Source organism: Phyllostomus hastatus, unplaced genomic scaffold (assembly GCF_019186645.2).
Source record: "Phyllostomus hastatus isolate PE091 unplaced genomic scaffold, TTU_PhHast_1.1 phas_scaffold_39, whole genome shotgun sequence".
NCBI lineage: Eukaryota > Metazoa > Chordata > Mammalia > Chiroptera > Phyllostomidae > Phyllostomus > Phyllostomus hastatus.
In genome coordinates, this window is record NW_025334028.1 from 11,682,030 (window position 1) to 11,826,208 (window position 144,179).

Below are 144,179 nucleotides of genomic sequence, written 5' to 3' on the forward strand. Positions count from 1 at the left end.
CTTTATTGTAGTTGTGTGTTGCAGCCTTTCATGGCTGGGCAGGTTCACACAGGATGCAATCAGATAAAAGAAAATTCATAGAGCCATAGGAATGTCTGGCATGCCTTTATACTAGGGTGGGGCGATCCACACATACTGCAAGCAAGCCACACATCTCGCCAGCAGGAAGTCCCAACTCCCTTATATACTACATGCACACCAAGCTGGCAGGATGCCAAAATACTGTATAACACAGTGTGATGCTGTGCATGAAGGCCCAGTCAAGGTTATAGGAATACTGCTTATTGGGCCCATTCTCAATGTTATGGGGAAACTGCTTCTTTTAGTTGCCTAGACATCTGGGTGAGGGAGGCTGAGAGACTCCATTCACCCTACAATCAACCCCTTCAGGGTTCCTCACCATACAATGTATGTGAGGATGTCTTCTGTGAGAGTCTCTTGGTGAGGAGGGCAGTGCCCTGCACCCACATGCCACAGCAGTAGTACAAGCTACAGCAGCAAGCAACAAATAAGGCCATTCCTAAGTACAATGGCTAGTCTGATCCCCGTGCAAGTAAGGGCACCCATGTGAGCTGCACAGCCAGAGGGCCCCTGTGGGAACCTCAGCACATGCACTATTCTGTGCTTCTCAGGAATGTCCAGGAGGATGAGTCTTTGACACAGACCCTCAGGAGTTTAGTCCACCTGGACCCATTCCTTGAGGTTCTTAACACAGAGAGGGGCTGGCCCAGCCAACTCTACTCTCCCAACTGTGAGCCAATCCTGAGCCACCTCCTGTGGAGCAGCTGACCACTGGCCAGAGCCAGTGCAGGTTGATGCAGGGTGCTGATCCACCCCAATGCAGATTACCATCCAGGTTGCATTGCAGAAGGAATGTGCACTATTCCACTGGTGCTGTAACCAAGTCCAATTTGAGATGGAAGCCAGAGAGATGCACCATGAGAGGCCAGCAGCTATGCTCAGGGAGAGTTTAGTGCAGACTCAGCGTGCTGATTGGTAGCCACTGAGGCATAGGTATATATGCCCGGTCCACTAAGGTGTTACTTTGTGCTCTAGGGGTGAAAAGACAAAGCAGTTATTGGAACAAACAATGGCAAATCATGACCCTCAGGCAATATACAAGCAAATTTCTGGTCAGCCAATAAGACAGTGACTGGCAGAAGGGGCCTCCCTAGGTATGAATACCAAATTACCCAGGGCACTGTTTGCAAGCTTCTCCCACCCCCTTGTCCCCAAGGGGCAACAAGAGCCACCCAACATATGTGAGGGGCTTTTATTGCCCATAGCCACATCCAAGTGGCTGCCTGCCCTCGCACTAGGCCCTCAGGCACAGGCAAGATAATATTTCCTTGTTTTCCCATGCCTGGTTTCAGCAAAGCACCCTTAGTCTGTACCTGCAGCTGAATTAGAGCTGCAGTCCAGTGGAGCAGTGTGTCCATTGGAGCTGTGCCCTGCCCCCCAACTCCTCTCATTTAGAGTCCAGAGGACAGTTCGTAAGCATTTTGTCCATCCCCTCCAGCATAGGAGTGGCAGCCATGGCTTTTAGGTCTTGCTTTAAGAGACCATTATACCATTCAATCATCCCAGCAGCTTGGGGGTTATAGCCTACATGAAACATCCAGTCAATCTGCAGGTCTCAGGCCCGTTGTTACACCAAGGCCCCAGTGAAATGCATCCCCTGATCACTTTCAGTGATCAAGGGTCAGCCATAGGCAGTGCATAAACAGTCTAGTACAGCAACTACTGCATTTTGATCTTGGTGCTATGCAGGGTATGCTGCTAAAAGTCTAGTAGTTGTGTCCACACATGTGATTGCATACTTATTCGCCTCTGAACTAGGCAGGGGCCCAACCACACCAACCTGCCATTGGGTCAGGAGTACCTGTCCCCATACCACCTGCCCAGTAGTTCCCACAAGTCTCCAGGGATGCTCTTGTGAGCAGACAACACAGGTCTCACAAGCTTCCTATACCTCTGCTAAGATGGCTGGTAACCCCCAAGCTTTTATAGTAGATCACATGGACTTCTGTCAAGCATGCAAGAGGCAACAGTGTAGCCTCTGGGCTACTTCTCTTCCTGATGGCTGGGCAGGTGGCTGTTAGGTACTGTTTCCAACCATCACACCTTGGTTAATGTATCAGGCTCATCATTCCCAGGAGAAGCAAGGGATGCATGTCTAGTCACACAATATATAGTAATTTGCTTGTGGTGGTATTATTCCCAGAGGTGTTGCCATAAGGCCTTCTCCCACAATGGCCTATGCATAACCATCCATTTATTTACATGCCATATAGAGATCCACAATGTTAGCCCCCTGGTACACTGCCCAACTCTCTGTGCAAATAGGGGCAGTGCTTCATTAGCAGCCATGAGCCACATGGCTCTCAGTTCTGCCCACTGGCTACTCCAGTGTCAAACCAGATGGTGTTTGTTTCTGGATGAATCGCCACAGCAGTCTGCATAGCAGGCTGGCCCCTACTGGACCCATCAGTACCCTATGCATCTGAGGAAATAGGTGCCTGCCCTTCATGGAAGAAACTAGTCTCTATTTCTTCTATAGGTGTGAAGCTGTAGATTTTTCATCTACATAGGAAACAGGGCCCAATACTTCCTGCAACTGGGCCTGTAGGGGGCTAGTAGACAGAATAGTCCTTTGTTGCAGATAAGCCCCCCACTTAACCAACATGGACATCTTAGCCATCCCACTGGGAGGCTTGGCCATCCATTCTTGGGCCCAGCCTCCAATGGTCACTGGGGCAGTTCCTTTCATAGCTTCCGTAGCCAACAGAGCAGCATACACTGCTGCCAGTTGCTTTTCAGGTAGTACCACACCTCTGCTCCCTTCAGTAGTTGGGACCAGAAACCCAAGGGTTGATGTAGCCATTCCAATAGCTGCCACAGACCCCACCCAAAGCCTTCTTGTGTCACAGGTACATCTAGCTCACAGGGTCTAGCAGGATCTAGAGCACTCTGGATCTCCAGCAGCTCCAAGAACATTTGGAGCTCTTTCACAGTGGTTTATAGCCACAATTCTTAGAGCACATTAAGGCCCAGGATATACTCAGGAATGGGGGACACATACACAGTATACTCATGGGGGTCAGTCACCCACTACCCAGGGAGAACTGCTTGGCCTTCATCTTTTCCAGTCCCTGCCCAACCCCTATTAGACGGGTTCTGGCCCTTCCTCCATTCAAATGGCCGAAGGATATTTCCTCCCTCTTCTCAGGATGTTGACACAGCCAAATGATCCTCCAGACACACAGGATGGTTCTCTCAGGGCACACTGCCAGGTTTTTCCCTTCACCTCTGGCCACCTTCCTCTTCTGGGGCCACAAGAAACATTGTTCAGCTTGCAATCACATGCAGTCTTTAACTGCGAGACAGAGGGAACTCAAGACACTGTACCTCCTGACTGCTGCTTCTTTTCATTGGGCTGCCCCACTGCCACTGCAGTTTCTGAGCAGCCACCTCTGTCTGCTCTGCTGCTACCATCTGTTCTGATTGACAAGCTCAGAGCAGAGCTTTCCAGGTGCCAGGGCCGCCACTAGAGCACCCAACCCTGGCTGCAGTCTTCTGGCTCAGTTGCTCTCTGCAACTGTGTTCTGTGTTTGTGTGGGGCCGGGGAGGGGAAGGGGGTACAGGAGTGGCAATTCCCCTCCTCTTCTAACCAGTTGTCCACTACTATTGGGGAGGGGGATCACTGAGGCTTTGCTGTTCAGAGGTCTTCCTCCAGGACACAGATTTGAGTCAAGCCTTTGAGGCTTTCTTTCTGCCTTGGTGTTTATGTAACTTGCTGTGTTGCAAAGTGCAGTTTCTGTCTCAGCTCACAAAACTGAAAGAAACTGGGTCATGAGCATCCAGAGCATGGCCTCTGCAGCCACCAGGCACTTGGCTTCTCCAAGGTCTCCCCTACCATATACAGGGTCTTCTCTACCATGTTGGGTGCACCACTAACATTGGGCCAATTCTGAGGGGAAACCCATGCTGCCAGGAGACTCACCACCGGATACCACATACTGATGACCATTCACCTTTCCACACCCCCCACCAAGGGGCCAACAGCCCTTTTATAGTCATACTATACTGTGATGAATCCTGCTGATGGCACCAACTGTGCTGCAGCCTTTCAAGGTCAGATGGAAGAAAATTCATAGGACTATAGAAATGTCTGGCATGCCTTTAAGCTAGGGTGGGGTAATCCATGCAAGTCACAAGCCAAGTGTTGCACTGGCAGGTATTCCCAACTTCCTTATATACTACATGCACACCAAGCTAGCAGGATGCCAAGATATTGTATAACACGGTGCGATTCTGTGCATGTGGGAATACTGCTTCTCTTTGTTGCCCAGACATCCGGGTGAGGGAGCCTGACTGACTCCATTTACCCTACAAGTTGATTTCTAATTTCATGCCATTGTGACCTGAGAAGATGCTTGATATGATTTCAATTTTCTTGAATTTGTTAAGGCTTATGTTGTGTCCTGACATGCAGTCTATATTTGAAAATGTTCCAAGTGCACTTGAGATGAATGTATATTCTGCTGCTTTGGGATAAAATGTTCTATAAATATCAATTAAATTCAGCTGATCTACAGTGTTGTGTATGGTTGCTATTTCCTTGTTGACATGTTTTCATCTGGAAGATCTATCCACTGATGTCAGTGGGTTGTTAAATTTCCCTACTATCACTGTAGTGCTATCGATCTCTCCCTTCAAGTCCACTGAGAGGTTTTTTTTTTAAATATGCTTAGGTGCTCCTATATTGGGTACATATATGTTTACCAGGGTTACATCGTCTTGCTAGATCAATCCCTTTAGTATTATGTAGTGACATTTTCTGTCTTTTGTTATGGCCTTTATTTTGAAGTCTGTTTTGTTAACTGTAAGTATTGTTACCCAAGCTTTTTTTTAATTTCCATTTGCATGAAATATTTTTTTTTCATTTCTTCATTTTCAGCCTATGTGAATCTTTTGTTTTGAGGGGAGTCTCTTGTAGACAGCATATACATGGGTCATGTTCTCTTATCTATTTAGCTATTCTATGTCTTTTGATTGGAGCATTTTATCCATTTACACTTAAGGTTATTATTGATAAGTACTTATTTATTGCCATTTTTATTCTTTATGCCTATGTTGCCCCCTCTCTCTATTGTTTTTATTATAGCAGTCCCTTTAACATTTCTTGCAATGCTGATTTGGTAGTAATGAACTCCTTTAACTGTGTTTTTTTTTTTTTCTGAGAACGTGTCTATTTTACCTTTAGTTTTAAATGATAGCCTGGCTGGATAGAGCATTCTTGGTTTCAGATCCTTGCTTTTCATTACTTTGAATACTTCATGCCATTACCTCTTGGCCTGTAGTGTTTCTATTGATAAATCAGCAGACAGCCCTATGTGAACTCTCTTGTAGGAAACTGCCTGTCTCTTACTGCCTGCAAAATTCTCTCCATGTCTTTAACATTTGTTATTTTAATTATGATGTGTGTTGATGTGGTTCTCTTTGAGTTTACCTTTGTTGGACACTCTGTGCTTCTTGATCTCATATGACTTTTTCCTTCACCAGATTAGGCAAGTTTTCTGTCATTATTTCCCTTCTAACAGATTCTCTATCCCTTGCTCTCTTTCTTCTCCTTCTAGTATCCCTATGATTCAGATATTGTTGTGTTTCATGTTGTCCCAAACATCCCTTAAACTATCTTCACGCTTTTTAATTCTCTTTTTCTTTTGCTGATCTGATTGAGTGTTTTTTGTACCTTGTCTTCTGATTTGTTAATTTGATCCTCTGCTTCATCCAACCTACTGATTATTCCTTCCAGTGTATTATATTTCAGATATGTTTTTCTTCATTTCCAATTGGTTATTTTTCATGGTATCTATGTACCTTTTCATGCTGATGAGCATCCTTATAACCATTAATTTGAACTCTGATTCTGATAAATTGCTTAGCTCTGTTTCATTTAGCTTTTTTTCTGGAGATTCCTCCTGTCCTTTTATTTGGACCCTGTTTCTTTGTCTCCCCATTTTAGCTGTATCTTTGTGTTTGTTTCTATTGTGTGTTTGTCTTTGTATTAAATAGAACTGCTAGTACTCCCAGACTTGGGGGCATGGCCTTCAGTATTAGGTGTCCTGAGGGACCCAGTAGTACAATCTCTTTGATCTTCTGAGCTGGGTACTCTAGGAATTACCCTTGTGTGGGTTATGTGGGCCCTCCTGTTGTAATTTGTTCTTTTTTAAAAAATTAAAATACTTTTTAATTGTATTTTTTCCATTACTATTTCCCCCTTATGCCCTCTTCCACCTCCACCCACCTTGATTGCTGTTGCCCCACTCAGGGGTGGGCTTGATTCTCAGGCTGCTTGACTATGAGGCTCAACCCTGACCATGTTGTGCAAACTGTTGTACAGGTGCTGACAGAACCAAAGACACCAATACAAAACCAAACCAAAAATAACTCAGCAAAAGATACAAACCACCACCAACAACAAAACAACCAAAAAAATAAGAAGAAAAGAAAAAAGAGTCCTGGTCATTGCAGCTCAGTTGGTTCGGAGCATCATCCCATAGATGAAAGGTTGTGGGTTCAATTCCCAGTCAGGGCACATTTCTGGTTTACATGCTCATCCCTCGGTCCTGGTGTGTATAATCCCCTGCCTGGGCACATGTGGGAGGCAACTGACCAATGCTTCTTTTTCCGATCAGTATATCTCTCTCTTCATCTCTCTCTTCCTCTTTCTCTGAAACAATGAAAAAAATGTCCTTTGGTGAAGATTTCAAAAGACAAAAAGAAAACAGAGACAAAAAAGCAACAAAGAAAGAAAGAAAAATGAATAATCAAAGACAAGACTCAAAACGAATCAGAGAAGGGAAAAAACAGAAAGGAGGAAAGAAGGAACAGAAAAGAAAGAAAAAATTAATAAAAATTAAAATAATAAAAATATGTTCAGAAAAATAAAAATAAAATAAATAATAGGAAATGAAAAATGGGGAAAAAACAAAAAAGGCAAAAAAATGGAGTAAGAAAAGGAAGGAAAGAATAAGAGACATGAAAGGAAAAAGAGAAGAAAGAAATAATGAAATAGAAAAGAAAAAATAAAAAGATTTTTCTAAAAAAGTGTGGTTCTCTTCAGCAGATTGCTGAGCCTGCTGCGGTGGCCCTGTGGATAGCTGTTTGTGAAGCCCATTGGATCCTGCTCCAGTGTTGTCCAGGGCTACCACTTGTTGCATGGGTCCGGGCCTCCTGAGAGGGTTGTGTTGCTAGACAATGTCAGACACTGTCTCTGCTGGCCTTTGGCAAACTTGTCAGGGTGTAGCTTCTAGTAGACCAGCAGGTGGGGATTCTGGATCTCAGAGGTTGTGTCTGCCTCCTGTCTCGCCTTTTGAGGGACCCCTACTGAGCTGCTCTCCCTTTGCCATAGAACTGCATTCAGTATGGGTATTAGGGAATTCTAGCTGGGGGGTGTGCTCATTTTCTGTAGGAAGGGGGTGTGTGCACTTGCTCTTCCCTTGTTGGCTGTACCAGCTGAAGTCCATGCAGAACTTGGCTCTGCTTCCCCATAATGCAGCTGCAGAGTCTAGCAGATGCCCAGCAGACTCCCAGACAGACGCCCACCTGGGAGACACAGTCACAAAACCCCAGCTTTGAGTGGCTTGCTGCCACCCCTGTACCACCACCAAGCAGAAGGGGATTAAAAAAAATCAGGCCTCCTTGGCACTCCAATCTTTTCATGTGGGGCCAGCAACAGGAGGGCAGGACTGAAATGCCAGCTGCACTGGGGGTCTGAATGAGCCAAATGTCCAGCTCCCCAGTGCTGTCTAACCAAGCAGGGCAGGGCCAAATTCCCAGCTCAGGGCTGTCCTCCCTTGCCTCCGAAGACTGCAGGACAGGGCAGGTGGTGGGAGGGGCACTGCCACTGTGCTGGAGGTCAGCAATACCGGTCCTCTTCCTGAAGCCACCCAGTCTAGACTCTGACCGGCTCTCTGCCCAATGTCCTTCCAGAGAACACAGTCACTCAAAGTCACTGCTGGGTGTATAGAGCAGACCCCTCCTCTGGCTGGGCATTGCCAGTGGGTAGCCCCTCCAGCAGTCACAGATCAGAGAGAACTTGCCAAGCTCTTGGTTTAACAATGCCCTAGCTCCTTCCCTGGGATGGTGCACTCCAAGTCTCCTAAGTGGACCAAATCCCCACTGATTCCCACTGCCTGATGCCATGCAAGCGTCCCTTCCCATCCTGGTTGCTCTGGATTGGGGATCCCTGCATGGGACTGAGACCTCATGCTTCCAGGAGGAGGGAGCTCTGCTGCCCTGATGTCCCTCCGACTTCCCAGTTGCCACGCCTGCACAAGGGTTCACAATCTCTGTGTCTTCCTCTGTACGCCTGTTTATAAAATTTTAGATCAGCTACACTTCACTTGATTTTCAAGTTGATTGCTCTGCAGTTTAACTGCAAGTTCAGTCTGGGGCTGGGAGCAAGCAGACACAGCTTCCAGCTACTCTGTAGCCATCTTGGAATATCCTGTTTTTGTTTTTCAAGATGATTCAGCTGGGCAGATACTAAACATGCCATCTTTAGTGCAACCTTTGACTCCTCAGATCAACTACTTTTAATCCATTTAGCTGTCTATTGCAGAGGCAACCTAAAAGTCTCTAATAAAGGCTTACAGTGCCATTTCCTGATTAATCAATAGTAGATATTATCAATCAGTTTTCTCCTCTAACAGCTGAGGATGTAGCTCACTTCTCTAACTCCCTCTCCCTATATATTTATTCTCAATATAATTATGTTATTAGCTCTACTACTTTATATAGTTATATTTAAAACTTTTACACTTTTTATTTATTATTCCAGCAAATACCTGTTAATACTTTTGGCTTCTGATTTTGTAAAAGGAAAGTATAACCTATTCTTTTCCTCAGCTGTCCATTTCTACCTCCCAGCTTCTACTATCTGCACTTTACTTTCCCAGTGTCAGGACTGGTAATATTTACTTCCTGTTTTATAACTGTAAGATTTCCTGTGCTTTGTCTCTTAGTTGCTTCTGAAAGCTGAGAGTCAACAAATAACATTTACATTCTTGTGACTAACTATAGTGGCCTTCCTCAGCATGGTGCTGATTATTAGGTTGTCTGTGTAAGAATGTACCAGAGGAAGTCACTGCTATCTCAAAACTACTCATTATCACCAAGCCCTTATTATATGAAATGTTAAAGGGGCTTATCTAAGAAACTGAAGAAGATCAAAAACTATAAACAGTAAAATGACAACAAACTCACAATTATCAACAAATGAACCTAAAAAAATTAAAACAATGAAAACAAAAACTAAGCAAACAACTAGAACAGGAACAGAATGAGAGGAATGGACATCACATGGAGGATTTTCAGTAGGGAGGGGGAGGGGAAGAATAGAGGGAAAAAGTTTCAAGAAAGAAGAAGCAGCATAATTGGTAGGCATAAAATAGATGGGGAGAGGTCAAAAATGATATAGGAAACAGAGAATTCAAAGAACTTATGTGTACAATCCATGGACATGAACTAAGAGGATGGGAATGCTGGAGGGTTGGGGGTGCAAGGCATAGAGGTGATAAAAGGGAAAAATTGGGAAAACTGTAATCGCATAATCAATAAAACACACTTAAAAAAAAACTACTTGTTATTGACCTTTATAAAGCCTGAGGCAGAATAGTGTTAGAGCAAAAACTTTGAAGTTGGAATTCTAACTCTATTACTCTGTATGTGTGAATTTGGACAAGTCATTTAACTCTTTGTACATGTTTCCTTATCCATAAAATATTAGTAAGCACCTTGTAGGATTATCAAGAGTATTAAAAGAGTTAGCATTTATAAAGTAGTCAGAACAATGTCTGGTAAATTTGTAAGTACTATATGAATTTTGAAAATCTAAACCAAAGAATGGCTTTAGGCACTCTCATCTAAGCAGAAAATCTGGAGGTAACCAGTGCTGCAAAAAGTTGTTCTTGACAAAGTTATTCTGTTCCATGATCCCTGTTTTTCTTGAAACATTTTTCAGCTGTTGTAAGTGTAATTTAAGGGATCTAAATTCAAATATTCCCATTTTCTCTATTTAGTATTGAACAAAAATTTCATTAAGCTCTCCACTGTTATTTTCTCTAGTATAATCTGCTTTACACCACATTTTCTCATTTGTAGGCTATAGTATATAGTATATAGTGTGTAGTGTGTAGTGTATGTAGTATACTGTATAGTATATAGAATGTAGTATACTATATACTATAGTAAGTGAAGCAGAGGCCCTTATTACAAACTGCACTGCAACATAAAATGCACAAACTGTCATTCTTGAAAGGAGGTGAAGATACATTTAGAAATCTCAGTTAATAAGTTAATTTTTAATATAGTAATTGATATACTAAAAAAGAATTTTATGTAATTTCTTTGTTGAATTTTAAAATTATTTTCTGATTTAAACATTTAAAACTATGCACCCCCATGTTCATAGCAGTGCTATTTACAATAGCCAAGAGTTGGAAACAGCCTAAGTGCCCATCAGTAAATGAGTGGATCAAAAACTATGGTACATTTACACAATGGAATTCTATGCAGAAGAAAGAAAGAAGGAGTTTCTACCCTTTGTGACAGCATGGCTGGAACTGGAGAGCATTATGCTAAGTGAAATAAGCCAGGCAGTGAAAGATAAATACCATATGATCTCACCTGTAAGAGAAATCTAATCAACAAAATAAACTAATGAACAAAATAGAAACACAGGCATGGAAACATGGAACAGACTGAATGTGACTAGAGGGGAGTAGGGAGGGGAATAATGGTGGAAAGGAGGGGAAGGGACTAGACAAAGAACATGTATGAATGACCCATGGACATGGACAACAGTGGAGGGATTAACTGTCGGGGCAGGGTGAGGGCTGGGAGGAGGGGAGTAAAGGGGAAAAATTGGGACAACTGAATAACAATAAAAATGATCAAAAGATAAAAAGAATTAAAACTTATCCATAAAAAAATGGTCCTTTCCCAAAACAAAAGAATCAAAGAAAATGCCATTGTTATACTGTAGAAAGGCTGAAAAGAATTCTTCCTTTTCTTTATTCCCTCAAGAAATTCTTCTATTGCCTATTCTTCCCAACAAAATACTATTGTGGAATTACTATCAATTCTATTTAGTATAATTCAACAAATGTCATTACACATTCCGTGTGCAATGCACCGTAAGAGGTATGAAGCACAATTTTCTGCCACTTAACAATGTTGTTAAACAATTTCACCATTGTGCAAACATAAAAGCACACTCACAGAAACCTAGATGGTAGAGTCTTCTGCAGACCCAGGCTATGGGGTGTTGGAGCCCCTAGCTCCTAGGCAGCAAGTGTATACAACATGTGACTGTACAAAACATGAGATTAAATCAAGCACGAGAGAAAGGGATGCAGTCAAGAAACTTTGTTAACATGAAGTGTGGTGGGAAAATGGAGACAACTGTACCTGAACAACAATTAAAAAACCCATGAAATGTATGAGACTGTTGCCAGAACAACACAGCATACTGTTGCAGCAAACTTTTTTTAATAAGTAGAAAGAACATACACCAAAATAGGAGTGAAAAGTATGGAGTAATACATATATAAACCAGTAACATAGTAATTTATTATTAAGCATTATGCCCTGTACATAATTGTATGTGCTATACTTTTATATGACTGGCAGTGCAGTAGTTTTGTTCACACCAGCATCACCATAAATGTGTGCATTTTACCACAATAATTTTTTTTAAAAGACAGCTGGGATGTCACTATGGGATAGGAATTTCAGCTCTGTTATAATCTTTGAGACCACTGTCTTGTATTCAGTCCATCATTGACCAAAACTTTATGAAGCACATGACTGTAGAGAAAAAAACATCTCTCTTCTTAGGACCCTACAATCTAAGATAGAACATAGACCAATACATTACCTTGGGGAAACAAACAAATATTTGAACAGAAATTGAAAGAAAAAAAGTGTTATGGGAGGACAGAGGATTTATTTTGGTGATTAGGAATGGCTTACTGATGGACTGGTTTTGAGTTATGTCTTAAGAGTGGGTAGGATTCTAACAGGCAGTTTGGGGTTTGGGGGAGGGACATTTCAACCCTCTCTAAATCCAACTGGGGAAAAATCACGTTGGTCCATGTAAGAAGAGTCTCCATTTCCAAATAGTGCATTCTATTGTTTAAGATCATTAAACTCTTTTAAATCCATTCAATATCATCAAGATTTCTTGTTTCATAAACAACTATGCTGACTGAAGGAACTCCTGCCCAACTGGGAAAGAAAGTGTATTGAAATTCTAATCTGGAGTTTTAAAAATTTGTGCTTCATTATCTGTTAGTGGGTCGAGGAATTGATTTTGGTGTGAAATCACTTTAGAAGGCCATAAAATCACTTTAGAAGGCCATACCAGAATTTTAAAAATATATATGATATAGAGAAAATATCACAGAGTATGGTTCTGGGTGAGTAGTTTGGTGAAAGTTTTATACCAGTTTCCCATATGTAGATGGTCTAGAGGAGTGTGTGTCTCTGTGCATACCTGTTTGTACCAGTTACTCGATAGGCAACAGAGCTGAGTGCTAAGAGAACGGATTGGAGCCCAATTGCCTGAAGTTGAACCTTTGCTCAACTAAGTACTGTCTGGGACTTTGGGTAAGCCATATAACTGTTTGGTTTTAGTTTCCTTGTCTGTAAGAGGGAAGATAATTTTAGTGTCTATCTTATTGTGATTATTGTGAAGATTGACTGAAATATATTTATAAAAGGCTCTTAACAGGTCTTGGTACATGGTAAACTGTGCATGTGTGACCAAGAGTCTCAGGCTAGAAATTTTGAAAGCCACTATTTTATTTAACTTTAACCCAAATGCTTTTTGCTTCTGATGCATTTAAAGGAAGCTAAGTCTCATTTATTGTACTGCCCATGAATCTATTGAGTCTATTAGCCAAATTTTATTTATCCAGATGTTTTTAATTATTTCCTCTTGGATATTGTACTAGGCTGTTTCAGATCAGAGCAACTGCTATTTTTAAGCATCCTGTCTGTGCCAGGCACATACTTCTCTTTCAGAAGACTTTTTGTCTACTTCTAACTCCTTCACCAAGTTCTTTTTTGCCTCAACTCAATTCAGCAAGCATTTATTGAGTTTCTGTATGTTCCACTGGGTGCACAAAGCAGTAGGTGTGGAAATAATAATACTTAGAAGAAGCAACCAGCCCAGTGAGTAAAACACATATGTAAATGATTAATGCTGAACAATGTGGAAAGCACTATAGAGAATAAGACTAGGGTCAATGGAGCTCAAAGAAAGGAGCAGTCACTTCTCTTTGTGCAGGCTAGGGGATGCTTCATAGAAGAACTGAAATAGGAGTTCACAACATTGCTGTACAGGAAGAAAAGGGAGAGGACTCCTAGCAGATGGTGCTGGGTGTGCAAGGACAAGATGAGCATGACACGGCACGTTCTGGGAACCATGTAAGATTCCCAGGGTGAGAGGTGGAGGATTAGGAGAGGAGGTAGGTTGTGGCCAAATCTGGTAGGGCTTCCTTTGTTAAAGACTAGAATATGAAATTATCTAGTTGGACATCAGCAGTATTGATGCACTTTAAACAGTAGGATAACATGATCGAATCCTTCATTCATGTAACAAATTAGTACACATCACCTTTGTGCCAATGATTGTGATAAGTTCTGGGTTTAGAGGGGCAGTGCGACATGGGAGCAGAGGTTAAGATACTGATTTTGGTGCCAAATTTCCAAGGTTTGAATTCTGGCTCTATTGTTTTTAGTTTCAATGACCTTAGACAAGTTAGTCAATCCCTCTGCACCTCATTTTCCTCACCTATAAAATACAGCTAAAACTAGAATCGAACTTTAAGGATTGCTGTGAGGATAAATCTATTAATAGAGAGAAAACACTTAGACAAGTTAGCTATCATTATTATTGTTACAATTTTGAATAAAATCAGTCACTGACCTTGTGAATCTTATATCTTAGTGGGGAAGGCAGAAACCCATGAAGTCAAAACCCATATGAATATATAATTACAAATATGCTATTATAAAAGTTCTGTAAAAGAAGCAAAGGGGTGATTTGACAGAGAAAAACAGGGAGGTAGGAGAGATGCCTTCTCTGTTTAGGGTGGCCAGATGAGGTGGTACTGAACCTGAAGTCTGAAGCATCTGTCAAACACTCTCTTCTCTAGACATTTAGCCTGAGCCCATAACTTCAACATCCACCTCTCTGTGATTGTGTCTTGGTTTGTTCAGGTTGCTGTAACAGAATACCATGGACCAGGTGGCAAATGTTATTTTACTCAAATAATATTTGAATAAAGATTTTATTCCTTAGATTCTTTTTGAAAAATAGTACATTTTTATTGATCTGAAAGATAAACTTAATTCAATGTTCTGTATTACAAAGGGTATGAGACTATATTGACTGAATGAAAGAAAAGAGGATCAAATAGGAACAAAAGTTAATAGTTTCTAAGAATAATTTCCACAGTAGTGGAAAGTTTCAGAAAACAGTGATTTATAAATTTGATGACCAGTAAGAAAACATCCTACGAGGAAATTATCTAAGTTCATGCTCTAAGGAAAATGTATCATTAATTTGATCAATGCGATTATAAAGTTGTCAAACCAAACATATATTGAAGCAGTTTTCTGGATCTATAAAATCTTTTTCTGCCTCATAAATGAGACCTGGACTTCTTATTTAAGAACTTCTCATATATATTGTGTAAGCTGTATAATTTTTAATACAGGATTTGAAAAAGATTGGTGTTTATACTCTGCCCCAGAATTTAATATTGTTTTTAATCTAATTTGCTTACCATTTTCTGTAACTCAGTCACTCAGAGCAAACTGCGTACTAAGAGAAATAGGTTCAGAATCTTTCCCATAACCTCCTCCTTTGTTTTGTTCTAACCTGTTTTCCTCTTTAGGTTACTGTGGATATTCATTATAACTGATTCATTTAACAGTAAAATATCCCCAATAGAGAGATGAGGAAGCAAGTAAAAGAGGATATGGAGCTATTTGTCCTTGACTTGTAACGCTGAGAATTAGAGTGAATTTCTTTTTTTTAAAGATTTTATTTATTTTATTTTTAAAGAGAGGGGAACTGAAGGAGAAAGAAAGGGTGAGAAACATCAATGTGTGGTTACTTCTTCCACGCCCCCTACTGGGGACCTGGCCCACAAAGCAGGTATGTGCTCTGACTGGGAATTGAACCTGTGACCCTTTGCTTTGTAGGCCCGTGCTCAATCCACTGAGCTATACCAGCCAGGGCTAGAGTGAATTTCTTTAATTCACTTCTTCTTTCCCACTGTTGAGCAGCTTACTTTGTTGTAAGCATTAGCACTCAGCACTATCCTGTTTCTGTTACCTTTATTTTCTGCAGCCTTCTAAGCCACAAGCGAGTTTTACCTTTGATTTTCTGTGGAGCTGCCAGAACCCTTTGTCTTACAATTGTTCCCATATGAATTTTAAGAATTTACTTAATGTGCCTTAACTAGCTACCTGCCAATGCAAACATTTGAGAGTTCACAGATCATTCATAAACCTTGACTATGTCCCCCAAGAACTGCCAAATCGACTGCTATTGTGCAACGGTAAAAAAGTTACATGTTGGGAACCAATATGCAGAGAAGAGACTGGAATAAGGCCAAAAAATGATAGATTGGTCTTTTCTCAGTTCTCTTTACCACCCATTCCCAGAGTTGTATTCATGATCTTGATATCCCTAGTAACTGCATCACATCCCAACTTCAGCCTCCCATAGCTCCCCCCACCCCCACACCCATCAACTCTCCCACTTGAATGCACCCACTAAAGCAACTACTTGACTGGAGTCATTCAATCAGCTTACTCATCTACTTCCTGACTACTCCACTCGGTTTCTCCCTTCTCTCCATACTCAGCTTTGATCCAAGTCCCTTCATTGTAATTAATTATCCTTTCTCACTCCTTGCATTAGACTTACCTGATGAAGATCCAGCCCGCATTAAAACCTACTGTTTTCAACCCTCTGCTTGCACCAAGAAGTGGAGTATTTCCAGGGGGGAAATCCTGTTAAAAACAAGGCAACAGGCCCCATATGCAGTCGCTTATGCTATGCCCTGTGTCACCACGCCCAGACTCACTACCTAACTTAATTAGTTTCACTCTGTCTTACAGCGGTTCAAGCATGGGCAGGGTCACATGGGATTCAGGCAGACTGAAGAAAATTTGTGGAGCCTTTGGGATGTCTGACATGCCTTCATTCTGGGGTGGGGCGATCCATGTGCTCCACAAGCCAGGAGTCCCATGAGTGGGAAGTCCCGATTCCTTATATAGTAAGTGCACACAAAGCCAGCAAGGTACCAATACTGACCTTCGGTTATCTAACAGAGCTTCATCCTATGCATGTGGGCCCTTACTCAAGGTTATATGAACACTGCCAAGTTATGTTTACCCCTGACATCCGGGTGAGGGAGTCTGACTGACTGCATTTTCCCTATTATCTACTACTTCAGGGTTACTCACTGTACAATCTACATGAGGGTGTCTTCCACAAGGGCCCCTTGGCAAGGAGCACAGAACCTTGCACCCATATACCACAACAGCAGTATAAACTACAGCAACAAGTGACTGAAACACATGCAATGAAGCCACCCCCAGGTACAATGGGCAGTCCAATTTCTGGGCAAGTATGGTCATCCGTGTGAGCCATACACCCAGAGGGCACCTGTGGGAACTACAGCCCATGAGCTATTCCCCGCCTCCCAGTAATGCTTAAGAGTATGAGTCTGACACAGAGCTATCGGAGTCCAGGCCACCTGGGCTTGTCCTTCAGGGTTCTCAATGCAAAGAGGGGCTGGTCCAGCCAGCTGCATGGTCTCAGCTGTGGGTCACCCTGAGTCATTCCATACGGAGTAGTTGACTACCAGCTGGAGCCAGTCATACCATTTCTCTGTCCCAGCATAGATGTCAGTCCATTTTGCATTCCACAAGGATTGTACACTATTCCACTGGTGCTGTAACCAAGTCCAGTTTGACACAGAAGCGGGAGAGATGCACCATGGGAGGCTGGTGGCCATGCTCAGGGGGATCTCAGTGCAGACCCAGACCTCTGATTGGTTAGCCAATGAGGCATAGGTATGTATCCAGTCCATTAATGTGTAACTTTGTACCATAGGAATGCAAAAACAAGCAGTTATTGGAATTAACAATGGCAAATCATGGCCCTCAGGCAATGTATAAGCAAATTTCTGCTCAGCTGATAAGACAGTGGCTGGCAGAGGGGGCCTTGCTGGATGCAAATGCTACACCTTTCATGCCTCAACTGGAGGTGAAGTGGGGTTCAGCATCTATTTGCAAAAACAGTGGAGAACTCATCATGGGCCATAAGGATATCACAAAGATGCCACGGAGAAGCATTTTGTGGTCTGCTGACTCTGAGTATGTTACCTACAAGATTGGGGATCTAATCACCCAGGGTACTATTTGCAAATGTCTCTCCACCCATTGTCCCCAAGGGGCAAGAAGAGCCACCCAACACATGTGCGGGGCTTTCATTTCCCAAGGCCACATCTAAGTGGAGGTTTGCCCTCAATCCAGGCCCTCAGGCGCATGCAATAGAATATTTCCTTGTTTTCCTACGACTGTTTTTGGCAAAGCATCCCTAGTCTGGTGTGCAGGGTATGCTGCTAAAAATCCAGTAGCCATGTCCACACATGTGATTGCATAACTATGCCCTCTGAACTAGGCAGGACCCCAATCACATCGACCTGCCACCAGATCAGTGGTACCTGTCCCCACACCACCTGCCCAGTGGTTCCCACAGGCCTCCGGGGATGCTCTCATGAGCAGGCAACACAGGTCTTGCAAGCTTCCTATACCTCTGCTAAGGTGATAGGTAACCCCCAAGCTTTTATAGTAAATCAATGGTCTTCTGTCAAGCATGTAAGAGGTGACAGCATAGCCACTGGGTGACCTGTTCCTGATGGACCAGCAGGCACTGTTTCCAGCCCGTGCACCTTGGCTAGAGTATCAGCCTCATTATTCTTAGGAGAAGCAAGGGGGGGCATGCCCAGTCACATGATATACAATAATTTGCTTCTGGTGGCCTAGTTCCCATAGGTCTTGCCATAAGGCCTGTCCCCATAATGGCCTATGCATAACCATCCATTTATTTACATGCCATATAGAGATCCATAATCTTAGCCCCCCGTACACCGTCCAACTCTCTGTGCAAATAGGGGCGGCGCTTCATTTGCAGTTGGGAGCCACACAATTCACAGTTCTGCCCACTGGCCATGCAGGGGATTTAAAGGGACTGTGAGTGGCCCTAATTATCCCCACATTTTCCAACTCTCCTATAGTTGCCAGTAATCTCATGTCCCCGGGGGCAACCGGTACTGCTTTATGTGTGGGGGAGGGCAACTGAATGGGGGAATGCTCAGCATGGCCCTGCAAGGACTCAGTCCAGGCCTGCACCAGGTGCCAGGAGCTCACATTTGTATAGCACTGGTGCCTGGAGACCCACACTGGCCACAGGCTCTGACTTCCGAGACTGCACTGCCTCTTCTTCCAGTGCGTTCAGGCCCCTGTGGCCTGTTAACAGAAGCCAGGCCCACTGGACATTTGTAGAAGACCAGTGAACAGCTAATTCCACACATGGCCTTTGGTCCCCATCCGTCACCTGTAGACAGGTCCCTCGGCCCTCCCCCTGTTCAAATTGCCAAAGGATATCTTCTTGGGAGGCTGGCACAGCTATATGGTCTTCCAGGGGCACAGGCCAGGCCTCCCAGAGCACAACCCCTGGTTTCCTCCTCACCACCTTCTTCCAGGGCCGCAGGAAATGTTGGTTAGCTAGCAAAGTGTCCAGCATGTCTCCTGCGTCCTCTCAGCTGCTGCAACCCCTTGGGCTTCCAGGTCACCGCCCCTGCCTCTGTGGCTCCAGCTGCTGCTGCCTCCCTCTATCAGCATGCTGGGAGAGGAGCTTTCTGGACACCGGCACTATCGTAGCCATAGCACATAACCTGGGCTGCAGCCCTACAGCCCAGTTGCTCTTGGCAACTTTGTTCCAGGTCTGTGCAGGGCAGGGGAGGGAAAGGGGGAACTGAAGCAGCAATTCCCCTCCTCTTCCTCTAAATCATCCACTACGATTGGGCAGGTCTTCCTCCAGGGCACTGTCCTGAGCCTCTGAGGCTGCCACTCCATCTCAGAGCTCTCCTAACTGAGCAGCATCATGAAGTGCAGCCCCTGTTACAGCTCGAAAAGCTGTAAGAAACAGCCAGCCCACGGACCCCACAACTGCCTGGGCGACTGTCTTCTCCACGGCCTCTGCTACCACTCACAGGGCCTTCTCTACCATGTTGGGTGTGCCACTAAGATTGGACCAGTTCTAGGGAAATGGGGTGTCCAAGTTGCCGGGGGACTTGCCAACAAATACCATATGCACGTGGCTGTCCACCCCACCAAGCCCTGTGCCAGTGGTCCCAATAGCTCTGACTCCATACCATGCTACATGAATCCTGCCAACTATGTCAATTGTCTTGCAGCCATTCAAGCCTGGGCAGATTCACATGGGATTCAGGCAGACTGAAGAAAATTTGTGGAGCTGTCAGGATGTCCAACATGCCTTTATTCTGGGGTGGGGCGATCCATGTGCTCCACAAGCCAGGAGTCCCATGAGTGGGAGGTCCCGACTCCTTATATACTAAGTGCACACAAAGCCAGCAAGGTGCCAATACTGACCTTCGGTTATCTAACAGAGCTTCATCCTATGCATGTGGGCCCTTACTCAAGGTTATATGAACACTGCCAAGTTATGTTCACCCCTGACATCTGGGTGAGGGAGTCTGACTGACTGCATTTTCCCTACACACCCTCTTCCAGGAAAAGAATCTTAAACTAGTCAATCTGGAATTATCTGGTCAGTACTAGTGAGGTAATCTTCCTGATAGAGTCCTGCTACCCCCTAAAAGAAGGTGACTTTGCCACAGCCAATAAGATCTTTAAAATGTACTCAGTTGAATTTTGCTATTTTATTTTCATTGTTTACACTATTACAGATGTCCCCATTTTTCCCCCTTTGTCCACCTCTCCTTTGCCCTTGCCACCTCTTCCCTCTGGCCATTACCATACTGTTGTCTGTGTCTATGGGTTATGTGTACATGTTTTTTTGCTAATCCCTTTACCTTCTTTCATCCAGTCCCCCCACCCAACAGCTGTCAGTCTTTTTCATGTATCAATGCCTCTGTTTCTATTTTGTTCATCAGTTTATTTTGTTCATTACATCCCATATATAAGTGAGGTCATATGGTATTTGTTTCACTGACTGGCTTATTTTACTTAGCATAATAGTTTCCAGGTCCATCCATGTTGTTGCACAAGGTAAGATTTCCTCCTTTTTAAATTCTTTTTAAAGATTTTATTTATTTTTAGAGAGGGAAGGGAGGGAGAAAGAGAGAGAGAGAGAGAGAGAGAGAGAGAGAAACATCAATGTGCCGTTGCTGGGGGCTGTGGCCTGCAACCCAGGCATGTGACCTGACTGGGAATCGAACCTGGGATGTGCAGCCCGCGCGCAATCCACTGAGCTACGCCAGCCTGGGCTAGAGTTCCTCCTCTTTTTAAAGTATATTTTATTCATTATGCTATTAAGTTGTCCCAATTTTTTTCTCCCCTTTAACCTCCTCCTCCCTGCATCCCCCAACCCACCAGCATTCCCCCCCCCCCGACTTCCTGTCCATAAGTTGTACATATAAGTTCTTTGGCCTCTCCATTCCCTATGCTATTCTTAATCTCCCCATGTTTATTTTGTGCCCACCTATCATGCTTCTTATTCTCTATACCTTTCCCCCCATTCTCCCCTATCCTACTGATAACCTTCCATGTGATCTCCATTTCTGTGATTCTGTTCCTGTTCTAGTTGTTTGCTTAGTTTTAGTTTTTGTTTTTTAGGTTCAGTTGTTGATAGTTGTGAGTTTGTTGTCATTTTACTGTTCATAGTTTTTGATCTTCTTCTATTTCTTAGATAAGTCCCGTTAACATTTCATATAATAAGGGCTTGGTAATGATGAACTACTTTAGCTTTACCTTTTTAGGAAGCACTTTATCTGCCTTTCCATGATAGCTTTGCTGGATAGGGTAATCTTGGATGTAGGTCCTTGCCTTTCATGACTTTAAAAACTTCTTTCCAGCCCCTTCTTGCCTGCGGAGTTTCTTTTGAAAAATCATCTGATAGTCTTATGGGAACTCCTTTGTAGGTAACTGTCTCCTTTTCTCTTGCTGCTTTTAAGATTCTCTCCTTATCTTGAATCTTGGGTAATGTAATTATGATGTGCCTTGGTGTTTGAACTCTCATCTGATAGGTTGGATATCTCCTTGTCACTTAGTTCTTTTTTGGAGTTTTTAATCTGTTCTTTCATTTGGGCCATATTTCTTTGTCTTGGCACACCTGTTACATTCCTGTTACGCCTGAGGTATTTGCCATGGCAGGGCAACCCTCTGTAGCATTGTGGTGCTGTGGAGGTGGGGTCAGAAAGGGAACAATATTTGCTTGGCTCTCACCACACTTTCTGTCACTTCCCTCACTTCCCATAAGTGGATTGTGCCCTTTCAGGTGCTGATTCGCAGGTGGGTGGGTTTGTGTACATTTTAGGACCCTGTGGGCCTCCCCAATGGACTCCTGTGTGAGACAGGGAGTTTCCTCCACTGCCACAACCCCCACAGATTTTTTAGAGCCAGGGTTTTTTTGTTTTTGTTTTTGTTTGTTCTTTTAGATTTTATTTATTTACTTTTAGAGAGAGGGGAAGGGAGGGAGAAAGAGAGGGAGAGAAACATCAATATGTGGTTGCCTCTCCAGCACTCCCCACTGGGGACCTGGCTTGAAACTCAGGCATGTTCCCTGACTGAGAATTGAACCGTCAACCTTTCAGTTCAGAGGTCGGTGCTCCATCCACTGATCCACACCAGCCAGGGCCAGCCAGGGGTTTTGAGTCTTTAGTTTCCCACTCTGAAACTGTGGGTTTCACAGTCTGTCTCACTCCCTCGTTGTTCCTCCCAGCTTATCCGTACATGAATGTGGGATTTCCCGGGTGATTCATTACCTTGCCTTGCCGTGTGCCTTCTCCACCCTGGCAGCCTGTCTCCACCCCTCCTACCGGCCTGGATGAATGTTTCCTTATTCTCTGGTTGTTGGACTTCCATATAGTTTGATATTCTGGCAGTTTGGTTGTTGTTTGTTTTTAAATTGGTTGTTATCCTTCTTTTGGTTATATGAAGAAGTAAAGTATTTCTGCCTATGCCTCCATCTTTCCTAGAATCTCCCAAAAGGTAAGAGTTCCTTCTTTTCTATAGCTGTGTAGTATTCCATTTTGTAAATGTACGACAATTTTTTATCCACTCATTTACTGATAGTCACTTGGGCTGTTTCTAGATCTTGGCTATTGTAAATAATGCTGCTGTGAACATAAGGGTGCATATATTCTTTCTGATTGGTGTTTTGGGATTCTCAGGATATATTCTCAAAAGTGGGATCACTGGGTCAAATGGAGTTCTATTTCCAGTTTTTTGAGGAATTCCATACTGTTGTCCACGGTGGCTGCACCAGTCTGCATTCCTGCCAGCAGTGCACCAGGGTTCCCTTTTTCCACATCCTCACCAGCACACATTGTTTGTCAGTTTATTGATGACAGCCACTCTAGTAGGTGTGAGGGAATGTATCTTTGTGGTTTGAATTTGCATCTCTCTGATGATTCATGACATGTTTATCAGTCATCTGTATATTCTCTTTGGAGAGTGTGTTTAAAAAAAAATAAGGGATTAAGCAAAAGGAAAAAGGACCCGTGGACATGGACAACAGTGTGGTGATTACTGAGGGGAGAGGGGTATAAGGGGACTAAATGGTAATGGAAAAAATATAATAAAGATTAAATTAAAAAAAAACAACCTCAACCATGCAGACAGAATTTGTGAACACAAATTTCAGCTGGTTGTAGAGTACTCCTTGGGAGGAAATGAAACTGGAAAAGCCAGTGTTCATGCTGTTTGTTACCTACCAGACCCAATAAGCAGAGACAGGGATTGAATATTCATATTCACACGGCCAGCGATCTAGAGGATGGCAGGTTTGCACCCTAACAGACTGTCTTAAATTCCATTTTAAAATGGCCCCTTTTATAAAGAGAAAAAATATATAGGTAAGAGGTTTGGAATTAAGGGAAAAGTTAATTGGATTAAAAAAAACAACTTCAGCATTCTCGCTCTGGGTGATGGTCATCTCACTGTGGAGCACAATGGCTCAGATACCACCTTGATTACTTGCAGTCTTCCTGAGGCACAAAGGTAAAACTGCTTGTGGTTTCCTGGAGTCGGGGTGGGTCATACCTTCAGTTCCTGGAACAATAGCTTTTACGTGCATTGATTACTAAGCTTATTAGCTATTACTTAAACTGAAATTTTCCAACTTTGGAATGCCCCATCAGAAATTCCCTATGATGCTTCTTTTCCCACTGTTTGAAAGGGGCCATGTCATCCTCTTTCTTGCCTGCTTTGGCAGCACATGTACTAAAATTGGAACGATACAGAGAGGATTAGCATCACCCCTGGGCAAGGATGACACACAAATTCATGAAGTGTGTCATGTTGTCCTGGTTCTTCAAACTGTCTGTGTTCCCTTTCCTACCTTACTCTCAGCTGATGGACCTATCTCAACTGGCAAAAATAGAAGCAATCCCAAGGACTGTCCTCACTGTCCAACTACCAGATCAGACTCTGCACGTGAGCCCAGACTTCCCGACTCCTCTCCTGTTTCTATGGATGGAACTCCCTTCTCCTATATCATCAGGGAAACTCCCCTGCTGGGCACTGGATCCCATCCCTTCCTGATGCTCCTGCCCTTCCAGTGCTTTGAAGAACTTCACTTTTGCAATTACTTCTTCTTCTTCCTGTTGGAGCTGATTTTTAAATTGCAAATAGTTCTCTGCCTGGAAAGCAAATACTTCTCCAGAGGCCTAGGGGTCAGCTCTGTGATATTCTTATTATATCATTTTTCTAGCCATTGAAGAATAAACATTTTTCTTCTGTGTTAACTAATTGAGGTTCTGTGAATTAAACTGAACAAAATTTAGAAAGAAGGAAAGAAAGAAAGAAAGAAAGAAAAAAAGAAAGAAAGAAAAAAAGAAAGAAAGAAAAAAAGAAAGAAAGAAAACGAAAGAGGAAAAAAGAAACCCCATTCAAATTAGCAAGAGAAAAGACAGGAGATCACACTAAAATATAAATCAAGGAGATTAGAAATAGGGGCTTGCATACTATTTTAATAGGAAAAGGGATGGGGGAGAAGGGCACTCATGGATAAACAATTGACATTTAGGGAAAATAAACAGGACCTCAGGGAAATGCATGGGGGATGTGATGGTTTTGTGACAATCTTCCTTAGTTGTGAAACTCCCCAAACTCCTGGTGAGATGATTTATGACCATGGGTTTTTGGAGGAGGCTTTGCTTATAAGTAGATAAGGGAGTTCATTTAAAAAGCCTTATATTTTCAAGTCCCTTAAGCTTAACATAATTTTGGTGTTACAGTGCCATATTCTGGACCCCTTCATAGCACTCTGCTAAATTATTCTTACTGGCAGGCGAACACTGAAACAAACTCTACCTTAATCACAGCCCTCTCACCTACTGCTCCATTCCTCAACTCCTCTTCAAAGGAGTCAGAGGGATCATATTTTAAACGTGAAAATTGGATTGTCAGTTTCCTGATTAGTTCACTCAAGCTTCACATTGCACTTAGAATAAAATCCAAATGCCCTGTCCTCTTCTATAAGGTTCCACGTGATGGGGCCTCCGTGTGTCCCCCCCCCCCCCGTTCACATTTAATCCCCCAGTCATCAGCACAGCTGTGTCTCCCACAGAAACAAACCCAGAACCCAATTTCTTTGAGGCTTATGAACAGTGCACATAAATATTTCTTTGGAACAAATGTATAAGAAGAGTCAACAGACCAAAGATTTACTAATCCAATAGAATTGGGAAGGTCATCTGAAATGTGTTTCTTGAGAGTATTAAAGGCTGTCTTAATGACATGATATGGTTAATACAGCTGCCTGAGTCACCTAGCCACTTGATTTCCAATGGTCAGCCACTTGGTACTTATAAGGACCAAGGAACACTTCTGGAGCTGTTATTTAAACAGCAAAGAGTTCTCTGCCTTGTAGGGCACAAGGAAGTCCTGCTCCACAGCCCTAGGGGTTTTGCTCTGCAAACTCCACACAGCTTCCTTATCCACCACAGATAACTCTTGCCTTAAAGATCTGCAGGGCCTTAAGGGCCAGGAAGCAGGCAAGCTTGCAGCAAATCCTGGGCCTGATTCAGAGCACTCTGTTACTCTAGCAACTCCAGGAACACTCAAAACTGGCAGAATTCTGAGTTATCAAGTACGATGTCAAAGGAATACTGTCACGGTGGACACAGGTAGCCAGGTTCTTGGTGATCAGGACAAAGAATTGAACCAAACACATAGTTTATAGCAGAGAACATGGGAGCAGGCCAACTCCAAGCAGAGACTGACCTCATGGGCTGGCGGGATTCTGTTCTTACAGGGCAGATGCTTTCTGGCCAGTTTTGGCAGGCTTTTATTACACATGTATAAGTAGTTGTATTACTGTAAAGCTATTGTGCATGGGGTCTCCCATGATTTTCCTTGATTGGCCACCTGCGAAGGGGTTGCACAATGTTACCAAATGGGTCTCCCCTTCTCCGGGGCTCGCCCTGTACTAGGTTCGCCTTGCCCTCTGCTAGGGAATTATAGCTCTCTGTATCAGAGACTGATGGAAAGGAAAGGAATTATTTATTCAAATGTCATACAGACTTAAGAGTAATGACTTAATGTCTTTATTAAAATCCCAAAGTCCCTTAAAACACCCACAAACACACACAGCCCTTCCTTCCCCCCACTTTGCCTGGTCCGGGGTACTGTATCTCAGGAAAAGAAATAGAGGTCAATGGCTCACGTAGCTCCTGGTTCTTTCTAGTAATCCGTGTTCAGCTGATAGGCCTCCCTCGGTTTCCAGAACCATCAGCTGTGTCACCAGGATCTCCAGTTCTTAGTCCAAAACCACAAGGCACCTTCTCATGGCCCACCAGCAAGAGTCCTTTCACCCCTTTCCTTCCCTCAGCAACTCTCCTACATTCTTCCAAAGTGCTAAGAGAGAGCTCTGTATCACTGCTACCTCTTGCTTTCTGGCTTCATAAGCTGCGTAGTTCTTCTTGTCATGGCTGCTGCACCTGGGTTTAAATCCCAGCACCAATCTTCCTCTGCAGCCCCATTTCCAACTCCTCCCACAATCAGCTACACCTGCTAGCATTCCCACATTTTTCCAGTTTTTCTGGGCTGCCCTAGTAAGTCCAGGCAGGCATGGCCCCTTGGTGTGGAGCCAACATCTCCAAGCTCTTACAGCAGGCTCTGTAACCAGGGGGGTTGCCTTCCAGTTACATCCTGGGTGGAATGCACTCCCATCCCCCTGGCTCAAAGCACGGCCGCAGCTATCTATGAAATCAGTTAAAGGTTACAGATATGTTAAATGACCGTTCAAGAGGTTATCTACAAAGCTGTTGCTATGCAAAACACCTCTCAATGGCCCTGCTCCATGTGTCTCATCCCCCAGTTCAGACTTGTGGGGGTGGGGACACTCCATATTTTTAATATTTCCTGGACACCCTGAGTTCTGGACCCCATCACAAATCCTTCTTTTGGGGACCCCTGGCTGCAGCCTCTTACACTCCCACAACTGTCGTAAATATACCAGCTGCAGCCCTCAAAGAAGCATTATTCCTCTTTCTTAGTGATGGAGGCTATAAAGTACAACTTTTACCTACAATTTTACCACCACCTAGATTCTACAATTAAACTTTACTATGTCATATTTTTAAGTCATTCATCCATTTATTGTTACCTTTTAAAAATCTGCAGACATAAGACCAGCACACACTTATGCTCAGGATTTAATGGTAAAATTTAAATGTGTTATAGGTACAATAAAACATAAAAACTATATACCCACACTCTACTTGGATGTGGATTCCTCAAACGGACTACCAGTACTTTGTCTATTTTCTCAAATAGACCAGCACGTGTAAGTTGAGGGTGCTTGTGAATATGATGTGCCCATATAAAATCTCCTGGACTGAGAAGGGAGGAGGACAAATGCCCAGCATCTTGGGTCTCATGAATGAACCCTAGTCTCTGCTTCAGCCTATCCTTAACCAGGATGGGAAAAGCTTGATGGCATGAATGGGGAATCCTGTCTGATGTTTCCTTCAGAGGGAAGAAAATTGGGGTTATTCTCCAGAATTGGTGGACAATGTCTATATGGGGCTGATTTGGGCTCAGGGAAAGAATATGGCTTGGAGTTCCCCCATTCTGTCACAGGGACACTGCCACATTATCCACATTTTCCTGGCTCTTTAAACTCATGATCTGGAGTTTTATTTTGCTTTGTGCTAGTATGGCACTTTTAACTTATCCCCTCATTAAACAATAATGTCCCACTTTGGACATTGTTTCCTAAAAATCCTACCTCAAATCTGCAAAGGGAATTCCAGCTTTCTGATAAGGTTTTGAATGCTTCACACATAATCTCAATAAACACTTTACTAGTGAAACCTGTGTTGAGACTGGGTAGAGACTTGGCCATTAAAGGTATTCACATTTGAAAAGGCCACATGGATTCTGAAATGGGAGGAGAAATCTCTTCACAGAAAGAATAAACTTCTTAAACTTCTTTTAATTTATAATTTGCCTTTTAATTTGTGTTTGCCCAGTGGCTAGGTCAAGTGGTTGAATCAGTGAGCTAGCCCTCTACCAAATCCCGTTAGCAAGCTATACATAAACATGGATTAGTCAACTACATTCAAATCAATTTTCTGAACCAAAAGGAATGTCCTTTTGGAACGCTGCTTTATTTAGGAATGCAGCTTTCTCGTGTGCACACTGTGATCACCTAAGGGCCCACTCTAAAGAGTTGTGACATTTTACCTTCTCACAGTAGTTTGTGTTGATCTTTTCCCCTCTACCCCTGTTAACTTTTGGTGAAAATGACCTACCTGTTCCTTTTGATAAATTCAAGCTAACTATTCAAAACAAGCAAATAAACAAACAAGAGAATGTATTCAATAGATGCTCTACCCGAACTGGTAACAAATGAAATGCACAGACACCCCAACAGACAGAGTCAATGGAAGGTGGGAAGACAGGAGAATGACGTGGGTATCTCCTGATAGCACTCGCAGTCCTTGCATTGTTGCTACTCTACGCAGTAGTTTTGATTTGATGTAAACCCACGTTTCTAACTTCTTTCTCTAGCAGTAAATATTGATGAGAGGTTACGTATGCAACCTTATGGAATTCACAAAAAGGGGAAAAATTACTGACTTAAAATGTGGAAACAAAATGTGTTTCGTTCTTTAACTAGTCATTAAACAAGCTAACTTTGTTCCTTTCACATAACTCTAACAGAATATCAATGAAAACTTTGGAAAGTACTTATTTTCAATTACAAAGGAACACCATTTAAAATCTTTTTCATGTAACACTTAGTAACATTTGCAAATATTGTCCTTGAACAACTTTCTTTGTTATTAAGAACTAGAGAGTCAAGAAGGCCTTCTTCATAAATGTTCTGTTGTGGGAGGTTTTTTTTTGCGGGGGTGGGGAGTTGCTTTGTGAACATCCTGATCATGTCAGCTCCATCCTGTAATGCTGATTGCATTGAGGACATGCTTGGGTCTTTGTACAATAGACTGCGTTTGATTCTTTGTTCCTGCTTTGCTGTTGCAAGATAATCAATACATTACAGATATACTTATTATTCAGCTACAAATGAACTATAACTTTGTGAAGGCAGTTAGTGTGTGAACTATTGCATAGAATGTGGGTTGGGAAGATTCTTAGGGAAACCTGGGCAGGTAGTTCTATATTGCTTTGAATAGCCCCGTATCTGTACTAGCAGATCCCCTAAGGAAGAGAAGGGGTTGAGAAGAGAGAACTTGATTTACTGAGCACTTATATGTGCCAAGTATCCTGCAAAATGGATTGCATAAAGGTTTTTATCTTTTTCTCCACTTTTTGCCTAACTGACTCCTTTTTTTCCTTCAGATGTCATCTCTAGTATTACTTCTTAAGTGGAGTTTTCCCAAACTTGAACAAATCTTCCTATCATAATTCTCAGAGCTCCAGGAACTTCCCTCCATAACATTGATCTCACTTGTAACTTGACCTTTATTTGTGTGGTTATTTCTAATGTCCATCTCCCCAAGTAGCCTGTAGATTCATGAAGGCAGTGCTCTTGATTGGTTTTGCTCATCATTGTACTACAGTAGCTACCACAGTGCTTATACACATCAGTGTTTAATAAATATTTACTGAATGAATGCATGGTTAAGAATTTGAGATTATAATCAGACAGACCTAAAGCTGAGTACTGCTGTAGTAGGCTGAGTAATGACCCCACAGAAAATCAGGCCCTAAACCCTGCGACCTGTAAATGTTGCCTAATGAGGGAAAGGGGCCTTTGTAGATGGTACTAAGGATCCTGAGATGGTGAGATTATCTATACTGGTGTCACTAAATGAAATCACAAGTGTCCTTATAAAAGAGAGTCAGTGAGAGAATTGACTCAAACAGAAAAGGGGAAGGCAGTGTGACCTTTTGGAGTGCTGCTACCAAGAACTGTGGCCACCGTGAGCCAACAGCCTCCAGGACCTGGAAGAGGCAAAAAAGGGATGGTTCCCAAGAACCTTTAGAAGGAGCACAGTCCTGACGACAATTTGTTTTGGCAAGAGAAACTGAATTACAATTCTGGTCTCTGGAACTGTGAGAGAATAAATTTCTATTGTTTTACACTACTAAGTTTGCATTAAGTTGTTTCATCAGCCCTGGGAAATGCATATATCTGACTTTACAAATTATTAGGTAGGCTGTGTGATCTTGGGCAAGTTATTTAATTTTCTGGAGTCTGCCTCCTCATCTCTAAAGTAGGGACAATACATAAGCCTGCTTGGTGTCAGGAGCCGACAAACAGCTGACTTTTGACACAGTCGGGTCGGGTGAGACGCATCTGCACAGCAGAGGCGACTGTGGTCGGATCTCCTGTCTATCTCTTCCCATATGCCTGTCCCTATTAGCATCAGGTGGTGGGATTTTTGGACACCTGTGCTTTATAAAAAACTCTGCACGATGCCTCTGATTCTGCACGAAATGACTTGTTGACCACAGAATAGAGATCCCTAGCAACCCTAATGTTGCCTGTTTCCCTCACCTGTAAAATTAAGGATAGAATTAAACTATAGGCAGACTAGCTGCCAGAATGCTGGAGGAGGCCGTTGCTAGGAATGTTTAAGGAGTCACCATTCAAAAGCTCAAGATTTATTAGAACCACTGCCTTTCCCATGCCATGGGCAGGAGCAGTTATTGATGGGACCAGGTAAACAGAGTAGAAAGGAGTTTTAATTTAAATATAATAATCTTAGTACATGGGAACATAATATGCCCCCCCCCCCCCCGCCGATATGTAGTTAATAGATTTGGGTAAAAAGTCATTTATCTAATTTAGACAATCTAATTTCTATAAACAATAACTAATTTTTAAATCACTCCTTGTACCCCTTTGATTTAGACCAATCTAAAGAAATTTAATAGATATTTAATTATAATCAGCATTTGAAAGTTTGTGCTTGTATCGCTTCATTGGCTAACTGATTAATGACCCTCTTGGTCAAAATAACCTTTGTTTAATATGGCTGATCTGTGGGACTTCCTGTACTTTTCGGTTATTTCTTTGTTTAACATGATTGATCTGTAAAACCTTCTGTGTTTTTAGAAATTATTTCTGTGGTAACCATTTCTGTTTTAATAATCACACTATGCATTGAATGTTGTATAACCTCCCCTATAAAAATAAAGATTGATTTTTCTCGGTTGAGTCAGTCAGGTCTAGAGATCCTGGCTGTCCTCCGACACCTCACCCGGTGTCTCGTTTCACCTGAGCCGTTCCTCCTTCGGGGACCCTAAGACCCACCGAAGGTGGACCCCAGCAGCTTGGGGTTATTGTCAGGATTAAATGTGGTGGTAATATGTGTAATATGCATAGCAAATAGTAGGTCCCATGTTTTAAATGCTTGAAAAGAATAGTTGTTACAAGTTTGTAAGACATTAACAAAAGTTATCTTCTTTAATTCTCATAGCTCTTATGATGTTGAGTACCATATCCCCTCACTTTACAGGTGAAGGAATAGGCTTAGGGAAGTTAAATAATTTGGTCAAATTACATGGTCAAAATAAAAATATTGAGAATAATACTTTTCAAATATTTTTCAATGTGTTTTTTTTCTTACATTCTGTTTATCTTAATGCCCTAGGACACCCCAACCATTGACATAATGGTTTCACTGTTTCAGGGGGAAGAACAGATATGAATTAGAACAAAGAAGTGACTGTCAGATGGGAATTCTGAGTCTCTAGTACAGGATTAATTTTGAAAGCCAGGCTTTGTCATGTGAAACAGGGTTTTAAAATGTCCTTCAATATGCATTAGCTTATTAAGAAACACAACTGGTGGGTATGTAGTCCCCCATGATTGAAAGAACAAAAAAGATGTAAACAAAATCTTTGCGTAAAGGAACAGAAAGAAGGAAGCTGGTCACTTCTGATTCAGAGGATTATGGGAAAGAGCAGAGATGACAGTAGTGGAGGGGAGTGTTCAGAATCTACAACAGTTAACCAGACTTTCCATTCTAACCCCGGCTCCATTGTTGTTGTTTAACCAGTTCTAACTTTTAGATTATCTACCTCTCTACATTGTGAGGAATGAAGTATTGTGGGCTATTAATGGCTTTTCTTTGCACTTGTGATAAACTCCTAATTCCTTACCATGGCCTAGAAAACCTTCAATGATTTGGCTCTTGTGCAGAGATTTTTGTGTAAAATAAACCCAACCAGTCTCTTAGCCAGACAGGGGCTTATTTTCTCAGTCCAGAAGCAGGCTATCAGGACTGGTACTGTTACAGAACAAACAAGGGGGGCCTGGGGCGGTATACAATTATTGAAAGAAGGCCCCGGGTCTGTTATGTCCTCCGCCCTAGGAAAGACGTCTCTCAATGCCAGAGATTCGTAAAAAGGAAAGGAAATGTTTATTTAATGCTATACAGACTTCAGGTAGTGACCTAATGTCTTCATCAAAAATCCTAGGGTCCCTTAAAACACCCACAAACAGACACAGTCCTTCCTTCCTTCCCCCTTTGCCCAGTCCAGAGTACCGGATCTCAGGACAGGAAATAGAAGTCCATGGCTCAGGCAGTCCTCTGGTTCTTCCCAGTTAATACTCCATCTCAACTGGGAGACCTCCCTGGGTTCCTGGCACCCTCAGCTGAGTCGCCAGGATCTCTGCTAAAACCAGGTGGTGGTTCCCCTTCTAAAGCTGTGGGGGTCCCCACTCTGTCTAGGCCGCGTGGTTCTCCCTCTCAGGGCTGCGGGAGTCTCCACTCTGTCAAGGCCACGTGGTTCTCTCTCCTAAAGCAGCATGGCTCTCCTTCCTAAAGCAGCACGGTTCTCCCCCAATGGCTGAGGTCCTACCCATTCTGCTAAAGCCACATGGTTCTCTCTCCTAATGGCCACCAAGTCTGGGTTTTAAATCCCCGCGGCCAATCTTCCTCTGCAGCCTCATTTCCGACTCCTCCCACACTCGGCTTCACATGCCAAAACTCGTATCCTTCCAGCTTTACTGGGCTGCCATCATGAGTCTGGGCAGGCGTGGCCCCATGTCATGGAGCCAATCATCTCCAAGTTCCCACGCAGGCGCTGTTCCTCGGGGGACCTGCCCCCCCCCCAAGTTAAGTCTTGGTGGGGAAGTTACTTCCATTCCCCTGGCTCAGGGCATGGCCACAGCTATTTAACAGGTCTAAGCGACCAGCCAAAGGCTATAGATATGTTAAATGACCACACCAGAGGGTAGCTGCAAGGCTGTTGCTATGCAAAACAGCTCTCAATGGCCCTGCTCCATTTGTCCCTTCCCCCAACCCACACCGTGGCGGGGGTGGGGGCGGGGGTGGGGGGGTGGGGGTGGAGACATCTTAAAATCTCCTGGACACTTTAAGTTCTGGACCCCATTTCAAATGTCTATTTGGGGTCCCCCCTCTTGGCTGCACCCTGTAACAGTACCAGTACTTGAGCACTTCATAAAAGACCCAGGCTTTTATGCACTCTCTTCTGCCATCCAAAAGTGTGGCTTTTGTCTTTGTGGTCTCAGTATGGCTGGTCCTTCTCTAGAAATTGTGCCCTCATTTCAAGCAGAAATAAAGGAGGGAAGGGAAATGGCAAAGGATTAATAGTTCCTTCCAAATAAGCCAGTCTCTTATCACCAGAAAAATAATAGCCTTCCTAGAGACCCACACAAGTATGCTTTTACTTTCATCTTAAGATGACCAGGGAGGGTCAAATGGCCCCTTTAGCTTTAGGGAGCACAGGGAGATAAATTTTTAACTGGACACATTTCTACATATGACATGGGTAAATTGGTATTGGGAATCAGTGAGTTGTGTCCATTGTGCTTCATCGCAGATCAGGGTTCCCCCAGTTTTCTACAATACTGTACTTTAAGCACATTGAGCTTTCTCTTCCTGGACTGTGGCCAAGCTCTTTCCTGCCTCAGAGATTTTGCACGTATAGTCCTCTCAGCTCTTCCCCCAGCTTTCCGATGGCTGGCAGCTTCATGTCTTTAGGTATCTCTCAAATGTGACCTCCCCAGAAAAGCCTTCTCTGACACTCTTCCCCTATAATCCAAAGTAGTCACTCCTCCTTCAGTTATTCTTTTCCACCAAAAGTTGTCTATTTCCTTCATAGCACTTCTCCTAATCTGCAGTTCCAAGTATACTTATTTATAGTTGATGTCCCTCCCTTAGAAAGTAAGCTTCGTGAGAGCAGGACCTTGCCCATTTTGTTCACAACTCTGTTCCTGACACTTAGGGTGGTACTTGGTAAATAGTAAGTAATCAGTGAATATTTGTTGTATAAGGAAATAAGTGAGAAGAGGGGGAAATGGTTGGAATTCTTAGATACGATTATTTTTACCAAAGCTATTAATTCCAGTAATCCCATACGCTGGTTTTTACTTAAAAATATTTCTCAGCATCTTTTGCTCATCTCACCAACTATTTTAAGATGCCCTTAAAATTACATGTGGCTTCTACATAAAAAATGACAGCTTTCACTGAAGTTCTGATGACACCCACTTAATTCGGGATGTAAATGGACAGCTATAGGAAACAGTAAATATCCGAGATGGCATTTTGGTTCTGCCCACAAGTGGGCTGCAGCACACGCTCTTCAATTCTAGCTGACCTGGGAGTACAGTTCCTCAGGGGAGGAATCTGGGAGACCCAATTGTCTGCACTGGTGCAATCCCAAAGCCATGGAACTGGTTTTCTTTGCATAGTTGTGGGTCCTTAAATTAAGTGCACTCCAACAGGGCTGCCTTAAAGAATGCAGAATTAGAACGCGTGGGCTTGAAGAACTTCCCATGAAAACTTCCTGTTTCTCCCATTCTTTGATCAGAAGTTTTGTGACTCACTGCCTTATTCCTCTCCTAATGACTAATTTATGAGCAGACTTTAGAAAAAGCCAATTTTTTTAAACAGAACCTGCTTTTGAGAACAAAATTTATCTGACCAGGGGAAGCCAAATCCAGATTTTTTTTTAAAAGCAAGCACATTTTAATAATGGCACCTCACCATCCAAAAGAATCGTTAAAGCTGGATGTTCGGTAAAGCTGTAGACACATTTTATTCAGTAACACTACTGCATGAACTGAAGCAGAAGGCTGGAGACTTTTTTAAAAGAGAGGACTGTGCTAAAGAAAAGGCACGGAGGGGCGTTAAGAGGGTGAGTGGGTGATCCATGTGACTAGGCCATATGGGTTTTTAATCAGAGCTCATTAGATGTCAATGTAAGAAAAGTCCAAACCTGTAAGAATTTTTATGAGTTTGTTTGAGTCAAACTGATGATAATTGCCAGGAAACAAAATCTCAACAGATTGAGAAAATGCTCCGGAAAATGGCGGTTTTATCATTTATTTTATTAATTAGCATCAAAGAAGGAGGTGTGAGTTACATGAAATCCATTGGTGATAGAGTAGGGAGTCTGGAGAAAGCAAAGTAGGGAAATCTCTGGGATTGGATAAAAAGTAAAATGATAGACACATACTTCTTTCACAGTTACGGGCATAAGATAGTTAACAGCCAACAATTAGCATGATAACAATAACAATGAGGAAATTTGCAGCCTTTGGTGTGGTGGTTATGTTTTGAGGGGTCAGAATAAAGGCAGTTACTCTGATATTCCAAAGGTATGTTATCAGGCTCAATTATGGTGAAGACAGACCTTTGTCAGAGAAGATTCTAGCCTAGGACATGACTACCTGCCACAAAAGTTTAGTTAGAAAGTTTTAATTTTAGACCATCCTATGTGTTTACTTTGGTCTGTGAGTTTATCAGGCTGCCAGGCAGGCCTCCCCTTGAGCTTGTCAGGTTTAGTACATGGCCCCTTTTCATTTACATGGAGGAGAAAGAAATTTCTATCTTTTTAAAAAATCAGTCTTGAGAGGGAGAAACAAAGACACCAATCCTTGTATATGCCCCAATGGGGACAGGACCTGCAACCTTGGAGTATCTCGACAAGGCTCTAACCAACTGAGCTACCTGGCCAAGGAACAAATTTCTATGTTTATGGCAGGAGGCAGTAGTGCAAGTTGAAGAAAGGAACCCACTGAAGTTACGCCCTTATGCTGCCACAGGGACTGGGAGCTAGCACACAGGATATACACCTGAATGTCTGTATTTCAAAGAAAAGGGCTCTAAAGTCTTTGAGAAAACAGTTCTGGTTGGTACATGTATGTCACCAAGGGCAGAGAAAGGATTTGTAATTGGAAGCATTCTAAGGCTTATCTGCCTATCACCAGATTTTGCTTGCAATAGACAATAAATTCTCCTGGCAGTGTTGAGCTTTTCCATGCTAGCACTATAAGCTGGGGTGGGAGAGGTGGGGCCTTTGGGATCATCCTAGGGACAAGATCTTCAGCAGCTAGAAGCCTTGGCAGTTGGTCAAGTCTCCTGGTGCAGCGGTTCATATGGAGTCTTTATATGACCACGGTTCTGCAATCTTTAGAACTATACTCCTTAACATTTGATTAACCTTTTAAAATGTTGAAAGTTTCATCACATCTGTGTCTATATCACACCACCGTTACATCGCATTATGTACTTAAAAGTTAAATACTTGCCATGATAATAATATAAATATTATGTTTTGGGCAGTTTGGATTTCCAAATTCAGTTCGGCAAATTTTTGTCTTAAGTTCTCTGGGTGTCTCCCCTTTGTTCCTGCTCCAGGTTGCGTGTCTAATTCACAGCTGGTAGACCAGGCAAAGCCTCCCGAATTGTTGCCGCTGCAGCAAACAAGTTGGTAACGAAAGGAAGAGAAAACCTCAACTCTGCTTATTGTTTGTGCCTCTTGTCTACCTCCTTTTTCTGTAACCTTTCACTCAGATATGACCAGGACACGCGGAGTTGAGCACATCAGCTGTTTGTAACCTTTACTAAAACAGGGTAACAATCTCCTACACACCTCCCTTTCTCTTCCTTCCTCCTTCCCGTTCCTTGCCTATTTGCTCTCTCACTATAGCCCTTCAATTCGCCCCCAAAACGCCTGCGCAGACTGGGAGGTCGAAGAACGCATGCGCCATGGCCTTTGCTTTGCGGCTACGCCGTAAAGCACCGTCGCTACCTCGGATGTCTTCGGCCCGTGCCGCTGTTCCCACGGAAGCTGGGGCCGGGAACTTCGAGGGCCGTGGCTGATCCGGCAGTATTCACAGCACTGGGGAAGGCTCTGGAGTGTTATTTTGGGAGCAGTCCCGGTCGGTGTGTTTATGAAATTAGACCTGGCTACACCCTCTTGGGAATGGGAGGGCGGCCGGGTCCTAGTGCTCGCTAGATCTCCGGGGCCAGGGGCTGAGGGGCGGGCGGAGGCGGCGGCTCAAGCTAAGAGCGACTTCGCTGCGCGAAGCCGTCCGCGGGGCGCTGATGGCCGGGCGCATCCTGGGAAAGACTTTAGCCACCGTGTCTCTCTCTGTGGCCTTGGCCTATGTGACTGTCAAGTCCTCGGGCTTTCGCAGCATCCCGGAGTGCAGGTATTTCCCCTCCTAGTGCTGGCTCCTTATTCCTTATGTTGTGGGTGGGAACCAGCTTCTGGTCCGGCGGATTCTGGAGGCTTTGCTTGCGTCGCGGATGTTTATATCCATAAATGTACACGCTTTTAAAAAGGCTCGGAATGTTTTTATCTCCCCTTTGAAGAAAACCAGTGATAGTGACCTTTTTTATCTCTCATATTGACATTTGCCATCCTCCATAAGTCACAACATTATTGTCTCCAGAGAGTTTAAGTAGCACTTAATTGGGTGTGGTGTTGTCCCATGCCATTTCTTCTGGTAAATACTTAAAGCATTGTTAAAATTAATACATGTACATAATCTTAAGATGTGTACAGTGTAAATGGTGAAAAATGAAAAGTTTAAGTTGTCATTCTTCTTCTGAACCTCAGTGTAGATAATGTACGTGTTATCAATCTCTTTTTCTTGATTTGTCAATTCTGGATACGTTTAGGGACTACGGTAATTTTATCTCACACCGCCTCCTACTTTTATTTTCCTCTTTTCAGGTTTTTATTCTCTGAGTCCACTGTTCAGGAAACACGATGGTGACTGAATTACTCATTCAAACTTAAGGCCTGTGCATTCTGTTAGTCACCTTTTCTATGGAATTGTAAATTTTGACAAGAACCTTTTCTTTCTCTAATTGCTCTCTTTAATAGCAGCCTTTCTTTATTTCATGGTCATAGCAGGTCTTTTGAATCTATAAACATGATCATGTAATAAAAATTACCTTCTATTTCCCGAATTATCTGTCTCTTTTGGGTCAGTGGTTTTGTTATTTTTTTGCCTTTTTCCTTAGTTTTTTTCTCAAACATCTGGTGGACACCGATTATCCGTGTATATTTTTATTGTAGATAATAAGCATTGTTTTCTCTAAATGGGAGGACTGATTGAATATTGATACCACATACCAGAGCACCTAGACTGAAAGTTTTCAGTTGAGTGTGTGTGAACAGGTGGACAGGCTGGGACCCCTTTTGCCCAGACTTTACACTAGTGGAGCAACTTCTTTGCTGAGCATAGCTGCCTTAATTTTATTTCCTCAGTGTGAATTGTAGAGATATTAAGCCTAAGTTTCTACTCTGTTCCCTAACAGCAGTATTCACAATAGAAAATGTAGTTCTTGATTTTCTTTAACTTTTGGCTTTATCCTGAGGGCAGACAAAACTTCCTAACTTTTTGTTTGAAGGGTAGAGAGCGAGGAGGACTAGTTTCCATGGTTACTGTCCTACTGTCCACTTAGGACATTTGAGCTCACTTATTTCAAGCTTGAAACCTCTCAGGGTCTTCTTGTAGGAATGGCATCTCTTCTTTACCCTTTCATGCACGTTATCAAATATAACTTACTCTACTTTGGTTTGTAGTTCAGTATGTTTCCACCTATTTTCTACCTTTCTGAAGTTGGTTTAAGTCTCTTAATCACTGGTGGTGTTTTATTCTCTCACTTGCTGTGGATGTTGTTAACCTTTGTATATCCATCTATCTATCCAGTGGGATTTGGGGAGGGCAGCAATAAACATCTGTGCTCTCTGAAAGTCACTAATGCCTTTTGATAGATGCCAGTAGAACAATGTAAAATTGCTTGGCAGTTATTCTTCATTTTTATAATGCTGGGAACTCTAGGTGAAGCAGGTTATATCCAAAACTAGTGACTGCTTACTGGCTTAGAAGAAAAAGCCAAAGTTAAGCAAATAAGTATGTATTGAGTAACTGGTGCATTATATTGCAAGGTGTTCTGGAAGAGGCAAAATAAATTTATTATCAAGAATTTTCCCGTCCTTTAATAATTTGGGTAAATCCAGAAAGTCATGGTTTTGCAGTTGGTTTTTGTAATTTGACTAGAAAGTTGCAAATGCCTATTTTCTAGAAGAAAAAATGATAGTACGTAAAGATATAGTGAATGCTTCCAAATTTTCTATCAGGATTTATTAGCAATATGTGGAGAATAGTGTTTATTTTATTCCTGTGAACACATGAATACATGTGTGAGCCAAAAATGAGATTGAGATAGTATAGCATAATCTTAAGATACTGGAATTTGGACCCAGCTTGCCTGGGATTGGATCCTGATTCTGCTATCAGTTTTGTGACCTTGATAAATTTAATTAACCTCTCTGGGCCTTAGTGATTTTATTTCTAAAATAAGGACAGTAGTACCTAATGTTAGAGTTGTGAGGATCAAAGGAGCTAATGTAACATAAGAACAGTGTCTTGCACATAGCATGTACTACACACATTTAGTCATTAGTATCACTGTACATTTGCTTTATCTCAAAGCAAAAACCAGTTCCTAAAACCGTCAAACTTGAGGAAATGCAATGCTGATGTGGTACAAATCAGTATTGCATTTCCTCAAGTTTGACGGTTTTAGGAACTGGTTTTTGCTTTGTAATACGAACTTTATCAGCTACTAAATTCCCATTGGCATGGTCAAATATGTTTTTTTGTACCTATTTAGTAATCCAATAAAAGAACCTCGGCTGTATATTGTGTATTATATGTATTCTTGTTCTGATCCCTTTCAGTGTATCACATTTAAGCAGCAGATAAAAACAGGAGATATAAGTACTTCTTAATGTGGTAGGATACATATTTTTTGAATTTTGCTCTTTTTTTGGTAAAATTAATTTTTTTTGAAAAGTAAACAATCAGGTGTGTAAGTTTATCTTATCAGAGTGGGTAGCAGATTTGTGAAATTGCACATGCTTATTGCTAAACTACACGGAACAGAGGCTCATTCTTAAAAAAACATTTTTGGTACTTGGTTAGGATAGAGTAGAACAAGATCAGAGTTTCCTGTTGGGCATATTCATAATACCCTTGACTTTTTTCTTACCCAATTCCTAAACCATGAAAAATAACTCTAATTTTATAATAGAATTCAGTTAGAGACTGAGTCTCCATATTTAAAATTTTGCTTTTCTGAACGTACATACCTGAAATTTATTTGCACATATACATTGCATTTATGTTCATTTTTATTGAGTATGGGTTTAGAATGCATGATGAAGAACTTATTTTGAGTGTTCATTATTTGAATTTCCAAAGCTAGGGCATCTTAGGCAAGCAAAAATCATCATAATATGAAAACAGTGACTCTACTACTTTTAATAAAATTAGTCACATGTCATATACCATTCTCCTACCTTATACTTTGAAGAGCCCCTCTGTGGTTATTAACTTTTTTTTTAATCTGTCAGGCTTTTCCTGATTATTGGGTATTTGATAATACCTTACAGATGTAAACTGAGTGCCAAATGAAATAGCAGTTGTTTCAAAGTCTTTAAGTAGGATGAGAGGGAACAGCTTGAATTCCACATAAAGGTATTGACAAACAAGAATAGGAAAGAATTAAGCCAGTTAAGAATTAGAAAAGACAGTTGGGCAGTTTCTCACAAGACTTACCATAATGATCCAGCAGTCTCCCTCTTTGGTATTCACCTAAAGAACTGAAAACTTAATGTCCACACAGAAATCTGCACACTGATGTTTATACCTGCTTTATTCATAATTGCTGGAACTTGGAAGCAACCAAGATGTTCTTCAGTAGATGTATGGATAAATAAACTGGTATACCTGGACAATGGAATATTGTTCAGCTCTGAAAAAAAAAAAAGAGCTATTAAGCCATGAAAAGACATGGAGGAAGCTTAGGTGCATATTACTAAATGAAAGTAACCAATCTGAAAAGGCTACATACTTACGATATCAACCATATGACATTCTGGAAAAGGCAGAATAAAGACAATAAAAATATTCCTGGCTTCCAGGGGTTGGGGGGGGGCAGGTTGGAATGAACTGGTGGAGCTCAGAGGATTTTTTAGGGCAGTGAAACTACTCTGTATGATACTCTAATTAATGGCTGATACATACCTGATGTATAACACCCAGAGTAAATCTTAATGTTTACTATGGACTGTGCATGATGATGATATGTTAATGTAGGTGCATCTATTGAAACAAACAAACCCCTCTGGTAGGGCATGTTGATAGTGGAGGAGGTGCTGTGTGTATTGGGGTAGGCGTTAGGGGTATTTAGGAACTCTGTACTTTCCATTCAATTTGGCTGTGAACTTATATCTGTTCTAAAAAAAATAGTCTTACATCTGCTCTAAAAAATAAAGTCTATTTTAAAAAAAGTGTAGGTGAACCTTGGCTGCTTTTTTCAATTCACAGAGACAGGCACATGGAAAATAATAAACTATTGCTCTTGTTAAAAAAAAGTTGACAAGGCCAAGAAAGGATAGTGTTTCAAGAATGAATGATTTGAGTGTCAAAAGATTAAGAGAGGTCTTGGAAAGATTTTGATGAAGACTTCTAATATTTTTGCCAAAATCATCCCCTATGATCTGTGAAGGTAAAAAGAAAAGTGAAGGTAGCTAGCTGTATTATGCACTTATACAAGTTTGTTGAAAACAAAATAATATTTGAGTAATTCTTTGTTCTAAGACAGTATGTGTGTGTGTGCATGTGTGTAGTTGGTTATAACCTAGCTTATTTAACTAATGTAAAATTTATTTTTGTAATTTTAAATGTCATTTTATAAAGATTAGTTCTTTAACATTACAAACTCCTTTCCACTAATTAAAATGGAATTTTGGTCTTTACCTCACATGGCCTTTTTCTGTTACTTTAGGGGAAGGACCTCCTGTATCTGTGATTTGCCAGGTATTATTATGCCAGACACAGCATATTATGTTATGTTGAACTACAATTGATACACTCCCTGTTCTGTTTGCTTAAAATCAGATGGTACCCTAATAAATGTAAAATCAGAATTGTGGTAATTCCATGAAAAGTATAATAGAGCTCTGATAGCATATAGCATGGGGCACTTATTTCTCCTAGGGAGTTAGGGAGGAAGACTATCCTGAGAAAGTGAACTTTGAACTGATATGAAGGATGAGTGTAGGTGAGCTAGGTGGAGGAGGAAGTAAATAGGATGTAGGCAAAAAGAAAAGCATGTGGCTTCCCATGTTGGAAGGGAACATGGGAGTTTTTATGCACAGACAGGTTAGTATGGCAAAACTACAAAGTGGTGACAAGTATGGTAGGGAGTTCTTATAGGTCAGTTTAAGAATTTTTGTATTTTTTAAAGGAAATTTCTTCATGCAAACACAATTACATAAATTGACCAAATATATAAATATGATCATACCTCCTTTTATTTGGTGTGTGTAAGCGTTTTTCTTTTTTTGCTTGCTTCCTTCTCTCCTTTTATCTGTTTCTTATCCCTTCTTCCAACCCTCTTCTCTTTTCTCTCTCCCTTTTTCTGCCACCCACCTTTCCCCCCTCACTTTTGGCTTCCCTCTTCCCACTTTCTTTTCCCTCAACTTCCTTTTTCCATCTCCTTGCCTTTCTCCTCCCCCTTTTTTTCCCTCCCCCTTCTCCTTTTCCTTCTCACTCCCTTTTTCCTCACCTCTTCCCTTTTTCTTCTTCTCGTATCTGCACTATATTCTCTAATCCATGTTTAGAACCTGATGATATAGATCCTTCTGAATTTTCCTCATGCTCATATAATAAATAGTATAGACATTTGTAGTAGGCTGAACAGTGGCCTACTTTTTAGATGCCCACATTTTAATCCCTGAAACCTGTGCATATATTGCTGTACATGGCAAAAGACACTTGACAGATGTGATTAGGATTAAGGACTTTGAGAAGAGGAAGGTATCCTGGATTTTTTAGGTCGGCCCAATTTAATCACAAGTCTTTAAAAATGGAGAAATGTTCCTAGCTATGGTCAGAGAGGGCTGTAACTACTGAAAAAGGGTCAGAGAAATTTGGTTGTTGCTGGCTTTGAGGATGAAGGCAGAGGAACCTGAGGCACAGAATGGGGGTGGCCTCCAAAAGCTTTGAAAGGCATAGAAATGAATTCTCTAGAACCTTGGAAAGAATGCTGCCCTGTCAATATGGCATGTTGGTTTTAACCCAGTGGGACCTGTATCTGACTCCTAACTTACAGAATTATGGTAAATTTGTATTGCATTTTTATTGAGGTATAATGGACATTTATATCACTTTTAGGTATACAGCATGATTCAATATTTGTATATATTACAAAATGATCATCTCAAGTCTAGTTAACATCTGTCACCAAAGAGTTACAGGATTTTTTTTCTTGTGATAGGAACTTTTGAGAGTTACTCTATTAGCAACTTTCAAATATGCAATACAGTATTATTCACTATGGTGGCCAAGCTGTACATTATATCCCCAGGACTTACTTTATAGCTGAAAGTTTATACCTTATGACTCCTTTTACTCATTTTGCAGCCCCCCCCACCCCTGCCTCCAGTCTCACCTCTGGCAACTACCAATCTGTTCTCTATATGAGCTTGGGGTTTTTTCTTTGTGTTTTTAGATTTCACATATAAGTCAGATCATGTAGTATTTATCCTTCTCTGTCTGACTTATTTTAGCATAATGCCCTTGAAGTCTATCCATGTTATGGCAAATGGCAAGATTTCATTTTTGATGGCTGAATCATATTCTGTTGTGTATGGAATATTTTCTTCTTGCATTTACCCATTGATAGATACTTAGGTTGTTTCTATATCTTGGCTATTGTAAATAACACTGCAGGGAACATGGGATTGGGTATACCTTTTCAAATCAGTGTAAATACCTAGACATGAAATTGCTGGATCATATGGTAGTTCTATTTTCAATTTTTTGAGGAACCTCCATAGTGTTTTCCATAGCTTCTGCTCCAATTTACATTTCCACTAACAGTATACAAGGATTCCCTTTTCTCCATATCCTTGCCAACACTTATTATTTCTTGTGTTTTGATAACAGCCATTCTGACAGGTGTGAGGTAATACCTCTCTTCATTTTGATTTGCATTTCCCTGATTGGTGATGTTGAGTATCTTTCATGTATGTGTTGTCCATCTGTAGGTCTTCTTTGGAAAAATGTCATGAAATTTTCCTTGTATGTTTTGTTCTAGGAGTTATATTTTCAGGTCTTATGTTTGGATTTTTGATCCATTTTGAGTTAATGTTTATATATGCTGTCAAGTAAGGGTCTGTCTTCAACCATTTGCTTGTGGAAACCTAACTTTCTCAGCACCCTTTGTTGAGAAGACTGTCTTTCCCCATTAAATGATATTGGCATCACTGTTGAAAAGCATATGACCATATATGTTAAAATTTGTGCCTGGGCTTTCTGTTCTATTCCATTGGTCCATATATCTGTCTGTATTCTGGTACTACAGTGTTCTCATTACTGTAGCTTTGTAGTAAGTTTTAAATCAAGAATTGAGAGACCTCCAACTTTGTTTTTCTTTTTCAAGATTGTTTGAGCTATTTAGGGTCCCTTGTTCCTGATCTTAAAGGAAAAGCATTCAGTCTTTCATCATCAAACCAAAAAGCTGTGGACTTTTTGTATATGAGCCTTTATTATATTGAGATAGTTTCCTTTTTTTCTTAGGTTGTTGAATGTGCTTATCATGAAAAGGTATTGAAATTTGATCAAGACTTTCTGCATCAATTCAGATGATCATTTTTTTCTTCATTCTGTTTAAGTGGTGTATTAAACTGATTGTTTTTTGTATGTTAAACTACCTTTGCACTCCAGGAATAAATCCCATTTAGTCATGGTATATAATACTTTTAATATAATGTTGAATTCACTTTGGTTCTACTTTGCTGAGGATTTTTGCAGTTGATATGCATCTGGGGATATTAGACTGTAATATTCTGGTTGTGTCTCTGTCTAGTTTTGATATCAAGTTAATAATGCTGGCTACACAGAAAGAACTTGGAAATATTTCCTCCTCTTCATTATTCAGAAAAGTTTGAGGAATGTTGATTCTCCTTTAAACGTTTAATAGAATTTACCAGTGAAACCATGTGGTCCTAAGCTTTTCTTTGTTGGAAGGAAATAAATAAGGTTTTTGTATCATTTTTAAAAATTATTTATAGAACCTTATTCAAATTTCACCACTTGTCCTGAAATTTTATTTTCCTTTATGGTTCAGGAACTGATCCAGGATCACTGATTGAATTTAGTGATATTTTCATATCTCTTTAGTCTCCATTTATATGTAAGAGCTCATCTAACTTCATCTTTCATGACCTTACCAATTTAGAGTGAAGATTTTTATTCTGTAAGATGTCCTTTACCTGGGTATGTTCTGTAGTTTCTTATGTCTAGACTCCAGTCAAATACTCTTGTAAGGAAAAGTCAGAAGTGATCACCGTGTACTTCTCAATGTGTGGTATTAGGAGGCACATGATGTTGACTTCATTATCCCATCAAGTTGGTGTTTGTCCCATTGACTGTTTGTCTCAAGAGGGGCAAGTTGGTGTTGAGAGAGCAGGGGCAGGGAACGGTCATCAGTTTGCCCTGTTCTAGGAATTCCCTTTTCTACTTTAGATGTCCTAATTTAGGGTCATTGGGAATTTTAATCTTTATTTTAAGAGTAATGGGAAGGAGGAGACATGAAAAATTTTTGTTAATGCTGTGAGATAAGGGGTAAGGCTCAGGGTTTTTTTTTGTCTGTTACCTAATTATTTCAGATTTATGCATCTTAATTTTACTCTAAAGTTTGTATATTTATCACAGCCTGATTTTACATTACTTCATATACAATATAAGACCCTTATAACAGTATATTTCTATTTTCCAGTTATTCTTCCTTTGTGCTATTCTTGCCATACATTTTACACATGTATGTTAGACTATAGAAATGTATTCCTTCATGCAGACTTAAACAGTCTTTTACATTTGTTTTTGTGGTTGAATTTTTATAACAAACTTTCCTTCCCCAGCTTTTATGCTAATCAAAGTTAAACTACTGTTCTTTTTTCTCCAATAAAATAAATTCATTGTAGGTTCCAATTAATAAGATTTAGCAATATTTCCCAAATTTTCGTATTTGAGAATAATCTTTCCTAGATGTTGGGCCTATATGTTAATATGCATCAAATTTGAATTTTCTGAATTTTAAGTCTTTGAAATGGAAAAGTATGTTTTTACTTCTTGAATTAGGTTTTTTACTGTTTTCTTTTTTGTTACTTATTTAAATATCCTTTTCTATTTGCCTCCCAGAAACTCACTTTCATCTTGTGGATTTCATCTTAATTCCAACATCATGTCTGCTTCTAATGGTGCCAAAGGAAATTCCCACAACAAGGCTAGGACATCTCCTTACCCAGGTTCAAAAGTTCAACGCAGCCAGGTTCCTAATGAGAAAGTAGGCTGGCTTGTTGAGTGGCAAGACTATAATCCTGTGGAATACACTGCACTCTCTGTCTTGGCTGGACCTAGGTGGGCAGATCCTCAGATCAGGTGAGCAAATTAGCTGGCATTAGTTGGGTGTAAGACTTTTACAGAAAATAATGGTAAATTATTTGTAAATTATTATTTTGACACTTGAAATATTTTTATCTAGTGCTTGATTTTGTTGTAACTTAGTTTCCATATTTGCTTAAACTCTTGCCAAAGCTAGACAGTCCATGTTTTTTTATTCTTTTTGGGGTTTTAGGGTGATTGTTCCAAATGGGTATATTTATTTTGCTATGGAGTTTCTTGTTTTTTTGAAATGACAAATGGTATCTGTCTGGGTTATCAATGGAACATCTTTTGTGGTGGTTTTCCAACATATCTGGACTTGTATTTGAAGCACTGAAAATATTTTTCAGAAATATTTTTCAAATTACTAGGAACAGGGTGATGAAAAATTAGACCAGTGTGAAAAAATAGAAAAGGGATTGATAAAAGAGAGAAAGAGGAAAACAAAAATATCAAGCAAAAAATGCTTTGACTAAAGTCATTAAAGTGCTGCATTGATTTGCATTTTATATTTATATTCCTTTTAATAAATACAGTGTACTACCCATGAGCTAGGCACTGTACTAAATGTTTTATAAACGTTATTTTATTATAAGTATTCTGAAAGGCAAACAGGGTTGTTATTTCTACTTTATAGAAAAACAAAACACAAAAAATGGAAGTACTGTAAGTTTGTGCTTTGCATATGGTCACAGAGCTAGTAGATGGTATAACTTGGAGGAACTCATTCTCACTCCAGAATTTATGATCTTAAATACTCTGCTTTTTAAACTGCCTGGTTTTAGAACCATTGTGCAAGTTTCATTTAACTGGGTAAATTTGTTGTAAATCATAGTCCTTTTAAGGCATTATTTAGTCAAAAATTTCACTAGTTGGGTAATTCCAGTATTAGTTCATTAGATTATTGAACTTTACCGTGGACTTATTCCTGTCACTTGATTTTGACTTACAGTGTCCTTATTTTCTCTAAAGATGTATTTATAACTTAGTGATAGTACTTGGATTATTAATTAATCATGAAGTTAAACTGTGGAGAAATTATTAACTTTAAATGTTCCATTTCCCCCATTTTAGAGGATGTACATATTTATCTAAATATAAATATACATTATACACAATTAAAATCAATGACATTGGCAGAGGTGCTATATAGAGTAAATAGAGGAAGATTAAATATATTTTCTTATTTTTCATTTAATTTTTTAACATTTAAATATGTATCACCATCTAAATCAAGCTTTATTAAACATTAATGCTTTAATTATAGTTATGTTTGTGCTTTTTTATTTTAATGGTGAATTTCTGGATTCCCAAGAGCATTATAATTCTGGTTTTATAATTTCATAACTTTAATCATTTAATTCTTTTTATTTGTGTGTTAGATGGAAGATTGGTTAGAAGTCTTAAGGGAATGTGTAGATTGTTCAAATTGGAAATTATTCCCAAAACAGAGCACAGATATTTCTATGGTTAATTTCTGGAGTTAAGGCAAGAAAAAAGTGAAACTTATGTCAGAGTTATCCATGACCTATCCAGTGCTATATAGCTCTTTATTCACTGACAGTGCAGTTATATCAGTGATTTCATAGTGGTGAGGAAAGTAGTTTATATATTTAAAAAATATTTTTATTGAGTTCTGACAAATACAGAAAAGTGTATATTTCTTAAGTGTGCAGCTATAGTCGAGTAAAATTTTATGTTTTTATAGCTCTGTAACTAATACCCAGATTAAGATCTAGAACATTTTTAGCAAATTATATCTATTTTAATTTACCTTATATTTATTATGAAGTTTGTGGGTTGAATTCACTGTTTTGTGGGTTTACTTTGATAAAAATTATAATCACTATACATTTGAAGAAATTAAAATTACTTTGAGATAGTAGAAACATCAAGATATCAGAAAGAATCTTACTTTTGGGGCCCAAAAATAAGAACTGATAATTGACATAATTTGTCTGCAGACAATTCCTTCTTGCTAATAATAATATAAACTTTTTGTAGTATGTGGGAGGAAGTCCAGTTCTTCTGCCTTTATTTCTTTCTGGAGGGGTTGTGTACATATCCTTAGCATGTTTTGGTTAACAGACTTTTTTCTCAAACTGCTTTGAAGTAGTGAAATGAATGTGTAAATTAAAACTAAGCCTTAAAATGTTTAGTTTGAGGGATACAACAGATTGACTGACATTATTAGTTGGTAGTATTGGACCATTATTTCTTATTTTTTATTGGTGTTCTCATTTCAGTGAAAGCACCTTTTCTCCCAAGTTTAATGAAAAAGATGGGCATGTTGAGAGAAAGAGCCAGAATGGCCTGTATGAGATTGAAAATGGAAGACCTAGGTAGGTCCTGGGAGTGGAACATCCTACAATAATGGGTCTTCAAAAGGGTCTATGGGTCTATAATTATATTTATAGAAAATATAATTAACACTTACTGAGTACTTGTATGTGCCAGACATTGTACAAAAGTATTTATATATGTGATGTAATTAATTAATCACAATAACTGGATGGATATTTCTAGTTCCATTTACAGATAAAGAGAGAGGATGTAAGCAATTTGCATATATTTCATAAGTGGCAGAGGCAGGATTTGAATGCATCTTTTGGTAACCCCACCTTGAAGGTAGAAACACAATTGTTTAAGTTAATAGAGAAAGGAATGAAAATTGTATGTTAAGTATTTATTTATTAAAAGTGATAATTCCTTTAATAAGAATTATCTGAACATAAAAGCAAAACTAAAAATAACTCAGTGATATAATACCAAGAATTTTCTATACTTTTAAAAATGATTTTTCTATATAACTCCAAAAATTTCCACTTTCCTTAAGAAGACGTAAAAGTTTGGAAGAAATGTAAAAATTAGCATGCTCCAAATAAAACAAAGGAAGGCCCACAGATTTGTAACCATGGTTCTTATCTTGTAAAAATATTGCAGTTTATTTTCTTAGTTCCTCTGGGACAAGGAAATTGATACTACTCATCTCACTGTGATCTGGTCATTTAGTTTTGCTAAATTCTTTCTTTGTTGAAAACTTATTTACCTGTCTATGTTATTGGATCTTTTTATGTCAGACTGTCCTTGTATTTGACTTATTTCTTAGGTTCTTTTATTGGTAAAATATATTAAAAGATATGTACAAATATAAAAGAATAGGCAGCAAAGGCAAGATAACATATTGCTTTATTCCAGAGTCTTGGAGTGATAGAAACCAACTCTAGCTTGCCTAAAGCCAAAAATGAGGTTTATCTGTACTCTGAGGCTCTGGGGTCATCTCAAGGAGCTCAAAGCAGAAATTTAGCTAACTTTAGGAATGGGTGAAATTGGAAAATCATCAGGACTCTCTCTCTCATCTCTGCTTTTCTTTATATGTTGCCTTCATTTCTCCTCTGCAAACAACTGTCTCTGCTTCTGAGGCTACAGGATAGTCTGTATGTCTTTTTCAAAACCTCTAGTTTACAAGTTACAGGTGTAGACATCTCAGAAACAAACATCCCATTTTTTAAATTTATTATTATTATTTTATACCCCTCACCCTAGGATATGTGGATTGATTTTTAGAGAGAAAGGATGGGGTGGGTAGAGGGTTGGGCAGAGAGAGAGAGAGAGGAGGGGGGCAGGGAGGGAGGGAGAAGAGAGGAGAGAGAGACAGAGAGATGAAAGAGAAACATCAATCAATTGCCTCCCGTGTGTGCTCTGACTGGGGATTGAGTCTGTAGCCTTGAGTCTGTAGTCTGTAGCCTTGAGTCTGTAGCATGTGCCCTGACTGGGAATTGAACTAGCAGCCTCTTGGTATGTGGGATGATGCTCCAACCAACTGAGCCACCCAGCCAGGGGTGACATTCTGTCTCTTAATATTGACTTTGATTATTTGTGTTCAGGGGTAATTTTTTACATGGAATAAAACAGTTACTGGCCACCCTGCCCCTCCTGTGAATTTCAAAAGTAGAATTATTGTCACCTGGCCAGTTGTCTTGTTTTGTCTTTCTGTTTTTACCAGAAGTCTTGCTGAACTATTTCTCTCTTTTCTTTAAAATTGAATTTACTGGGGGGGACATTGGCTAATAAAATTATATAGGTTTCAGGTATACAGTTCCATAGTGCTGAAATATTTCTAAGTCTAGTACAAAACAATATAAAAATTCATTTAACTTTAATAACAGTCATATAGAAGACCAGAATAAAAAACAATGTCTGAAATAAAAATTTTGGCAAGTTATTTACTTTTACCTACTGGGAGGACAAAAGATATAATGTTAAATAGGTAAGGCTGTAGATTGGGGCATTTTACTGACACATAATGAGGAAAGTTGAACATTTAACAAGATAACTGATGGAAAGAAAAACATTCAGGTATGACTCTTGTTTACCTGCCAGACTTTTTAATATTGGATTATGGCATTAGAATAAATAGCAAGTAGGCATTTTCATATAAAATTGTTTTCTTTAAAAAGTGAATACTTGAAATACTTGAAATTTTACTACCACCTTATTATATGCTACAAAATATATATTACTGATAATAAAAATTCAGAACCCCCTGATGAAAAATGGACTGCAAAATTTAACAAAAAATATTTTGATGGGGAGGGTTGTAGGAGAATGGAGTAGAAAGAGAGGGTGATGAGAAAGTGAAGAGAAGTGTGAGAGTCTGGAATAAATCATAGCTGTTGTAGAGATGGATGATTTAGGTGCAGAGCATCTTAATCTTCAAAATTTAGGAGTCCAGTAAGGCTTTAGTTTGTATTTAGGAGTACATGCAAAAACAAACGAATTCTTATATTGTAGAACAGCTTTGGAAACGAGATCCTGCTCCTGGATCAAGCCCAGAACTTAAGACACACACAAAAGAAAAGTTAAATAACAATAGAAGGAAAGATGTGCTTTCAGTGCTAGATATATGATAGTGCTACTGGGTTTAGGTGGAGATACTCATTTCTTTTATTAATATTACTACCTTTTATTCAGCCATATCAAGTTGCATTAGAAAAGATGAACCCATTCAATTGATTTTTTTTTTCCCCAGAAATCCTGCAGGACGGACAGGATTAGTTGGCCGAGGGCTTTTGGGGCGATGGGGCCCAAATCATGCTGCAGATCCCATCATAACTAGGTAAGAACTAAGAAACCATTTCAGTAGCAGAGAGCTAAGTGATTGGAAAAATACAGATTATAACCATGTGTTTACATATATACATACAGCTATAAGTATATGTACCTATGTATTGTGTTTATACATATATATGTTTATGTGTTTGTATACACACATGTATTTATATATACACATAGAGACATCTATATATACCTATGTATATACACAAAATCTATATGTTGAAAGGACTTTATGTGAAATTATAATGATGGGGTATGTGTGAAGCTGCAGTTTTTGTTGTATGTAGTAGTTACCAGTAAATGTTTGTGAGTGGACAGAGCCATCATTCACCTTCTTACCCCTTCTCTCATCCAGTTAGTGTAAATATTCTGTTTCTTTGATTTAAGTAAAATAGTGTAGTGATTAAGAGTGCAGATTCTGGAACCAGATTGCCTGGGTTCATCTTGGTTTACACAACTTATTCACTCTGCAATTTTGGGCAAGTTTCACTTCTCTGTGCCTCATTTTCCACATCTGTAAAATAAAAACAGTAATACAGTTACTAAACAGGGTTATTTTGAGGCTTAAATGGGTAAGCACTTATTGCAGTACCAGGTACATAGTAAATGCTATATAAATTGTCTTTAAAAAATGAAAGTTGCCCTGGCTGGTGTGGCTTAGTGGATTGAGCTCTGGCCTCTGAATCAAAGGGTTGCTGGTTCAATTCCCAGTCAGGGCACATGCCTGGGTTACAGGCCAGATCTCCAGTAGAGGGTGTGCAAGAGGCAACCACACACTGATGTTTCTCTCCCTCTTTTCTTCCCTTCCCCTCTGTTTAAAAATAAATAAATAAAATCTTTTAAAAATTAAAAAAAAAGTGAAAGTAAAACTTGTTCTCTTTCCATTCTCACTGTGGCTGCCTTTCGCTCTGTCCCTCATCATCTTGTATCTGGATCGTGCCAACAGTCTTCCAGCTCGTCTTCTTGCCTCCAGTCTTCCTTCCCTCCAAAACAACCTACATACCTTTGTCAAAGGGAGTGAGCTTTCTAAAATGCAAATTGCTTGTGGCTTTACCCAGCTTAAAGATATTTTCTGGCTTCCTTTCCTAATTTCTTCAGCCTCTTCCCTCATCTTTCCCTCACTGATGCTCATACTGCCAGATTTCACATACACATTCGATTTTTAACCATGTTTTATTTTCTGTTTTCATTCAGTGACACTGTAAACAAATAATTTTTTAAAAGAGCAACAAACTAGGAACTCTGTATGTTGAATACATCATTTTATGTTACAACTTTTACCCTCATGATTTTTTCCATCTGGAATCCTTGAAAACAGATGTCTTTTCTTTTTAATTATGATTTTGTTCATTGTGCTATTACAGTTTTCCCAATTTTTTCTCCTTTGCCCTCCTCCACCCAGCACCCTCTATTTCCTCAGGTAATCCCCACACCTTTGTTTATGTCCACAGGTCATGCGTATTGGTTCTATGGCTACTCCATTTCCTATACTGTACTATATATCCCCATGGCTATTCTGTTACTACCAATTTGTACTTCTTAGTCCCCTCAACTCTTCACCCATCCCCCCACACCTGACAACCATCCCCCTCTTCAAAATGCTCTTGGTATCCATGATTCTGTCTTTGATAGATATGTATTTTTTTGCCATTTTATTGTTCATACTTTTGATCTTCTTTTTCTTAAGTCCATTTAACATTTCATATAATAATGGTTTGGTGATGATGAACTAACTCCTTTAGCTTTTTCTTGTCTGGGAAGCACTTTATCTGCCCTTTGATTCTAAATGATAGCTTTGCTGGGTAGGGCAATCCACTTTTCATGACTTGGAATATTTCTTGCCGCTCCCTTCTAGCCTGCAAAGTTTCTTTTGGGAAATCAGCTGACAGCCTCATGGGAACTCCCCTGTAGGTAACTAACGTCTTTTCTCTTGCTCCTTTTAAGATTCTCTCTTTATCTTTAACCTTTGACATTTTATTTTATTTTATTTTTCTGTAGGAAAGTATTTTTTTTATTGTTCAATGACAGTTGTCCCCATTTTCCCCCCATTACTGTCCCCCAATCTACCCCCCCCCACTTCCCACATTCAGTTCTCCCCCCCATACCGTTAATCTTTGTCCATGGGTCCTTTATACATGTTCCTTGATGACCCTTCCCCTTTTTTGTAGGAAAGTTTTAAATTATAGACTCAATTACTTTGGTAGGCATATAGGACTATTGAGATTTCCCATCTCATGTCAGTTTTAATAAGTTTTTAGAAAGCTTGCCCGTATCATTTTATTGAAATATCTAATTATAGGCTTAACTAATTTCTAATACCTGCTCATTAAATTTTTAATGTCTGTAGGTTCTAACGTGATGTTCCCTTTTCAGTCTTACTATTGGTAATTTGTTTTCTTGAATAGGCAATCTTTTCAAAAAAATAACCTCTTAGGTATTATACAGCTTTTTTCATTGATTCATATTCCTTTATTTTCTCTGTTTATTTGGATTTGATTCATTGTTCTTTATTCTAGTTTCTTCTTTTTTTTAAATTATTTTGTTGTTGTTCAATTACAGTTGTCTGCATTTACCCCCCACCACTATCCTCCCACCCCAGCCAAACCCACCTCCTCCCTGCTTCCACCCCCCTTGATTTTATCCATGTGTCCTTTATAGTTGTTCCTGAAAACCCCTTCCTTCCATTATCTCCTCCCACCTCCCCTCTGGTTACTGTCAGATTAAAAAGTTTCTGCATGGCTAAAGAAAACAGCATTAAAATGAAAAGAGAATGAACTGTATGGGAAAACATATTTGCCAGTGATAACTCAGACAAGGGTTTGATCTCCAAAATGTATAAAGAACTCACACGACTCCACTCCAGGACGACAAAAAACCCAATTAAAAAATGGGCAAAAGTCCTGGCTGGAGTAGCTCAGTGGCTTGAGCTCAGGCTGCGAACCAAAGTGTCACAGGTTTGATTCCCAGTCAGGGTGCATGCCTGGGTTGCAGGCCACGACCCCCAGCAACCGCACATTGATGTTTCTCTCTCTCTCTCTTTCTCCCTCCCTTCCCTCTCTAAAAATAAATAAATAAAATCTTTAAAAAAAAGATTTATTTAAAAAAATGGGCAAAAGACTTGAACAGACACCTCTCCAAGCAGGACATACAGAGGGCCCAGAGACATATGAAAAGTTGCACAGCATCACTAGCCATCAGAGAGATGCAAATTAAAACCACAATGAGATACCACTTCACACTGGTCAGAATGGCCATCATAAACAAGCCAACAAGTGTTGGAGAGGATGTGGAGAAAAGGGAACCCTAGTGCACTGCTGGGGGAATATAGACTGGTGCAGCCACTGTGGAAAACAGTATGGAATTTCCTCAGAAAACTAAAAATGGAAGTGCCTTTTGACTTGGCAATTCCACTGCTGGGATTATATCCTAAGAACCCTGAAACACTAATTCATAAGAACCTGCGCACCCCAATGTTCATAGCAGCATAATTTACAATAGCCAAGAGCTAGCAGCAACCTAAGTGCCCATCAGTAAATGAGTGAATCAAACTATGATACATTTATATGATGGAATATTGTGCATATTACGCAGCAGGAAGAAAGAAGGTTTGATGGTGTCTCCAATATGGCACCCACCTGCTGGCTGTTTGTGGGAGGGTTCAGAAAAGGAACAGTGGTCTCCTCCTGCCTTTCTGTCTGGGAGAAAGCTGTACTCCAGCTCTTGATTTAATTCCAGGCACTTAAGTTCCTCCCTGTTTGTCCCTGGTACCTTTCAAGCTGATATCCTGCTGCTGGAGCTCAGAGGTAGTGAGTCTGATTAAGTCCGTGTGTGAGGTCTTTGAGTGAAACTGCTTGGGACTTCAGAAGTTTCTTCTACTGACTTAATCCCCTCTGGTTTTTGCAGGCTGAAGTTATGTGGACTTATTTCCTGGCACTGGAACCCTGGGCTGGGGGGCCTGGTGTGGGGCTGGGACACCTCGCTCCCAAGATAACCGTTCCTAATTTTAATTCACCACACTTGGGTGTGAGACCAGCCCATTCAGTGTGACTACATCTCTGTCTCTCCTACTAGTCTGAATGGATGTGGTTTCTTTAATTCCATTGTTGTTGGACTTCCATTCAACTAGATTTCTGATGGTTCTGAATGATGATTGTTCTATAGTTTAGTTGTAATTTTGATGTGGTTCTGTGAGGAGGTGAGCCGTGTTTGCCTATGACTCCATCTGACCTAAGTCCAGATGTTGTCTTCTTGTACCAATTATTCTTTCATTTCTAATTATTGTACTAAAAATCTGTCACTGTAGCTTGTAATTATTCACTTACATGTCTAGCTCCATTTCTAGATTATAAGCTCTCCCACGGGAGGAATTATAGGTTAGATATGGTAGTCAGCTGCTATACATAAAGAAACTTGAGAACTCATATCTAAAGTAACTTATTATGAGTCTCCTGCAGATCAGTGATTAGATCATAGGCTTTCTTTTTTAGACTAGTATTGAAGTTTGAAAATCTTTACCTTTGCCTAAGAGAGTTATTAGAACAATACTTGAAATTTGATGGAGGGAGGTAAATGTGGTGGGAGTAGGGAAGGGGAGATTTTTCAACATCTCTGGAAAAGAATATGTGGTTAGAAGAAAATACATTCGGAAATTAACATCACCTTGATACTTTTTAAAAAAACCATTTGCAATTTAATTCAAAATTTAATATTAAACTAAGGATAGAATGAGATATTTTTAATTGAAAGGGGGCATAAAAATTGAGAAGTACTGCTTTTGAGAACCACTGTACCTGTATCATATAATCTGCTTTTTGATAACAAAAAGTGAACTGCTAAAAGCAAATATTACCAGATCTATTACACAGCCTTAATTCTTAAAAAGGATCAGTGGACTTAAAAAAAAACCAAAAAACCTTTTGTGACCCTTCTTTTAAATTCTGTTCTGCTTTTAAACTTCTTATTTGGTTTTATTTTAAAACTGTAAAAACTTTATATTTTGAATTTTCATTATGGGGACTATAATATCTTTTATGGAAAGTAGACATATTTGTGAGACAAAACATTTTTTTCGGTAAAAGCTTATTTTAGGTAAACTTATATGTACCCTGTGCCCTGTGATAAAAAAAAAGATACATCTTTATAACCTTGACTCAAGTTTGAGATAGAACCTTGGTCATTGTTCTAAGTTGGTTATGATCTTACATTGCTATTTACAGGTGGAAAAGGGATAAAAGTGGAAATAAAATCACCCACCCCATTTCTGGGAAAAACATCTTACAGTTTGTTGCAATCAAAAGGAAAGACTGTGGAGAATGGGCAATCCCAGGGGTGAGCATTGAAATTAAATCAAATTAATGTTTTAGGTTCTTTTTAGTTGCTTTATTTATCATAAGATTATTGTGTGTGGGTCTTTTCTACTCCATTTATCTTCCTTTCCTCACCACTTCAATTTGTAATTCTTTTGTCTTTCATCACTGCAATGACATGCCACTATTGATAACTGTAGGATAATAGGAGGCAGTAGAATCTGAGTCTGAATCTAAAACCCTTGGTAAAGAACATGGATTTTGGAGTTAGACTTAGGCCCTTTGGGATCTTTGGGTCTTTTCATTTGAACTGAGTGATAGGGAGTTCTGAACCTAATCTTTACAATAGAGATAATCATGTTTGTCTCTTAGGATTACTAGAAATAGCATCCAAAGCATCTGGTATAATGTAGGTACTCATTATATTGGGTCCCATTTCAGAAATCAGCCCCAACCCTAAGTGTGTGGTAGATGGTTTCATATTTAATGCCATATTGTGAAATGGAGGTAGTTTGGTGAGAGGAAGAATTTATGCATACTACTATCTGCAAGAATGGTTTTTTCTTTGGTAGATAACAGTGGAATGAAATGAATATCTCAGCTGACTGTGGTAAAGCCTAGGCTAATTATTATGAGCCAAGCAGTCAGACTTTTCATGCTGAATGTAAAATGCAATAATAACTTCATCATAGGATTTTATATTTTTATTGTCATTTGAAATTCTGATCATTCAGGGAACTCTTATCACTTGATATTTTGAGTCATTCATCTAATCAATATACTTTGTCAACTAATAATTTAGACATTGAAGATACAATAGAGCAACATGAACAGACATCCCTGTTTCCTGGTGCCCACATTACAGTAGGGGAGACAGATAATATAAATAAATAATTAGATGTTTAAAGGTGATAAGTATTAAGAAGACTAGGAAGTGTTCGAGAGTTTGCTATTTTAGACAGGGTTGGTTAGAGAAGGCCTCCCTGAGGAGGTAACATTTGAGTAAAGATGTGAAGTAGCTGAACAAGTGGATTTATGTAGCTATCTGGGGAAAAGCATCTTGGACAGAAGCAGTAGCTTTAAAGGCCCTAAGCTGGGAGTATGTCTGGCCATTTTAGGAACATCAAGGAGGTCAGTGTGGCTGGAACAGAACGAATGATGGGGAAAGTGTCCACTTTCTGTATTCTTTCTTGCCTCCATGAGTTCCTTCCTTAGCTGGAAAGGAGTCTGATTGGTTCAGTTTACCATAGGGCTAACTGGACCAGTTACTGTCATCATATCTGTGAGATACCTGAGAGGCTGTTTCTCAGAAATAAATGGTTTAGAGAATATATGACAGAAGAATAGGGATCATGATTATGAAAAGAGAGAACAATAACTATCCATTGCATCACTTGATAAATATTAGTTGAATGACTTAAAGCTTGTTACTTTTTTTTTTTTAAACAAAAATGTGACTCTCAGGGGATGGTGGATCCGGGGGAGAAGATCAGTGCTACATTGAAAAGAGAATTTGGTGAGGAAGCTCTCAACTCCTTACAGAAATCCAGTGCTGAAAAGAGAAAATTAGAGGAACAGTTACACAAACTCTTCAGTCAGGAACACCTAGTGGTAAGAAATGATGGTTCTTAGGAAGGATTTAGTTCTATACATTAGTAAGAATTACTTAAAGTTCACCTGGAAATCTGGTACATTATTCTCTCAATAAAGTGATATCTTTTATCTTTGTGATATATATTCATGAAAGCAACTTAAATTGTAAATCTTCAGTGTACATATATTTCTACTTCAAGTTTTATAACCTAACTTTAGGTCAATTATGTAATGTATTATAATACAGTTTTTTCCTCTTAGTTTTTTGTTGTTGTTTTTTTTTTAGACAGGGTGTGAGCTATGTGATACTGAGTTCACCCATCCTAAAGAAAACCTTTAAAAAATTTTTTTGCACGAATTCAGCTCTTTGGGAAGAACATTTACATTTGAAATTAAGTTATTCAGAGTTTCTCTGGTTTGTAACCATTTAAATCTCATTTCTGTGTTGTCTACATACCTTTGTTAAGATTTAAAAATCGCCTTATAAGGTATATGTATTGATACACAAATAATAAGGAAAAAGACAGATTTTTTTTTCTTTTTTGTTGGCTTTTGTTTGGATTGCTTTCTTTTTTTTCACGTTTATATATTTCATTAAAAAAACTTTGGGGGTCTATTTTTCCATTACAATTTATTCTCCTTATGTTCTCTTCCACCTCCACCCACCGCCCAGTCATCACACTGTTTTCATTGCTTTGTTTTCTTTCTGGAGTTAGGAGTTCTTAATTATTTATTTGTGTTGTCCAGGTTTTTGGTTCACATTTGTGTTAGATGACTCGATCCAAATCTTTTCATGAATTAGCTTAAATATTAGTTTTTACCAACTTTGTTTATAGATCTCTTTTGTTTAACTACAGGAATCTATCTTTGTATGTCTGACATGAGAGTCACAGAAATTATTAAAACAGAAGAATACTTAAATTATAAAGACTTCAAAAAACCACATGGCCCAAGTATTATTACTATTTACACTCCATTAATGTACTTTTTTCAAATATAGAAATATTCAAACTAAGGAATGCATGTACAATGTATTACATGACATATAACCTAAAAGTTTCTAAAACCTATGAGGAAAATATGTCTAGAAGAGTCTACTTGTAGTCTTCAGTTTCCTTTTCATTGTGTAAAACCTATAGTGCAGTGTTTGAACACTCTTCGTCTTGATTCACACTAAACAGGACTTCTGCAGACTTTCCAGCAGAGGACATAATCATTAAATGCAACCTCTTCTCACTATGTAATGAATATTTGTGACCTGCAAGTACTATTATTAAATTCTGAAGTTAGAGTCTGAGGTGTTGAGGGTTTTGTGAATTTTAATGTTGCCTCAAAGGTTCTTGAGAATATTGTTCCCTGGGAAATTTAAAATAAGCATAAGGAATGCTATGTTAAAGATTTTATAGTATTTATATTTCTTTTTTTATGATGGTAAAAACCACATAACATATAATTTACCATATTAACCATTTTAAATGTGCAGTTAATTACATGCACATTTCTTTGGAACAAGATATTTACATTGCTGTTTATAATGAAGATAACTTGCTTCTGCTCTACCCATTCCTGTTTTACTATATACATTTTTTCTGTCTGCCTCCTTTAAAAATAGATATATAAGGGATATGTTGACGATCCTCGAAACACTGATAATGCATGGATGGAGACAGAAGCTGTGAACTACCATGATGAAACTGGTAATTATGTTTATTTAACTGACTAGGTTAGAGAATCAAGTTAAGTCAAGTAGCCTACTGGGACAAATTAAATCTGCACTACTTTAGCATCTTAAGCCAATCAACTACTGGTTATAGGACTATATTCATATGAAACCAAAATTATTGATATTAAAAGAATATATAGAAAAGAGCCTTAAAAGTGTAAGTTACAGTAACTACTTTTTTAAATCCATTGATAGCATATAAAATTAAGATTGAATTTATGTACTAATATTTTGTCTTTAGGTTGTCAAATTGTATAGTATGAGCCCATTTATGTAAAATAAAAACAGAAGCTCTTGCAGATTTGGGTAGAAGTGTGGCTAGAATAAAAGAAATGAGATTTATACCTGTCTTACTGTTTGAAATAATTTTAGAGCAAGTATGCACTATTAAAATACAAAACAATAACAAATAATCCAGATACTGAAAATTTTTTAAATAAATGCTTTTTCTCATCTATAGATTTAAAAATTTGGAGGGATTGGCAAAATAAAATCTGTTATTATAAAAAGAGAGGGGAAATCTATCTTAAAAATTATTATGATCTTTATACATTGAATGATCTCTTTAGGAATATTTTATTACTAAATTGGACGGCATTTTAAATATTTTATCATCTGCAGCATAATGAAATGAGGGTACCATTCAGAGAACTGAATGTCCTCCTCATGGCTCTTTTCTGAGCTGTATAACTGTGCAAATAACTTGTTTTTTCGAACACAATTTTTTTTCCTTATAAAATTGGCTGTAACTAGAAGATCGTTCACTTTTACTTTCTTTACTTTTGCTTTTTGAATTTGGGATTACTCCCGGCACCATTTCCATTATTGCTATACAACTACCCCTAACCAAAGTATTAGAAGAGTTCATTCTGGTATTGAGAATTTAGAAGAAATATTTCAGAGGGAGAAGTATGCATATGTAACTTAGAAGCAGGCCTATATGACTCATGTACTGATAAATTTGCTAACTATTTATTTTTGGAGTTAAAAACAATAATCCTTTAGAGGTTAATTATATAATTTTAGTTGTTCAAATTACTGTCTTCACCCTTCTATTCTGTCTTTAAACTTCAAATATTTCTGGCTTGAAAATTTCCAAATCTCTACTCTGAGTTTGATTTGGATGCTTGCTTTGTCTCTTCAGACTGTGCTTGCTTTTCTTTTTTTTTTTTTGCCTTTTAGTATGCCTTTGTAGTGGCTTTGAAAACTTGGCAGGATATATTCAGTAAACAGGTTAGGAACTGAAGCAAATAGGCCCTTTCTGTGAAGTTTTGTTTGAGTCAGGCTGTGCTTATTATTTGCTGTAGTTGTAGGTGTCAGAAACTAAAATTTCCACCGGTGTTCTTTTTGTCTCCTCTGTTGTGTTTGGATTTCCCTAAAGGCTTGTTAAATAAGGTCTGAGCCATGTTTTTCTTTTCATTGTATTCCCCTGTTGTTATACAGAAGCTCTGTTGATGTGATGCAAGGTGTGGGGGAGAAGAATCAGCCTGTGTCCCTGGGCTATGACCTTCACAGCTACTCCTCAGCTCTCCCTCTCTACCCTCACCTCCTTAAGAAAGACAAAAAATCTGGTGTCGGGTTTTTCTCTACCTTCAGATTGGTTAGGCCATGGTAAATAGTTTTTCTTGAGAGTAGAATGCTTTGCGGGTATTCAAAATGATTACTTTGCTCTTCTCTGTGCTGGAAGAAAGTAGGGATTTTTCACCAGTATTTACCTCAAGGACCTGGTGGCATTTTGGGAGTTAAAACTCAAGAAAATGTGACCCCTACTCCATTTCATGACTGGATCTCCAGGAGATTTTTCTCTCTCACGTTAGTCTAAAGATCAGTTTCCAGAAATTAATCAGTTACCTTTTAAATGTTCTTACTACTTTGCTGGCTCCAATGGTGGGCTTCCATTCCTGGTAGGTTGTGATTCTTTGTATATTTCAATCTAACTTTTAGCTTCAGGTTTACTTTTTAATTCTGGTGTCCATTGATGGTTGGATATTGTAGGTGCAATGAGGCTACACAAAGAGCTGTCATTTTAGCTTTGGAATTTAGAAACTTGAGCTAAAATATTTGATTTTTTTAAGAAGTATCTTTATTATTTTATTATTATAAAGATAAAGGTAATATGAGTTTATAGTAAGTTATTTAAAAATGGATGATGTAAAGAGAAAAAACTTTTTAAAAAAACTGGTTATTTCATTTCCTAAAGATAAACAATGTTGTGATTTTGCTTTTTCTTCCATACTTCTTATTCCTGTTTTTAAAATAAAAATGAGCTCACACTATATATTCTTTTCTGTTACTTGAATTGTGGTCATTATTTCTTCAAATGGGTTCTCGATCACTTGCTCACTCTCTTCTCCTGGTACTCCCATAATGCAGATGTTGTTACCCTTCATGTTGTCCAAAATGTTTCTTAAGCTCTCTTTGTTTTTTTAAATTCTTTTTTCTTTTTGCTGCTTTGGGTGTTTTTTTCACCTTGTCTTCCAAATCACTGGTTTGATTGATCTTCTGTTTATTCTAACCTACTGTCTATTCCTTCCAGTGTATTACTTTATTTCAGATATTGCATTGTTTATTTCTGACTGGTCCTTTTTTATAGTTTCTGTGTCTGTCTTCATGCTTTTAAGTATCCTTATAATCATTACTCTAAACTTTATATCTGATAAATTGCTTGTCTCCATTTCATCTAGTTCTTCAGGAGGATGTTCTTGTTCTTTAAGTCTCTTGTTCTTGGTAGGTCTGTTTCTTTGTCTTCCTGTTTGGCTGCTTTTTTGTATTTGTTTCTATGTATGAGGTAGATCTGCAAAACTCTGGTACAGACCTTTGCCAAATGCTGCTTGTGACTGGCTCTGGGCAACCTGTTTGGAGCTATCAGTGATCTGTGGCATGTGGCTCCCTCTGCTGGACTTGTTTGTGTGCAGAAAGAACCAGGGTGCACACCAAGGCCAGCTTTTACTAGCAATGGGCCCGGGGAAGGTTCTCAGAGCTCCAAGAGATCTGCCTTAGTTGTTTAACTTAGTCAGAGATATAGCCTCAAGCTGTACTCAGCAGCCCAGCTTAAGCTCCACAGGATGTGGCAGAGTAATTCCTGCCAGTGGGGCTACTACTTCCCCTCAGGCTGATGCCACTTGGAGCGAAGTGCTCCCCCTGAGGAAGGTGGCATGTACAGTTTGGGGAATGACACTGCACAGGGATCCTGGTGGCTGTTGCTTCAGTTCTCTTCTCAGAGCCACCATCCCCAGATTCCCCTCATGTATCTCTGGTCCACTCTACCCTCCCTCTGCTGGGGCCAGGGTTAAGTTGCAAACAGAATTTTGTGTATTAGCCCTTTAAGAGGCTCTCTGTGTCCCTAGACATCTCTCCCTGGTAGACAGGTATCCTGCTCCTTTTCATAGCTGGATGTTATCTGGGTTCCTTTCCTGGCTCTGGTGCTATAGGCTGGGAAGCCCAGCTTGGGGTTAAGACTGCACACTTCTTAGGGGAAACACCCCGCATATGTGGAAATATCTCTCGGGAACTTCAGCTGCTGCCCAGGGGAGCCCAGCCAGCCCTCTCACACCTCTTCTGCACTCCCTACCAGTCATGTTGTGGTGAAGTGGTTTCTTCTGTTTGTCCTTGGTTATTAGGCTTCTCTCCAGCTACTGTTCAGTTGGTTTTTCAGGATTATTTCTTTACAATGTAGTTGTGATTCCAGATTGGTCCCAGGAGAAGGTTAGTGTAGCTTCCACTTACCCACCACCATCTTGGGTCCTCTTGGATTTCCACTTAAAAATACATGGATGCCCCTTGAGAGGATTGAAAGCTGGCTACCAGACTGGCCTTGCAAGCACAGACTGCCGGAGCTTGGGTCAGCTGCCCATTTAGCATCCAGCAATGAAAGGTCATGGGGTTTCTGTCTGCCAGGGAGAGATGGAGCCCACTGGAGCCTCTTATATACATGTGTACATATGTACACACACATACGTGTGTGTGTATTTTTTTTAAGATTTTATTTATTTTTAGGGAGGGAAGGGAGGGGGAGAGAGAGAGAGGAAGAGAGAGAGAGAAACATCAATGTGCGGTTGCTGGGGGTTATGGCCTGCAACCCAAGAATGTACCCTGGCTGGGAATCGAACCTGGGACACTTTGGTTCCCAGCCTGCACTCAATCCACTGAGCTACGCCAGCAAGGGTAGTGTGTGTATTTTTTTTTGTTTAGGGAGCCAAAGAACAGGGTTTTCATTTGTAGCCACTCACCTTGGGCTTTGGTAATGGGAGGGTGCTGTGAATTGGTATCACCTGAGTCTGGAGTGGAACGCATTGGAGAGAGATGTGGGTAGTATCTGCTGGGATCCCTCTGCTGGGGCATCTTCCAGTATCACAAGCAGCCATTTTTTTGAGAAGAGCAAGCTCCTCCCAGGGGAAACAATTACCCTACCCTGTGGGACACCACTCGCCCCATCTTCTAGAATCTGCTCAGCCTGTCCTCTGGAATCTTGCTTGCTTCATCCTCTGGGTTTCTGTTCACCCCACCTTGTGTCATTTTCCCCCCACCCTACATCTTAACCCCTGCTGAGGAGACAGCAACATAGAAAGACTCAGGGGGTGTTAGAGATTAGCTTTAGGGCATGGCCATTCCATACATGTTCCTGGAAATCAGGCTGGTACTTCCTACTCATGGGAGAGCGAAAGAAATACCCTCCTGGTTTCCAGCAGACCTAAACTCTGAACTCTGGAGGCCCTACCCGCTTTCCTACTAGGGGCCTAGCTCTGCTGTTTAGGGAAATAATCTGGGACAGAAACAAATGTGTGGCTTGAGTGTGGGGGAATGCACCCACCATCTTCCTTGAAGTCTGAATGGCACATCCCCTCCTACCCCCCAGAGAAGATCTAGGAGTCAGTGACTAAGACTGACAGCCAGTGGGCAGTAAGAGGAAGGTGGAGGCAGATTCTGTGGTGCCTTGGGATGTTTGCTGACCCAACCCTGGGCTCTTTGCTGATAAAAACCAGCCTTGCAGTGCAGCATGGCCCATCTAGTGTGCAGCCAGGCCCCAAGGAGAGAACCACAAACTGGGAATCGTTTGTAGCTTTAAACAGGCTACTGAGAGCTAGACATGGAAAGCATCAGACATAGGCTTACACCAGCTTCAGACAACATAAGAGCTGTATTGAAACGGAGAGGCTAGCAGGCAGGCACTAAACTGTGCTGAGACGAATTCAACTTTGTTCTTTTTCATAGCTTTATTATTATTATTATCATCCTTTTTTGCTCTTTATTTTTCTTTCATATCTCTTATTTACTTTCCTTTTCTTCTTCCATTTTTCCATCTGTTTCCTTTTCTTATTTTTATTCTTTGTTCTTTTTTACTGTTTTCTTCTTTGTGTTCCTCACTCCTATCGTTTCTCTTCCTTCCCACATCTCATTATTTTTCTTTACTTTGGTCTTCTTATATTTTTTGTTCTCTTTTAATATTCTATTTCTCTTTCCCTTTTTATTATTCTTTGCTCTTTTATTGTTGATTTTGCTGTTGTTGTTGGGGTTTCTTTGCTTGTGTTTATTTCCTTCTGTCAGCACCTGTATAACAGCATACAAGGCATGGTTGGGGTTGAGGCTCTCAGTCACCAGCTGGAGGGGAGATCTCACCAATGAATGGGCCAAGAACAGTCAAGACCAAAATACAAGAGAGCCCACATAAACCTACACAAGAAACATTCCTAAAGCATTCAGCTGAGGAGATCAAGGAATCTGCACACTAGGTCTCATAGGACTCTACCACATAAGGCAACACCACAAGGACAGAGAGTCAGAGCAGATCTATCAAATACAAAGAAACAAACAAAAAGAGGCAGCTTAAAAAGAGACAGCCTCCAAATGAAAGAAAAGGAGGAATCCCCCAAAAAGAGCTAAATGAAATTGAGGCAAGCAATCTATCAGACCTAGAGTTCAAAGTAATGGTTATAAGAATGCTCAAGGAACATGGTGAGAGCTACAAGGAACTTAGTAATAATTATATCAGCATAAAAAAGGACATAGAAAGCATGAATAAGAACCAGTTGGAAATGAAGATTGCAGTATCTGAAGTGAAGAATACACTAGAAGGAATTAAAATCAGACTAGATAAATCCGAGGAATGAATCAGTGAATCAGAAGACAAGGTAGGAAAAAACACGCGCAATCAGAGCAACAAAAAGAAAAAGGCTATGTAGTTTATTACCACCAAACCAGCATTGCAAAATATGTTAAAGGGACTGCTTTAAGAAAAAGAAGAAATAGGAGCGTAGGTATAAAGGGGAAAAAATGGCAATTAATGAGAATTTATCAATAATGACCTTAAATATAAATGCATAAACTGTTGCAATCAAAAGACAAAGGGCACCTGAATGGATAAGAAAACATGGCCCATATATATGCTGTCTACAAGAGACCCATCTCAGAATAAAAGATTCATACAGGCTAAAGTGAAGGGATGGGAAAAGATACTCCATGCAAATGGAAACAAAAAAAGTTGGGTGGCAAAACTGATATCCCACAAAATAGACTTCAAAAGAAAGGCCATAGTAAGAGACAAAGAAGGTCACTACAGATGTCCCAACTATGGATGTAGTGACCTTCTTGGTCTCTTATTTTGGCCCCAAAGGTCAAATGAGAAGATATAACTCTGGTGAACAATATAGGAGCGCCTAAATACCACACACACACACACACACACACACACACTCTCACACTCTCGGTAGACTTTAAGAGCAAGATGGACAGCAATACATTCAAAGTAGAGGATTTTAATACCCCACTGACACCAATAGATAGATCTTCCAGACAAAAAAAAATTAACAAGGAAACAGTGACCTTAAGTGACACCCTAGATCAGATTTAATTAATATTTGCAGAACATTTCTTCCCAAAGCAGCAGAAAACATTCTTCTCAAGTGCACATGGATCATTCTCAAAGACAAACCAAGTGTTAGGAAACAAATAAGTCTTAAATTCAAGAAAATTGAAATCATACCAAACATTTTTGGGTCACAATGGTATGAAACTAGAAATCAACCTCAATAAAAATTCAAAAATATTCAAATACATGGAGATTAAATAGCATGCTACTAAATAATGAATGGGTTATCAGTGAGATCAAGGAAGAAATCAAGAAGTACCTGGCAACAAATAAAAATGAACACATAACAACTCAAAACCTGTGAATCACAGTGAAAGCAGCCCTAAGAGGGAAGTTCACAGTGATACTGGCCTACCTCAAGAAGATAGAAAATTGTCAATCTAATCCTACACCTAAAAGAAGTAGAAAAACAACAATAGGAAAAGCCCAGAATAAGTAGAGGGAGGAAATAATCAAGATCAGAATGGAAATAAATGACCTAGACAGTAAAAAATTCAATTCAAAATATCCAAGAGCTGGTTCTTTGAAAAGATAAACCAAATTGATGAACAGTTAACCAGACTAATCAAGAAAAGGAAGACTCAAAGAAAGAAAATCAGAAATGACAGTGGAGAAGTCCCAACTGATAACACAGAAATACAAAGGAATGTAAGAAAATACTATGAACAACTTACATGCCAAAAAATTGGACAACCTGGATGAAGAGGAAAATCCCTGGAAACATACAGTCTTCCAAAACGGAGTCAGGAAGAATCAGAAAATCTGTGTAGACTGATAACAACTAATGAAATTGAAGCAGTAATAAACTCCCAGCAAACAAAAGTTTTGGACCAGATGGTTTCTCAGGTGAATTTTACCAATCCTTCAAAGAAGAATTAACACCTATCCTCCTCAGACTATTTGAAAAAATTCAAGAGGAGGGAAGACCTTCAAACACTTTCTATTGTACAAGGCTAGTATTAGCCTAATTCCAAAACCGGGTAAAAACACAACAAAGAAAGAAAAGTACAGGTCAGTATCCCTGATTAACATAGATGCTAAAATCCTCAACAAAATATTAGCAAACTGGATCCAACAATACATGAAAAAGATCATACACAATGATCAAGTGGAATTTTTCCCAGGGATTGCAAGGTTGATACAGTGTTCACAAATCACTAAATTTGATATATTACTTAAACAAAGTGAAAGATAAAAATCACATGATCATATTAATAGATGCAGAAAAAGCATTTGATAAAATCCAGCATCTACTTATATGATAAAAAACTCTCAGCAGGGATTAGTGGGATCATACCTCAACATAATAAAGGAAATATACATAAAACCTACAGCCAGCATCTTACTCAATGGGCAAAAACTAAAATGTTTCCATTAAGATTAGGAACAAGACAGGGATGACCACTTGCACCTCTTTTATGCAACATAGTATTGGAAATCCTAGCCAAAGCAGTCAGACAAGAAGAAGAAATAAAGGCATCCAAATTGGAGAGGAGGAAGTACAACTGACATTATTTGCCATCAACATGATATTGTACATAGAAAACCCAGTGTCTACATCAAAAGACTACTAGACATGATAAATGAATCTGGCAAGGTAGCAGGGTACAAAATACCCCCCAATTGATGGCATTTTTATATACCAATAATGAACTATCAGAAAGAGAAACTGAGAAAACAATCCATTTTACTATTGCAACAAAAAGATAAGGTACCTAGGAATAAATTTAACCAAGAATGTAAAAGACCTGTACTCAGAAAATTATAGGACACTGAAGAAAGAGATTGAGAAAGATACAAATAAGTGAATATATATAATATGTGTTCATGAATTGGAAGAACTAACATTAAAATGCCCATACTCAATCTATAGATTCAGTGCAATTCCTATCAAAATACCAATGGCATATTTCACAGATCTAGAACAAATATTCCAGAAATTTACATAGAACCGAAAAGACCCTGAATAGCCTCAGCAATCTTGAGAAAGAACAACAAAATTGGAGGGATCATAGTACTTGATAATAAACTATAAGGCCATTGTAATCAAAACAGACTGGTACTGGCATAAAAACAGACACATAGATCAATGGAACAGAACAGAGATCCCAGAAATAAACCCATGCCTTTATGATCAATTAGTATTTGACAGAGGAGACAAGAGCATACAATGGACTAAAGATAGTCTCTTCAATAAATGCTGTTGTGAAAACTGGACCAGGACATGCAAAAAAATGAACTTGACCAACATATACCATACACCAGAAAAAACTCAAAATGGATGAAAGACAAATACAAGTTGTGATACCATAAAAATCCTAGAGGAAAGCATAAGCCATAAAATTTCAGATAGCTCTCATAGCAATATTTTTGCTGATACATCTCCTAAAGCAAGGGAAATAAAGGAAAAAAATAAATGGGACTACATCAAATTAAAAAGCTTCTTCACAGCTAAAGAAACCATCATCAAAATGAAAAGGCAACGAACTATATGGGAGAACACACTTGCCAATGATATATTGGACAAGGGTTTAATCTCCAAAATATATAAAGAGCTCATATGACTCAACACCAGGAAGACAAATAATCCTATTAAAAATGAGCAAAGGACCTGAACAGATATTTCTCCAAGGATGACATACAGGTGGCTCATAGACATGAAAAAAATGCTCAATACCACTAACCATCAGAGAGATGCAGATTAAAACCACAATGAGATAATCACCTCACACCTGTCTAAATGGCTATCATTAATAAATCAATAAATAATAAGTGCTGACAAGGTTGTAGACAAAAGGGAACCCTAGTTTACTGTTAATGGTAATGCATACTTGTGCAGCCACTGTGGAAAACAGTATGGAATTTCCTCAAAAATTAACAATGCAACTACCTTTTGACTCCACAATTCCACTTATGGGAATATATCCTAAAAATCCCAAAACACCAATTTCAAAGAATATATGCATTCCTATGTTTATAGCAGTATTATTTACAATAGCCAATATTTGGAAACAGCCTAAGTCCCCATCAGTAGAAGAATGGATAAAAAAAGCTGTGGTACCTTTACACAATGAAGTACTATGTAGCATTATAAAATGTAATTACATGGATGGAATTGGAAACTTATGCTAAGTGAAATAAGCCAGTTAGTGGAAAATAAATGCCATATGATCTCACTTATAAGTGGAATCTAATCAAATAAAGTAACTAGCAAATTACAATCAGATACAGAAATATGGAACAGACTGACAGCTGTAAGATGGGAGGGCAGAAGATGGGGACTGGTTGAAAGAAGGTGGAGGGATTAGTCAGAACACATATGAAGGACTATGGACATGGACAGTGGTGTGGGGAATGCCTGTGGGAGTGGGGGAGTGGGCTTTGTGGTGGGGATCAAAGGGGGGAAATTGTGACATCTGTAATAGCATAAACAAAATATTTAAGAAAATAATAAAATATTTACAAAAAACAAATAAAAAACATAAAAATGTAACTTTACCTGTATTTGAGATCTTCTTTTAAAAATTTAGAAATCTTACCCTATCAATTTATACAGATTGGCTTCATTTTTAATGATTATATGGGGGTCCATTGTGTAGCTGTCCCATCATTTAATCTGTGCCCTATTGATGGAAAGTTTGTTTATGTCCATTTTCTTCTTTTTGGTTATAAATAATGTTGTCTTGAATACTTGAAAAGACTTGTCTTTTTATTTCTTTAGGATAAATTCTTTGAAGTAGAAATGCTGAGTGGCTGGCTTATTGTATCCTCAGTGCCTATCTGGTACATAAGAGATACTCCTATTTGTTGAATGAATGCTCACTAGAGAGAGTTTGCTTTTTAAAAGCACTCGTTAAACATTGCCAGATTATCCTATAGAAATATGCCATTTACATTCCTCATACTGATTGAGAGCATTTATTTTTCCATAAATATAATTATATAAATAAGTACAGTACATGTATTCATTAATATAATTACAAATACTTTATGATTTTTCATTTGGTGTCATACGTAGAAAAGTTCACTATCCAACTCTAAAACAAGTCATCAATAATTGTTTTTTTTATATTTAAATCTGTAATCTCTCTGGGATTTATTTTCGTATAAGGTTTTATGCTTATTTACATATGAAGGTTTTTTTTACAATAATGTCCTTTACTTCCAAAGAGAAATGCTTTCTCACTGGTGCCTCTACTTAAAATTTTGAAGCTTAGTTAAAATTTGGAGATTTGGAAAATTTGGATGATCCTAGTTTTTAATTCACTTGGCCACCTAAGACAATGATTGTTCACTTATTTTTAGCAAGAATAGTTGAAGACAGTTATGTGGAAAAGAAATGAATAAATGAATTGCTTTTTCTTGGTTATGTTTTTTTCTTTGTTAACCAGGTGAGATCATGGATAACCTCACCCTTGAAGCTGGAGATGACGCTGGGAAAGTGAAGTGGGTGGACATCAGTGATAAACTGAAGCTCTATGCGAGTCACTCTCAGTTCATCAAACTAGTTGCAGAGAAGCGAGATGCACACTGGAGTGAAGACTCTGAAACTGACTGCCATGGGTTATAGCTCACAGCCTCCATGTAAGCCGAAGTTGAGCCAAGGAGCACACACTGAGAAGAAGGCACTATCAACAGAACTGATACTGGCAAGAGGGCAGGGTTGATGACTTGGAAATAATTTTATTCACTTTTCAAACGATTTTCATTTAGAAGGTTTTACATCAGAATAAAATTAGGTAGATATGGTGAAATCCAACATGGTATTTTTGGCTTTCTAGTCAAAAGAAATATAAATGTATTTTGTATGTATTCTATTTTAAGCATGCCTTTAAACCAAATTTAAACAACTTTGATGCTCTTTGTTTTTTTGGTGGGGGGATTTAAGTTTGATTTCTTGAATCACTGAAACATATATAGTCAGGAGATGCTGTGTTACATGTAGGTGGTATCAATTCTGGTAGTTCTTTGTTCCTTGTTCAGTGCTAGTTCTCAGCATGAAACTTGTTGTGATGCCATGATAGCAAAGGGACATGTTAGGTACACTGACTTATTTTTCAAAACCAAATTAACCCATTAGCTTCTATTGAAAGTTTGAAATTTTTTTCAGACTTTAAGTAATTTTTTTGAGCCATTGCTCAAATATAAAAATAATAATAACAACTACAATGGAAAAACAGTCCTTATGCCATTGGCACTCCAGGCCTTCCCTCACACATGAACAAGGGGCTGTGAAGGTAGAACATCAGGTGGCCCAGGTCCCAGGGTTTCCCTGGCACTGAGTGATGTCTACCTTCTGTCTATATGCATGTTCTCACTCCACCTTAAATGTGGTTATCCTATACTGCCTCAGGTAGGATGGGACTTCATATTCTTTTGAAAATAAGTTTCTGATCAGCCATAACTTCTGCTTTCCATCTGGTCCTTGTCTGTCAGTTCTTTCTGTTGTTGTTCCCCTTGCTTTTCTGTGGTCTAAAGGATGTTTCTGCCATATCAAGCTCCATTAGAAGAAGCACCACCATTGTGTAATCTGAGTTATGGTTTAATTATTTGCTTAACATTTTGTTTTGTATGATCTTGTTGAAACTGATTTCAAAAATGGGAACTTTATGTTTTCTTGTTTTTAGAGGCTTCAGTTACGAGGAAATTTCAGCCCCCTTAGTCAATAAAGATCAATGAATAAGAGCTTATGTTCTCATTTTCAAAAATTCTGAAGTAAAAACATGTCCAGAAAATTAGTGATTTATGTTTATATATTTATTTTACTCTATTGATTATAACTGTATATATTATAAGTGAATTAAAATAGATGTTTAAAAAGGAATTAGAATCAGACAGAGACAGAGAGGGAGGTCTTGGGGGGTTAGTGTTTTTGTTAGGGCATATTAAGAATTGAAATGGGCTTTTGAGGTACTCACTGTTAATATTATAATTCCCAGAGCAAAGGAATGCTCTTGGTAGCAGGGAGAAGCAAGGAAAATACAACCGCCTTGTCTCAGTGGACATGCGTCTCATATCCTGGCTAAGATACCCATTGGGAAAGCACCCTGATATCAACTCCTGCAAACCTGAAGTGGGGTCTGTCTTAATTCCACCTTCATACCAGTTGGACAACAGATGATACATTTGAAGAAAGGAGGTTTAGAGAATATAGACATGGTTGTTGTTTTTTTTCAGACATTTGAAAATGGCATTAAGCTTACTGTGTAGCAAGAGGACAGAACTAGGGATAAGGTAAATCAAAAGTTTTTTTTTTTTTTTTTCCAATTTAGTGTCAAAACTACTCCTTTGGTGGTAAAACTGAACTGAACTGACAGGGAGCTTTTTTTGCCCTTAGTGTGACTGTCAGTTTTGCTGAGAAATGGTAGGATGTTTCCCTTGAACTCCTCTGGAAAAATTACAAGGTTTATATGTGGCATTAATTTTCTAAAATCTGTAAATTCCTGGTCTTTGGTATGTAATAAGGGACTTGTGCCTGGGAAGGATGATATGTGCCTTACATGGGGGGGTAGGATGACCTTTTCCCTGCACGAAAGTCTAATTCTACTTTTACTGTTTTGCGGGAAGAAATTGCTTCTTTTTGGCACTGAATAGAATACTTTAAAATTGAAGCACCTTAGAAAAGCTCTTGAGAAAGTTTGAGCAATGTCCTTAGGAATGACATTTACTTTTTATAATTGTTTTTATACATTTAAACTGATATTAGTAAAGATATTAGGTTATATTTAAATTTTATTTAAAGAATTACTAAAGCACAGGGTCTATGGCTAACAAATTCTTTGTGGTACTTTGGAGTTTTCACTAGAACATTTAAATAGTGTGCAAAATGATAAAGCTGCTGCTACAAATTTATGGATAGATAATCTGATAACCGTAAGTATCCAGCACCATCTAGAATAGAGAAAAAAACATTAAAATTTCAGTTTAAGACATTTCAGTTGGTGATATTGCTTACGTATTTGCTTTTCTTATATATTAGATATAAAGACTTTGTTTTTTAGAGATATTTAGTAAAATAAATAGTAATAATAGTTACCATTTGTTGATTCTACATTATATCACTTAGTCCTCACAACCCTGTGAAGTCAGGTAGTGGTATTTCCACCTCAAGGGTGAAAATGGCATTTAGAAACAGTGCCCCAAGGTGTACTCAGGTAGGGACAGAGCTACGGTTTGAGTCCTGGGCTGCCTGGTTCCAAAACTTACTCTCTGTCTGCTGTATTCCCTACTAAGGTTATGAAGCTGTCAGGATTTGTTACTTTAAGTATGCAGTTTGGAAGATTATATATTACTTAATAATAACGTTACCCATAGTAATACATTTGTGGTTTGTGGCTTGAAATTAAAGGCCAAATTTGATTTGAGTAGTATTGTTGAAATGGTATGCATAATTTGGCCCAAAGACAATTGATTTGATAATATCTTAACCTAAGGATAAATAATCAGTGTTTGTCTTGGTACTCTTGAGGTGTGAAAGAGTTTCAAACTCAAATAGAACCATATGCTAAACTTGCATAAGAGCATAACTATCTAAAAATCTAAATATCCAGTAGCTAAAGAGGGCGCTTGAAAATTCTAACCAGTTTTAGAGGCTGAATGTTACTCTGTCTTACAGTATAAGGACTTAATGTGATTAGTATTTTCTAAAATATTTGTGAAGTTTTAATAAAACTGGTTTTAAAATATATTCTATGAAGAAAGCATTTGTATTAATTTGGTTTTGTTCATACCTGTGTCTGTCATATTGTTAATTTATCAACATGTAACAATCTGAAACTATTAAACAAGATAAAAATATTTAAAATGTATGTTAATGCTTGGAATCAGATTTTACTAACCTTGTATAACTTCTGATACAGTGCTGAGAGAATTATTTCTGCTGAAATAAATGATAAAGATTATAGTTATTATATGAAGGTATTTTTCCATAATTTCTTCTCTTCCTCCACCCATACCTCCAATATTAGGGTTATTTTATTGCTGATGGATTAGTATTGGTGTAATCATGTATATTAGGAGGTGGAGAATAATGTGGTTCTGTTATACGTAAATGCTGATAAATTGAATCCTCAACTGTCTTTTCTGCAACATAGAGCTTTAATTCCTCCCACTTGACCCTTGACGGTCTGATGAGAACATTTGAAGTGGTAGGAAGCACTGAATAATCACTTGAGGGCAATGAAACTTGTCAGGAGGAAAACTTGGGTGAAATCCAGTTCCTTTTTCAATACTGGAATTAAGAGGATTTGGTTTGTTGGCTTCTCTCTAAGTAGATTAGAATAAATACATGCTCTATATAATTTTAATTGACATTAATTAGATATTTAAAAAAAGGATATACCTTTCATATATTTTAAATGAAAGCAAACTTGGGTGGAAATCAATATGGAAGTCTCAAAGTCTATAGCTTTCCATCATGTGAGCTGATGTTATGTGTTGAGATGCGTTGCCTTGAGATCAGGCCATTTCTAGCTTTGGTAGTTTCATGGCAAGCTTTGCTTACTGCTCTGTGAATTGTCCATAAGACAACAATAAGTTTGAGGTGATATTTACTGTTTGAAATTCTTAACCTAATATTGCATATATTTCTGTAAACTAAAATTTTGTTAAATACCATGAGCATTTATGAAAATACCTCTTTAGACTTGTAGAAATTCTGATCTAAAGCTCTTGGAGGAAATCGAGCTTATAATTCATAAGCTCTATAATTCATAAGCTCTAGATTGGGTAGATCAGTTAAGTTCAATTCTGCCATATATTTTTATTGTTCCCAAGAATTATTCTTCTTACCTTCTCTGAGATTAAATGCCACTTTTATCAGTATAATCATAGAAATTTAATCTTACCCCAAGGAGGCCCTAGAAATAAAAACATTAATTATAACATTACCTTAAGTTTATTAATAGATTTATAGTTTATAATAGCTTAAAAATTAATGTGGACTCACCAGGAGTTGGTTCAAAATAGAAGTGATTAACTGTAGGAGAAGAAAAGTCAACAATCAGTACTGTCAATGGGTTTATTTTTTAACTTACTTTTAACTTAGTTATGTAAGTTAAAATATTTTCTATATAAAAATCTTTGTTGTTAATGTCAGATTAATTACATTTTACCACTTAGTTTTTTATTTGCATGATATAAGATTTTTATTTATTTTAAAAATTTTATTTATTTATTTTTAGGCAGGGGAAGGGAGGGAGGGAGAGAGGGAGAGAAACATCAATCAGTTGCTTCTCACACACCCCCACCCAGGGACCTGGTCCACAACCCAGGTGTGTGCCCTGACTGGGAATTGAACCAGCGACCCTTTGGTTCTCAGGCCCGGTGCTCAGTCCATTGAGCCACACCAGCCAAGGTGCATGATGTAAGATTTTTAAATGAATATACAGTATATAGATTGAAATTCTCTTAATTCTGTCATTTATAATTAAAAAATGGGGAATTGGTAAAAACGTCACCTGTGATACCAGAGACAGTTTAACATTTCAGTTAACAGAAGGCTATTTAGTGACTTCCACATTTCATTTAATACTGTTGGTGTTAAATGATAATAAAGAAAAAAACAGCAAACAGAAGTTAAGTATTTTCCATCCAGTCTCACTGGAAAAGCATTGCTTTGTACTTTCCATATGGTCCTTCTTTAAAAGACTGGTAGTTTACTCAAGAAATTGACCTTTCTACCTAGAAAACAGATCTTTCTATTTGTAGAGCTGTCGGGTTAAACACTGGCTTGACTTTTTCTTGATCTGAGATGATGTTCTCTTAGGATGCCTTTTCCAGATCCCTGACTTAATTCAGATCACTGGGAGGAGAAAAACTTATAATCATGAAGTTATAGCAGTTCTATAAATTATTCTGTCAGGATTCTTTCTAGGATGGGCTGTGGCCAGCAGCACTTTTAAAAAGTTCAGAAAAAATAAAATATAAATAGGTATTAAGTGTTCGGATCTGGGTAATTTGAATAAGTCATGCGTCTGAGGAGTCAGGATTTTCACTGGAAGGGAACTTGGTGCTAAATACATATTTTACCCAAGGTCACCCAGATAATTTAACTGTAACGACGAGATTAGAATTTGGGCTTTTCAACCACAGGCCAGTGCTCTTTTAGCCTCATTTTGATGTGAGGATGAGCTTGTTAATTTTGTAGTTACCAATCATCATTGAAGGTAGTAGTTGCCTAAAACATTTCTAGTTAGAAATATGGAGAACTTTTCCTTTTCCTTTTGGAGTTGGACTATAATGCTGATTAAATAGAACAGATCATAGGAAGAGGACTTAGCTGTTTGAACTTGAAAGACTCTTAGGTTCTTAGGCTTGGAAGCCACTTGTTTGATCTTAAAGTTTCTGGGATGCTTCAGTATTCTTCAAGATGGTTGACTTTAAATAGTCAGTTAAAGAATCTTGAAAACTTTATCTTAGACAAATGATTTAGGTCCAACTTTCTGACATTTTTATGAAATACTGCCCTAATTCTAAGATACCATAATTATGTAAAGTGTACCATTTAGTTAATGATAGTAGTTTAAAGGAAAAGGAGATCTAGATGAAATGTATATATCTGTTGTGAGATGTACCTTGATTTTAGAAAATGTTTAAGTGTGAAAAGTATTTTTTAGACTGGGAAATAGAATTTTTTAATGTTACCTTTTATAATTCCATTGAAGTATTTCTCTTGTGTTTTTGTAAATTGAGACTCTGAATAACTTACTGTATCAATAAAAGGCCTCAAAACATTGAATGATGTGCGTATGATTCAGTTAAAAAATTATCTGTTGGGATTTAGATGTGATAATCTTTAATGCATTATGTTTATGCCAATGCTTTGGTAGTAAAGAAATAGTCAAGTCTGTTTCATCTTTCCTAAAGCAATTTATTCTGTACTCTTTGTCTTTTGATTCTTCACTTTCACACTCATCAATGATAGAAGAGATTGTTTTGTTGATTTATAGTATGGATGAATTGAATAAATATATGTAGAACTGTTTGCAGGTATTGATATTTTTTGTCTTTAATACCTGTGCTTTTTTTTTGTTTCCAAATGAATTGGAATAATAAAGATAGTAATTTTCATAGTGAAGTGGCTAATCTTAGGTAGGGTATGGAATGTAATAATTTTATAAATTTTATAGATTGACAGTCTATAATATATTTATTTACCTGTATAAGATCATTAGGTGTCAGAACCTAAAATAAAGGAAATAATCAAATAATCAAGGAGGTATAAATCAGCATTTCATCGATTTTATGTCATATATGTTACCTTGATTAATAAAAACATGCTTTTTAGAATTCTTAGATTTCTAAAATTATGTTGTTAAGATTCACATCCACTAATCTTTTAGGTAAACCCCCCTCAGCCAACTCCCCCGTTTTCTCTCATGGGCTCCAGAAAGCAGAGACCTCTGGAAAGATCAGCACATTTAGGCTTACTGGGTTGGAAAAAGGCTGGGGTCACTTTGTGAAAGAAAACTTCAATGTCACTTCCTATAATTTTAGGGAAAGTTGCTGTCATATATTCAACTTATTTTTTGGTTTGTGACTGAGTCAATCTTATTATGTGTAATTATTCCTCATTCAATAAAATTCCATCAAAAGTAAAACTTAAATAATCCTTTTATACCATGACCATAACCTTAAATCTATTTTTCAGAGGCTTCTAGAACAAATTCCATCTTAACATGAATGCATTTTCCTCCAGTCCGTTAAAGGCAAATGTAACGGCATAAAATGTAAAAGGCATAAAATTTAAGAGGTAAAATGGACTATAAATAAATAATTTTCACTATTTTATATTCAAGAAGAAAGGCTCAAAGGAGTTTGAGATTAATCCAAAGTAGTAAATGGCAGAGCTTGCATCCCCAGGTTATTTTACATAAAATGCCTTTTCTACTGGTCCCTTGAATTCCGTGTACATAATCAAGGAAATCTCAGGTTATATAGGTAGTTCAGTTTTCAAGGGTATGTGAGATTTCTACATCAAAGGACTCAAATCAGACAAAATGTCCATAACTAATGATCCCCAAAAGAGAATGATAACCATTAATTCTTGGTATCAGATTTTGTCTGATTAAATAAAAAGAATTTTCAGGTTTTGTAGTCATTTAAATACTTTTAAAAAGGGAACTTTAAGTATAATTACCTGATTTGGATCATATGGAAAAGGAAAGGGAAGGGGAATTAAAATCTATAAAAAACAGAAATTGAAATTGTGAACAAAAAGGGGAATTGTGAATAAAATAAAATGTGAACATTTTGTTTTGGCGTGTTTTTTCATTCATCCATCCATCCATCCGGTATTACGTGCTCTTAGGGAGCCCACCTTCTAGTTGTGGAGGTTAGATTCTAATGGATTTTAGATAATTTTTGTCTTTCAAGAGGTATGCTTAGTTTGCTTAATCAGTCAAACCTAAAACCCAGGAATCTTTTCTACGTGTTGGTAATTCTTGCAAATCTATCAGTTCCTCCACAGATCATTCTTTGCTGGATACTTAATGCTATTCTGCCATCTGGTGGAAGGAAGAGTTCCATTTCAAATAGTGAATTCTTTTTCACATAGATTTACAAAAAATTTTTAAATAACAGATTCCTAATTTTTTTTTAATCTTCAACACGCTTATTGATTTTAGAGAAAGGGTATGGGAGGGAGAGAAACATGGATCTGAGAGAGAAATATTGATTGGTTGCCTCTTGACCAGGGACTGAATCTGCAACCTCAGCATGTACCCTGACTGGGAATCCAACTCTTCTAATTATGAACCAAGACTCCAGGATTTTGCATTAATTTAAAAACAAATCCTATTGAATGTCAGCCCTCAAAAGAGAAATGATGCACCTAGATTTAACTAGAACCAAAATAATTAGCAATTAATTAAAATACAAGTACTTAAAAACTTGGTGATATTCAGTTAGGAGGTGAAAATATTAAGAAGAATGTTTCCCTGAGGACTGTAATTTCATTGGCAAATTTACGAAAGCTTACTTAAAGTTGAGAAATAAACTGCTTGAAATGAAACACAAGCAAAGGGAAGGAGTTTGTTACATTTAGATAGGAAACCAAAATTATGCAAAATCATTTATATTACTATTTAAATATTTAGGTGATAAAAAGTTAAGCAAGACACTATTTTAAAGTGTGTGTAAACTTTCCAAAGCATCGTTGTTTAAATGCTGCCCAAATGTAGCATGTTTCCAACCTATGTTGCAGTCTCATTGTACTGGTCATTCTTCCCCCAAGTTGCCATGTCCTTCTTAGGTCTGTCCCAGGCATTTGTGGTTCCCTGGGCTGGGAGTGCCCCACCCACTGTCCATCCTTCAGGACCTGGCCAGATACCATCTCTGTGGATGATGTTTTTGGTCCACAGTCTAAGCCACCTTTGTATTTATATCAGGAAGCACTTATCAAATCACAGCTTTTTCTTCTGTGAATCTCTCTTCCTCATCAGACTTACCTCATACTTTTTGTATTCCAGCCCTCACTGTAGACCCTATTATATGGTAGACAGAGTAAATATTAACTTAATGAATGCTGTCTGTACCAACAAAAGCATGACATATAGAATAAAGGCAATTCTATTACGTATTTAGCACGGTTCTGGCCTTTATTAAATAAAGTATTCTAAGAATCCAGGCATTAGGAAGGTGGGAGAGGGTCCAATAAGAAGGAAAAACTAATGATATTGTTGACCTGTGAGAAAAACTTAACAGAGAGCTGGAAAAAATCTCTAGCCAGAAGAAAGCAACAAAGGGATTTAGAAAAAGAGACAGAATGGGTATTACAACAAGAGGTTAGTATTCTCTTCATGAAGACTGGCCTCATCATAGCTAAAGTAATTCAGTATAAACACCTTTTTGAAGGCAAGTGGAGAAAGACACTGAGGACACAGAAGAAATCACTGAGGATTTGCGGGGAAGTTTGCGGCCCCCTTGTCACACATCAACAGAAGCTCTATGGGGAGGGGACGTGTGCAGCTAATGCCTGGTGATCTCACAGAGCTTTGTGGTTCTGTATTAAAATTTGGAAATGTTCATGATCATCACCCAACTAATAAATTTGTTTTTCACGATTGGAGATTTCCCAAACCCATACTTACCAGGGGCAGTCGTGGGGGTGGGAGAAATGGGAACTGAGGGAAAAATGGTGGTCCTTGTGGTGGGTAAAAATAAAATCTCTGCAAAAAGAACCATGATGTCAGCGATTGCAGGCAACTGCAAACTCTTAAAATGACAAACATGTCATTTGAAAATACAACTAGAAGCTTACCTGACCACTGGAACTGCCTCCAGATTGTTCAAGCTTGTAAAACAGTAACAGCAATATGGTGAAGCAACATGTAGCAGTACAGTACTCATTACAAAGAGATTTTATTCTAACGAGAATAGGTAACAAGCCACTACTGAGCATTATACCGCATCAGTGGTGTAGTTTCACCTCTGAAATAAAACATGTTTGAGTACCTAATAGGGGAAAGTTGAATTAATTTTGTCCAGTGATTGGAACATTGTACCTTTTGTCTTTAAATTTATCTCCAAAAAAATGTTTTATTTATATTTCTTCAGATTAATTACATATCTGATGCCTCTTTATATTTGAATCAACAATATTCTCAGTTTAGTTCTCTGCATTTAGAATGGAAGTGTAAATTTAAATTTTGTATCCCCAAACACAAGATTTGAAAGCTCCCTAACTTCTCCCAAAGCTCCTTTGTTGCAAAAGAAAAAAAAAATGTGCAAGGGAGAGAGATTCTTGCCTACTCCATGTCCTACATATTCAGACTGTAATAAACACAGATTAGACTCACAGATCCCATTTGTACAGATGTAGAAAGCATGGCTATAGTCAAGACGAGACAGTTTGGGGTACGAGCACTGTAAATAACATTCAATTCAGACTGTGTCATTAAGACCTAGGTCACTGCAGAATATTTGTTGTATGTTGCTAAGTTTACCTGAGAGTTTCCTATGTTCCAATTAGAACTCTTCAGTGCCTTAGATGCATTTTTATCATTCTTACAAGGTTCTGAAGTAGTTCTTATAACTCATTTTACAGACAGGGAAGCCATGGGTTAGTTCTTTTCTCAAGGTCTCACACTTAGCAAATGGTGCATGAAGCTGGGATTTGGAAAAGCAGTGTATTCCCAAGACTACAATTTCCTGGACTCCACTTTCCTCTTTTGTGAAATGAAAGTGCTTTCTAGCCCAGAACACCGCCTCTAGACTGGAAGTGGAGTGCAGAGCTGAAGGGGAGTACTCACAGGGATGGGCAGAGCGGGGACAGTGCTCAAAAGGGCAGCCAGGATGAGAAATTTCATTCTGAAGAGAGTCTGGAATGGAAGGGTTAGGAGATCATTTCAAGGTTTTTCTATCTAAGTCCTATTCCCATTGTAAATAGACTGTTTAGTTAGAGGTTTTGAAATAGTGGTCAGGCTAAATTCTGCCTCTAGCTTCAGGTTTTGTAAGCCTAGACAGTGCTTGCTTTAAAACACTTCAAATGCATTTAGACAAAAGTAGCATTCTCTGGCTCATAACATTGCATACAATTCCTATTCTTCCTCATAATCTCATAATTCATTCTATACCTGTTTGGTCCTTGAAGTTATTTGAATTTGTGATCTCTACCCACAAATCTTCATACACCATTGTCCTATTATCCTTAGTATTGGAAATGTACCACTACTGGCTCAAATGAGATTTCTTACGTAATATACAAATAAACCCACATTGAGCTTCTGCCACCATGAGACTCACCAGACAGCCTCAAGGTCTGGATGCTGATACTGACAATTATAATTTCTCAAGAAGGAAATGATATGAGTTGGTAGATAATGAGTACAATATGAGTAGATTCCATAAAGCAAATAAATGTCATCTTTACTGGCCAGCTGATTCTGAAAGCAAACTTTTTATGGTCTTCAACCAGTTATAATTCAAATGAATTTACCTTGTGAGTTTCTGAGCAAATCACTGAACTCTAGAACTGAATTTCAGAGGAAAAAATCAACTTCATCATGTTCTTATCCCTACCATCTGAAACAAGTTATATCTCTCCATATATAAGTTGCCCACTGACTATATTATTTATATTTGAAACTGAAATCAGATTTACCTTTGTGCTCTTTTATTGTGCCTGAATTTAGGCAATTTATCCCCCTTTCCCTCCTTTTTCATGTTTCCCCTTTGTATTTTTCTTCCTTAGATTCAAACCCTTGAATTTCTTTTTATGTTTGTTAATTGGAACTATTAGAAATCATTATATTATCCAACACAAGCACATCTTACATTCTTTTACCTAGTGCAATAGAATCAGCCCAAATATGTCCTTTTAAAATTACCTTTGCTTCAAATGGCCCTCGGAGCAAGAATTCAAGGAACAGTGTGGTCTCCTAGAATCTGACACCCATCTGGTATTTAAGCTGTGTTACTAATTAATGCCTTTATGGTTATGGGCAATATGAGTCACAAAATTCAAAGCTAAGCTGAATAACTGTTTCCAGACTAGAAACTCCAACTTACAAAGTATCTCAATTACACAGAGATAGGGTTATAGACTGATTACTGAGAAAATAACTTCATCCCCTTGGTTGGGATTAGACTAATGTCTTTATCACAACCCACAATTAAAAACTGTGTCCACCAAGAATATTAAAGTGCTTCTACAATATATCATTTAGGGCAGCAATGCACATGGGAGCCTTAACAGACAGAAAATTTTAAGTTTCTATAATTCCCTATTATTAAATAATAATTTTCATTTCAAAATGAAAATTATTTTTAATTAAAACAGTTTTAGTAAATATTTAGGTAATGTCTTTAGCATTAAATCACTTTTCACTATTCCAAAACATGTAAAAAAACTTTAAAATGATAATTTAGGTCACATTAATACCTCCAAATACAATTTCACTGTTCCCAGAAAATTCATAATTAGAAACTTGGTTTGTAATTAGTTAAGACCTTTTATGACATTTCTTTGGAGGTACACATAAGAAAATTCTAAAGTTATTTCCCTAGTTGGGAAAAATTATAAATAATAATTAGATTCTGATTCATCAAAGTGAACTTTATGTAGACATTATATGGTGTGTTGTGGTCTAGTTAAGAAGTGACCCATTGAGCTAAGAAAAAAGATAAAAGCAATTTTGACGTTAATCAGAGATTATTCTGATATAAAAACTTAGGGGCACACTCAGTGGTTATCATAGATGAGGCTCTTAACAACACATTTTTTTTGTTTGAAGAAATAATCAAAGCTAATTATATTGATGTCTTTTGTTTCCTGTAGGAAAATATATTTAAAAAACCATTTTGTTTTATTTCAGATATTTTAAGTAGAATAAAGTGGGTGACAGGGTCTTCCAGACCTTGGAAAACACTATTATGGTGACTTTTATATTGTTGCAATCTAGCTTTTACTGTATTAATAATAGTTACCAAAGAAGAGATCAAATGGGAACACATTTATGATAAATTTTCTTGCTTTCAACTTACATTACTAATATTTATCTCTGACTATGTTGGCCATCAAGACTATGTAGGAATCTCCACTGTCCATGTTATCTTTACTATATTTTGAGGTCATGAAATGTGTAGAAATTTTTCAGGGCTACCCTCTCTCTAAACATATATGGACGCCTGAGTAAAAGCTAAAATTAGTTGCATCGAGTAGTGCGTAATCATTCACATTTTAATTGAATTTGGTAAAGACCCTCCCTTTTTTCTGTTTAAACTTATGACAAAGGACATTCATGAGCAACTACCATCTAACAACTGAATGTTTGTTTCCCATAGGAAGCATTTTTCCCAGTCACACTCACAGTTTTTTTTTTTAAGTTTCAGGGTTTAAGAAGCACAATTGTAATTAGATATGAAGTGTGAGCCCTGGGTTGGTCTTTAAATAAATGACTAGAAATAAACTTGAATAAGCATTTGGGATTCTATGGATTTTTATTAGGGTATTAAGACATTGAAAATAATATACATTAACAACAAATGAGCATTATTCCATTTCCTTGACATGCATATTATATAATGGACAAAATGAATGTATCTCACAAATGGATGTGGAGTGATGCATTAAGCTCCTGTTTACAAACAGCATACAGTATTTTGCATTTATTGACTTTACTTAATTTTAAAGTTTTATTTCCAAAGTTAATATTAAATGCCTGGTGCACATACAGTTATCAAGCAATTACACTCATTGTCTTCTCAGACATGCAAACATTTGCTAAATTAAATCTACAAGTGTCATGGCTGCACGTATTTCAGAAGTGGCCAGAACAGAGGATGATACTGGGAAGTTTGAGTTCTTTCAGATCTTAATTCAAAACAGGAGATTTTCATCTATGTCTTCTGTAAAAAATGAAAACAAAACAAAGCACATTTTTAGAAACTAGACAAAGGAGTAATATGAACAAATGACAGAGCTGAAGGATTGGAACAGTAATTAATAAGGCAGCACGATGGTTCTCAGCCCTGGTAGGACATCGACATCACCTATGAAACTTTTAAAAATATATAACTTCAGGCTTCACCCTTGGTTTCTTGAATCAGAAGCCACGGGGGTGTGCCAATGGTATGTACATGTTTAGAAAGCTCTGCAGGTAGTTCTGATATAGGGCTGAGAACCACTGATAGAGGATGTTGAGGGAAAGCCCGGCCAAGAGTGCAAGTATACTAATCTATGGGGTTGCTAAAACATAATGGAAATAAGGAGGTGTAGAGTGCCAGTTACATCAAATCTCCAATCAAATAATTGGAAAAGAACATGTTGCCACACATGTAGAGGAAAACAGCCTCCTCTGGGGGATATAAGACCACTTCTTACCAGTATGGCCCACCCTCACTCAGTAATTGTTGAGCAAATACTTAAAGCAGATTAATTGGAAGCATACTAAACTACTGCCCTGTAGGGGCACCAGGTAATTTTCCTGCCCAATATAAATCTTCCTTTGGTCCTAAGAGTGGGAAAGAGTATGAGCTTTGGTATATTTCTTTTGAGCATAGGCTTCATTTGTAAAATTGGGATAACAGTCTCATAAATTTACTTATTTAGCAAATAGTTGAATAGGCTTGTATTCTTGAATATATCTTGAGTAAATTTATATTTTTAATCCATATCTTATATGTTTATTATTCTTTTCTCTAATGCAACTGCCCTAGTTCAAGTTCTCATCTTTTCTTGCCTGAATTTACCACAGTATCATCTCCACTGTTCTTTGGCTTCTCCACAACATAACCAAAAGACACTTTCTGAAATACAAATTCAATGAAACCACTCCCTTGTTTAAAACACTTTGGTGATATCTCAGTATGCTTAGGATAATGTCTTTAACTGGCTTGGTAGGACCTGTGTGATCTGACTCATTTACCCTATTAGTCTCATTTGGAAGGTTTTCTAAAGATTAGTGTGATATATGTCAATAAGTACACATATGTTATGTCCTGGGTAGTGAATAAATAAGACTCCTCCTTCTCTTAATTGAACTGCTTTTATACAGGAAAATGAGACCTGCTGGGTATGAGTGGCAAGCCCTAATTCACATAGATAGTTAATGACAGAGCTGGAGTATTTGAGCACATTTAGTTCACATCAAAGGCAATTAAAATTCAGGAAAACCCTGGCTAAAGTTGTCTCTTTTTCTGTTGAATTATCAGCCCCAAGGGAATAAAGGGTATACTTACAAATAGAGATTTTTTTTTTGCTTTCCCTAGCTGTATCCCAAAGCAGTAACATGTTTACTTGTTCTGACCAAGTGTTTCATATCTGCTTTATTGCCTCATTGTGTGATAATTTTTTCCCTTCTTCAAAATAATGTAATCACAGCCAAACCACAGTGAACAAACAAGACCATTAGGAGCTTTGCGAGTCACTGAATCTTAAGCTCTTCCTGCTCCTCCCAGACAACCGACCAGCACAGAGCCTGAGTGAGCCTACAGGCTGAAGAGCTGCTAGAAGTTTCCAAAGAACAGCAAAGCGTGACTTGTTTTTTTAAATAAATGGTTCAAATTCACCTTTTCAATCCAGTTCCAAATAGAAGAGCATGGGCTTCTTAAGTAAGTACACCCTGCTCCAGCTAAGTTATTCCCTCTTCCAAATGGAGTGGAATAGGTGGGGCAGCTGTACTTGGGTATCTTTTAACATGAGAATTGGAGACATGGGACGATTTTTCTGGGTATATTTGAATTTGTAAGTACTATGCTTATAGAATAAGTGTTAGAACAGAAATTGGCATTATTTGTATGAATCTGAGTCTTTTTTGTCTCTATTTACTTTTTTTATTGTTGTTTAATTATAGTTGTCCTAATTTTTCCCCCTTTGCTCCCCTGCCCTACCCCTCCCCAGTCAGTCTCCACCATGGGTCCTTTATACATGTTCCTTGTACATCTGAGTCTTAATAACGTTATTTTTTTATTTATCAATGCTGACAAGGTATAAACTGTATGTGCCATCCGGCCTCCAAGATGGCTCCCAAGGATCCCCACCTCCTGTATCTCCTCCCACATTGTAGCAGGTTTGGTCTGTGTGACCCTAATATGGCAGAAGTAATATGTCACTTCTGAGATTAGGTTATGAAAGATATCAGGGCCTCAGGCTTGGACTCTCTCTCCCTGATCTTTCACTCTGGAGGAAAGCAGGTGTCAAGCTGTGAGCAGTCCTATGGGGAGGACCACATGCTGGGGAGCTGAAGCCTCTTGACAACTGCCCTGTGAGAGAGTTTAGAGCAGACCCTCAGCCAGAACCATCTGAGTAAACTATGGCTGGGATCCTGACCCTTGACCCTAAGAAACTGTGAGAGGGATTTTAAGTTTCTAAGCTTTGTTATTCAGCGATGGACAACTAATACCCAGAACTAGTTGCTTACAAAAATATACATTCTTTGTTCATTACAGTGCTTATTTCACAGAATAATATTGAAGAGACAAAGAACTAACCTTTTGTGCTTGTCTATTTATGAACAAATAACTAAACCATACTCTCAGCTCTGTATCTCTAATTTTAAGGCATTATGTATATGCATAAAGAATATTTTTAAAGTGAAGGTCACATAAGTTACTTCTTTTTGGGAAATTCTGACCTTTGAGGAACTTACTTTTTTTTACTGTTTAATTATATGTCATTCTAGATGTATGTTGTGAATATATGTATAAAACTTCTGCTTTAGATATATGATGTTCATTGTTCATTTACAATCTACAAGCAGTTTTGGTCACATGCATATTTTTTAACATCTTTCAAATCTTAGTTGTTGTAAACATGCTTGCTCATAAAAACAACTCTAGGTTAGGAAAAGAAAAGGAAGTAAATTAAGACATAAGCCAGTAAAACAAATGTCTAAATTTAAATACTTCCATTGTGGGGATAAAGAAAGAACCCTCTTTTCATTTTGTTTCATTATATTATATTATATTATATTATATTATATTTTATTTTTGTCACTGAGGATGAAATAATTGGGCACTTTTGGATTAAAGGAATAACACTGGGACACAACATGTGATTCCCAGTGTGTTGGTAATGAATTCCCCAATGGCAGAGCGAGGCTAGCTGTTTTACTCTTTACATATGACTTTTAAAAGTTCGGCTCAGTATCCAGGTTTAGAGAGGATATAAAATCCTTCCCTCAGAAAGGCAGTCTTCTGAGTTCTAGCCAAGATGGAGGTGTAGGCAGAAACATTTCACTTCCTCGCACAACCACAAGAAGGATAATAACCAATGTAAAAACAAAGAACAACCAAACTGCCAGAAAATCAAACTGCACGGAAGTCCCACGCCAAGGAATAAAGAAACATTCATCCAGACTGGTATGGAGGGGTGGAGATGAGCAGCCTGGGTGGAGAGGACACACAGCAAGGCAAGGCAAGGCATGGCAGCAGACCACCCGGGAGATCCCACATTTGTGTGCAGATAAGCTGGGAGGAACAACGGGGGAGTGAGACAGACCTTGAAATCCAGGTTTTAGAGTGGAAAACTAAAAACTCAAAACCCCTGGTGGTGAAACATCTGTGAGGGTTGTGGCAGTGGGAGAAACTTCCTGTCTCACACCAGAGTCCATTGGAGAGGCTCATAGGGTCCCCAAACATACACAAATCCACCCACCTGTGAATCAGCTCCTGAAAGAGCATAATCTGCTTGTGGGAAGTGAGGGAAGTGACAGACAGTGGGATGGGAGCTGAGCAAGCAGCATTGTTCCCTTTCTGACCTCTCCCCCACAGCACCACAACACTACAAGAGGGTTGCCGTGACATGACAAATACCTAAGGCTCCACTCCTGAAACATAACAGGTGCTCCAAGACAAAAAGGTATGGCCCAAGGGAAAAAAACAGATAAAAACTCCAGAAAAAGAACTAAGTGACAAGGAGATAGCCAACCTATCTGATGCAGAGTTCAAAACACAGGTAATCAGGATGCTCACAGAATTGATTGAACTCAGTTGCAAAATGAAGGAAGAAATGAAGGCTACACAAAGTGAAGTGAAAGAAAATATACAGGGAACCAACAGTGAGGGGAAAGCAGCCAGGAGTCAAATCAATTATATGAAACAAAAGAAAAAAATAAACATCCAACTGGAACAGATGGATGTTTCTTATAAAGAAACAAGAATTCAAAAAAATGAGGAGAGGCTTAGGAACTCCTGGGACAACTTCAAATGCTCCAACATCTGAATTATAGGGGTGCCAGATGGATAAGAGGAAGAACAAGAAATTGAAAACTTATTTGAACAAATAATGAAGGAAAACTTCTCCAATCTGGCAAAGGAAATAGGCTTCCAGGAAGTCTGAGAAGCTCCGAGAGTCCCAAAGTAATTGGTTCCAAGAAAAGACACATCATAATTAAGTTACCCAAGATTAAAGATAAGGACAGAATCTCAAAGCAGCAAGAGGAAAGGCGAGAGTTACCTACAAAGGAGTTTCCATAAAGCTGTCAGCTGATTTCTCAAACCCTACAGGCAAGAAAGGGCTGGAAAGAAGTATTTGAAGTCAGGAAAGGCAAGGACCTGCATCCAAGATTACTCTGTCCAGCAAAGCTTTCATTTAGCATGGAAGGGCAGATAAAAGTGCTTCCAAGATAAGGTTGAGTTAAAGGAGTTCATCATCACCAAGCCCTTATTATAAGAAATGTTAAAGGCACTTATCTAAGAAAAAGAAGATAAAAAACTATGAATAGTAAAATGAGAGCAAACTCACAACTATCAACAACTGAATCTAAAAATCAGTAACAAAAACAAAGCAAGAAAAAACTAGAACAGGAACAGAATCACAGAAATGGAGATCACATGGAGTGTCATCAGCAGGGAGAGGGAGGGGCCAGAATGGGGGGAAAAGGTAAAGGGAATAAGAAGAATAAATGGTAGGTACAAAATAGACAGGGGGAGGTTAAGAATAGTATAGTAAATAGAGAAGCAAAGAACGTATATGTATGACCCATGGACATGAACTAAGTGGAGGTGGGAATGCTGGTGGTTGGGGGGCTACAGGGTAGAGGAGGATATAGGGGAGAAAAAGATTGGGACAACTATAATAGCATAATCAATAAAATATACTTTTAAAAAAGTACAGTCTTCTGAGATTTGGCACAACTCTCTGGATTCACATCATTTTCTCAGGCTTACCAACTGCTGAGACCTCAATGTAGTTATTCCCTAAATATTCACATTTGCTACTCTTTGAAATCAGAGTATCATAAAGGGAGTAAAACTTAACCTTGCCATGACAGCGCCTACTCTGAAGATGTCCTGTCTGGAACACCGTCACCTTGTTGTGTCTAGGTTTCAATTTGAACGCACAGTGGGACCTAGCTCTATAAGGGCTATAGGGCTCAGGGTTTGTCTGGACAATGATAATGAATTTACCTTCTTTAAGTCCAAAGCAGTGGCCCCACTCCTTCAGGGTGATGTGCTTATCTTTATTGGGGTCACACTCATTGAAGAAGCGAGTTATGCAGTGTTCCATGGGCACCAGAGAGGCTCGCAAAGGAGCAAGTTCAGAACGTGTCAAAACTCTGCAATGATACAAATGGCAGCTTATTAACTGGGTGGCTTGTGTATGAAAGTTAATACTTAAAATCACCGAGGGCATTTTTCTTCCACAAGGTTGCTGAGTATGGCAAATAAGTAGTACAGTCATGAAAAGTTGCAAATGAAATAAACTATTTATGAGTAAGATACATGGGTTTTGGGGTGTTGATTCAGTTTCCTTCCTCACTGTCCTCCATCTACCCTAAATTTATAGGGGTGCACCCCAGCAATCAAGCTTGTCCCATCTGGTCATGCCTGACTATTCCAGATGTAGGCACTCGACCCAAACTGGGCCAATCAAATTATCTTGGGATTTTATGATCAACAATGAGAGTTATGAGAGTCTCTATGGGAGGCTGGACCCTAACAAGTGAATTTGGGAGCTGGGATGTGACCATAATCTGCTATTTCCAAAGCAGTTGTAGGTTTAGACACCTAACCACATTTGTTTGGCATTTCAGTGTTCTAGACTGAAAATGGGAAATTTCCTAAATCTGTTTAGAATGTTCTTTGTACAGATAACTAGACATTATATTAGGGAGATGACTTAGTTATGGGAACTTAAAGAGTTTTTACCTGTCCATAGGATTTTGGTCAAGTTCACTAAATTGCCAGTGTACAGGATACACATACATGTGGTAGTTTTTCTTAAAGTCCCTTAAGAGAAGGTCAATGGAGTGGTTCCCAGGCAAGAGCCTCTTTTCATCCAGGTAAATTTTCTTGACCTGTAATTAGGAAGCGACAAGACAGAACATCAGAGGATCAGAGAAGTGTAATCAAATGATCTCTTGCTAAACCTTACTTGAAGAGTAATAATAACATGTCAGATGAAAACAAGCCCAGGCCATTGTATGAGACTAGAAGAAACACTTTCTAATGAATGTTACAGCTTTTCTTTTTTCTACATTGAATAACAGCTAACATTTAAAAAATTTTTCAGAACAAATTTGGCTGTTTTGACTTTTTCTTTTAAATAGTGTTTACTGCATTCCTTAAAACTCTGAGAAGGTTTGGTTGAAAAGGGCTAAATTGATTTAGGCAAAACTGTTGATTAGTAAGTGGGAAGTCCTACACTTCCCAGGTGGCATATTCCTTTCTTAATCCTCAGCGTATTGCCACCCACTGCCTGCTCAGTCTCAGTTCAGTCCTGCTGTGATACTGTCTGGCCACCCTCATTGAAATTTCTGCCTTGTTTCTAATGCTCTCAAGACTCTCTGTGATGATGTATTGAAAAAAGAGGGTGGGAACTATTTGGGGGCAATGTGTGGAAAACTCTCAGCTTGTGATGTCACCCATTATTTCACCAAGTAATTAGAAGCAGTCAGATTGGAACTTCTACCCATTCCCATGACCACATCTATGAACTGCCCTTCTTAACACCATGTGCGAAACTTCCTGTGCTCTTAACCTAAGCCCATCCCTCACTGATGCTCAGGAGCCCACCCCTTATCATTTACTCAGGAAGACCCTGTGGCAGTTGGGTATCTTTCCTCCTCTACTGGGTTATTTCCAGAAGCACACAATTATCCTCTATCATCTCCCACTGGCAGAGGGGAACTCTTAAACTCACATTCCCCTACAGCTTCCACTCTATTTCCCTTTTTCCCTTTACAGCAAAATGTCTTGAAAATACTATTTATACTTGCTGTTTCCATATTCTTCCTCTTATTCTATTTTGAACCCTGTCCACTCAAGCTTTTCTCCTCTCTACTCTGCATTAACAGCTCTTGTCAAGGTCCAACTCCAATCACCACATTCCAGATCAGTGGCCATCTCTTAGTCCTTATCTCACAACCTGCACATACCATTTGACACAGTTCATGCACACCCTCCTTCTTGTTTTATTTTTTCTTTCATGGCACATTTCATTCCACCTGACATATTTTATAGATATTTGCCTGTATAAATATATACATATACATGTATTTAAATGCATACATATACACTTACTTGTTGAATCTGTCTTTTTGTCTAGAATGTAAGATCATAAAGGCAGAGATTTTTATTTTGTTCATAGCTGGATCTCCAGCACATTAACCAATTCCAGGTACCTAGGATGCACTTAATAACTATCTGATGAATACATTTTTCCTGGGAACTTCTGGAATCAATATTATGCTCAGTTTAATCTAAGTATATTACTGACATTGTGAGTAACAAATTCTCCTGTATCATAAATCTATGTTTGGCTTATAAGGGCAAAAGACAATTTGATTGAAATAACATGTCTAGGCCTGAGTATATAAATGCTGAACTGAGGTTCAGTTTGCTGAACCAGAAGTTGCTCTAGGTATGAGGTGAAGAGCCCTTGCTCAGGCTTTTGCCCTTTGCATAGGAATGGGATGATTTGGTCATATCCCATACCTTACAGCAAGAAATGTGACCACTCTTATTCTGTTTATCTATATGTGCTAGCCAGGCTTAGGGAGGCAAAGTGAGCTTTTGCTATATGCAAAGGAACATAGTGCCCCTCCCCATCACACCCCCTGATATCTTTTTTCCTCAGGCCTTGTAGACACACACTTAGGGAGCTGATTGTGGATAACTTACCTTATTCCTCTGCTTCTCATTTAAATATCCAGTGTGTTTAGGGTCAGACTCATAAAGCTGTATGAGGATATTCTTGAGCCAGTCTCTCATTCTTAGAGGAAACTGAGTCACTTCAAAGTCCGTACAAGGAGGAATAGCTGTTTCAACCAGAAAGTAAATCAGTGTTAACCTTTGGGGCTCACTCTTGTCCTATAGGAGTCCTCAGAATAGGAAGCATGGTTACTGACAGCATCCTCATCACCAAGTCAATACAACAGTGACCCTTAACCCCAGTGGCACAGCAGAATTGCCCTGCGTGTTTAAAAAACACATCAGATGCCAGCTTCCATTTGAAGAAATTCTGATTTTATTGCTCTGGGGTGAAGCCTGGGCATCAGGATGTTTCAGAGGCTCCAGAAGTCATTTTAATGTGCAGCTATGGCTGAGAACCATTTCTCTAGAACCAGAGACTGGAATTTAGAGGTGGAGCACACAAGAGCTATTTATTAGAGGAAAAAGGAAAAGGTAGAAGTTAGCTTATTCTATAGTCACAAGGTAATAATTTTAAATCCTAGTGACTTAAGGGAACAAAGTTTGTTTGTTTTTTAAGTTCTGTTGAGATATAATTGAAGTACAGCACTATAAATTTAAGGTGTGCAGCATAATGACTTGACACACATACGATGTGAAATGATTACCACAATACATTTGGTTAATATCCATTACTTCATATAGTTCCAAAATTTTTTTTTCTTTACTTGTGTTGAGAGCTTTCAGGATCTACTCTCTTAGCAAGTTTCAAATATACCAGACAGCAGTGTTAACTATAGAGATATCATGTGGTACATTACATCAAAGATTTGCTTCTTGGACCTGCTACAAGTCCAACACCAGCTGGCAGGAGGGTTCTCTGCTCATTGCAGTCTGTGTGGAGCTCAGAGTGATGCAGACTCCACCATCTCAACACTATCTCAACACAAGGAAAAGGGGGCATGGAGAACTGTGCACCAGGTCTGACATGCTGCGTCCAGAATGCACACAGATTTTTGCTCAAATTTCCTTGGACAAAGAACCCACATGGCAACATCTAAAGTCAAAGGGGCTGAGGGGCTGAGAAGTTTAATACTCTCATGGGTCCATAAGGAGAAGAGAAATGGAAATATTAGAGAGCCTAGCTAATGTGGAGAATCACTTAGCAGTGAGGAGATCCAAAGACAACTGAGAATATCCTGGGAAAGGAAGACAATTTAAAAAAAATTTCTGGAAGAAGATGCTGTCATTAAACTTCTTGGCAGAGGCTTAACTTGATGAGAGAAAGGGACAAATAATTTAGCAAAATTCCATCTCAGTTATTAAGTGGATAACATTATGCAGTGGTTCTGAGCCCTGGATAACATTAAAATTATCTAGGTTACTTCAAAAACCAATGAAAAGCAATGCCAAGGTTCCAACCCAGTACAATAAAATTGAAATCTCTTATAGTTAAAGCCTGCACATTCTTCTTATTTTTTAAGTCTTCCCAGTTGATTTTAATGTGCAGCCTGGGATCAGAACTACATTAGTTTTCTCCCATTTGTGTCTGAGTACATGTAAGTGTATTATTCAGATATGCAGATTCACCCCAAACTGTCTCAGCAATGGTGGTTAGCAGTAGTGACAGAGTCTTACATTTGCAGGCGCCAAAATAATCCAGCTGCAGCTGGTGCCCCTTTTTGGTCCCCTCCAGTCTGCACTTTGCAGCAAACAGATGGCAGGAGCTAGCATAGGTCTCATTGTCAGTCCCACAAACCTAGTAAAGATAAGCATGAGGAAAAGGTCATGTTTCCAGATGTTCATTGGGAAAACACTCTGCTCCTCAAAGCTCATGGTCTGTTTGGTAGAACTGCTGTGCCACACATGTGGTCAGGTAGGTGAGGTTATTAAAATCATAACTGTCCCACTTGGCACAAAAATATCAACTAAATTATACCAGTGGTGATGGCAATTTAGTTTTAGATGAGCCCAGTAGAATGAAAACTGAAGATGTTCCAAAGATAGAATGAATTTTAAAGTGATTTCTTATAGATCAGTGCCATTATTACCACTTTAGGGCACAGGTGAAATTCTTTGATTGTCCTGGTATTTGTTCCTATTTAATATTAATTCAAATATTAGATGGTATCCTGGGCTTTTACCTTTTTTAACAAAAAATTTCAATTGCTCCTTTCATTTAAATCACTAGTTGGTGCTCCTTGGAGACCAGTTTGTAGAATACTTACTTGGTCAAGGAGCTTTGAAGGAGGGCAAGTCGCTGGATCTTGGCAAACACAGTGGGGTTTTCCCTGTTGGTCAGCCTGACACATGTGTCCTCTTTTACACTGGAAATTCATGCAAGAATCTAAGAGAAAAGTTTGAACAGGATAAGCTAAATTGAATATGTAAACTCAAATTCACCCAGATAATTAGCTCCACCTTCAATAATAAGAGAAAATTTGGGAAAATGTTAGAAACTATTTTAATGAAATTTTCAGGTGGGGCTTTATGGCATCAGACTATTTTATACAATAGCCCAGATTTTCTGTGCACTTTAGATCAGAGATTTAGAAAAAGCAAATAACTCTTGGTCTGCCTGCAATGGTCATAGTCTGAAGTCTATAGTGCAATTTTGTACAAGTTGTTCAGATAAGCCATGAGAATTTTGTTGTGTTAAAATGTGAAATATTTGTGATTGGTAACTGTGTCTTAATTAAATATTAAATTTACTAGTAAATTATGGATTAAAGAATCAAGAAGATAAAATTACTTCTTTTCAGAAGTGAAAAGGATTTATATAAAAAGAATTCTATCTTTTGCAGTAATATTGCAAAAAGACTTCCAGTTTGTAAACACATTTACCCATAGTTGTACAGTAGCCCCACCCCTTATCTGCAGGGAATACTTTTCAAGGCCCTTAGTGGATGCCTGAAATCATGGATGATAGTAACCACCTCATAGTATGTTATTTTTCCTATACACACATACCTAGGATAAAGTATAATTTAGAAATTAGGCATTGAGAAGTAGTGTTAAGCTACTATTGACCTTCTGATGATACGTTAAGAAGAAGATCATTGGCTTTGGGTGATCCTGGATCATCATGACGATGTTGATGGCTGGGTGTCAGGAGCAGATGATGTTGATGGTTGGGAAAATGTAGTATTTTTGGACTGCTGTTGACTGCAGATAACTGAAACTATAGAAAGCATAGCCACAAATGGGGTAGACTACTGTATATCAAATGTGTGCAAGAGAATGTCTACAATTTATGAGAGATTTCCTTGGGGAGAACTGGGGAGAGAATTCTGTGCAGTAGTCACAATGAAGGGATAGTGATAGCCCAGCGTGGCCTGTTCCATCTCTTCCTTGACATGGTCATAAACAGCTTTCTTAGCCCATACTCACCAACATTGTATACCCTCATGCTGCCTTCACTTGAACTTTCATCTTCATTCAGTGAGCTCTCTGCTTTTTTGGCCTTTATAATAACAAAAGGAGAAGTTTGAATCTATTGGAAATCTATATATAATAACTTTTATATAATTTATGTCTTATATATAGTATAATTTATATATAATTTATGTTATATGATTTATGTCTCTACTGTGCATACCTTCACAGAGCTTTTCCTATCCAAATCTTTTCAGATCTCAAAAAGAGACACCAGTCACAACTGTGGAAATATTCAGTAACCCTTTGAATACAGGAGCTATTTCTATCTTCATAAACTGGATTCAGTCCTGTATCTCTGGAGATTAGTTAATAAAAGTTGGTACTAACATCAGGAGCAAAGTTGGAGCCTCCCCTTTGGACTTGGGAGAACAGCAGAAGTATAATATCATCATGCAATTCTGTGGTTAGAAGTCTCTGTAAAGCTACTGGTAAATGTCTCTTACCAGTTTCTAAAGTGTAAGAAAAACTCCACATTAGAATGACAACAGAGTTCTCAGTAATTGAGGTTATCATTGACCTTGCCCACCAAAAGCTGTGTTAAGACCTCCTGGTGGGTGGCTGTCAGGGTCTTGCATGAAAGCTCCAAATGACTAAACAACCAAATAGCAATCTGCTTCTCACCCCTCTCTCTGCTGTATCCCAATTACCATTTTTGTGTGTTTTCTTAATAAGTTGTAGCTGAAGTCCTTCTTAATCTTTGTAGCTAAATTAACAAACATTGCTGGATCTCTTATTAGAGCATTTTGCAGACCTTGCTAATTCAACTTGATTGGACAGGACACTGACAAGGCATGGAGCAGCAGTCATCAGTGCCTCCCACACCTTGTATCTATCAGTTTACCATTCTAGTTAGCTCCAGGTACTTTCAACTGTGGCATCTGTGTCTTTGTGGCTTCAAAGCCATGTAATTTTATTTAACCTGCTCAAGTGACAGACTGCAAGTTCTAGGCAATTAACACTTCTCCTGGCAATTCTCAGCCTGTGTAAATGCCCCAGCTCTCTCACTGTCCAAATGGCTTTCATCAGGTACCTTTGATTAGCTTCTTTTCCTTCCCTGTATAACTTCCCCACTCTTCTTTGTTCCCTGAACTTCAAAAAAAAAAAAAAACCACCAACACTGAAATTCAGGGTCTGCTTTCTAGGGGAATACAGATAAAATAAGCACTTTCAGCCTAATAACAGATGCAGAGGAAAAGAAATAATTATAGCGTATTTAGTAATATACTGTTAGAGATAAGTACAGGAGACTGGAAGAGTGTAGAGAAAGCTCATGGCTGTTTCTTGATAAAGCTAAGTGCTTTATCAGCAAACATTGCCATACATAATCTCACCCCTTGGGAATCTCCATATTCACTGGTACCGACATTCTCATTCTCACGTGCTCTTTCTCTTTGCTCCTCATGTTTGAAGTGATGGTAATTGGAAGTAGCTCTTTCAGCCTCCTGGAAGGCCTTGCTTGGGATGAAATAGTCTTCACTTGCACTGTGTCTGGGGCCATCATCACCATCATCAGTGGGCTCTATGAACAAAGACTCAGAAACAGTCTTTTTCTCCATCTCCTCTGTGTTACTGATAACTTCAAGGCCAACTTTTCCCTCTTGGCTCTGCCATTCAGTATCTTGATTGTGTTTATTGATTTTTGAAATAGTTTCCTCTTCCATGTCTTCATTGGAGTTACCCTGTTCTTGTTCTTGGTGAACCTGCTCAAGATCATCTTTCTGCATCTTGCTTACTTGGGTTGGTCGGTTAAACTCTTCCAAAATATCATCAGATTGGGTACTGTCTTCTTCCTGCTTGCTGTTAGAATGCTCTGGGGAAAATTCTGTCTCCCTTTCTTGGTTATCATTGTGGGTACCAACTGCACCTGGCCCTTTTTCACCTTCCTCTTCTCCATTGGGAATGTTTGGATCTTGCTGGTGGTTTTCTTGATCACTTAGGTCTTCACCATGTTCACTACTCCTGTTCAACTGAGGATGTGAATCAATTGTAAGCTGTTCTTGTTTTTTTTCTGTGATGCTTTCTTGTTGGTCAGAATTTACAACAGAACTAACATTAGGAGCAAGGAAATCAATGTTCTCTGCGAGTTTTTTCTTTTGAGGTTCACTCACATCTACTTTTAGGTCCAATGCACTTTCAGTTGGTGTGTACTCTGAATTCTCACGAAAGGCACTTTCGCTTTCCTCTTGACCATGTAATCCCAGCTCTTGGCTGTGACTCTGGTCCTGATCTGCTGGCTGGTCATGGTTTTCTTCCTTCAACTTTTGTACGGAAGATTTTTCAGCCTTAAAAGAAAGAAAGTTTATTTTTAAACAAATAATAATTCAACATATATATCACATTTACAATTCATAAGCCAACATTCAATATTTATTATTCTTTTTCTTTATAAAATGTGTAAACTTGTATAATGTTCTTCACATTCTATAGCTACAAGTTTTACTTGAGTTTGAATTTTGTGAAATTAAACAATGATATAGCACCTCAGCCCAAGGAGTAAAACTCATGACTCTTCTAGTGATTGGAGGCAGTTGATATGATCACCTTTAAAGAAACTAAACTGAGATAAGAATGAAGTAATCTCTTTGACTATGCTTTGAAATGGAAACTTTTAGAGAATTTGGAAATTATGTTAGCATAACCAGCCATGTGACTTTTACCTTAATGTTGGGATGGACTTCTACAGATGCTGCAGTTTCCTTGTCATTTTCTGCATCTTCAGCCCTTAAAATGGGCACTGTAGTGCTGTCAGGTGTTACTAACACTTCATCCTGTTGTATGGAACTCAAGGAATCAGCAGTTGGCTGGGAATGGCCAGATAAGAACCTTGCATTTGTCTGGAAAATGAAAAACTGGTTTGTATGATTGTGTATATTTATTAATACTTAAAATTTTTAGCTAGCCTTTATTGTCAGCATTATTAGTAGCAATATACTTCATTTCTAATATTAATTAAAAGACATTCTCTAGAATTTCTGAGAATACAAACAAATTTTCAGAATATAATCTTAAGTGGAAACGGAATTTCAATCATGTTTAAGAAAAGTTATACATGCAGAGAGTGGGTAGAAATAGAGCAAAAATGACTTTTGAGTTTTGGAATTATTTTCTGTGTTTTTAAAACTTTTATAAAATATTTGAACTCTATAATTTTGAAAAATATTGTTTAGAAGAAAGTTGAAGTTAAATTAACCATAGAGTATAGCATTGTACACTTTTCATAGGGTATAGCATTGTACATTTTCTTAAGTTAATTACTTACTGATAATTAGCAGAAAGATTATAAATATTTTATTCAATATTTGGTTCCTTTCTTGATGCTATCAGCCTATATACAACAAGAAATCTTTTAATAAAACAATTTAATGTCAACTAATTAAAAAACTGTGAAACAAGGCACCAAGTCTAGTATGGAAGAGCAGCTAGGACATATTTGACTCCTATTTCTAGCAAGATTGGAGGCATGCTGGAGAAGTTGAGATAAGGCACCTCCCTTCAACTCTTGACCCTCCTGTTTACTATCTCTCTGTGGTTTTGTTCATCTTTACCTTGACTTCTCTCAAGATGAAGTGAACAGAAATATCAAGATAAGGTTATGTACCTTAAAATATTTGATAAATTTTAGAGAGTTAGTTACCTAAGTGAAAAATTACTATAGCTAGTAGTAATATCATGCAGTGGTAATATGAAGTGTCTGATATCTTAGGCAGATATTCACCATGAATCTTTATTACAGAGATGCTGTGGACACTCAGATGTCAGAGCCAGGTATAAGTATAAAACTCAATTCCATTTGGATTGACTTTAGCAGGCCCTGTAGTGCTGATAGTGTTATATAAAGAAAGGCTTGAAGTACAGGATTTATTATAGATTTGGTTCATTCTCTTGCTTTCTGTTATCTTTTCAACTAGGAAGAGTGATACTCTTTTTAAATATTTCCAAAGAAATTATTTTTAAGAGAAGAAAGAATGGCAACCAGGTTGGCAACTTGTTGGCAGGGGCATCATGTCAGTCAATAGAGGGAGGAGATTTTAAGCTTATTAGTAGAGAATTGCCTCTCCTCTCTGCTTCTTTCCTTCTCAGGGTCCCCTCCTCAAAATGGAAGAAATGCACAAGAACATGATAGCTTATTTTCTTTTGGAAATATTCTGAAAATGAAATTGTTTCATCATTATGCTCACATCGATATTTATAGCAATATACCCTCTGGAAATGTGCATAGAATCTTCTAGCCACATAGAATCAATCCACTGACTTTTGGAAACCTCAGGCAGGAGGGGAAAATTAAACAAGATTTCTAATAGGTAAATCTATGAGAAGGCATTTTGAGCATGTCCTGCATCCATGTGATAACAAACTGTCTGAGAAAGGAAACATCTGGAATGTGTCTATATGCTGGCATGTGATTCAAACACTTCATTTAAAGACGTGTTTGATGCCTGTTTACATTGCAGCAACAGCTGCAAGGGCAAAACACATTTTCTGGAGAAAACAATGGTTCCATGGGAGTTCCTTTCTGTGCTAAACATAATTTATGCCATGCTTGTAATTTCTGAGGACAGCATATAATTTCAACTTCAACATGACTTCTAGCAGGGGTCATAAATTCTGCTTCCTAAGAACTGCTTGGTCTGGGTGGCATGACGTTCATATTCGCTGACACATCTGTCAACCAGAAGCTACCATCATCCATCTAAAAAGCAAGGATAGGATCTTAGACATAGAGAGCTAGAGAGGAGGGACAAAAGATAAATTGCTCTGTTTATTTAAACAAGCCTTATTCCTCCAATTGGTGAAGAAGAAAAAAAATACACAAATCCTTTAGTTTAAGGATGGATCTTTGGGGGATATTTAAATGATTATCTGGCCATGGTTCCATATACATATATATAAACTTTCATGTTACTTTGAGGCTGCTGACATGTCTCAAATGCTTTGATTTGTAAGGCCAATTCATTGCTGTGTGAATGGGTGGGGCTTATATCTGACTGTGAGGAAAAGAAAGTTCTAGTCCTGTCTATTTTTATCATGTTTGCTTGGACAAACCCCCAAGGATGAGTTAAGAACTGCTTTGTGGTCACCGTACATTTCCTGTCCATAACGCATTGGCTCCTGTTTTTATTACAGACTCGGAATTTCTCATGCAGTATGTATTTGACTTGGAAGAAAAGGCTGCTGGAGAGTGGGGACGGGCACTCCAAGACTTCTCATATGAGTTCCTTAGATTTCTCATACTCATGTGATGAGCTTCCCCAGGAGAATTTATTTGTTGCTGTTATTTTTGGTATTTGGGCATATTTCCTGGCTAGTAAACTGATAAGCAACACTTTCCACTACATATTTAATGTGTCTTATAGAACCTGATAGTTGTGAAAGAAATATTTTTTAAAAAGTAACTTATCTCAATTTTTTTAGTCATCCATTCCTTGCTGTGGCAAAAAAATATTGTTAAAATTTAAAAAGAAAATTTAAAATTACTATATAAGAACGCTTTCTCTTTTTTTAAGATTTTATTTATTTATTTTTAGAGAGGGAAGGGAGGGAGAAAAAGAGAGAGAGAAACATCAATGCGCAGTTGCTGGGGGCCATGGCCTGCAACCCAGGCATGTGCCCTGACTGGGAATTGAACCTGTGACACTTTGGTTTGCAGCCCGCGCTCAATCCACTGAGCTACACTAGCCACGGCTAGAACGTTTTCTTTTAAATGGAGGATTTCTAAGCTAAATGTCAGGAGGCAGAGATGTAATCACAAAAGAAAGAATGTTTACCGGGATTGCAGCTGCAGTTCCCAAAACATACAGGAAAAAAATCACAGTCTTCATGCTTTCAAGACCTGTGAACCAAGAAGATGATGATCAGTGATGGGTAAAGTTTCCTTATGAAAGGTTAAAATATAACATTAGTCAATACCGAGCTTCATACTGTCCTTTGTATTTAGAAGTGATTGCTGTCTTTGTGGATTAACATGTCTGAGGGGACAGATTAATGACAGTTTTTACCAAGTCGTGCCCTGTGAGAAGGAAGCTTGGTATTTTGGCTCATCTGTGCTTGGTGGGAACTGTTTCTGTTAGTGACTGTGTGTCTTTGAATGAAAGCTCTATGCAAATCTTGGGTCTTAAGACTTGCATGTTCAAAGAGATGATAAAATCACAAAGTGAACTAATAATGTGTTTTATTATTTTTTGTCGACATGTCACTTAATTTTATTTTGCAAGCTAATAAACTGGTATTCTAGTGTTAACCTCAAAATCACTTGCCTTTTAGTTAGTATAATACATAGCATCATGACAAGTTGTAAGTGGGAGGTATGAAATACCAAATAGTCCAATTCTCTAATTTTAAAAAAGAGAAAAGCAAAGCCCAGATTGTTTAAGAGACTTGTTTGAAGGAGCAGAGCTTTCCAGTATCAGAAGCAGGTCCTGACCAAGCCTAGATTCTAGTAGAGTCATCCCTCTGTCATATTACACTGAATACACTATGTACCAGAAACACAGCTAAGGAAAAAAAAACTGACCTAAAATAAGGCAGACCAAAGTCTTGTTCCAGCTCTTCCTTTAAGCTTTAAGTTTAACTGTTTATGCTTTTATTATTATAAGCATTGTAAAAGGTCTTGTACTATTAAAATATATACTATTCTAGTTAAAATTTTAAATGTCTTTACTATATAAAATTTGGAAAATGCATAAATGTATGCAAAATAATAAATATCATCTGTAATTCTACCCACACAGAAAAACATGAACATTTGACATGTCTTTCCAGAACTTTTTTCTAGGCATACTCTTGTGTGTTTTGCTACCTCCCCCATGTCCGAACAGTACCTGGCACAGAAGAGAAAGGACCTGTGTGGATTAAGAACATAGACTCAGAGCAAAACCAAGCTCTGATTGTACTGACCATGTGACCTTATGTAATTAATTAACATCTTTCCCACTCATAAGGTCAAAATACCTCCTCCCCCATTACAAAGTTATAACAATTCAATGACAGTGTTTTGGAATGCTATGAATAGTTCCTGGAATATAAGTGCTAGAAAAATGTTTATACAATAAGATAAATATAAGATAAATAAATAAATAAATGCTTAATAATAGGATGTTTTAAAAAACACCTCTCTGGTGGTGAAGAAACCCATGCATTCAGTGAAGATTTTGAGGCATGACACTGCACTGCCCTATAGGGATCATCGATGTTCACCTAATTTAGAGGTTTCACATTGGCAATCTGAGTTGGTGGTGGTGTGCCAATGGGTTTGGTAGGCACTGTGTATTTTATTTATTTTTAATTTTTAATTTTTAATTTATATATTTTAAATCTTAGTGTCTTCCATTTTTAATAGCCTGTTCTCTTTTTTTGCATTTTTTAATTTTAATTGTTGTTCAAGTACAGTTTTCTTTTACTCCCACCTCAGCCCACCCCCACAATGCTCCCCAGCTCCCTCCCCTGTTTCCACCCCCCCTAGTTCATGTGTCCTTTATACTTGTTTCTGTAAACACTTCCCCTTTTCCCCTGAAATTCCCTCCCTTCTCCCCTCTGGTCACTGTCAGCCTGTTCTCTATTTCAGTGTCTTTGGTTATATTTTGCTTGTTTGTTTAGGTTCCTGTTAAAGGTGAGATCATATGGTATTTGTCTTTCACTGCCTGGCTTATTTCACTTAGCATAATGCTTCCTAGTTCCATCCATGCTGTTGCAAAGGGAAGGAGCTCCTTCTTTCTTTCTGCTGCATAGAATTCCATTGTGTAAATGTACCATAGTTTTTTGATCCATCCATTTACTGATGGGCACCTAGGTTGCTTCCAACACTTGGCTATTGTAAATTGTGCTGCTATGAACATTGGGGTGCATAGGTTCTTTTGGATTGGTGTTTCAGGGTTCTTAGGATATAATCCTGGCAGTGGAATTGTTGGGTCAAAAGGCAGATCCATTTTTTTGTTTTCTTAGAAAATTCCATGCTGGCTGTATCAGTCTGTAATCCCACCAATAGTGCACTAGGGTTCCCTTTTCTCCACAACCTCTCCAACACTTGTTGTTTGTTGCTTTGTTTATGATGGCCACTCTGACCAGTGTGAAGTGGTATCTCACTGTGGTTTTAATTTGCGTCTCTCTGATAGCTAGCAATATTGAGCATCTTTTCATGTGTCTCTGGATCCTCTGTATGTCCTCCTTGGAGAAGTGTCTGTTCAAATCCTTTGCCCATTTTTTAATTGGGTTGCTTGTCTTCCTAGAGTGGAGTCATGTACATTCTTTATATATTTTGGAGATCAAACCCTTGTCTGAGGTATCATTGGCAAATATGTTTTCCCACACAGTTGGTTCTCTTTTTATTTTAATACTGTTCTTTTTAGTTGTGTAGAAACTTTTTATTTTGATAAGATCCCATTTGTCTATTCTTTTCTTTATGTCCCTTCCTCTAGGGGACATATCAGTAAAAATGGCACTGTGTATTTTAAATGAGCATTTAAAAACCTGGAGGTTTCATGTTAAAAATCCTCATTTGCAGTTTCTCTTGAACTATAGACCCTCTTAGCATCAGGCTTTCACGACAACAGTTGGCTAGATCTGGGTAGAGACTATCCTGTATGAGGGATGCTGGCATTTGTACCTGGTGTGTTTCCCTTTTGTTATTTGCCTTGCAGTTGAGTTTAGTTATTTATAAACTAACTTTTTCAGTTTAGAAGTGAAACTAGTGAGGCTGAGAGGCTAAGTAAATTGTACTCTCTTAAAAGGAGTGGGCCATCTACATTTTTTTACACAGTATCCTAAGCCTGACAGTCTGAACTCTAATTGAGATTAGGGCTATAATTTTCATCCTTAATAGAGATTCTATCTCTGAAGTTCCTACAAATAGTAGATAACTCTTTTAAATTACTTTCTACAATCATAGTATTATACATTAATGCATCCATAGAATTTTAAATTTCACTTTGACGTTTATAAAGAGAGTAGTTTCTTTTGCTAGTTACCTCAATATTTCTAACCAATATGCCTAATTGAATATTTAAAAAGTATATTATATTATGCATTATTCTACTGATTTTATACTGTAACAACTAACACACACCACATGCATGTCCACACATGTACACACCAACTCTTCCTCCTTCCCCTCCCCCTCTTCCTAAAATAATTGTATTACAAATTTTATTTAAATCATTATTTAATGTTTGTGACAATATAAATATTCATCATACTCAGCAATTTTCTGTGATGAATTATACTTAAATTTCTTGAACATTTTGATTTTGTCTGGACCTAGAAATTGCCTCCCTTTTTAATGTACTTTTTCATGTACCCATCATTTATACTTCCTAAATTTTCCAAAAAAATTAAAAATTACTTTTAATAAGATAGCAACAGCAACAATAATAAAACCACAACAATAAACTCACAAAGAAACCCCCCAAGTCTTATTGCCCCTTGGAGATGTCCCTCCCAGAGTGTCAGTCCTCTTGTTCCATTTGACTGTTTTTCTCCTGGGATCTCTAGTCACCAGCACCCAGCACCTCTAGTCACCAGCACCCAGCACCTCTACTCACCTTTTCTATCTCTTGTGTTTGAGTTCTTGCTTTCTGGCTTTTATATACATATTTTTGGGTGTTTTCCCTCATTTTCATACAGCACATCCTCCAGAAGCTTCCTGAGAAACAGTCATATAGGAGACAAAATTTCTGATACTTTGTATACCAGAACACTTGCATGTTCTTCACTTGATGCATAGTTTGGCTGGATATAGAATTTTAGTTTGAAATTATTAATTTTCTCTGAATTTTAAAGCATGCTCCACTTTCTTCTAGTTTCCAGAGTTGTTAGTAAGAACTGCAATGTCAGTTTCTCAAATTATTTATAGTGAGAATGGTTTTTATCCTTTTTTCTGAAAGATTTTGTTTTATTATTTATCGCCAGTGTTCTGAATGTTACAATCTCTGTCTTAGTTTGTATCCATTTTAATTTATTTTAGGCACTAAATTAAGCCCTTTGAATTTGGAAATTTATATATTTCAATTCTGGGAGATTTTTACCTGTTAGTTTTTTGATAATTTTTGCCTTTATAATTTTAAAAATTTGTCTTTTCCTTCTGAAATTCATGTTAGTTAAATGTCAGAGTCCTTGAAAAGGTTTTTAAAATTTATTTACTATCTTTTCTTCCCTTTTCTTTCTTTTTTTATATAATCTTTTTTTAAGATTTTATTTATTTATTATTTTTAGAGAGGGAAGGGAGGGGGGAGGAGAGAGAGAGAAAGAGAGAGAGAGAGAGAGAGAGAGAGAGAGAGAGAGAGAGAGAGAGAGAGAGAGAGAGAGAGAGGAAAACATCAATGTGCGGTTGCTGGGGGTTATGGCCTGCAACCCAGAAATGTACCCTGGCTGGGAATCGAACCTGAGACACTTCAGTTCCCAGCCCGCGCTCAATCCACTGAGCTATGCCAGCCAGGGCTCTTTTCTTCCCTTTTCCATCTTGTCTCTATTATTATGGGAAACTTCCTCAGTTTTATCTTTCATTTCTTCTGTTGAGTTTTAAAACATTTTGCTCATATGCTTTTAATTTCTTATTTCTTTATGATCCCCTTTTAATATTATTCTCTTCTTTTTCATTAGTATAATATATATTCTTATCTTTTGGAGGATATTAATAAAATATTTGGACAACTTTCTCAGTACCCAGCATTTTCTGTTTCTGTATTATCCCTTCTTTTCTGGTTTGTTTGTTTTGGTCTTTGTTTTTCATGTTGAAAGCTTTTCTCAAATGTCTAATGTCTTTGATTGTCCAGTAATATTTAGTAGTGAGTAACTGAAAGCCAATTAGAAGTCTCATGGGCACACTTGTCACCTTGGAGAGTTTTCATGGTAGGACTGCAGCAGAAACTTAATAGTTTTGATAGGACACACTAAATGTCATTATCAGATATTCCTCTTGAGGAGATACTGTTTGTCTAGAGAAGATCATATCTCTTACCTTGAGCAGGTGCATATAAGCTTGGTATAAGTATTCTGTGAAATGAACGAGAGAAGACATGGGAGATCTCTTTGCATAAACTGACTCTCAGTCCTCCCAGTTGCTGGGTGGCACCACATGCCACCCTTCACTGCGCCTATCTGTCCAGAGCTAGAGAATAATTTTTTCTACCCTGTTTCAGGTAAAATACGCATGAAGTACTCTGGCTATGCAGGCATAAGGTTGTATCTCATATTTATTTATCCGATAAGCTTTTATTCAATCCTCCTGATTTCAACTTCTACTCTCACCTCGTTTTCCAGATTACTTAGTGCCTCCATTTCGTGAAACATTTCCAGGTTCTGAAATGTGAATTGGCTTCTTTGTTTATGGTAACTGTCTCTAAAAATCCTTAGGTTCAAGCGTTCCTTGTTCTTCCAACTACTATCTATCCTCTAAAAATTTGCTGATATATTTTATTTTTTTCTGTCTTCTCTTTTTCTTTGTCACTGTGAGTTTACATTACAATTTTTCTTTTCTTATTATTATACTGGAATTTTAGCAGGGAGTGAAAATATGTGCACATGTTTGGTCAATCCCATTTAATCGATAGAAGTTTTCATTTCTTCATCTGATTTATATTTGCCTCCTTTATTATTATTATTTTCATTTTTAGGACATATAGGCATTACTATGCATAGTTGATTCTAACTTCATTAGCAAATAAAGTTTTTATTGAAGAAAAGGAAGTTGTGGGTGCTAGCACAGATATTCTTACCATGTCAGAAACAAATAAGAACTTATCCTTACCTATATCACTACTGGAACCTCACAAGGTGGGCCACCTAAACTAGGGAACAGAACAGTGCTTTGGAAAAAATGGAGAGTAACCTGCACATAAAGGGTGATTTAGGATTGAATGCAGGGGAAAAACTCAGATCATTTATAACCTTAAATAACTAATCTATCCCAGTTTTAATTAAAATAACACGCACTCTACTTGAGGTTTTAAGTTTAATTCTTCTAAGGGACTGCTCTAAAAATGAGTATTTATAGCAATCAAAAATTCAGAGTACTAACAGTGAAATGTGTGTTACATCATTTATACCTTTAAATAAACACTATTTAAAACTAGTAACGGTGTATAACAGACACCAAAAGTGTTTATAAAGTAATAATAAAGTTTATGTTATCAAAGTCCCTTGGGTGTACTAAACAAATTTACAAATGGGATATTATCTTATTACATCATTGTAACAACCCCATTGACAAGGCAGACAAACAGGCCTAGAAAGGCTATGACAGGACATACTCAAAGTCAGAGAGCTGTTGAAAGGGGGATTGGAGTCCTGTTCTGATATTTTCCTGGCCCCTGTTCTGGTATTTTCCCAGCTCTTTTGCAAATAAAGATCTCCATTTATCTCTTGCACAAAGATGTTGGGAAAGTTAAAAACAAACACCCCAAAACCAGTATTGAAAGGATCTCAGGATTCACTTTAAGTTTTTAAATAAGGAGTTCCAAACATTTTAAGGGTTAAGGTTTTTCAAATGTTGCAAATAAATATTTCTTAAAATTGGGAGAAGCAAGACTGATTAAAGAAGATTGGTTGGGTTATATGAATCAAAAATACCTTTCAATAATGCTTTTTCAGTCTAAACAAGTCAAAAGCATAGAAATTAAATTTTCAGGGTGATACAAGGTGGCAGAGAAGTAAGTGGAATCTACAGTAACCTCCTCTCAGAACCGAACTGGAATGACAACTAAATTGTAAAGATATCATCCTGAATAACCAACTGAACACTAACAGGAGAGAAGCCTAATAACCAAGGTCAGGCAGAAGAAACCACTTTACCAAAACGTTACTTAGGGAGTGCAGAGGGAGAGGGCTGGCTGGGCTCCTACAGGTGGCAGCTGAAGCTCCTGAGAAATATTTCAGTACATGGGGGTTCCCTCTGAGAAGTAGGGGTTCTAAACCCCAAATTGGTTCCCCAGCCTACAGCACCAGAGCCAGGAAAGGAACCAAGATAACATACAGCTGTGAAAAACAGCAGGTTTTCTGTCAGCCAGGGAGAGGTGGCAGGAGGCACAGAGAGCCTTTTAAAGGGCCAACATATTCAATTCCATTTGCAGCCACTTACCCTGGACTGCTGCAGAAAGAGGGCAGAGTAGAATAGAGACACATGAGGAGAGTCTGGGGATGGTGACTCTGGGGAGACAACTGAAGAAATAGCCAACAGGGTCTGTGTGCTGAGTCTTCCCCCATACTGCAGAAGCCATCTTTATCAGAAGAGCACTCCCCTACAGGTGGCATCAGCCTGAGGAGAAGCAATAGCCCCACCCACAAGAATTATTCTGCCCCACCCTGTGAAGCTTGTCAGGCTGCTGCTGAGTACTGCTAGATGTTAAGTCAGTGATAGAGTTTAACAACTAAAGTGGATCTCTGGGAGGTCTGAGACCATAGCTGACCATTCCCCAGGCCTTGTGCTGGTAAAAACCAGCATTGGTGTGCAGCCTGATTCTTTCTGCCACATATAGGTTGAGTAGAGGGAGCCACAAGTTGTGAACCGCTGGTAGCCCCAAACAGGTTGCCCAGGGTCAGTCACAGTCAGTGTCTGACATAGGGCTGCACCAGAATCTTTGCAGAACTACCTAATACATAGAAACAAACACAAAAAGGAAGCCAAAATGGGAAGACAAAGAGAAAGAACAAGAGAATCTCCCAAAAGAAGAACTAAACAAAAGGGAGGCAAGCAATTTATTATAGAGTTTAGAGTAGTGATTATAAGGATACTCAACAGAAGGAAAAAAGAAATAGAAACTGTAAAAAAGGACCAATCAGATGCAATATCTGAAATACATAACACACTGGACAGTAGGTTAGATGAGGCAAAGGATCAAATCAACGATTTGGAAGACAAGGTAGGAAAAAACACCCATGCAGAGCAGCAAAAAGAAAAAAATAATTAGAAGGAATGAGGAGAGCTTAAGACACCTTTGGGATAATATGAAGCATGATACCATTTGCATCATGGAAATACCAGAAGGAGAGGAGAGTGAGCAAGTGATCAAGAATCTATTTGAAGAAATAATGACTTAAAACTTCCTTATTCTGGTGAAAGAAAAAGACACACAAGTCCGAAAAGTGCAGAAAATCCCAACCAAGATGGACCCAAAGAGGCCTACACCAAGACACATCATAGTTAAAATAGAAAACTTTAAAGACAAGAAAAAATTCTAAAGGCTGCAAGAGAAAAGCTGATAATTACCTACAAGGGAGTTCTAATAAGACTGTCATTTGATTTCTCAACAGAAATATTTCAGGTCAGAAGAGATTGGCATGATGTATTCAAGATGATGAAAAGCAAGGACCTAAAACCAGGGGTACTTTACCCAGCAAAGCTATCATAAAATTGAAGGAGAAATAAAAGAGTTCCCCAGACAAGAAAAAGCTAAAGGAGTTTGTTAATACCAAATCAATACTGCAACAAATGTTAAAGGACTTGTTTCAAAAAGAAGAAGAAGAAGAAGAAAAAGACAGCAGTAAATAGTTTAGAAATAAAATGGCAATATATGTGGCCATCAATAATCACCATAAGTGTAAATGTAAATGGCTATCTCCAAAAAAATCAAGAAAAAGCTCAAATAAACAATCTAACTTTACACTTAAAGAAAGTAGTAAATGAACAATGTCAACAGCTACAGACAATATCAGAGCACCATCACCCTATGCCCGCACAACTAATCTATAGAGGATGGAGGTTGGAGGTAAGTGGTCACAGCCAATACTGAAGGTGACTGGCCTGGGTAAATCCCTCCATTGATCTGCCAATAGCAACCAAGGCTCAATTACAAGAGGAGGGTGTACTTAGCCCACATGAAGAGCACACCTCTAGTAATAGATTAGGTGATAGGGGAGGCTGTGCCACTGGGTGCTACAGGACATCAACTACATTAGGTCACATTACCAAGACAGAGTCAAAGCAGCTCTACCTAATACATAAAAACAAACACAGGGAGGCTGCCAAAATGAGGAGACAAAGAAAATGTCCCAAATGAAAGAACTGATCAAAACTCCAGAAAAAGAGGTAAATGGAATGGAGATAAGCTATTTATCAGCTGCAGAAGTCAAAATACTGTTTATAAGGATGCTCAAGCTTAGAGAGGATCCTAACAGCATAAAAAGTGATTCAGTGAGAAACAAGGGATATACTAATTGAAATAAAGAACAATTTACAGGGAAATAGCAGTAGAGTGGATGAAGCTGAGAATCAAATCAATGATTTGGAAGATAAGGAAGAAAGAAACAAACAATTAGAACAAGAAGAAAAGAGAATTCCAAAAAACAGAGATAGTGTAAACAGGTTGTGGGTCAACTTTAAGCAATCCAATATTCTGATCATAGGGGCACCTGAAGGAGAAGAGAAAGAGCAAACAATTGGAAATCTATTTAAAAATATAATGACAGAAAATTTCCTTAATTTGGTGAAGGAAATGACATGCAAGTCCAGGAAACACAGATAGTTCCAAACAAGATAGATGCAAAGAGGCCCACTCCAAGACACATCATAATTAAAATGCCAAAGGTTAAGGAAAATGAGATGGGAGGTGGGGTGTGGGAGAGTAGTTGAGCATTGAGGGTATTAAGAAGTACAAGGAGGTAGTTATAGAATAGTCATGGGGATATAAAACAGTATAAAAAAGGGAGCAACCGAGGAACTTATATGCATGACCCACGGACATGAACAAAGGTGGAGGTGTACCAGGGTGCAGCCAAAGCGGGGCACAAATAGGGATTAGTAATGGAGTCCAGAACTCAGTGTCCAGGAAATATTAGAAAAAATATATACATAAGATGTTCTCACACCCACAAGTCTGAGCTGGGGGGTGGGGTGCATGGAGCAGGGCCATTGAGAGTTGTTTTGAATAGTAACAGTTTTGCAGATAACCTCTAGAATGGCTGATTAACATATCTATAACCTTTAACTGGTTTCATGGATATGTTAAATAGCTGTGGCCATGCTTTGAGTCAGGGGGAAGGGAATGACCTTAACCCATGATGTAAATGGGAGGCAACTCCCCCTGGTTACAGAGCCTGCATAACAGCTTGGAGGTGATTGGCTCCATACCATAGGGCCACACCTGCCCAGACTTACTATGACAGCCCAGTAAAGCTGGAAAAAATATGGGAATGTTGACTCTAATTGTCAGAAATGGTGCTGCATAGGAAGACTGGTGCTGGGATTTAAATCCAGGCCCTGCAGTCATGCAGTGTCTTTTTGGGACCATGTGGCTTGGGCAAAGAAGAACCACGGACTTCTAGTTCTTTTTCTGAGATACAGCATCCCAGACTGTGGGCATTTGTGGGCATTCTAAAGGACTTTGGGATCTCAATGAAGACATTAAGTTATTACTCTTAAGTGTGTATAACTCTTTAAATAAATAATCCCTTTCCTTTTCACCAACCTCTGGCAATGAGAAACATCTTTTCCTGATGGTGGGCAAGGTGAACCTAGTATGGGGTGGGAGACCCCGGGAACAGAAAGGGGGTGTCATTCAGAAATAGTATATCATTCAGCCTCCCCAGGTCTGTTCTGTAACAGGGTTGCCTGAAGGAATAGAGGGTGCTGGGTGGATGGGGGCAAAAAGGGAAAAACTAGGACAACTGTAATAACATAATTAATAAAAGAGAATTAAAAAATAAATAAATAAAATAAAAACAAGAATAAAAAAAAGAAAATGAACAACAAACAAAGCCTAAAGTGACTAGAAAGGAGGAAATAATATAGATCAGATAGAAATAAACAAAATAGATTCTGAAAAAAATGATACAAAACATCAATGAATCCAAAAGCTGATTCTTTGAATAGAAAAACAAGACTGACAAACCTTTAATGAGACTCATCAAGAAAAAAAGAGAGAATGCAAATAAATAAAATCAGAAATGAAAGATGAGAAATAACAACTGACGTCAAAGAAATACAAAGCACTGTAAGAAAATATTATAGACAACTATACGAAAACAAATTGGACAATGTGGATGAAATAGATACATTTCTAAAAACATACAATCTTCCAAAACTAAATCAGGAAGAATCAGAGAATCTCAATAGATAGATTATACCTAGTAAAACTGAAGCAGTAATAAAAAAAGCTCTCAAAAAACAAAAGCCCTGGACTGGATGCCTTCACAGGTGAATTTTACCAACACTCTGAGAAAACTAACAACTCTCCCTTCCAAACTATCTAAAAAAAATTCCAGAGGAGGGAGATCTGCCAAGCTCATTTTACGAGGCCAGTGTTACCCTAATCCAAAACCAGAAAAAGACACTACAAAAGAAAGAAAGAAAGAAAGAAAATTACAGGCCAATATCCTTGATGAACATATATGCTGAAATCCTCAACAAAATATTATCACACTTAATACAGCAATATACCAAAAGTACATACACCATGATCAAGTGGGATTATTCTGGGAATGCAAGGTTGGTACAACACTCACAAATCAGTAAATATAATTCACCACATAAACAAAATGAAGGATAAAAACCACATGGCCATTTCAATAGATGCAGAAAAAGCATTTAATAAAATCCAGTGCCCATTCATGATAAAAACTCTCAAAAAAGTGCAAGTAGAGGGAACAACTTAAACATAATAAAGGCCATATGTGACAAGCCCACTGTCAGCATCATACTCAACAGGCAAAAATTATGTGTTCTCCTTAAACTGGGAATAAAACAGGGATGTCCACTTCCAGCTCTCTTATTCAATACTCCTGGAAGTCCTAGCCATAGCAATCAGACAAGAAGAAGAAATAAAAGGCATCCAAATTAGAAAAGAAGAAGTAAAACTGTTTTTTTTTTTTGCAACATGATACTGTACATAGAGAACTGCAAAGATCTCACCGAGAAACAAATAGAACTGATAAATGAATTCAGCAAAGTAGCAGGATACAAAATTAATATCCAGATATCAGTTGCATTTTTATATGCCAAAAATAAACTAACAGAAAAGGAAATAAAGAAAATAATCCCATTCACAATTGCTTCATAAAAAATTATAAAATACCTAGGAATAAATCTAACCAAGGATGGAAAAGACCTGTACTCAGAAAATTATAAGGCACTGAAGAAAGAAATTGAAGAACATACAAATAAGTGGAAGCATATACTGTGTTCATGGATAGGACAAATTAACATCATTAAGATGTCCATGCTACCCAAAGCAATCTATAGATTCAATGCAACTCTTATCAAGAGTCCAGTGTTATATTTCACAAAACTGGAACAAATACTTCAAAAATTTATATGGAATCATAAATGGCTCCACATAGCAACAGAGATTCTGAGAAAGAAGAACAAAGTTGGAGGAATCATACCACTTAATATCAAACTATACTATAAGGCCATAGTAATCAAAACACCGTGGTACTGGCATCAAAACAGACACATAGATCAATGGAACAGAATAGAGAGCCCATAAATAACCTGTATCTTTAGAGTCAATTAATATTCAACAGAAGAAGCAAGACCATACAATGATCTACAGATAGTTTATTCAATAAATAGTTTTGGGAAAATTGGGCAGATACATGCAGAAAAATCAAACTAGATCACCATTTATGCCACACACAAGAATAAATTCAAAATGGACTAGAGACTTGCATATTGACTGGAAACCATAAAAACCCTAGAAGAAAACATAGGCAGTAAAATCTTTGACATTGCTTGTAGCAGTATTTTATCTGATATGTCTCCCCAGGCAAGGGATACAAAAGAAAAAATAAATAAATGGGATTTTATCAAATTGAAAAGTTTTTGCTTAGCAAAGGAAAACATCAACAAAATAAAAAGACAACCTATAGAACAGGAGAACATATTTACTGATACATCTGAGAAGGGTTTAATATCCAAAATTTATAAAGAACTTACAAAACTCAACACCAAAAAAACCCCACCAAACCAACCAAACAAACAAACAAAAACCTTCCCAAACAATCCAATTAAAAAATGGGCAAAGAGCCTGAATAGACACTTCTCCAAAGAGGACATACAGATGGCTATTAGACATATGAAAATATGCTCAATGTCACTAATTATCAGAGAACTGAAAATTAAAACCACAATGAGATTTAAAACCTCACGCCTGTCAGAATGGCTGTTATTAATAAATCAACAAACAGCAAATGCTGGCAAGGATGTGGAGAAAAAAGATTCATTTTTGGATTCTTTTGGGAATCTGCTGGTGGGAATGCAGATAGGTTGAACTGCTGTGGAAAGCAGTATGGAGATACCTCAAAAGTTAAAAATGGATCTGCCTTTTGACTCAGCGATCCCATTTTGGGGCATATATCTGAAGAAACCCAAAACATTAATTCAAAAGAACATAAGCACCCCTATGTTCATTGCAGCATTATTTACAATTGCCAAGATGTGGAAGCAGCCCAAATGTCCATCAGTAGATGAGTGGATAAAACAACTATGGGACATTTACACAATGGAATACTACTTGACCATAGAAAAGAAAATTTTACCGTTTGTGACATCATGGATAGACCTGGAGAACATGTTGCTAAGTGAAATAAGCCAGTCAGAGAAAGATAAATACCATATGATTTCACTTATATATGGAATCTAATGAACAAACTGAACTAACAAGCAAAATAGAGACAGATTCATAGAGAGCAGATGACAGCTATTGGGGTGGAAGGTTAGCGGGTGGAGGGATCGAGCAAAAATGGAAAAGGACTCATGGATGTGGACAACAGCGTGGTGATTGCAGGAGGGAAGGGGTGTAAGGGGGTTAATGGTAATGAAAATGTAGAATAAAAAACAATTAAATTTCCCTCAATTGAAGACCATATTTAAATAAAAACTTGTAGCATGTCAGAAATGGTCTTTGGGACAGTTATGTGTGAAGGACAGACCAGAGAAAGACTTAATAGGAAGGAATTGCAATATTAAGGCATGAGGTCGGTAGAGGGTTACATTCTGGCTGTGGTTTTAGAAATGGAGAAGAGTAGAAAGGATTGACTTTGTACTGGCTCATGAGAGCCAATTGTTAAATTTCCAGGAATTTTGTGAGCTTACTATAAATTAAGCCATTTAAAAAAATTAAATTATATACACACTTAAATTAATTATATCAAATCAAAGGAAATAAATACTCAAAACTCATCACTTCATACTTATTTTACTACATTTTACTGTTACTTGCTCTCTTAGGGTTATTTATGTCTGTTGTATCTGTAGGTGGAAACACTATATAATATGTGCTAATGCTCATCTGTTCTCAGTTCTCTTCAGTGATGTCTTGTTAATCGTTTGAAATTAGCCATGGTGGGAGGATTACACCATGGAAATCATTAAATGTTACCCAATTCCTCCTCATCCCTCCCCAAAGCTGGTTGTTAAATAGTTACCAGCATATTGAGTTTTACCCTTAAAACCTGTATGGTTGTGTTAACCAATGTCACCCCAAAAATGTAATAGAAAAATTTGCCAGCATGCCACTCAATAGTTCTGAGAAATATTTTAAGGCAGAACAGAGAAGATTTAACAATCAGTTGGATATTGTGGGAAGAAGAGAAGGAACAGTGTTAGCTTATCACATTTCTAATTTGACCAGATGGGTAAATGGTGCTATTAATTACTAAGATAGAGAATTATAAGAGGAGGATCTGGTTTTAGAAGAAAGGTGATGAATTAGTTTTGGACTTGCTGAATTTGAGTAGGTATATGCTTGAATAAATGTATCTGCAGGTAAGCATAGAGTTTGGGGTTAAAGATAGGGTTTGGATGCTATCAGCATAAGAAGCTGTATAATGATTGCAGCAGAGGGCAGGAGTCAAAAGCCTGGTGACTGAAGACCATTAGGTCTATTTGAGAATGGGAAGAGCTAAAGACACAAAGGATGATAGAAAGGAGAGTCACATAAAAAAATATAGTATTAAATGTCACACAGAGGTAAAAGTAAAAAAAGGCCAGGCAACTATCCATTGCCTTTGGAAATACAGAGATTATTGGAGAGTTGAGGGAGAGTAGTTCTAGTGCCATCCTGTTGGTGGAGGCCAGTCTGTAGTGACTGGGGAGCAGACAGTGATGAAGTAAAGTGAGTGTAGATCACTCTTTTAAGATGGTTATCTATGAAAGAATGGAGAGTAAGGGGACAGTGCAATCACAGGAAAATTTTATTTGTATTAAAATGTGGTCATGCAAGTATTTGTATGTTTAGGGGAAAATATAAATAACCCAAATGAGAAGATAGAGAGGGAGAGATGAATCATGGTTCACGATGATCACCCCAGTGACCTACAACTTCTGGGCTGTGACTTGTTTTGGTCAATGGGACATTAGATACATGATGCTAGCAGAGACTTGGCAAGCACTTGCACACTAGGATTTGTCCTCCTGTGGAAGCCATCCACCCTGCTATAAAAAAAAACTTGGACTAGAGACTAGCTCAGATCATTGAGCAACCATGAGGAGAGAACCCTGGAGAATGAGAGACCATCTGAGACGGTTCAGCCTCAGCTATGCTCCCAGCTTGCTGGGATTTTGATTCCCAGCCACATGAGTAACTCCAGACAAAATCAAAAGACCACCACCCCGTTGAGTCCAGTACAGATTTCAGAATCATGTGCAAATAAGGGGGCTGGTTTTAAGTCCTTTCATTTGGAGGTGGGTTGCTATGCAGGAATAGATACCTGAAATAGGGGGAAACAGAGAAGATGCCCGAGCCATTGTGTAGCTAATATTTCACAGCCGTTAACGACATAGGCTCTGAAACAAGATTTCCTGGGCTCCAATATTTAATTTTCATAATCCTGAGTAAATTATTTAGGTTTTTTGATCCTCAGTTCTTTATTTGTACAGTGATAATGAAGATTAAGTGAGGTGATAGAATCTTAGTAAGCCCTTGATAAATATTTGCTGGTCTAACATTAAAGCACAGGTTGAAGTTTTAATTCTGAAGAGAAGGAGGGATTCTTTATTTTTTTTTGCAGAAAAAAAGAGAGAAAAGCTTAACTATAAGGATGTGTTTAGACAAGGCCCCAGGAATATCAATTCATTCTGTAAGCTGTGGTTACATTTTCGTTACATTTACATAACAATTCAAGTTTATAAATTGTTTTCTTATATGCTGTCTCATTTAATCCAATAAAGAAAGGAGAGTAGATAACATTTAACTATAAGAAACAGAAGTTTGCAGAACTGAAATTACTTGGCTCAATGTGCAAAGGTAAGAAGCGAGCAAGCACTAGAACACTGTGGACTCGGAATTCCAGGGTTCTCACATGGCTCAGCAGAACAGACTGCAGATGAGGAATCAGAAGTTTTTGCTTTGGGTCCTGGTTTTGCTAAGCACTAAGTACTATTTTGAGCAAATTACTTAATCTCTCCAAACCTCATCTATAGAATGGGAGTGACAATTTCTTCCAGTGTCAAAGAGCTTCATGGTGGGGAAGCTCTTTGGAAACTCTGAAGTAGCATAAACATATAAGTGATTTTTCCGTTGCTCTGCCTGGTCCTCTCATCAATATCACCATGTATCAAGTGATAAGAGAAATGAGCCTTTAGTGTTCCTTACTTTTCCCCCCTCTCTTTTCATGTCTTCTTCCCCCAGGGGATTTGGAGCTGCCCAGGAGTCCTGGTTATAGAACATTTTTGCAATTTACTTCACTCATTAAAAACAAACTCACTTGTCCTGTATTTCAATCACTTAAATTCTATTTTTTATTTGCATCTAATGCATACTTAGAAGATAAGAATGTTCCCAAATTAATGTCCTTCTAGTCCCAAGAAAGAGGTATTTTCACCTAGACTTTACTCCAAAGGAGCTACTAGAATGCTGACAATCTTGGCATAGCTGTGGTGAGACATATAAACACATAGAATAAGTAGAGGGTTTGTCCTAGGACCTTAGGTGGCCAGTTGTGCAGGTTTTTTGAGAGTCAACCCCAACATTTCCTGCATAGTTCCTGACTGTTTTACTGTGTCCTAGGATGGAACAATTTTTTAAGGTTCTCATGTTTATTTTTATTTCCATCCAGAAATTGAAAACAAAACTTAAAGGTGGAATATGGTTGTCATTTAGAATGATCCAAATGGGAAACCACCTCAAGTTTTCAATTACAAAGCAGATGCCTATGTTGAATTCTGAAAGATAAGACCTTGTGGAACAATCCAGTAACTAGCATGTACAAGGCTCTGAGCTCCGCATTGTCCTTTAGACAAGTTGCTGGGCATTTTTATCTTCTGAGTTAATTGCATTTGCCACACATTGATCAAAATAATTTCATGGCCTTTAGCTTCTTATTTTAGGAACTGAACAAATGCGCTGGGAAAAGAGAGATATTTTGAAAACAACTGTTATGCTGAACATTACAGGGAGGCTTAATTAGCTGTTGCTTGCAAAGTACATTGAAAATGAAACCCATGACATTCTTGCTAAGTATGATGAATACCATTTATTCTTGGGTAAGTAAAAAGTCATATATTTTGAGATGTTCAAATCTGGTGTGCACTTTCTATAAACACAGATTGTTATTTTTGCAGAAGAGCAAATTCTAGGAGAAAAATGCAAAAATTAGACACATTTTTAAATACAGAGTTATCATTCTTAAAGATTTAAATATGCACTGTTGATGTGAAATTAGATATTATTTTGTCCAAATGTGTGAGCTAATTCAAAGGCAGGATCATAACTGAAAGAACACTTAGTATTGAGTTGAAAGATTCAAGTTCCAGACCTGAGCTACCTTTTGTCAGCCAAAAGACTTTGGTCAAGTGACAGGATTCTTCATCTACAAAACAGGAAATATACAGTACCTTTCCGATTTATTTTGTATTGTCATTTTGATATTCAAATGTGATCATATACAGTCATTTGGTAATTTTACTAACCATAAATATGAAGTGAAAGGTAATTTTTTGGACACTCATAAGGCAGAAAATTGAGTTAACAGTCCCTATAATTACTTCTTCACAGAGATTTAATTCATCCCTTTACTTAGAGTTCTTAAGTTATTTCTTTCTTTCCTCTGTACCACCAGTTCTTTCTGTGGGTCTGGAGAGGGTAAAGAAGAGAGGTGGTGGGGACTTTGAGGAGGGCCTTTTCCTTCTGTTAGGAACAGAGTGTCTCATTACCAAACTTTCAGGAGAACCTCATCTGGAATTTTGAAAAATGACAGTTAAACTGACTTTTTTAGATATGGCCTTTCTGGGGAAGCCCAGGATTTGGAATTTCAAATGTCCAGAGTTCTTTCATTGGCTGGAACAATATACTATCAAAACAAATGTCCAGATGAAACATTTGGCACAGAAACAGATCTCCCATTAAGAACCAAATATCCACGACTGTCAACTCTATTAAAGTCATGTGGGCAGCTGTCTTCAGACAATTTCTAACATTTTCTTTTTAATATGTATAAACACTCTAGTATAGTAAAGATGGCTGTAATTTCTTTGTTGCTCTTCCATTGAGGTGGAGTAGAGTTTTCCTCCCTTGAATCTGGACCAGCCTTAGTGATTTGATCAAATCGTTGAGACAAAAGTGATGTTCTGGGATTTTGGAGGTTAGTTCACAAGAAACCTTAGAGTTTTGACCTGGATCACTTGGAACACTCATTTTGGGAGTCCCAAGCCACTTTTTATAGACTGTGACACCACAGAAGACACTGTTTAATAGTCTCACAGAGGCTAGCTTTCCATCTGTCCTCACAAATACACAGAACATGTGAATAGAGCCACCTTAGGCCCTCTAGCAGGGATGTCCAAACTTTTGGCATCTTTGAGCCACACTGGAAGAAGAAGAGTTGCCTTGAGCCACACATTAAATACATTGCAATATGTATTCACAAAAAAGGTCTCATAATGTTTTACGTAAGTTTATGATATCGTGTTGGGTTGCATTCACAGCCATCCTGATCTGCATGTGACCCTCAGGCCTTAGGTTGGGCATTCCTGGCTTCTCAGTACCTTTGAGTGACTGTTGCAAACTCCTGACCCACAAAATCTTGAGATATTATGAAATAGTTGTTGTTTTAAGTCACTAAGTTTATAATCAGCAATAAAGAATTTGAATGAACATTACATATCTTGAGTGAAATAGCACTCAAGTATATTCATTAGTAGTAAAATCACTTATGTTTGTAAAAGTCTTATTTTACTGAAAAAAATAGATTTTATCTCTGATTGTTTAGTATTGTAGCTAATGTGATGACTGATAGTTCTGATATTTTATTATAAGCCAGGAACAATGACAAGCACTTCATGTATATACACCCATGTGTTCCTGTCTGTCACCTGACCTCCACATCATACCCATCAGTGAGAGTCGCCTGAACATCCCTCTGTGTCACTGTGCCCAGTCATGAATGAGGAGCGTGGAAGCCATAGGATGTGGGAACTTCAAAATGGGTGGCTTTCCAGGGACATTCTAATAGATCTCTCTTTTTCTAGCTCAGGGAAAATTAGTACATTCTCCATCTTCTATAATGTGTAATTGAAGGGTTACTTTAATTGTATTTAGAGGGTCCTCATGACTTATCTTTGGCAAGATTGTTCAGTAGCCATATTTCCACACTTTTTCATTATTCCTTTCAGACTTCCTCATCTTATTGTCCACTCACCACTCACTGGCCTCACTGGGTCTCATTTCACAACTCCTTATGGAACAGGCCCATGGAGTTAGTGCCCGCTCTTTCCCTCAGGCATTTGCCAGCCCTGCAGAAAGTCTCCACCACACCCTGCCCCTTGGGCTAGTGGAAGGAATTATTTTGGCTGTATTTATTTTTCTTTGCTCAAATCATATTATGATATCTTTCCTCTCAGTTCCTCTTTATCTGTGAATGCGGGGTTTTCTAATATTCACATTTATTTATTCCTCCCTCTCCCCTTTTTGCATATTCTTTGGGGCACAGACACTTGATTATGGCCAGAGGTGGATGTAGTATGAAGCAAAAAATCTTCAGGTCTCACTTGTACAAGCTCCGTTCCTGATTTTGATTTTTCTATTTTTGTTTAAAAGTGTAAGGTTCATAAATTCTGATTCCACTCTTGAGTAAGGCTCACCAGATTGCCTGTGGCATTTGTAATGTTGCAGGACCTAATAATAGCTGAATGATTTGCTGCATAGTGTTATAGCATGATGAATCACCTTTGGAAGCCTACCTCCCCACTGAAATGATCAGATACATTAATCCTATTCTTTTTCTGCCATTAGCTCTCCTTGCTACCCTCTAATTTATTTTACTCTCCACCTCCCTGGAATTTCTTTGCTCTGAATGCCAGGTTCTTAGTTTTCTCTTCTGACTACTCTCATTTGAATTTTCTTTATTTGTTAAAGTCTGCCAACATAATATAAAACCTCTTTGGATTCAGTGGAAATTGTTTCTCTTCTTTTGTTAATAGAGCAAGTCAGTTGTTAAGTTCTGCTAAAGCTGGGAAAGGAATTTCAAATGCTTTCAGCTCTGTGAATGTACGAAGAATTATTCACCGCAGTAGTTGTCTTCCAGGATTAAGAAAACAGCAAATCATACCTAAGAACAGTTCCAAGCAGCCTCATTCTCGTGGTGTGGGGACCCATGGGGGAACAATGCAGGCTTTGACCACTAGTTCTTGTGTGAACCACTAACGAAAGCACTCAGTCCAAGCAGAAGTGTCTCCAGGATTCAGCACGTGGTCTGCACTTCTCATGTGCTTTGGCGAGGGCCAACACATTGAAGGGGAGAAATAATTGCTTTCCCCAGTGGTGCAATGTTACTTATTACTTGCCTTCTCTGAAAGGGGCAGATACAATAGACCCTCATGGATTTCATGGCTGGTGATTGAAGAGTGCTTTGAAAATAGGGTAGAAAACCTAAGCTTATTTATGCTTTCATGGGGGAAGCACTAGAAGGTTCTTTTGAGCAAGGAGAGGACACTGCTGGTCTGCAGTTGTGAACCCTGTCTCTCCCACATGGGGAAGAGATTTTCTTCTCTGAATATGTAGATACTTTTCATTTGCTCCTCCAGAGTCACTCCATGTCCACTCTCCAGCTTGATCCACCTTGAGCTGCCCTGGGCCCGTGTGAATTGCATGATCAGGTTCTCATGCTTGATGGTTTCTGTTGGGTTCAGCCAATGGAAAACACTGGCAGGAGAGATTTGAGAAGTGGAGGAGAGTAAAATTAGGATATGTACTTCCTCAGCTCCCTCTCCATGACTATGGCCCTCTGGGTTCAGAAAATGCTCTCTTCCCTGGTTCCTGCAAGCTTAACTCTTATTAACCTGTTCCTACAATCCCTTGTAGCTTCTTTATACCCTGCCTACACCTTGGTAAATGTCCCTTAATTATACCCTCCTCCAATCCTCTAATTCTTTTTTTCCCCCCTTGGATCTATCATTTCCTTACTGGGACTGGGACCAATCCAATGTCTGATTCAAAGTTCAGGATTCATGGGTTTGAATATTTTCAGATCTCCTGCCAACAAAGCTACCTCCTGCTCCCCAGCACTCCTCTGTTTTAAGTTTTTCTATAGGTTGCTGTGAGGACCTGCTTGGAACCTTAGAGTTGGTACCAAGATTATTTTAAAATGAAGACATTTGAGATTCAACAGATGCAGAAGGAAGCCTTTTTGTAGCTTCCCTTATCTGACTAAAAACAGAAACTTCTGAGAAATGAGAACTGCCACGAATTTCCTCTTGGAGTGGCTTCTACTCCCAGGAGAGAGATCACAAGAGTAAACCTACTATGAATCCTTCTCCAGAGGAAACTTATGATCTAGAAGACAAAAAGACCACTTATACCTCTATAGACAAACACCACAGACTCTTTTATCTCCGTTTGTTCTAAGCATCTATTTGTCTTTCCTAAAGAAATGTTTTTGTTTTTGCCACAGAAACCGCTTCTCTCCACTCTATTTCTCCTACTAAGTTAGGTATATAAGCATTTATCTTTAACAGTTTAGAAAGTCAGTACTTTTGTTGGTCCCTATGTGCATATGAATAAGTCATTTTCTTCTGTTAACCTATCTTGTTAGTTTAGTTTGCAGGGCCTAATTACTAAACATAAGAAAATAGAGGAGAAAGTTTTTCCTTACCTGCATTGTCTCAGTGGGTACACATTTTTTTAATGAAGCATAACAGGCCTCATCTTTGGAGGAAATCAAAAGCTACAATGTATTAAAATGTGATTAGTGCTCAGTAAAGATGATTTCACTGATATAATCACAAGACTTGCAGGTGCTATAGATTCGAAGAGATTTAGAAAGAAATATGGGCAACTAGCTCTGAGAGTATTTTGTGATGGAACATGACACGTTTCAGTCTATGGTGCTCTTCCCCATTTCTCTTTTCATGCAGTCTCCAGACTGTTATGATATCAACATTAATCTGGAACCTTGAGAAGTAAATTAGTCTTTCTGTTCTTTTCCCTTCCCACTCCAGAGGGGACCCAATTCATTGGCTCAATCTGACTGGACATTTTTAACTTGTTCTAAAAACACTGTTTTTAGATGGTTAGTACCAGGGCATGAAGAAATTTGCCTAATCAAAAGTAGTCTAATTAGACAATTGAAACAAAGTTGTATTTTGGGTAAATAGTACGATACAAGGGAATCTGTTATAAATTCTTTTTGTACAATGACTAAGTTTGTTTTCCTGGCACTAAAATGTCCACACCACACTTAATAACCAGTCTATTAGAGATATTAACCCTGTTATCAGGATGCTGGGAAGCTTGAGGTGAGCCAGCCACCTCCAGACATGACCACAACCTCGGACCTCACTGTGCCCATCACCCATAGAATTTGAGAAAAACAAAACAGCAAAGAACCAAATGTATAATAAGCATGGGCTAGATTTTTCTAGGAAAAGAAAGAAAAGTTCACCTTCTGGGAACAAAAAGCTCATCATATTCAAACCTCAGGCTACAGTAACTCCGGACATTCCCATCCAGAGTATTTTTTTTTAATTATAAGAAAACATTTGAGCCCTGGCTGGCGTAGCTCAGTGGATTGAGTGCAGGCTGTGAACCAGTGTCGCAGTTTCGATTCCCAGTCAGGGTACATGCCTGGGTTGCAGGCCATGACCCCCAGCAACCAACCGCACATTGATGTTTCTCTCTCTCTCTTTCTCCCTCCCTTCCCTCTCTAAAAATAAATAAATAAAATCTTAAAAAAAGAAAAGAAAACATTTGCTTTTGAAATCAATCACTTTAAATTGTTGTCAGGTTATAAGAAGAAATTAATGAGCTGTTTTTATTAGTGAGCTGATGCTGGTTCTCCACTCTTCCCACCTCCAAGATTATTTAGGAAGCAACTGAATTCAAGATCACTGGGAATACCCAAGTTTAACCTAAAAGTTTCCCAGATTAAAACAAATCTAGTATTCCTCTACCTATACTTTAAGAAATTATGCCCCAACTGGTGTAGTTCGGTGGGTTGGGCATCGTTCCACAAACTGAAAGGTGGATGATTCGATTCCAGGCCAAAGCACATGCCTGGGTTGCAGGCCAAGTCCTCAGTTGGAGGCATGAGAGAGGCACTAGATCCTGTTTCTCTCACATATCGAAGTTTCTCACCCTCTCTTTCTTCCTCCCTTTCACTCTCTCTAAAAGTAGATTTAAAAAATCTTTTTAAAAGGCTGCTGGTTTTTAAAAAAGGAAATTAAAAGTTTTCCTGAAAAGTTTTCCTAGAGAGAGCTTATCCTGCACCCCATTATGAGGTCCTCAAAGCCTACTTATGCACTAAAATTGGGGGTCAGGGAAGATAAAAAGAAGGAAAGAAGACACCTGGGGTTTAGTGTTTCTATTTTGTTTCTTCTGAATTCGTACAGAATGCTGTGTTGCTTTAGAGTTAGCTCTAAGTTGTTTGGTCCCAATAAAAGTTTGGGGAATATTCGAACCAATAGCTTGAGCATTACAAATAATTCCTTTGTGCTGAAAGAGTGTGAAGATCTGACCACATGGTGTCTTGAAACCAGCTACACATTTTTTCACTGACTTATAATCAAGATTCAGTTGTTCTGACTTTTATAGATCTCAGGCCACCTTCATACTGGGACCCTATCATATTGTATGGTTGATTAGGTAACTCAAGTTGAATGGTTATAGTAAAAATGCTTTGCTTTCAGAGCTATTTGAAGGTCAGTGTGAATGGTGATTCTTATTCTTGTTTATTTACTCTTATTAACAATATAGATAGGCATAACACTTTCATTAAACCTAGGCTAAACTTCATCCCATTCAAAACAAAATAAAGCATTTACCACTTCTCACCACTCTTGTAATTAAAAACCTATTAGTTGACTGAACGTTTCTTCCAAAAATGTTGTCTATTTTTGGGGATAAGCTGCAAATCTGGGTTTCATTCCTATTTAGTGGACTACAGTGATTGCATAGTAGTGATAAAGATTTATTAGAAACTAGTTAGTAATTTTATTGTCTCAGCAATTATAGACTTATGCTAGGTATTTGCAAAATATGTATTTCCATAAATGGCTATTTCGATAACTGTCTCCATTGATCTCAATTGTTAGAAATTTTAGGTGACACTTCTCCCAGCAGCATTGCATTTTCTCATTATCCTTCAGCAAACAGACTGGCTGAAAGGGTGGCAAAGAACACTGAAGATGTCAGAAACATTATAGGAAGCTGCAATAACTCACACCTTTTTTACGTGCCTAACACTACATTCCAAGTTCAGTAAGAGAAGTCATCTTGCTGAATCAAAAATGGATGTGAAGAGGGTGACTGAAAATTTGTTTTACCCAACAAATGAATCCTTGAAAAATCTCCAGAAAATCCTGGCATTAGATAACAAAATATTTTTCTTTGTTATGGGAATAGGGGTAATAATAGATTATGACCATCGTTTCCAAGCAAAGCAAGCCAAGGTCACTGTAACCTTTCTGCATAGTTGCCTAAGAGAGAAGGCAGAATACAGGCGCATCCTCTGCTTAAAACCTCTTTGTTTTGCTTCCTTTTGTATCAAAAGAATTGGCTTTCACCGAGGGAGAGGTGGTAATTAGATTTCACCATGAAAGGAGGTTGTAATTAGATTTCTCAGCAGGTCTACAAGTTCTGTCTGTGGAAAAACAAGGAAAAGGACCTGAAAATGTTTTCCACTAGCTGGAAAGGGAGCCCAGGCAAGCCTGCAGAGATTGGTTTGAAAGGCACTAGCAGAAAGGCTATGCATGTGTCAGCCACACCTGATCTCTGGTAGAGCAATGTCAGCTCTGGCGTCCAAGATTGAGTGCCTGGACCTGCAAGTAGGGGGATGGAAAGCAGTGCATATAATAGCAAATATTGCTTGGACATTGCATTTGGTAGGAAACATAGGACATTTCTATGAATGAAACCCTCTCACTCTTGGTCCCAAATGTCTCTTTCCTAGAGAAAGGGAGGGCACTTAAAGCTTGACACAACCTAGAACATCATTCTTCATCTAGATTTAGGAATGAATTTGCACAAACAACTAGAATAGACTTTGGGTGCTCTGGTTCATTTTGAATTCTTATTTGTACTTGGTGCCATTTCGGTTTCAATAATATTTTCTAGAAGTTTAAATTAGAATAAAATCAGGTCAGAGTAGATATTTGTATTTGATTTCTTTTCAGTTCCTATAGTCTTTTAACATTAGTAGAATTAATTTACACCATTAATTTAAATTTACATTACAGTGGTAAACAATATTTTTGAAGTCTGCATGTTGCTGTGCCACTTAAATCTACTTAACCTAACCATCTGTCTCCACTGAGCAACCTCTTGTCCCACTATACATACCTCTTCTCTCTCTGTTTTTTAAAAAATGTTTGTCTTTAGTAAATTTTAAAAAAAACAATCCTCACCCAAAGACATGTTTTTAATAATTTTAGAGAGAGAAAAAAGGGATAGAGGAAGAAAGAAAGAGAGAGAGAGAAGACACCTATGTGAGAAACATCAATCAGTTGCCTCCCCAAAGTGCCTGACCAGGGATCGAATCTGCAGCCTTTTGGTGTATGGGTCAACACTCCAACCAGCTTAGCCATCTGACCAGGACCCTCTTCTCTCTTTTTAATGCCCTTCCTTTTTTCCTAAGCATTTCACAAGCTGTCTGACCACCACTGAACTTGAGTGTCAACATGGTCATCCATGCCTCTAAAGGGAGGACCAGGCTTGGAGTTTATTCTTTTCCATCTCTTGTATTGGTTATAGCAACAACTTCTTGGAAATTTTAGTGCTGGTAGTTATTGCTTCAAGTCTTTCTAACTGAATTTTCCTCATTTTTCCTGATTTCCTCCTCAGTCATTGGCTCCTTGGTTGGCAGCCTCAGCCAAACTTACAAGTCCTCCTCCTTTCTTCCTGGACCAATAAAACCTGCTTTAGCATTTTTAGTTGCTACTTGATCTATTCATCTTACCTGGTCTTAGACCTTTGACCTGAGAAAGACATACCATATACTTTAGAAGAAGAGGTTTATATTGACTGTTTCCTTATTTATTTTTCTTCTTCTTATTGGCATATCAATTCCTAGATTATGTACCTCTACACTTCCAAATAAGTACAGGTATTTTCTGTTGAATTTGTTTATATCAGAGGAAGCCTGCAGACTGCTATTTTTAGTAATTATTGTAACTATGAAAAATTTCTTTTCAGAAAAATGCAGTAAACAAAATGATTATTACAGGTACTTAATTGTCAGACTCAGACAGAACATTCTCCTTCACCCTATCTTTACATGATAACCAAAGCCTTCTTTATCAGAGAGCAAATCCTTTAGTCATATTTTGGCTAACATATACATGTTGTTACCTGATCCAGAATTAACAGTGATGCTTTAGGGTTTTTAAAGTATTAATGAGTCTCTTGGGAGAGCTTTAGAGCGTGGGGTTAAAGTTATCTAAAGGATTAAAAAAATGCTCCTCTATTTCGAGTTCTCTGCTGAGTCACCATCATCTGACATCAAGCTGTTCAGTCCTATGAGTGCATATAATATAGTCAGACTCAAAAGGTACAGACTTTTCTGGAGCTCTGATCTTCAACTGCCTGTCATTTTTCCTAACTGAACTCACCATCATGTGCGTCTGAGCTAGGAATAGACATGGTTCATGCCTATCAGAACTTTGACTCTAACTGGAATTCAATTGAGACATGAAAGATACACATTAAACAGGAATCCAGGAGAAGATAAATACCTTTAGCACTCAGGTCAGAGGACCTTGTGGGGGAGTTGCTTGGGATTTGCCTGTCCCACTGCTGTGCCTCTTGCTCAGAGGAGCTGGCCTTCTCCCTGTTTGTGGAATAGCCACAATCCCTCCTGCGTCAGGGTCTCTGTGCAAGGTGTTTACACTCTCAGAAGTCTCTTGCCAAACATCCACTTGCCCCAACTATCACCACTCAACTCGAATGCACCCCGCAGAGTTAACCTCTATTTAACCTTTGAGTCAAGGAAAGCCATCATTGACCTTGAACAGAAGGTTAGGCTTCTCACATACTTTCTTAGAACAGCAGCTTTGCCTTCTTTGCCTTCTTAACATGTATTTCAGTGTATAAGCATATACAATATACATTGAATATTATTTGAAATTTTTACCCGCTAACATTATGCTATAAAAAAGAGTATTTGACTTATATTCCAGTAATTCTGAGGTCTCTCATATTAAAGGCCATTTTCTCAATTATTTAATTTTGAACAACACAGTACCATTTCAAGAAAAGAGCCTAAGATGATCTCAAACAATGTTTACTTTTGTTTCTAAGTTCACCTTGACAATGAAAAAGAAGATAAAGATATTAAAAGCAGATTTAGTAATTATTCTTGAGGTGTGACTTCATTGCAAATGCTGGAGTTGAACAATTTTAGAAGGCCACAATTCATAGACTAAAGTGGTTTCAAATAAGCCCTTTAAAGAGCATTGGTAAAAGCAATATAGTAAGTAATTAACATGTAGAGCTCGTCACCACAGAATGAGAATTCCTGCCTGGGACCAAGTGTGCGGCATCAGCAGATTTCTCAGCAGCGCGCTGTGAACAGTGTTCAGAGGACTGATGACACCCTCTGCATTAGATAATTACAGAGCAGATGCAGTGAACACAGACACTGAATTTAAAGATGCATACAGAAAGTTTTAATAAAATTGTTTCATGAAATATGGGGATGGAAGAAGCCATTTTTATAAGTAAAAAATATTTAAAATAAAATGAGATTTTGAAATATGCATGTGTAACAACAGAGTAAATATCTTAAGAGTACATATTATAATCTATTGTCCATGTGTGCAGTTAGGTTGATTAAAGACTTTGGCTGAGAATTTTTCATTACAAAAATGAAGATGGCTTTGTAACGAGGTCACATTATGTTAGAACGTATGAACTTTTTATTAATGCGACGATGTGATTAATGACTTTCTCCCTAGCTACATGGTAAACTCCACAAGAGCACAGCCCCTCTCTATTTCTGCTCCATTTAGTGTATCTGGCATTTTGTATAAGATAGAATATTGAATACATTAGTTATCTGATACATAAGATTAAAATACTACTTATTTACATAATTGCATGACCTGGAAAACACTGGAGAAAATAAAACAGAAACTTTAATAATTAAAAAAAAAGACTTTAGTGAAAGATAAGATGTGTTAATACCTTTTGCCCTAGTGTTAATCAAGATGAGAAGAATCTTCTTCATTCCTTATAAATATAAAAAACCTTAGTTCTTTTTTTCTGTTTAGGAAATCAGTGGTTCATGTTTATGCAATAATACTTCATTCATTACTGGGAGATTCCAAGTTGAAAAAAGCCATTCTTACTAGAGTTAGACCTTATGATGAAAAACATTAGAAGAAATGCTACTTATTGAGCACTTATAGTCATTATTTCAGTTAGTCGTACAACCATCTCATGCATTTGCTGTTATCTCTATTTAACAGCAAGGGGGGACTGACACTTGTCGAGCTTAACAACTGACCATTACCACTGGTCAGAGATGTAATAAGATACTTACATTCAGTTTCTCATTCAATTTCCAAGACTATTTTATGACTATTATCATCTCTATTTCACATATTAGAAGATGGAGGCAAAGAGTGGATAAAAAAAAAAACTAGAAAGTTTGAGTGTTAGGATTGGAGCCCAGGCCGCTTGGCCCAGAATCTGCCTCGATAACCACTATACACCATCTATTTCACATCCTGAGGTTGGGAGGAGACAACAAGAACTTGCAAAACAGATTTATTTGGGGTGTGAAGTATGTGCTATGAAGTGAGGTCATTTTTACTATTTTTTCCTTGCCTTCCCAGTTGTTTTTCCCCTGCACTGCACGATAAGCTGGTCAACATTTTAGTAATTTCCCTGTTCATTTTCTGAACATCTATTCATCGAATCTTTAAAGAAAACATTTAGTTACTGCAATTGGTATACGTAAGTTGGTTGCATAATAGGAAGGAAACAAGCCAGCACTAAAGATTTCATTTCTAAAGAAGGATTTTAAACCAGATTAGGAGTTATTTCACAGAGTGGGTCATGAAACTCGAGTCTCTCTATACCCTTTCATTGCTATGACGACAGGCTGCTCCTACTACATGTAGCCAGAAAAAGCAGCTGACATTTCAATGACAGGAACACAGGGGAGAGGTCTGCAAAAACAAAAAAAAAACAAAAAACAAATCCTCTCATTTGAATTTCAGTTAGAGAGGAAAAATACCCGCTAGAGCAAGTCAAAACCCCTATTCTTTCCTTTAGAAAATGTAAGAAAGGAGAACTGCTGGGGGCCTTCTCCCCTGTCCCAGTAGTCCGATGAAAGAGAATTGACTGCAAAGCAACATTTCTTCTCATTTTCCTCAATGACAATCTGAAACAGAAAGTTCTCTAGCTTTATCTGACTTGGCAACTAATTGACAAAGCATATTCACAGTAATAAATACTTTATGTTGAGGCTCCCAGGGGAACACAGTAATGTTAGATTTATTTTTCCAGTTCTTTGGATAAAAAAAGATAATTAATTTAAAGAATATTTCCTTCCTGATGCCCAATTTTACTACCAAAAAAATCATTCTGAGTGCATAACCAAATGTTTTCTCACTGTGTGTTTAGTACTCTGCCAGGTGCTATACTTAGCATTAAAGAAAAACAAACTCATTTAATTTCTACAACAACCCCATTTGTGGGTAATATTGTCATTATTTGCTTAACAAATGGGTGAACTGAGTCCTGGAGGTGTGACATAATGGCCCTAGCTCACACAATCTGTAAGAGGCAGGGTCAGGATTCAAATCCAAGCGTGTTAGACTCTGAAACCCAGGCTCTGTCCACTCTGCTGTGCTGACTCTGAGGCAGAGACCTGGCGTTGACATTTATTATACAGCAAAGGTGTAAGTATAAGGAAGAAACCCTGAGGGAAAACCTGGAGTACATTCCCTTCTACAGAGTTCCAATCAGGACATATAGGTAGACTGGTGCTTTAACATTAGCTACGATCGATTGATTGCTTCGTATACCAGGCATAGCTGTCTTTTCCACTTAATTTTCACAACACCTCTCTGCAGTAGCAGCAAATTTTATGATTCCTATGTCCAACAAATGAAGAAACTGAGGCTCAAAGAGTCATTTTCCAGAGTCTGTGAAGCCCAGATGTAAACCAGGTCTCTATGCTTCCAGAGCCCACGATCTTAGTCACTTTATTGCACCATTTTCCTGCGGTCGCTCCGTTCTCCAGAATTCTGTGCACCTTTTGATGCCCAGAACAAAAACCACACTAGCCCCAGGTGGACAACCACTGCAGGCTCAGCTCTTGGGGTAAGATGCCCTGTAGGCCCTGCATGAACCAGACCCTGGGCTAGCTGGGCCTATAGGGCCTACTGGAGCAGCCAGGCCTACTGGAGAAATTCCCCTTGAGCAGCCAGGCCTACTGGAGAAATTCCCCTGGGTTTATGGGACTCCTGTCTCCTTCACTAATGGTTGTTGCAGAATGATGTGTGAAGAAAAAGGGCACCTGAAGTTTTTTAACAACAGTTGTTTGTTTCCTTGGTGGAAAAAGATCAACAACATGTTCTGGACGTCTTACTGAACTTCACTAAAACAGCAGTGTTTGAATACTCTTAAAAATCAACTGAATAAAAATAACAAGCAGTCAAGAGGAGAATAAAATAAATAATGTTTGGAGTTGTCCAGATATATCACTATTCATTTTATTTTGTCATCACCTTTTATTATCTTTACTTAGTTGATATGTGAAACTGTACATGAGAAACTATTGGGGTTAAATCCCAAAGGACCTGGAAGAGAAACTCAGTGCTCTAATTACTAAATGGCTGCACAGAATATCCTGAAAGAAAAAAGGCAAGATTTGTTAATGACATTTACATATTCTTTTCCAAAATGTGGAAAGCAGCATTAGTTGATTGGATGATAAGCAGCTGACACAGATGGCTTGGCTTTGCTAGATCTTGTTGAATGAACAGAAATACGTACTTAAATCCTTCCTAAGATGGGTGTCCTATTTTTGTAAATAGTCATAGTTAGCAATGGTCATAAACCTCAAGGTTTAGCTGAATTAGCTGTGAGCCGAAAAAAAAAACTGGTATCTGTGAGAAACGGGCAATTTTTTAAAAAGGATTTCTGCTGAGTGGGATGTAGTGAACATTTCTATTCAGTATACTTAGGCCCTGGGCCAGGTGAGAGCTCAGATACAGTGCCAAGGTGACACATTTAACCTCCTGGCAGATTAAAGTCTGTATAGAAAAGATACCCTTTTGGCAGCACCTCCTGGCTATAGTATCAACAGTATCGAGCGGCAGTAGAAAGCATGGTTTCTCTTGCACGGTGACCTCTAACACCTGGAGGGATGAATAGGCATGACTTGCATTATTTATTTTATTTTATTTTAGAAGATAGAGCCACAAATGATAGTACCTTACAGTATGAGTTATCATAATCTCTTTAGATCTTCGAGTGTCCTCCCTCTTTTCCCCCTTCCTAAATAAGACATCATTGGGAATTAGGAATTTTACATATGTGTATGAACATCTTAAAAATGGTAGGAGGCAAGAGACAGTCATAAAACTATAAAAGGGAACCAGTAAAGGAATAATAGTCACAAGAACTAAAGAATAATCGAAGAAGAATATAATATTAGGGATTTTTCTACCTTTTGTAAAAGCAAAGTTTTTCTATATTGCTGTTATGTACAGACTGGGACAATGATGGCAACTGAATGATTTCACATGATTTAGGCATGGAAAACACAAATGACCTTGACTTGAAAGTTTTTAAAACTGCTTTCATTACAATTTATTTAATATAATCAGTAAGTATTTTTACAAAACGTAGTTCAGGATTTAGACTTAACCAAGATCTGAATGCAGCTGTAGCTGACAATAGTTCTACATTTGTGTTCTTTCTCTACACTGAACTCATCATTTACTAGTAAGTACCATTTAATTTTAGAAAAGAAAAGGAAACATGAATAGAAGAGTTAAAATTCCCTGTTAAGTATCTTTTCTAAAAATCATACAAAAGGATTTAAAAAAATAAATGAATGGCTTTGTATTAGGCAAAAATCTTAGATACCTTCATCGGATCATGCACATCAGTTAAGCAAATGCAATTAGATGATACAGTAAACTTATTAAAACTTACCTTCTGGTATGTGGCTGGACCCAGAGTCTTGGCAGAAAATGGAAGTTGAATTCCCTCTTTACACACAGCCAGGGAATAAAAGTTCGATAAAGCCCAATACTCTTTAAATCCCTTCCCTTGTTAGCTTTGCTTCTTTGCCCAAAAACATTCGAGCCTATCGGAGTTGAAATTCTGCTGCTCTGTCACCTAGTCAGGGTCTGAGGTGACAGACCAGTTTGGAAGTTGGCACTGGGGCGTATTTCAGACTGTCATCGTTTTTGTTGCAGATTCCTGCAGTTCTCTGGCAGGCTGGCCTCTCGCAGAGCAGAGGGCGAGATGAGCTTTGCGAGCAGTGCCGACCAACAGGGAAAGAGTTAACAGTCTTCCCCTCAAGCTCTTGTTCTCGGGAAGCTCATAACTTGGCCAGAATATGAGTGCTTGGCTCCTTATGCACTTTTTCCCCTAAACAACTCTAAAAGGTTTTATAAGCCAGATCCCTTTTTAGGGGATTTTTATTTTAAGACTTTGAAAAAAAAAAGAAAAAGACTACATGCAGTTCTTTCTTCCTAAAGGAAATTGGGAGGTGGGAGTAAAGGAAGGGGAAAAGAATTGTAGTGGATGCATTTTCACATTGCTCAATTGGAAACTGTTCTCACGAAGACATTCTGAATTTTAATAATAGCAGGGTCCTTCAGATACTTAACCTTTCTGTAAATGACCTTCCGAACTGTACCTATGTATGAAGCATCACTCCTTCAAATTACAGGTCACTGTATCCGATTCTCAAATATTGCAGTTCACAGACTATTCTTCCCCCAACACAGCCTCCTACTGTAACCCCCTGTATAATGATTGGTCTGCAAGAAGGAGTTTGTCCATGAAATAGGTTGGAGGCAGGCGTTTATTTTTGACTTGACATTCTGGTGATTTACATATGTGTCTGATCTCTTCTGCTACTTCTATTTTTACTGCACATTCATTATACTGCATGCACCATGTTAACACTTTTTATGCATTATTTTAGTTGGTCCTTACAAGTCTACATGAGGTGAGTATTACTACGATCCCATTTGAGGGAAGTGTAGTGTAGTGGTAAAGTCTGCACACTTTGAGGCGAGGCAGCTAGGGTTTGCATACTGGCTTAACCACTTACTAACTGTATGACCTTGGACATGTTATATAACCTTCCTAAGCTTCAGCAACAGTACCTATAACATGTAGAATACAAGCATAGGGACAATAATAGCATCTATCTCAGGTGGTTGTTCTGAGTTTTGTGTAAACTTCAGTGCATAGAATACCTCCTGCCACCCAGCAGACACACATGTTAGCTATTGTAATTTGCATGAGGAAACTGAAGCTTGGTAAAGCTGAGTAATTTTTCTAGGGTCTCTAGCTGGTCAGCAGTAAAGTGGGATTTAAACCCAGCTACCTTGCAATGACTATGTTGTGGTATTCAACCTTTATGCTATAATACATCTTTCTGAGTGAGCTATGAGCTCACTGAGGGTGGAAACTTGACCCCTCTGATTCCCCATGTGCCCAGCACAGTGCTTGCATATCGTAAATGTTCCATCACATGAGATGAATGGTTGTAATATAATTTAATTTAGATTTTTTCCATGTTTATGCTAATGTCAGGCCAAAAGCAAACCAATAAAAACAAAAATCAATGAAACTCCATCTCTAGTTCTGGGCAAATCTGCTCTCAGACAATTGTCTCCAATGACTATATTATATGCATTGGCTCTCTGTATCTTTCAGAACACCACAAGAGAAAGGTAACAGGAATTACCTCTTTTGCAGCTGGGGAAATTTGGGCACAGAGGAAACTGGGCAATTTGCCTAGGAGCAGAAAACAAGTCATGGCGCAGCTGAGAATTGTCTCAGGTCTTCAGAATCAGGACGACTTGTTTCAAACTGCCTTTCCAGGCACAGGATGGAATGACGTGATGTCCTTTTGCCTCAGACAATGGGATGTTTTTCCTCAGCCAAGGTCTAGGGTGTGGACAGTCTCCTCAGAGGACAGATCAAAGGGGTAGGCTGTGTTTGACTTTGCTTCTCCTCTGCCTCTGTGCACATGTGGGTCTGAGCAGTGCGGGAGCCCAGGCACCGCTTCTCCACCAGCTGCTGAGGGCCCCGGGGCTGGTGGGGCTACTGTAGGCTAAGCAGGACGTGTGTTTCTCAAGACTTGCCCAGTTAGCTAAGGGAAATTTCCTCTGGGACCCCAAATGTTAACTTCTTATTCTAACAGCATTCCCCATCTACTTAAAATAATTTTATGAGATTTATTTCAGGTGATTACATCAATTCAATGAGAGTGTAGAGAAAATTTTAGCTGGAGGGTGATGGAGGAAAGATTTGACCACCAAAAATATTTTTTCTGATATTGAAGTTGGTATTTTATGTTTCTATAAAATGATCAAAATGAAATTTCTTACAGAAATCCATGTTAACATAAAAATAATTTGTTTAAAGTAAACTGGACTTATTTCTTAAGTATAAATACGTACCCAGAGGGTTCATTTGCAGGTGGCAAAGCTTGAGAATTTTGACTCTTACAGTGGATGTTTTCTCTAGGTCTTATTAATCTATGACATGAGTAAAATGTCATAGATTTCTTTTTTCTTTTTATACATTTCTTTTCTTTTCCTATATTATAAATAGAAAATAGAGGATTTTTGAAAAAAATAAAAGGACCTTGAATCCACAATGTCTTTTAAGTATGGCTTTATTTTGGGAATGTTTGTGGGCAAATATCCAAACTCTTATTGTTTCTGAAGCTGCCATTTATAAAATACAGCTCATGTAGCTGAGGACAATAAACCTACAGCAATTATCCACTTAACAGATGGAGCTGTAGCTCAGATTTAGAAGCTTATCCAGTGTCTAAATGTGATGGGAGAACTTTGGCTAATAAAGAGCTTATTGCATGAATATGAACTGACCTGCATAACATGAGCAGCGGCAGGGGGAAGGGTTTAACAAAAGCCAGTGTCAAAGCTTAAGTGTTTTTTAACCTTCTCAGTGCTAGGTGTCTCTTTGAGAGTTTGATGAAAGCTGTGGACAAGCTCTTAAAGTCCATCTATGAACTCCTGCACTCAGGTTCTGTAAAGTTAAGAACTTCTGATTCAAATGAAGGTTTAGAGAACTTATAAATCAATCCTTAAGCATTGGATGAGCCTTTTTTAATACACAGCACAAGTCTCTGGGTGATATGGAAGTAATATCATTGTTCCCGCCAATTAGGAGTATAAGGGGCATGACATACACTCATTGTCAGAAGCGGGCATGGTTCTCTTGGAACAGTGGAAGTGAGTATGGATGAAGGAAAGCTGCATGAAAATAGGGTTGATAGTTATCTTGGCTAGGACCTGGCCCGGAGGGCTCTCCTCCTCACTTATACCATGAGTTCATTTGCTAGGGCTACCATAACACAATACCACACACTGGGTGACTTACATAATGAATTTATTTTCCAGTAATAATTCTAGAGGCCAGAAGTCCAAGGTCAAGTAGCTCCCCTTGGCTTGCAGATGGCTGTCTACTCACACTGTGTCTTCACATGGCCTTTTCTCTGGGCTCACGCACCTCTGGCGTCTCTTCCGCTTCCTATAAGGACACAAATCCTATCGGATTAGGGCTCCATCCTATGACCCAATTTAACCTTAATTATGTTTTAAAAGGTTCTCTCTCCAAATTCAGTCACAATGGGAGTTAAGACTTTAACATATGGACTTTGTGGGGGGACACAATTCAGGTCATAACACCTATAGGATCCTCCTCCTTGCTTACACCGTGTGTTCATTTGCTAGGGCTGCCATAACAAAATACCACAGATTGGATGCCTTAAGCAACAGGAATTTTTCTCACATTTCTGGAGGTTAGAAGTCCAACATCAAGATGTTGGCAGAGTTGGTTTCTTCTGAGGCCTCTCTCCTTGGTTTGCAAATGACTGTCTTCTCCATGTCTTCACATGGTCTTTCTTCAGTGTAGGTCTGTGTCCTAAGCTCCTCTAAGAATATCAGTTACATTTGATGACTTCATTTGACTTTAATTACTTTAAAGGTCCTATCTTCAAATATGGTCATATTCTGAGATACTGAGGGTTAGGTCTTTAACATATGAATTTTTGGGGAACACAATTCAGCCCACAACAGGAATCATTCTTTCTTTTCCTAGAAGAATAACACATATTTGTAATCATATAAAATTTTGTAAGTCTGATGGCCTCTATTTCATTCTGTCTTTCCCCTTTTTAGTCCAGCGTAGAAGTATTTCTGCTGATATAACCTTCTCAAGAAACTTTTGGCTCTCCTGTGTACTCTATGAGGGTCTAAATCATCAGACAAGAAGATCCTCCACAGCTGTTTCCTGGATAAATTCACCTGTATTCCTGGCATCACCGAGAAGGTTAATTGTATCCATGGGTCACATTCACGTGCCTAATCTCTGTAGCAATATCCTTGATGTTCCTTCCAGAATGTGCTCTCCATTTTTTGCTATTTGGAACCTGAGAATTTTCAGAATTATTAAGTTCTGGTTCCTTTTTTGCTTAGTAGTTTCTTCCTCCAATTATCTCTTTCCTGTCATATTTTACTATAAGAAGCAAAAGAAAACTAAGTTCTGCCTTCCATATTTTGTTTGGAAATCTTCTCAGCTCAATATTCAAGTTCATCACATACAAGTTCTGCTTTCCACCCAACACCAACAATAGAAGATAATTTAGCAAAGTTCCCGCCACTTTATAAAAGGGTTGCCTTTTCTCTAGTGTCCAATAACACATTTATCATTTCCTCTGAGACCTCACCAGAACTACCTTTAACATTTATATTTCTACCAACTTTCTGTTCATGATTACATAGGTATTCTCTAAAATGGTAGGTTTCTCTACAGTATTTACTTCTTTCTAAGCCCTTACCAGAATCTTTTTAATGTCCATATTTCTACCAACAATCTCTTTAAGGCAGTCTATTGACTTTTCTATTACATGCCTCAAAATTCTTCCAACTACCACTCATTATCCAATTCCAAAGCCACATCTACATTTTTGGGAATTTGGTGTAGTAGTGCCAGTTATCGGTAGCAAAACTTCTATTAGTTTCCAACAGTGGCCATAACACATCACCCAAAATTGAATGGCTTAAAACAATAGAAATTTATTTTCTCAAACTTTCTGGAGGCTAGAAGTCTGAAATCAGCAGTCACAGGCTCCTTAAGAAAGCTTTAGATAAGGAACCTTGCCTCTTTCTAGCTTCTGGTGGCTTCGAACAATCTCCGGCATTACTTGGCTTGTAGCGATATCATTCTAATCTCTCTGTCATCTTCACATGGTCTTCTTCCCTCTGTGTGTCATCTCTGAATTTCTGTGTCCTTCTTTCTTACAAGGACACCAGTAACTGGAGCTAAGGTCCATCCTAATCCAGTATGACTTTATCTTCATATAATTATATCTGCAAAGACCCTATTTCCACATGAAGTTCCATTCATAGCTCCTAGGGGTTTGAGACTTGAATGTACCTTTTTGAAGGACACAATCAACCCACTACAAGGTAAGTTGCAGATTTGACTCTAAACTTCTGGCTGACCAAAGGAATGAGGAAAATATGATTAGTGGTAGAATTCATAATGTAAAAAATTCCAGAAAAACATGTAAGACACTATGTAAAGCAGCAAATGGTACCCTTCTAACATCCTTGCAAAAATCATGTTTCTTTTAGTGGTTTCCTACAACATACCTTTGTGGATAGGTCATGGGAAAGGATTGAAGTCCAATTAAGTAAAGACATTTCGTGACACACTAACAAACTGTGATGTTTTATTCTTCAGTGTTGATATCAGCAAAACTCAAAAAAAAGGTGATTGCTATTTGTGAATAAATTCTGATCTCTGGTCTGTGGGTTCAGTTTGAACCTAGTTTTATGCACTACTGATTAAATTTGGACATGTCTGAGGGATGAGTAGGGTGGGTCCAGGAGGAGCCAAGGACGTCTTGGGAAAGGCTCACTCTGAAGGAACAGGAAGCTAGGCAGACAAGATTAGCTCAATAATATAACCAGTAGCGTGGTGGAATAGTTTATATCCCTTAGATTTGACCCTAGCCCAGCCCTCAATGGACTCAAGCACATTTTCGGGAGAAAGGAATTCTGGGTTTAACTGAAACAAGTAATTTAATTGAAACGCTTGAAAACCTGGGGCATAAGCAGCCCTACCTTCATACCCAGTTGACTCAGTATAATGAAAAGCACAGCACTGTTTGGTGTGTCGATGACTCCAGAACACACAAAGCTACTTTGTCATCTCAGAGGCTTTAACCACAGGTAACAGCGCACAGTGTAGCTCCCTTGGGGTGGTGGCAGCAGTGGCGTTGACTGGCAGTGACAGTGCTCAGCAGCGGCAGAGTGCCTGGTGAGACTGGTGGCAGTGACAACGCTGCCCACTAGAGGGAGCTCGGTCTACCAACCACAGTGCAGCTCAACAGGAGGGGGTGGCCACACGCCGTTTCCCAGGTTGTGGGTAATCCCAGAGGAGCCCTGACAAGAGATTACGAAATGGGAGTTATCATGTGAAAATTTGGATCCTAGGAACATGAGAAATCTTTGAGGACATCAGGAAAATAATGACTGAGCATAACTTTGAGATGGATGGCTGAATTTAAAGAATGAAGTTGAAAGCCATAGAAGTAAAGCCTCAGAGGCCTGAGGAACAAAACAGATTTTTTAACATGTATTTTCTTTTTCCTGGAATTTTTAAAGATCATTGTTAGTTTAATCAAAATGTACAGCTGTTTTTATGTGGTCAAGTTGACGATGATATTTTTGTATCTGTGTGTGAGCACATTTTCATTTAGCAGTCAAGAGCTGTCTCCTTTTCCGTATCTCTAAAGTCCTTCTTCCCAATAGCAAGAAATCTTTTATTTTTGTTGTCCTCTGAGAAGATTTAGTCACCTATGAAAGATTCCGAAAGAACCCAGTCTGATGGCATTGGGATTATGAACATGGACTATCAAATCCATTAGTAATGTACTAGACACATGTATCTGAGTTCCAGCCCCAAAAGTTATACGTAGGCGCATATATCCTGCATTTTGACTCGGAACTAGTTAATTTTAAACTGAAGGACATTAAGAGTTTGATGCTTTCCACTTTCTAGTACTTTCAATCATCTGTGCCTACCTCCTTATCAGGTGCCAGGTTAATGAAGGATGTTCAGAAGGCCTAATAAGATCTTGCTAATGATTGATGCCATTGTATACAAGCATAGATAAATTATACTATCTCTTAATTTAAATTATGCCGAATAAGCTCTTAGAGCATAGAATACATTAAAAATCCTTCCTCTGTCTGGAAGAAGTATAGTAGAGAATTGATGAGTCAGACAAACCTGAATTCAAGTCACAGTTCTGAGACTTTCTAGCTGTGTGACCTTGGGTAAATTACTTAATCTCTCTGTATCTCCATGCCCTTATCTGTCAAATGAGGATAATAATAATACCTACCTCACAGGGTAATTTCAAGGAAAAGGGATGATGTTTGCACAGAGCTTTGTCAAATGCATGGCTGCCCTAAGGCTTAATTAATAATTAATAATAATAATAAAAGATGATGATGCAGGCCACTAATATGGAAGCCAGATGTTGCTGGAGATTGTCATGGAGCTTTCTGTAATAAAGATTAGAATGCCTTCTCTTTCCACAAAAACTGCTAATATACTCTGTAAGGGATGATGACTTTCAGGCAGAAGGATGAAAAACATCCTTTAAGTCAAGCTCTGTAAAAACAGCAGCTGCTCACATCAGTCCCTGGAGTCCTATGTCACTGACTTTTCTCAGACAGAACAGAACCCTCATTGAGTTTGGGAAAATTGAGGTGGACTACACACTAGTAATGTGAGCTGTGTAGCTGTTCTCTTGTTCTGACCTCACCTTGGGATTAACACAGAGCCCAATCCAGCAAATCGCCTGGTGTGCGGATCTCTTGTCCAAGTGAGATGCAGCTGGACTTCTTAATATTTCTGTGTGTTTGACTTGCAGGATGTGTCTTGTTCAACAAGACTGAAGATTATACTGAGGCCATCTCACGGATGAGGTCACTCTGCTGTTGCTAGCCAAAAGCCGCCCCATTCCAAATCTGTCTGATGTTTTTTTGGCTCTAGTGTTAAGTTTCCAGAGTAAGATGCTTTAGACTAAGAAGTACTGTTTGTGTAATGAAGGGATCCTGTTCTGGAAATTTGTTTCAGTGATTGTGATTTCTTCTTGTTTTGAGCAACGGCATTTGTATTTTTGTCAGTATTTCGGATGTGAAAGAGCACACTGGCTGTGTTGTGGAGATTCCACGTGGTCTGGTTGTACACATGAGTGTTGGTGGCACTACGCTGAGGGTCAAGCTCTAGCAAATGGTAAGAGAACCAGATTAGGACTGGCTAGAGTGTACACTAGCATTAACTGGCTGGCCACTCAAATGGAGACAAAATGAACAATTTG

General features: G+C 38.4%; 2 protein-coding genes and 1 non-coding gene across 9 annotated transcripts; 2 read left to right on the forward strand and 1 right to left on the reverse strand.

The window, feature by feature from the left end:
- The first annotated feature begins 23,566 nt into the window (after positions 1-23,566).
- LOC123807003 lies at positions 23,567-23,669 on the forward strand. Its single transcript, XR_006783574.1, has one exon. It is a non-coding gene; the product is annotated as a U6 spliceosomal RNA (small nuclear RNA).
- Positions 23,670-36,844: 13,175 nt separating this feature from the next.
- NUDT9 (nudix hydrolase 9) lies at positions 36,845-72,866 on the forward strand. 5 transcript variants are annotated; one of them, XM_045820132.1, is made up of 8 exons: positions 36,845-36,986; positions 46,334-46,573; positions 48,823-48,918; positions 51,609-51,695; positions 56,911-57,022; positions 58,465-58,611; positions 60,206-60,290; positions 71,573-72,866. In XM_045820132.1, exons 2-8 carry the CDS (start codon positions 46,377-46,379, stop codon positions 71,749-71,751), a joined length of 903 nt encoding a protein of 300 aa, XP_045676088.1. In that variant the 5' UTR covers positions 36,845-36,986; positions 46,334-46,376; the 3' UTR covers positions 71,752-72,866. The 5 variants fall into 5 exon arrangements, with proteins under 5 accessions (XP_045676088.1, XP_045676087.1, XP_045676090.1 ...); XM_045820131.1 differs by having other exon boundaries at positions 36,845-36,982; XM_045820134.1 differs by lacking the exon at positions 71,573-72,866 and adding an exon at positions 61,760-62,539 and having other exon boundaries at positions 36,845-37,255.
- Positions 72,867-85,102: 12,236 nt separating this feature from the next.
- SPARCL1 (SPARC like 1) lies at positions 85,103-136,118 on the reverse strand. 3 transcript variants are annotated; one of them, XM_045820323.1, is made up of 12 exons: positions 135,719-136,118; positions 106,727-106,827; positions 102,959-103,023; positions 99,851-100,027; positions 98,525-99,475; positions 97,146-97,218; positions 95,984-96,102; positions 95,394-95,514; positions 93,747-93,883; positions 91,773-91,921; positions 91,032-91,180; positions 85,103-85,529 (listed from the first exon to the last, which is right to left on the reverse strand). In XM_045820323.1, the coding sequence occupies exons 3-12, from the start codon at positions 103,010-103,012 to the stop codon at positions 85,501-85,503; spliced, it is 1,959 nt and encodes a 652-aa protein (XP_045676279.1). In that variant the 5' UTR covers positions 103,013-103,023; positions 106,727-106,827; positions 135,719-136,118; the 3' UTR covers positions 85,103-85,500. The 3 variants fall into 3 exon arrangements, with proteins under 3 accessions (XP_045676279.1, XP_045676280.1, XP_045676278.1); XM_045820324.1 differs by lacking the exon at positions 106,727-106,827 and adding an exon at positions 125,205-125,276; XM_045820322.1 differs by lacking the exon at positions 106,727-106,827 and having other exon boundaries at positions 135,719-136,117.
- Between the last annotated feature and the right edge of the window lie 8,061 nt (positions 136,119-144,179).

Coding starts and splice junctions, on each gene's coding strand:
- SPARCL1 (XM_045820323.1), bottom strand. CDS start 103,012: ATGAAGACTGTGATTTTTTTCCTGTATGTTTTGGGAACTGCAGCTGCA. Junction 100,028..102,958: donor GAACTGCAGCTGCAATCCCG/GTAAACATTCTT, acceptor TTCATTTTCCAG/ACAAATGCAAGGTTCTTATC. Junction 91,922..93,746: donor ATGAGAAGCAGAGGAATAAG/GTAAGTTATCCA, acceptor TCCTAATTACAG/GTCAAGAAAATTTACCTGGA.
- NUDT9 (XM_045820129.1), top strand. CDS start 37,149: ATGGCCGGGCGCATCCTGGGAAAGACTTTAGCCACCGTGTCTCTCTCT. Junction 46,574..48,822: donor TGGGCAGATCCTCAGATCAG/GTGAGCAAATTA, acceptor TTCTCATTTCAG/TGAAAGCACCTTTTCTCCCA. Junction 51,696..56,910: donor GCAGATCCCATCATAACTAG/GTAAGAACTAAG, acceptor TGCTATTTACAG/GTGGAAAAGGGATAAAAGTG.